At 39.0% G+C, this 144179-nt stretch overlaps 2 protein-coding genes across 2 annotated transcripts in view; one reads left to right on the top strand and one right to left on the bottom strand.

The window, feature by feature from the left end:
- EDRF1 (erythroid differentiation regulatory factor 1) overlaps window positions 1-59452 on the top strand; it is a 287034-nt gene extending 227582 nt beyond the window's left edge. Inside the window, exons 23-24 of the mRNA XM_053692524.1 lie at window positions 16887-17038; window positions 58298-59452. Of these exons, the coding sequence (XP_053548499.1) occupies window positions 16887-17038; window positions 58298-58469 (324 nt within the window). The 3' untranslated portion in view covers window positions 58470-59452. The remainder of the gene's footprint in view (window positions 1-16886; window positions 17039-58297) is intronic.
- A 4597-nt stretch (window positions 59453-64049) lies between these two features.
- On the bottom strand, window positions 64050-136763 carry MMP21 (matrix metallopeptidase 21). Its single transcript, XM_053692968.1, has 7 exons — window positions 136512-136763; window positions 122837-123467; window positions 114947-115086; window positions 111634-111775; window positions 79868-80125; window positions 66289-66461; window positions 64050-64349 (listed from the first exon to the last, which is right to left on the bottom strand). The coding sequence occupies exons 1-7, from the start codon at window positions 136761-136763 to the stop codon at window positions 64050-64052; spliced, it is 1896 nt and encodes a 631-aa protein (XP_053548943.1).
- Between the last annotated feature and the right edge of the window lie 7416 nt (window positions 136764-144179).

The raw sequence follows: 144179 nt of genomic DNA, 5'->3' as shown, positions 1-144179 counted from the left end.
GAAAACGTTCCTAGAAGGCTTGAATTGGTATCGTATACCCCCCTGGGATAGGTGAAGTCGCAACAAAGGCTGTGGCTGGGACTGTAGTGGGGTTAAAATTGCAAATGGCTCCGGTTTCAACATTTTAAGGGTTAACAGCTTGAAAATTGGGGTGCAATACTTTGAATGCATTAAGACACTGTGGTGAAAATTTGGTAAAGATTGGATAATTCCTTCAAAGTCTTTCACATATTCAGTAATAAAGTGTGCCCTGTTTAACATTTAAAGAGACGGTTTTGTTTTAAAACGGTTTTTGTGCTTTATTAACCAGTTTAAGCCTGTTTAACATGTCTGTACCTTCAGATAGATCATGTTCTGTATGTATGGAAGCCAATGTGGTTCCCCCTTCAAATATATGTGATAATTGTGCCATGGCGTCCAAACACAGTAAGGACAGTACTGTCACAAATAGTAAGGTTGCCCAGGATGATTCCTCAGATGAAGGAAGTAGGGATAGTTCTACATCTTCTCCTTCTGTGTCTATACCAGTTATGCCCGCGCAGGCGACCCCTAGTACTTCTAGCGCGCCAATGCTTGTTACTATGCAACAATTGACGGCAGTAATGGATAACTCCATAGCTAATATTTTATCCAAAATGCCAGCATTTCAGAGAAAGCGCGATTGCTCAGTTTTAAACACTGTAGAGCAGGAGGGCGCTGATGATAATTTTTCTGTCATACCCTCACACCAGTCTGAAGTGGCAGTGAGGGAGGGTTTGTCAGATGGAGAAATTTCTGATACAGGAAGAATTTCTCAGCAGGCAGAACCTGATGTTGTGACATTTAAATTAGAGCATCTCCGCGCATTACTTAAGGAGGTGCTATCTACTCTGGATGATTGTGACAATCTGGTCATCCCAGAAAAATTGTGCAAGATGGACAAGTTCCTAGAGGTCCCGGTGCACCCTGATGCCTTTCCGATACCTAAAAGGGTGGCGGACATAGTGAATAAGGAGTGGGAGAAGCCAGGCATACCTTTTGTCCCTCCTCCTATATTTAAGAAATTGTTCCCTATGGTCGACCCCAGGAAGGACACATGGCAAACAGTTCCTAAGGTCGAGGGGGCGGTTTCTACACTAGCCAAACGCACGACCATTCCCATTGAGGACAATTGTGCTTTCAAAGATCCTATGGATAAAAAATTGGAGGGTTTGCTTAAAAAGATTTTTGTACAGCAAGGTTACCTCCTTCAACCTATTTCTTCTGTTAAGTGTGATCAGTCCACGGGTCATCATTACTTCTGGGATATTACTCCTCCCCAACAGGAAGTGCAAGAGGATTCACCCAGCAGAGCTGCATATAGCTCCTCCCCTCTACGTCACTCCCAGTCATTCTCTTGCACCCAACGACTAGATAGGATGTGTGAGAGGACTATGGTGATTATACTTAGTTTTATATCTTCAATCAAAAGTTTGTTATTTTAAAATAGCACCGGAGTGTGTTATTACCTCTCTGGCAGAGTTTGAAGAAGAATCTACCAGAGTTTTGCTATGATTTTAGCCGGAGTAGTTAAGATCATATTGCTGTTCTCGGCCATCTGAGGAGTGAGGTAAACTTCAGATCAGGGGACAGCGGGCAGATGAATCTGCATAGAGGTATGTAGCAGTTTTTATTTTCTGACAATGGAATTGATGAGAAAATCCTGCCATACCGATATAATGTCATGTATGTATACTTTACACTTCAGTATTCTGGGGAATGGTACTTCACTAGAATTACACTGTAAGAAATACATAAAGCTGTTTAATAACTAGAGATTATGTTTAACGTTTTTGCTGGAATGTAAAATCATTTTCATTTGCTGAGGTACTGTGTGAATAAATGTTTGGGCACTATTTTTCCACTTGGCAGTTGCTTAATCTGTTTTTCTGACAGTTTCTGTTCTCCCTCACTGCTGTGTGTGAGGGGGAGGGGCCGTTTTTTTGGCGCTTTTTCTATGCATCAAATATTTCAGTCAGCAACTCATTGTATTCCCTGCATGATCCGGTTCATCTCTACAGAGCTCAGGGGTCTTCAAAACTTATTTTGAGGGAGGTAATTTCTCTCAGCAGAGCTGTGAGAATTATAGTTTGACTGAGATAAAAAACGTTTATTCTGTAATTTGTTTCCTGCTTTCAGAATTTGTTATCTTTGCTAATGGGATTAAACCTTTGCTAAAGTTGTGTTGTTTACAAGGATTGAGGCTATAACTGTTTCAATTTATTAATTTTCAACTGTCATAGATCTTCTGTGCTTCTTAAAGGCACAGTACGTTTTAATATTATTCTAATTGAATTGTATTTCCAAGTTGCAAGTTTATTTGCTAGTGTGTTAAACATGTCTGATTCAGAGGATGATACCTGTGTCATTTGTTGCAATGCCAAAGTGGAGCCCAATAGAAATTTATGTACTAACTGTATTGATGCTACTTTAAATAAATGTCAATCTGTACAAATTGAACAAATTTCACCAAACAACGAGGGGAGAGTTATGCCGACTAACTCGCCTCACGTGTCAGTACCTACATCTCCCGCTCAGAGGGAGGTGCGTGATATTGTAGCGCCGAGTACATCTGGGCGGCCATTACAAATCACATTACAGGATATGGCTACTGTTATGACTGAGGTTTTGGCTAAATTACCAGAACTAAGAGGTAAGCGTGATCACTCTGGGGTGAGAACAGAGTGCGCTGATAATATTAGGGCCATGTCAGACACTGCGTCACAGGTGGCAGAACATGAGGACGGAGAACTTCATTCTGTGGGTGACGGTTCTGATCCAAACAGACTGGATTCAGATATTTCAAATTTTAAATTTAAACTGGAAAACCTCCGTGTATTACTAGGGGAGGTGTTAGCGGCTCTGAATGATTGTAACACAGTTGCAATACCAGAGAAAATGTGTAGGTTGGATAAATATTTTGCGGTACCGACGAGTACTGAGGTTTTTCCTATACCTAAGAGACTTACTGAAATTGTTACTAAGGAGTGGGATAGACCCGGTGTGCCGTTCTCACCCCCTCCGATATTTAGAAAAATGTTTCCAATAGACGCCACCACAAGGGACTTATGGCAAACGGTCCCTAAGGTGGAGGGAGCAGTTTCTACCTTAGCTAAGCGTACCACTATCCCGGTGGAGGATAGCTGTGCTTTTTCAGATCCAATGGATAAAAAGTTAGAGGGTTACCTTAAGAAAATGTTTGTTCAACAAGGTTTTATATTGCAACCCCTTGCATGCATTGCGCCGATCACGGCTGCAGCGGCATTCTGGATTGAGTCTCTGGAAGAGAACATTGGTTCAGCTACTCTGGACGACATTACGGACAGGCTTAGAGTCCTTAAACTATCTAATTCATTCATTTCGGAGGCCGTAGTACATCTTACTAAACTTACGGCGAAGAATTCAGGATTCGCCATTCAGGCACGCAGGGCGCTGTGGCTAAAATCCTGGTCAGCTGATGTTACTTCTAAGTCTAAATTGCTTAATATACCTTTCAAAGGGCAGACCTTATTCGGGCCCGGGTTGAAAGAGATTATCGCTGACATTACAGGAGGTAAAGGCCATGCCCTGCCTCAGGACAAAGCCAAAGCCAAGACTAGTCTAATTTTCGTTCCTTTCGTAATTTCAAAGCAGGAGCAGCATCAACTTCCTCTGCACCAAAACAGGAAGGAGCTGTTGCTCGCTACAGACAAGGCTGGAAACCTAACCAGTCCTGGAACAAGGGCAAGCAGACTAGGAAACCTGCTGCTGCCCCTAAAACAGCATGAATTGAGGGCCCCCGATCCGGGATCGGATCTAGTGGGGGGCAGACTTTCTCTCTTCGCCCAGGCTTGGGCAAGAGATGTTCAGGATCCCTGGGCGCTAGAGATAATATCTCAGGGATACCTTCTGGACTTCAAATACTCTCCTCCAAGAGAGAGATTTCATCTGTCAAGATTGTCAACAATCCAGACAAAGAAAGAGGCGTTTCTACGCTGCGTACAAGAGCTCTTGTTAATGGGAGTAATCCATCCAGTTCCACGATCGGAACAGGGACAGGGGTTTTACTCAAATCTGTTTGTGGTTCCCAAAAAAGAGGGAACTTTCAGACCAGTCCTGGACTTAAAGATCCTAAACAAATTCCTAAGAGTTCCATCGTTCAAGATGGAGACTATTCGGACAATTTTACCTATGATCCAAGAGGGTCAATACATGACCACTGTAGATTTAAAAGATGCTTACCTTCACATACCGATTCACAAAGATCATTATCGGTACCTAAGGTTTGCCTTCCTAGACAGGCATTACCAGTTTGTGGCTCTTCCATTCGGATTGGCTACAGCTCCAAGAATCTTCACAAAGGTTCTGGGTGCTCTTCTGGCGGTACTAAGACCGCGGGGAATCTCGGTAGCTCCATACCTAGACGACATTCTGATACAAGCTTCAAGCTTTCAAACTGCCAAGTCTCATACAGAGTTAGTGCTGGCATTTCTAAGGTCACATGGATGGAAGGTGAACGAAAAGAAAAGTTCACTCGTTCCACTCACAAGAGTTCCCTTCCTGGGGACTCTTATAGATTCTGTAGAAATGAAGATTTACCTGACAGAGGACAGGCTAACAAGACTTCAAAGTGCTTGCCGCACCCTTCATTCCATTCAACACCCGTCAGTGGCTCAATGCATGGAGGTAATCGGCTTAATGGTAGCGGCAATGGACATAGTACCCTTTGCACGCTTACACCTCAGACTACTGCAACTGTGCATGCTAAGTCAGTGGAATGGGGATTACTCAGACTTATCCCCTTCTCTGAATCTGGATCAAGAGACCAGAAATTCTCTTCTATGGTGGCTTTCTCGGCCACATCTGTCCAGGGGGATGCCATTCAGCAGACCAGACTGGACAATTGTAACAACAGACGCCAGCCTTCTAGGTTGGGGTGCCGTCTGGAATTCTCTGAAGGCTCAGGGACAATGGAGTCAGGAGGAGAGTCTCCTGCCAATAAACATTCTGGAATTGAGAGCAGTTCTCAATGCCCTCCTGGCTTGGCCCCAGTTGACAACTCGGGGGTTCATCAGGTTTCAGTCGGACAACATCACGACTGTAGCTTACATCAACCATCAGGGAGGGACAAGAAGCTCCCTAGCTATGATGGAAGTATCAAAGATAATTTGCTGGGCAGAGTCTCACTTTTGCCACCTGTCAGCAATCCACATCCCGGGAGTGGAGAACTGGGAGGCGGATTTCTTAAGTCGTCAGACTTTTCATCCGGGGGAGTGGGAACTTCATCCGGAGGTCTTTGCCCAAATACTTCGACGTTGGGGCAAACCAGAGATAGATCTCATGGCGTCTCGACAGAACGCAAAGCTTCCTCGTTACGGGTCCAGATCCAGGGATCTAGGAGCAGTCCTGATAGATGCTCTGACAGCACCTTGGGACTTCAGGATGGCTTACGTGTTTCCACCCTTCCCGTTGCTTCCTCGATTGATTGCCAGAATCAAACAAGAGAGAGCATCAGTGATTCTAATAGCACCTGCGTGGCCACGCAGGACTTGGTATGCAGACCTGGTGGACATGTCATCCTGTCCACCTTGGTCTCTACCTCTGAAACAGGACCTTCTGATACAGGGTCCCTTCAAACATCAAAATCTAACTTCTCTGAAGCTGACTGCTTGGAAATTGAACGCTTGATTTTATCAAGACGTGGATTTTCTGAGTCAGTTATTGATACCTTAATACAGGCTAGGAAACCTGTTACCAGAAAGATTTACCATAAGATATGGCGTAAATACCTATATTGGTGTGAATCCAAAGGTTACTCTTGGAGTAAGGTTAGGATTCCTAGGATATTGTCTTTTCTACAAGAAGGTTTAGAAAAGGGTTTATCTGCTAGTTCATTAAAGGGACAGATCTCAGCTCTGTCCATTCTGTTACACAAACGTCTGTCAGAAGTTCCTGACGTCCAGGCTTTTTGTCAGGCTTTGGCCAGAATTAAGCCTGTGTTTAAAACTGTTGCTCCACCATGGAGTTTAAACCTTGTTCTTAATGTTTTACAGGGCGTTCCGTTTGAACCCCTTCATTCCATTGATATAAAGTTGTTATCTTGGAAAGTTCTATTTTTAATGGCTATTTCCTCGGCTCGAAGAGTCTCTGAATTATCAGCCTTACATTGTGATTCTCCTTATTTGATTTTTCATTCGGATAAGGTAGTCCTGCGTACTAAACCTGGGTTCTTACCTAAGGTAGTTACTAACAGGAATATCAATCAAGAGATTGTTGTTCCTTCTTATGCCCAAATCCTTCTTCAAAGAAGGAACGTCTACTGCACAACCTGGATGTAGTCCGTGCTCTAAAATTTTACTTACAGGCAACTAAGGAATTTCGACAAACGTCTTCTCTGTTTGTCATTTACTCTGGGCAGAGGAGAGGTCAAAAAGCTTCCGCTACCTCTCTTTCTTTTTGGCTTCGTAGCATAATTCGTTTAGCTTATGAGACTGCTGGACAGCAGCCTCCTGAAAGAATTACAGCTCATTCTACTAGAGCTGTGGCTTCCACTTGGGCCTTCAAGAATGAGGCCTCTGTTGAACAGATTTGCAAGGCTGCAACTTGGTCTTCGCTTCATACTTTTTCCAAATTTTACAAATTTGACACTTTTGCTTCATCGGAGGCTATTTTTGGGAGAAAGGTTCTTCAGGCAGTGGTTCCTTCTGTATAAAGAGCCTGCCTATCCCTCCCGTCATCCGTGTACTTTTGCTTTGGTATTGGTATCCCAGAAGTAATGATGACCCGTGGACTGATCACACTTAACAGAAGAAAACATAATTTATGCTTACCTGATAAATTCCTTTCTTCTGTAGTGTGATCAGTCCACGGCCCGCCCTGTTTTTAAGGCAGGTAAATATTTTTTAATTTATACTCCAGTCACCACTTCACCCTTGGCTTTTCCTTTCTCGTTGGTCCTTGGTCGAATGACTGGGAGTGACGTAGAGGGGAGGAGCTATATGCAGCTCTGCTGGGTGAATCCTCTTGCACTTCCTGTTGGGGAGGAGTAATATCCCAGAAGTAATGATGACCCGTGGACTGATCACACTACAGAAGAAAGGAATTTATCAGGTAAGCATAAATTATGTTTTCGTGCATTATTCCTGTCACTACAGCGGCGTGGTTCTGGTTCGAGGAACTGGAAAAGTCGCTCAGTAGGGAGACTCCGTATGAGGAGGTCATGGACAGAATTCACGCACTTAAGTTAGTTAATTCCTTTATTTTAGACGCCGCTTTGTAGTTAGCGAGATTAGCGGCGAAAATTTCAGGGTTCGCAATTGTGGCGCGCAGAGCGCTCTGGCTAAAGTCTTGGTCGGCGGATGTATCTTCCAAGACAAAATTGCTTAATATCCTTTTCAAAGGTAAGACCCTTTTTGGGCCAGAAAACAGCATGAAGGGGTAGCCCCCGATCCGGGACCGGATCTAGTAGGGGGCAGACTCTCTCTCTTTGCTCAGGCTTGGGCAAGAGATGTTCAGGATCCCTGGGCACTAGAAATAGTCTCTCAGGGTTATCTTCTAGAATTCAAGGAACTACCCCCAAGGGGAAGGTTCCACATGTCTCACTTATCTTCAAGCCAAATAAAGAGACAGGCATTCTTACATTGTGTAGAAGACCTGTTAAAGATGGGAGTGATACACCCAGTTCCAACTGTGGAACGAGGTCAGGGGTTTTACTCAAATCTGTTTGTAGTTCCCAAAAAAGAGGGAACTTTCAGACCAATTCTGGATTTAAAAATTCTAAACAAATTTCTCAGAGTTCCATCGTTCAAAATGGAAACCATTCGAACAATTTTACCTACAATCCAGGAGGGTCAATATATGACTACCGTGGATTTAAAGGATGCGTATCTACATATTCCTATCCACAAAGATCATCATCAGTTCCTAAGGTTCGCCTTTCTGGACAAACATTATCAGTTCGTGGCTCTCTCATTCGGACTAGCCACTGCTCCCAGAATTTTCACAAAGGTGCTCGGGTCCCTTCTAGCGGTTCTAAGACCAAGGGGCATTGCAGTGGCACCTTATCTGGACGACATTCTAATTCAAGCGTCGTCTCTTTCCAAGGCAAAGGCTCATACAGACATTGTTCTAGCCTTTCTCAGATCTCACGGGTGGAAGGTGAACGTAGAAAAGAGTTCCCTGTCTCCGTCGACAAGAGTTCCCTTTTTGGGAACAATAATAGATTCTTTAGAAATGAAGATCTTCTTGACAGAGGTCAGAAAGTCAAAGCTTCTAAATGCTTGTCAAGTTCTTCTCTCTATTCTGCAGCCTTCCATAGCTCAGTGCATGGAAGTAGTAGGGTTGATGGTTGCAGCAATGGGCATAGTTCCTTTTGCTCGAATTCATCTAAGACCATTACAACTGTGCATGCTCAAGCAGTGGAATGGAGACTATACAGACTTGTCTCCAAAGATTCTAACAGACCAGAGTGGGTCATTGTCACAACCGACGCCAGTCTATTAGGCTGGGGCGCGGTCTGGGATTCCCTGAAAGCTCAGGGTTTATGGTCTCGGGAAGAGTCTCTTCTCCCGATCAACATCCTGGAACTGAGAGCGATATTCAATGCTCTCCGGGCTTGGCCTCAACTAGTGAAGGCCGGATTCATAAGATTCCAGTCAGACAACATGACGACTGTAGCTTACATCAACCATCAGGGGGGAACAAGGAGTTCCTTGGCGATGAGAGAGGTATCCAAAATCATCAAATGGGCGGAGGATCACTCCTGCCACCTATCTGCAATCCACATCCCAGGAGTAGACAACTGGGAGGCGGATTATCTGAATCGTCAGACTTTCCACCCGGAGGTGTTTGCCCAGTTGACTCAATTATGGGGCATTCCAGACATGGATCTGATGGCGTCCCGTCAGAACTTCAAGGTTCCTTGCTACGGGTCCAGATCCAGGCATCCCAAGGCAACTCTAGTGGATGCATTAGTGGCGCCTTGGTCGTTCAACCTAGCTTATGCGTTTCCACCGTTCCCTCTCCTTCCCAGGCTTGTAGCCAGGATCAAACAGGAGAAGGCCTTGGTGATTCTAATAGTTCCTGCGTGGCTGCGCAGGACTTGGTATGCAGACCTGGTGAATATGTCATCGGCTCCACCATGGAAGCTACCTTTGAGACAGGATCTTCTAGTACAAGGTCCATTCGAACATTCAAATCTAGTTTCTCTGCAGCTGACTGCTTGGAAATTGAACATTTGATTTTATCCAAGAGTGGGTTTTCAGATTCAGTGATAGATACTCTGGTCCAAGCCAGAAAACCTGTGACTAGAAAGATTTACCATAAAATATGGAAAAGATATATCTGTTGGTGTGAATCCAAGGGATTCTCCTGGAGTAAGATTAAAATTCCTAAGATCCTCTCCTTTCTCCAAGAAGGTTTGGATAAGGGATTGTCAGCGAGTTCTTTAAAAGGACAGATTTCTGCTTTATCTGTCTTGTTGCACAAACGACTGGCAGCTGTGCCAGATGTACAAGCTTTTGTACAGGCTTTGGTCAGAATCAAGCCTGTTTACAGACCCTTGACTCCTCCTTGGAGTCTAAATTTAGTTCTTTCAGTTCTTCAAGGGGTTCCGTTTGAACCCTTACATTCCATAGATATCAAGTTACTATCTTGGAAAGTTCTGTTTTTGGTTGCTATTTCTTCTGCTAGAAGAGTTTCTGAATTATCTGCTTTGCAGTGTGATCCACCCTATCTGGTGTTCCATTCAGATAAGGTTGTTTTGCGTACCAAGCCTGTTTTTTCTTCCAAAAGTTGTTTCCAACAAGAATATTAACCAGGAAATAGTTGTTCCTTCTTTGTGTCCGAATCCAGTTTCAAAGAAGGAACGTTTGTTACACAATTTAGATGTAGTCCATGCTTTAAAGTTCTATTTAGAAGCAACAAAGGATTTCAGACAAACTTCTTCTTTGTTTGTCGTTTATTCTGGTAAGAGGAGAGGACAAAAAGCTACTGCTACCTCTCTTTCTTTCTGGCTGAAAAGCATCATCCGATTGGCTTATGAGACTGCCGGACGGCAGCCTCCTGAACGAATCACAGCTCACTCTACTAGGGCTGTGGCTTCCACATGGGCCTTCAAGAACGAGGCTTCTGTTGATCAGATATGTAAGGCAGCGACTTGGTCTTCTCTGCACACTTTTGCCAAATTCTACAAATTTGATACTTATGCTTCTTCGGAGGCTATTTTTGGGAGAAAGGTTTTGCAAGCCGTGGTGCCGTCTGTTTAGGTAACCTGATTTGCTCCCTCCCTTCATCCGTGTCCTAAAGCTTTGGTATTGGTTCCCACAAGTAATGGATGACGCCGTGGACCGGACACACCAATGTTGGAGAAAACAGAATTTATGCTTACCTGATAAATTACTTTCTCCAACGGTGTGTCCGGTCCACGGCCCGCCCTGGTTTTTTAATCAGGTTTGAAAAATTTCTCTCTTTCTTTATACACTACAGTCACCACGGCACCCTATAGTTTCTCCTTTTTCTCCTAACCGTCGGTCGAATGACTGGGGGGCGGAGCCAGAGGGGGAGCTATATGGACAGCTCTTGCTGTGTGCTCTCCTTGCCATTCCCTGTAGGGGAGGAGAATATCCCACAAGTAATGGATGACGCCGTGGACCGGACACACCGTTGGAGAAAGTAATTTATCAGGTAAGCATAAATTCTGGTTTTTTTCTTTCAAGATTGAGATAGAGCATACAATTTCAAAGAACATTCCAATTTACTTTTATTAAATTGACTTCATTCTCTTAGTATGCTTTATTGATGGAGCAAATTACATAATAGAAGTAAATGTGAAAAATGTTTAAAATTCCATGCGATAACTGAATCATGAAAGATTAATTTTAACATTCCTGTCCCTTTTTAAGACTTGTATGAAATATTACACACGTGATGAAATTGCCAGTATGTGTTGCAGAGCATTTTATATGACACTTTGTTTTCTATTAGATTTTTAGTTTTTACTACAATAAAATAATCTGACCATATTTGTCTTTGGTGAAAAGCTGCTTCTGTTGCCGAAGATAAGTTATCTGGACAACGCAGACATTTCAGCGTTTTTTTATAGACCAGGGGTCAGCAACCTTGGCATCATTGGAAATGTAGTTCTAAAACATCTGGAGAGCCAAGGTTGCTGACCCCTGGTATAGACAGTAGTAGTTTGATGTGAGTAGATTCCTTTTGGAAGTTTTGGGGCACAGTTTCGCCCTTATTTGTGGTTTTATGGAAGGGTATAGTGAACAAATTATTGTCTGCAACATATCTAAAGCTAACTACGGTTTGTCTGTGCCAATAAATTGTCTTGTTCAGTAGTATTCTCCCATAGCTTTATTTAACCAAGATGGTCGATACTGATGTCCAATAGATGGTGTAGGTAGGCTTCTCTGTTTTTAGATGGCACTGTGTGTAGTATTTATTTCCATAAGCAAACTATGGGTTTCTCCAGCAGAGTTGTAAAAATTTTGCTTTAGTAATTGGTTTCATAATGAATCTGTAGAATATGATGCTGCTTTAGTGTTCGCAATGTTATCAGTAACTTAGTAAATCAGGAGGCTGCTTGTTTAAATGCATGCTTTGTTTTATTTGACAGAAAATAGATATTTACAACTAAACATGGCACTAACTATAGATTTAAGGGAGAGCCGGAGAGATAAAGGAAGGACTAGGGAGCGGGAGATACTGTGACAGAGAGGAAGAGCCTACATACTTTGCTGATTCACTTAAATATATAGTTGTTTCTCTTCACAAAGCCCAGCCCACGCGCAGCTGCTTAGACCTTTTTCTTGATGGTGTGGGTAGGAACATTGTCTTTTCATAGGTCTCAGCAATAGTGAATCAGGGCCTTGGTATCCTATTGTCCATTTAGTTCTGTATTTGTACTTTTCATGATTCAGGGCTGTTAGAAATTATTCTTGTGTCGGTTTTTACTTTGGTGAATTATTTCCATACTGTATTTGCTCAACTACCCAATTTTTTTTTCTTTTTCAATAAGCCTTTCCTCTGGCCTTTAATTACCAGTTTATTCCCAGAGTTCTCAATAATTGCACAGAATTAGCCGTTAACTTTTAAAGTGCTTGATTATGCAGAGAATTGGCATTTTTTTATTCCAGAAAATATGAGTTCATAATATTACAGTGGCCACAATATTGGCATTTTACCATACTGATGTGTTTGCTCCTGTCCTATAGATTTGGGAATGTCATATCAATTTTCATATATAGCTATAAAGATAGATATTTAGTCATGTTTTACCCATGAAATAAAAAACAGGTGCTAGATGTTTTTCTGGGAAATAATTGAGTGAAGTGAACAGCTTTATATAATTTTGGTGGAGATAACAGGGCTCAAATTTCTAAGCTACTAGCCAGGGCAAAATGTTACTTGCCACTTCTAACCCCACCCAAACCACACCCACTACCTCACACCCTCTTTGCATATGTTTAGCCATTGTGAAACGTTTTGTAATATTGTTTTTTTTTTTTTTTTATACCATAACAAATTAAATAATGCTGCATACAGTAATAAATTAACAAAAATAAGTTCATAGCAGTTAGCAACATCAACTAGAGGTTCTGGGGAAGGCAACAGCTGAATAGAAAAAGGAAGTGGTTGAAGAGAGAGAATGCAGAGAGTGCTGACAGTCATGGAAGGTCATAGCAGACATAGAGAATTTTTTCTAAATACCATCTCACCCTTCTCGCTCTTAACTATCTTTCTGGAATCCCTCGTCTATTAAATCTCTCTTTTTACCCTCTCTCTTTTCTCTCAGGCCATATCTTCTCTTTACACTATTTCCCCTCTCTCATATCTCTTCACATTTCCTCTCCAAGTAACAGTCTAAGCACTAATGGGGTTCCTACAGCCCTAAAGGAATACCATATCCTTGCACTTTCATGGCTATATAATATCCCTTTAGTTAATAGTTTTAGCATATAGCCCACAATGTGTTTGTCAGTGCTGCACTAGGAATGTACATTCTACAAATACAGTGTGCCAATTTTGCTACTCACAACATGCCACCAGACTTTAGACTCGGCATTCACTAACTAAATTTCACTTGCCACCTTTAAATTTCCACTCACCAATGGCTAGTGAAAATTTTGAGCACTGTGTGTGTGTGTGTGTATGTATGTATATATATATACACACAATATAAGGAATGAGTGCGAATCAAATCAATAAACTAGCACCTTCTGTGCTTGTCCTGAATTCAAACACACCAGTAGAACAGCCAAAAAGTGCACAAACCCCAAATGAATGTCCGTTACTCGCCGGTTAAGAAATCCAGTCTTTTAGTTAAACTGAAATAAGGCAATTTTGGCACTTAGTGCGTGCTTTCTTGCCCTTCACCTCTAGCTTCTGGCTTCCGAGAACGAGGGACCGCTTGTCTCACGGCAAAACTGCTCCTCAGTACCCTCCGCCTCCTTCGGCGTCTCCAGCCAGAAGTGCTCTGCAGGTGGCCCGGTGATTCCGGGTGACGTCAACGGGTTTGCCGGGTCTTGCAGATTGGCTTGTTAGCAGGACGTGCAGTATACAGCGATATTGGCAGTGGATATCAGGATAATAAGATAGATCATCGGAAGAAAGGATCATCCACGCCAAAAGTAAAAGTAAAACTTGACCTTTATTTTCTTAGGTTAAAAATTGCAAAAAGTTGCAAACAAGGAGATCCTCACAGCTTAGCAGAGTGAGCGCAGCACTGGGCTTACGCGTTTCGGCGGTTAAGCCGTAGTCATAGCCTATAGTGCTGTGTTCACTCCTGCTATTTAAAAGCAGATACAAAATTTTCATTGGCTCAAAATTGATTGCAAATTAAAAACACACAATTGCGCTACTCGATGCTTGTGGTCAGCAAAGACATGCATAAGAACACATATTTACAATTATAATCTATATTTCATTACGGACCCTGTATAACCATTATTTGATGTATGGGTATCTAATCCACAACTAGTGAAATATCTCATTGCTCTAAAAAAGAAATTTTGGATTTTATTATTTATAAATTAATAAATTTTCAACTATGTTGTGGGATGACAGGATTCGTATAACATTTACTAGTCGCACTATACAAGTCGCACTATACAAGGGGTACTATGGAAGGAATTGATAGTTGTTCTGATTTTTATTTTATTTTATTTTAGAATTTGTTAGTTGGATTTAATGTAGGTTTGTGCTATCCCTGCATATATGTTTCAGTTAATGGAAAACTTTGGAATCAAATTACTTGTATGTTGGAAATATGAACAGATTGCAGTGGAAACAAGGAGAACAGGAAGGTGGGAGTGGGGGAGAAAATATACCCTCAATTTAAGATGTCAATCAAGTGTCTTATGTTACATTATGTAAAACCCTTTCTACATTGTATAAACTCATGTTTCCTACTTAATTAGGAATGATAGTATGGCATACTATTATATTTATGTGAAATGAAGCTCTTGGGGCCAAGATGGAAATATAACTGACCCCTGGCTCTGAATATAATATATGGCTATGTTAAAGATATTCCCAATAGTTAATTAAGTCGAACCTAGAGTTAAGGCCTTTCGGTACTCTGGTACTCAATTTAAAGATCCAAAAAATTTCTCGTTTGGCTAAAAGTTGTTCAAGATCCCCGCCACGTTTGGGTACTTTCAAGTGGTGTGCCATAGAGAAAGTAGTGTTATATATACATATATATATGTGTGTATGTGTATATATATATATATATATATATATATATATATATATAATATATATATATATATATATATATACACACACACTGTACTGTGCTGTCATGCCATGCCTCCTACAAACTATACATGACATATTGACATTCATTAACAAACAATCATAATGATTGTCTGTGAATGAATGTCAATATGTCATGGTTGTAAATGATGCCTGATGAGCCTGTCACATACCTCCCAATATTTCAAAATTTGAAAGAGGGACACCCTTGCTGGCTGAAACTGTTCTGGAGGAGGAGCAAAGCTGCGCCAGCATGCATTGGGGATTGAAGTGTTGCGGCATGTAGAGCCAGCTCTAGACACGTGTTGTGGTGAGTGGGGGTTCCTTTCAAGTGTAAACACGGGTCAGGGAAGTGAGCTGCCGCTGCGCAGTTACCCTCCGTCATCATCTCACTCACAATAAAAAAACAGCCCAGAATAAAAAAAACAAGCAAAATTTAAAAAATATGTCACACTGTTGTCAGTCTGCCGCAGCAAACCTGAGTATCTCTCACGGCACACTAGTTGAGAAACACTGGTATACACCAATCTCATTTAACTGCATGTAATAGACACTACTATAAAAAAGAATAAGCACAGATACTGATATAAAAATCCAGTATAAAGCCTTTTTTAAAAACTTAATTAGAAGCTCCCAGCTAAGTACTGTTGATAAGGTTAGGCTGGGACACCCACTGAAAAGGGCTGAGAAAGCATGAATAGCAGACACGCCCCCCTCCCTGCATATGAAAAGACCCATTACACAACCAGGAGTCTGTATACATCAGCATACATCTGAGGCATGGTTAGGAGTCTGAGAATCAGCACAATGTTATTTAGAACTAATCAAAAATATAATTTTGTTACAAAAACACACCCAGATGGGCTATGTTAATGGATCATCTACAAAACATTTATGCAAAAAAAATCTAATGTACAATGTCCCTTTAACTTCATAATGTTGTGCATATAATTTGCACTTTATTCAAGGTCTACCTCCATTGTTTTATCTCTAAGATTCAACTAAATGAAATTGCTGCATATCTGAAGGAGGTTATTTTTTTATTTTTATTATCTGTCATTTTTTATTTGTTCTGTTTTTTTCTTGATTGTACTTCATTACCTATGGCAACTGAAATCTCTGAGAAGTACGGCTCTTCTCATGGACTATACAACTGAATCAACCAGGTTGAGTTAGAATAATAATGCTCTTAATTGCCCTTTACTGACCTTCTGATCCATACATAGGAACTGTACAAAACAGGCTTTCAACCTATTAGCGCTGATACAACTCTGTTTAGGCAAATTCTAAAAGTGCAGTCTGTATTGGTAAATACGTTTGTGTACAACTACACCTTTATAAAGAAAGTTGTAATAAATAAGAATATATTTTTAAAATCTTCCATTTTTTATGCTAAGTAATTCAGTTTTAGGTTGTTCTTGATCTATGAACCATATATGCAAAGTTAAATACTTACATTATTATCATTAAACATTCTTATTCAGGAATATTTTATTTTTTCATACGTGCACAGACACCATTCCACCCTGTGCACTTAGTTCTTATAGCAAAAGAATCTGCTGCCATTTTCCGTTATCTTTGTTTAGTAACCAGCAAGCAAAAGACAGACATTATAATGTAACATTTTCACATTTACGTCTATGCTGCCACCAGAAAAAAAGCGCTAATATCAGAGAATGAGCGATACATATAAAGTTTGTCAGACTTCATAAGGAAAGGACTTGACTAATCCATTTTCCTTCCCTTTAATGGCTTAAAAATCTCACTAGTTCAGCCTGTACTTTTTTTGCGGAACTCTGGCATTTAACTAAAGCAAAGCATTTCATGTCCCTGCGGAGAATGTGAAAGGAATGCATTACATTGATAAGTCACTTTAAATAAAGAGCAGGCTTTGCCTTCAATTGATATTCAGCAGCAGAACGAAGTATTAAAAAAAAAAAAAGGCAAATAGTTTTCATGCCAGAGCATTTATTGAATGGGTATTCACTGAATTTAACACCATGGGGTATTGTGTTCTGTGAATTGAAAAACCAAAATCAATCTTGTATGGATACTTGTCTATGTATATATGTTAAAGGAAAATGTGATATGCATAATAATACAATACATTTTGTTCTTCCTAGGGAACTAGGGATGGAAGTGAGATCGCAGGCGATTCCTCTGGTAATCTCAGCAAGGAAGAAGTGCTGAAACTCATTAATATTTTTGAATCTCGCTTGTCGTTCCTTCTCCTGCAGTGCGTTAAGCTTCTAACATCATCAAAGAAGAAGAGCAGGTAATTGGTTTTTTTTTTTGTACCTAAAATAATAATTTCATTTTCATTAAACCTATGAAGCCAACTATAGGTTAATTAAGCAAGCAATATTGTGGCAGAGAATGAAGTGCACTAAAGATTGCTACTTTCACCAAAAGCAGACTCATTAAGAGAGATTTAACTGAATTATATTAATGCTACATTTTAAAGATAATTGTGATTTTAGATTTCTTCATGCTCTTGTTATATAACCTTCATTGTTGCTACATAGAGTATATAGGCACTTCCCAAAACAATATAGAATTCCTCATCTTCAGCTGGCTTCTGTCCTTTTTCTACCTCTTTAGGGTACAGCTGCGTGAGCTGTAGCTTTGCCCTAGTGCGGTGTGTGTCGTCTGGGTTACTATTTTGATTGTAGGACCACGCAAGGGAATGCACTAAAGCAGTGGTTCACAAACTTACTTGGCTCTATAACCTCATCATCAGCGCCCTTTTCCTTACCCGATAAAACTATTATCCAGAATAGCCAAACACAACCCCTAATGAAAATAACTCAATATCATTTTAAAAGGTAACAATTAATTAAACATTTATTCAGCATTTGAATTAAACTCTTTAATTAAAAAGCTATTTTCTTGATTTTGTGCTGTTAGCTTTTTAAATGTGATGGCTGATGTGCAAGCATCTTATATATCACATTTAGGGCTGTATTACAAAAGGAACACGGTCACGTGCTAAGAATTATGCACAATCTTTTATTATAAGTGGATGGTCAAAAATTGAAACCGGAGCATCTTAACTCGGTTAAACTGTTTTTAGCACATCCTATATTTTAATGGATAGAGCTGGGAGCGCTATTAGCGAGCTCGTTATGCTCATATTACAAGTGGTGAGTTAAGTGTTTGTTTATATTCGAGTCCAATCCACAATATATATATTATTTAAAAAAAAAATAACTGTACTTGAAATATAAGTGGTTATATGATGGGTGAGCTTGATGAAGAGATACTGGTTTCCCCATGTCTGGTTTTTATGTCATGTTCAGAGATCTTTGCTTGGAGTATAGTTACACAACGGTTCCAATAAACGTGTATAAAAAGTGTATTCTTGAACTATGACAATGTTAGCAATGCAAGCTAATGTACAGTGCTGGTAAAACAAAGAATGCAATTTTCCTTTACAACTTGTTGCTTTCACAGTCAGAGTATCAATTGCAGATAAACCTGAACTACCAAAAGACACAAAATCAGAGTAGTAAAACTTCAAATACAAAGTGGTAAATCTGATTTTGCTCTACCCATCTACGATAAAACAAATTATGCTGCTTGTGACGGATACCCTGGCTGGGTAGCTCCACCAAACGGTTCCTGCTTCCTCCCTGCCGACTGCAGCTATGTAGCTGGCAAGTGACCACAGCCTGTAGCCACCCCTGATGCCGACAACACCAGTATTCAGGGTCCCACCATGTGGCAGACTATGGCTACCCAGACTTGGTAGCTCTGCCAGAGGGTCCTTCCTCTGCCTGGAACAGGCTGCTTTGTACCCCAGGAAAGTGATTTTTAGCAGGAGCCCACCCAAATAACTAGACATAGTAACATTCAGGTGAAACAGGAACTCTTTTTTTTTTTTATTGGGAAACACACACTCCTTTTATACACACAGCTCATCTTGATAAGACACTGGACAATCCCACATTTTTCACGCCATTCCCGTCCCTCCAGACAGGCTGGCGCCTCCATAGCAGCCCCAGTCCCACAAAATCCCAGTACCCAGGGGTGGCTGTTTCAGGGTGATCCCAGTGGAGCGGCAGCACTTCCAGGGTGTCACAGTCCAAACAGCCACAGTCCAAAAAGTGGCGTGATTCGTTACTGGGGACAGGAGATACAGTCCGTTGAAGTTATGGGGGTAGGGGTGTGTCCAAAACCCCTGGTTCCCAAAGGAGCTTCCCTCCGGTAATTACCCCATCTCTTGTCCTCCCTAGGGGCTACCAATCCCCAAAAGAGCTGAGTTTTGGGGCAAAGGGCCACTGGAGCCACCATGGGTAAATTTAGCGGGTGTCCTGATGTTCTGTGGCCGACAGGGAGTTCTAGGATCCGGCCAGCCAGCCAGAGATGGGTTAGGAGAGTGTCCGTTGTGAGGCAGCCGACCGGGAGTTCCAGGAGCCTGGCCAGCCTAGGAGGGTTTTTCCCGGTCATAGATCAGCTCTTCCATGACCAAGTGTACACAGCAAAACACCGAGCACGCATCTGGGAGATCCTGTAAGCCATGAAATGGCCAAATCTAATGTAACAAGGAGTGAGCCATGTAGTAGGGGGGTGGGGGGTAGCCTTGGCTGTTTGGTATCCGTGACAATGCTCTTCCTTGCAGGATCTCAAATAAGCGCCTTCTTCCTCACCTTACCTACTAGCGCCCCTATAGTAATACCCGTGCCCCCCTCTCCATCACTAGAACCTATCAGTACTCCCTTCTGTAATCCTACCGCCCCTCCCCCTAGAAGGCTGTACAACCCACTTTGGGAATTCGCTACATCAGAGGTTTTCATCCTTACAGATAATTTCAAGTTGCTCAGGTTTTGGACTCACCACATTTGAAAGGGTTCTTAGTGTTCTAACATCCAATCTTGCAGGATGTCTGTGATTTCTGCTTCAGATGAAAACCGGGTTTTATTTTTCTGTGTCATATCAGATTACAAACCTGTCAACTGTTGTTCTTGGGGGGTTTCGGAATCATGGTCAGAGAACTAAAAGTATTACAGGTTGATCATTGTTTTGATAGAAGCAAGTCCAGACAAAGTTTATTTTGGTATTTTATTTTTGCAGCAAAGCTTTTTGGCTCGGTGAGGCTTTAAAGGGACATGAAATCCAAATAGTTTTATTTCATTGTTCAGATAGATTGTATAATCTTATGCAACTTTTCAATTTACTTCTATTAAATTTGCATCATTGACTTGATATTCTTTGTTGAAGGAGCAGTAATGCACTACTGGGATCTAGCTGAACAAAGGTGAGCCAATGACAAGAGGCATGTCTGTGCAGCCACCAATCAACATCTATCTCCCAGTATTGCATTACTGCGTCTGAGCCTACCTAGGTATGCTTTTGAACAAAGTATACATAAAGCACATTAAAGGGATATTAAACACTTTGAGGTGGTAATATAAAATGATCACACACACATATATATATATATATATATATATATATATAAACACATAGAAACACCCAGCACTCACTAGCTAGCTCACAGCTAAGATAAAATCACAACTGGAAAGGTTAGTCACCGCATCTGGCCAAATGGGAAAGCTCAGGCACCACGTCAAGGTCCTTTCCATAGCCTGAGTCCCTAACACAGCCACACCATCATGCAAGCTCACAAAGCTAAACAAACTGAGAACAAAGAAGGGGTGCACAGGTGGCTGTAATCACCCATAGAAAATACAAAACATGGAAGGGAACTGCACTCCAAGACCGGATCAGGTACACATCCTGTGACTCAGCAACATCCAGCCCTGGGTGCTAAATAGCACTCCAAAAACGCTGTGATGTCACCAGAGCCACAGGCAGTTAACCCCAGTCCGGAATGGGTGCAAGAACCAAGGGAGATTACAAATAAAAAGTAATACAACACATAGAAACACCCAGCACTCACCATATATATATATAGGCTGCAATATTCTTTCATTATTTATTTGGTCCCCTTTTCCTGTAATTCCATTCTGAAATTTTGAGCTTTTCAGTTCCTGTTAGAAATGAAGCGCATAACACTGTAATAGTCCACATAGCCATTAGCTGCACACTCTACTGACCTATTTATAACTGTCTCTTAGGTTACCTTCTCTGCTGTGGCCAATAAGTTACAGCATGGCAGCTCCCATAGTTTAATAGACACTAAAACTTTACACTTATTTTACCAATAGTTAAACAGCTGATGGAACTTTGAAAAATACATCTATGTGTTATTGTCAGACTAATCTAATCCTTTTCTTTGAATGCATCATTATATCTAGCATTAAAGGGACAGTCAACACCCAAAATACTTACTTTATTGTAATAGTTGCCACCCGATTAGTCTATACATCATTATTCACAGGAGTAGTCCACATGGAATAGTTACTTTTTTCTAAAAGTTTAGTGCCGTTTTTAAAAAAACATGGATCCCAAACTCCTCCTCTCATCATCTTCTTCCCCACAGCTTCTTTCGCTTTTTTTTTTTTTAATGCTCTCGTGCTTGGCTAAGTTGATGACATCAGGAGGCCAAGCTTTTAGCTTAAAGCATGCACATTCTCTTCGCTTTGTGTCATACAATGGGAACCTTTCCATAGTTCCGTGCATAAAAAGACAGAGCGACGGTCTGAACAAACTGCGCATGCGCAATTGACTGTGTACAAAGAGTCGTCGTCGTGGCTGACACTCAGGCGATTTGCAGAGAAAATCAGGATCAAAGTGACATAGATGTAGGAATAGTTTGGGATCCATGTTTTTTTCTTCAAAACGGCACTAAACTTTTCCAAAAAAAGTAGCTATTCCGTGTGGACTACTCCTGTGAATGATGTATAGACTAATCGAGTGGAAACTATTACAATAAAGTAAGTGTATTTTGGGTGTTGACTGTCCCTTTAATGTAGTGTTCAATGTCCCTTTAAATAATAGATGTAGATGTAGATTTGGAAGTTGTTTAAAACTGCATGATCTATCTGAATCGCAACGTTTAATTTTTTTACGTTATTCAGAGGCCATCAGTTTCTCGGTGGTTTGTGAAAGTCCAATCTAAACTCGGAAGAAGATATACTGAAAATGTGTGTGTGTGTGTGTGTGTGTGTATGTATGTGTGTGTATGTATGTATATATATATATATATATATATATATATATATATATATATATATATATATATATATATATATATAAAATATCATCAGTAGCAGCAATGCACTACTGATAGCTAGCCTGGTGATTGGTGGATACACATTTTTCCCTTGTCATTGGCTCAGCAGATGTGTTCAGCTAGCTCCATGTAGTGCATTACTGCTCTTGGGCTCCTTTCTTTCAGGTAATTGGCAAGAGTCCATGAGCTAGTGACGTATGGGATATACAATCCTACCAGGAGGGGCAAAGTTTCCCAAACCTCAAAATGCCTATAAATACACCTCTCACCACACCCACAATTCAGTTTTTACAAACTTTGCCTCCTATGGAGGTGGTGAGGTAAAGATCCCCAAAGTTGATGGGGCTATTTCTATTCTTGCTAAACGTACCACTATTCCTATGGAAGATAGTACTTCTTTTAAAGATCCTTTAGATATGAAACTTGAATCCTATCTAAGGAAAGCCTATTTAAAGGGACACTCAAGTCAAAATTAAACTTCATGATTCAGATAGAGCAGCAATTTTAAACAACTTTCCAATTTACTTCCATTAACAAAATGTGCACAGTCTTTTTATATTTACACTTTTTGAGTCACCAACTCCTACTGAGCATGTGCAAGAATTCACAGCATATACGTATATGCATTTGTGATTGGCTGATGGCTGTCACATGATACAGGGGGAGTGGAAATAGATATAACTTTGCAATTTATTTAACAAAAATCTGCATCTCATTTGAAGTTCAGACTAAGTGCTATTGCATTGTCTTCTTATCATGCATTTGTTGATTATGCAGATCTACTGTATTGACTGGTCCTTTAAATTCAGGTCATCTTCTCAGGCCTGCAATTTCTTTGGCTGATGTTGCGGCTGCATCAACTTTTTGGTTGGAGAATTTAGCGCAACAAGAATTGGATTCTGACATATCTAGCATTGTGCGCTTACTGCAACATGCTAATCATTTTATTTGTGATGCCATTTTTTATATTATCAAAATTGATGTTAGATCCATGTATTTAGCTATTTTAGCTAGAAGAGCTTTATAGCTTAAATCTTGGAATGCTGATATGACATCTAAGTCTAGATTATTATCTCTTTCTTTCCAAGGTAATAATTTATTTGGTTCTCAGTTGGATTCTATTATTTCAACTGTTACTGGAGGAAAGGGTTTTTTTCTGCCTCAAGATAAAAACCTAAGGGTAAATCTAAGGCTTCTAACTGTTTTCGTTCCTTTCGTCAAAATAAGGAACAAAAATCTAATCCTTCCCCAAGGAATCTGTTTCCAATTGGAAGCCTTCCTCAAATTGGAATAAATCCAAGCCTTTTAAAAAACCAAAATCAGCCCCTAAGTCCGCATGAAGGTGCGGCCCTCATTCCAGTTCAGCTGGTAGGGGGCAGATTAAGGTTTTTCAAGGATTTTTGGATAAATTCTGTCCAATATTAATGGATTCAGAGCATTGTCTCTCAAGGGTATCGAATAGGATTCAGAGTAAGTCCTCCTGTGAGAAGATTTTTTCTCTTGCGTATCCCAGCAAATCCAGTAAAAGCTCAGGCTTTCCTGAAGTGTGTTTCAGACCTGTGTGTTTCAGGGGTAATCATGCCGGTTCCTTTTCAGGAACAAGGTATGGGGTTTCTCTTGTTAAGTGTATCCAGTCCACGGATCATCCATTACTTATGGGATATATTCTCCTTCCCAACAGGAAGCTGCAAGAGTCCACCCACAGCAAAGCTGCTATATAGCTCCTCCCCTAACTGCCATTACCAGTCATTCTCTTGCAAGTCTCAACATAGATAGGAGGTCGTGAGAGTCTGTGGTTTTTTATACTTAGTTTATTTCTTCAATCAAAAGTTTGTTATTTTTAAATGGCACCGGAGTGTGCTGTTTATCTCAGGCAGTATTTGGAAGAAGAATCTGCCTGCGTTTTTTCTATGATCTTAGCAGACGTAACTAAGATCCAGTTGCTGTTCTCACACATTCTGAGGAGTAAGGTACTTCAGAGGGGGAATGGCGTGCAGGTTTTCCTGCAAATAAGGTATGTGCAGTAAAATATTTTTCTAAGGAATGGAATTGACTAAGAAAATACTGCTGATACCGAAGTAATGTAAGTAAAGCCTTAAATGCAGTGATAGCGACTGGATCAGGCTTATTAATAGACATACATACTCTTATAAGAATGTGTTTTAAAACGTTTGCTGGCATGTTTAATCGTTTTTTAACATATGTTTGGTGATAAAAACTTATTGGGGCCTAATTTTTCCACATGGCTGGCTTAAATTTTGCATAGAAACAGTTATAGGGAAGGTAATCCACAGCTCAGCTGTGGCAGTTTTGTTGTGTCTGTTTAAAAAAATGTCGTTTTTTTTTTTTTTTTTTTTTATCTGTTTTTTGCATTAAGGGGTTAATCATCCATTTGCAAGTGGGTGCAATGCTCTGTTAACTTATTACATGTACTGTAAAAATTTCGTTTGATTTACTGCCTTTTTTTACTGTTTTTCAAATTTTGACAAAATTTGTTTCTCTTAAAGGCACAGTAACGTTTGTTATATTTGCTTGTTAACTTGATTTAAAGTGTTTTCCAAGCTTACTAGTCTCTTTATTAGTTCTAACATGTCTAACATAGAGGAGGCTCTGTGTTTATTATGTTTAAAGCCATGGTGGAACCCCATTTTAGAATGTGTACCAGATGTACTGATTTCATGTTAAACAATAAAGATCATTTTTTGTATTTAAAAACATTATCACCAGAGGATTCTGTCGAGGGGGAAGTTATGCCGACTAACTCTCCCCATGTGTCAGACCCTTTGACTCCCGCTTTAGGGACTCACGCTCAAATGGCGCCAAGTACATCAAGGGCACCCATAGCGTTTATTTTACCAGAGGATTCTGTTGAGGGGGAAGTTATGCCGACTAACTCTCCCCACGTGTCAGACCCTTTGACTCCCGCTCCAGGGACTCACGCTCAAATGGCGCCAAGTATATCAATGGCGCCCATAGCGTTTATTTTACAAGACATGGCAAAGGTTGTGTATAATACACTGGCAGCAGTATTAGTCAGACTACCTGAAATTAAAGGAAAGCAAAACAGCTCTGGGGGTAGATACAGAGCATACAGACGCTTTAAGAACCATGTCTGATACTACCTCACAATATGCTTAGTCTGTGGGTGATATTTGTGACTCAGGGAAGATGATTTAACCTGATTCTGATATTTCTACATTTAAAATTTATGCTTGAGAACCTCCACTTGTTGCTCAGGGAGGCTTTAGCTGCTCTGAATGAATGTGTACAATCGCAGTGCCAGAGAAATTGTGTAGACTGGATAAATAATATGCAGTGCCGGTGTGTACTTATGTTTTTCCAATACCTAAAGAGGTTTACTAAAATTTTTCATAAGGAATAGGATAGACCAGGTGTGCCGTTCTCTTCCCCTCCTATTTTTTAGAAGAATGTTTTCTAATAGTTGCCACCACACGGGACTTATGGCAGACAGTTCCTAAGGTGGAGAGAAGAGTTTCTACTCTAGCTAAGCGTACCACTACCTCTGGCGAGGACTGTTGTGCTTTTTTAGATCCAATGGATAAAAAATGTTTATTCAACAAGGTTTTATCCTGCAGCCCCTTGCACGCATTGCTCCTGTCACTGCTGCTGCGGCGTTCTGGTTTGAATCTCTTGATGAGGCTTTACAGGCTCCATTGGATGAATATATTTGACAAGCTTAGAGCACTTAAGCTAGCCAATTCCTTTGTTTTCTGATGCCTTTGTTCCTTTGACTAGACTAACGGCTAAGAATTCTGTTTTTTACTATACTGGCGCGCAGAGCGCTATGGCTTATATCATGGTCAGCTGTCGTGACTTTAATAAATAAGCTACTTAACTTCCCTTCAAGGGGCAGACCCTATTCAGGCCTAGTTTGAAGGAGATTATTACTTATATCACTGGAGGAAAAGATCATGCCCTTCCTCAGGACAGGTCCAAATCAAGGGACAAAAAAGGCCTAATTTTCGTGCCTTTCGAAAATTCAAGGCAGGTGTGGCATCAACTTCCTCTAAGGCAAAATAAGAGGGAACTTTTGCTCAGTCCAAGGCGGTCTGGAGACAACCGGACCTGGAACAAAGATAAGCAGGTCAAGGAGCCTGCTGCTGCCTCTAAAACAGCATGAGGAACGGACCCCTATCTGGTAACGGATCCTATAGGGGGCAGACTTCATTCTTCGCCCAGGCGTGGGCAAGAGATGCCCAGGATCCCTGGGCATTGGAAATTATACCCCAGAGATATCTTCTGGATTTCAAAGCTTTCCCCCCCAAAAAAGGGGAGTTTTTGCCTTTCACATTTATCTGCAAACCAGATAAAGAAAGAGACATTCTTGCATTGTGTACGTGACCCATTCAGTTCCAATAGAGGAACAGAGACACAGTTTTCCTCAAATCGGTTTGTGGTTCCCAAGGAAAGGAAACCTTCAGACCTATTTTGGATCTAAAAGATCTTAAACAAATTCTTTAGAATTCTATCATTTAAGATGGAAACTATTCGTACCATCTTAACTATGATCCAGGAGAGTCAATAGAGGACTACAATGGATTTGAAGGATGCTTATCCTCACATTACGATGCATAAAGATCACCATCGGTTTTTCAGGTTTGCCTTTCTAGACAGGCATTACCAGTTTGTAGCTCTTTCCTTTGGGTTAACTACAGCCCCTAGAATCTTTATGGAGGTTCTGGGGTCACTTTGGCGGTCCTTAGGCCGCGGGGCATAGAAGTGGCCCCTTATTTAGACGACATCCTGATACAGGCGTCAAACATCCAAGTTGCCAAGTCTCATACGGACGTAGTACTGGCATTTCTGAGATCGCATGGGTGGAAAGTGAACAAGGAAAGAGTTCTCTATCCCCAATATCAAGGGTTTCCCTCCTAGGGATTCTGATAGATTTTGTAGAAATTAAAATTTACCTGACGGAGTCCAGGTTGTCAAAGTTTCTAAATTTCTGCCGTGTTCTTCATTCCATCCGCGCCCTTTGGTGGCTCAGTACATGAATGTAATCGGCTTAATGGTAGCGGCAAGGGACATAGTACCGTTTGCACGCCTACATTTCAGACCACTGCAACTATGCATGCTCAGCCAGAGGAACGGGGATTACACAGATTTGTTCTCCTGTTAAATCCGGACCAAGAAACCAGAGATTCTCTTCTCTGGTGACTATCTCGGGTCCATCTGTCCAAGGGTATGACCTTCCGCAGGTCAGATGGGACAATTGTTACAACAGATGCCAGCCTTTTAGGTTGGGATACAGTCAGGAACTCCCTGAAGGCTCAGGGATAGTGGACTCAGGAGGAGACCCTCCTTCTAATGAATATTCTGGAACTGGGAGCGATATTCCATGCTTTTCAGACTTGGCCTCAGTTAGCAACTCTGAGGTACATCATATTTCAGTCGGACAATATCACGACTGTGGCTTACATCAACCATCAAGGGAGAACAGAAGTTCCCTAGCAATGTTAGAAGTCTTAAAATAATTCACTGGACAGAGACTCACTCTTGTCTAAAAGCTATCCCTATCCCAGGTGTTGAGAACTGGGAGGCAGATTTTCTAAGTCGTCAGACTTTTCATCCGGGGGAGTGGGAATTCCCTCCGGAGGGGTTTGCACAAGATCAAGCAGGAGAGTGCTTTGGTGCTTTTGACAGCGCCTGCGTGGCCACGCAGGACCTGGTATGCAGATCTGGTGGACATGTCATCCTTTCCACCACGGTCTCTGCTTCTGAGACAGGACCCTCTACCTCAGGGTCTTTTCAACCATCTAAATATAACTAATCTGAGATGGACTGCCTGGAGACAGAACGCTTGATGTTATCAAAGCATGGCTTCTCCGAGTCAGTAATTGATACCTTAATACAGGCATAAAAGCCTGTCTCTAGGAAAATTTAACATAAGATATGGTGTAAATATCTTATTGTTATGAATCCAAGGGTTACTCATGGAGTAAAGTCTGGATTCCCAGGATATTATCTTTTCTCCAAGATGATTTTGAGAAAAGGGTTGTCAGCTAGTTCTTTAAAAGGACAGATTTCTACTCTGTCTATTCTTTTGCACAAGCGTCTGGCAGGTATTCTAGACGTTCAGGCATTTGGTCAGGCTTTGGTTAGAACCAAGCCTGTGGTTAAAAATGTTGCTCCGCCATGGAGCTTAAAGCTGGTTCTTAAGGTTCTTCAAGGAGTTCCATTTGAACCTTTTCATTCCATAGATATCAAACTTCTATCTTGGAAAGTTCCTTTTTGGTAGCTATTTCCTCGGCTCATAGAGTCTCCGAGTTATCTGCGTTGCAATGTGATTCTCCTTATCTGGTTCTCCGTACGGATAAGGTAGTCCTGTGTACCAACCTGGGTTTTTACCTAAGGTGGTATCTAACAAGAATATCACTCAAGAGATTGTTGTTCCATTCTTGTATCCTAATCCTTCTTCAAAGAAGGAACGTCTATTACACAATTTGGACGTGGTTCGTGTTTTAAAGTTTTACTTACAAGCTACTACAGATTTTCATCAAACATTCACCTTGTTTGTTGTCTATTCTGGACAGAGGAGAGGTCAAAGGACTTCAGCAACCTCTTTGTCTTTTTGGTTAAAAAGCATAATTCATTTAGCTTATGAGACTGCTGGACAGCAGCCTCCTGAAGGGATTACAGCTCATTCTACTAGAGCTGTGGTTTTCACTTGGGCCTTTTTTAAATGTGGCTTCTGTTGAACAGATTACAAGACGGAGTCTTGGTCTGCGTTTCATACTTTTTCAAATTTAACAAATTTGATACCTTGCTTCTTCGGAGGCTATTTCTCCAACATAGGTGTGTCCGGTCCACGGCGTCATCCTTACTTGTGGGGTGAATATGTCATCGTGAGCTGATAAAGACGCTCGATAGTGATTCTCCTCCTTATGAGGAGATTATGGACAGAATCAATGCTCTCAAATTGGCTAATTCTTTCACCCTAGACGCCACTTTGCAATTGGCTAGGTTAGCGGCTAAGAACTCTGGGTTTGCTATTGTGGCGCGCAGAGCGCTTTGGTTGAAATCTTGGTCGGCTGATGCGTCTTCCAAGAACAAGCTACTAAACATTCCTTTCAAGGGGAAAACGCTGTTTGGCCCTGACTTGAAAGAGATTATCTCTGATATCACTGGGGGTAAGGGCCACGCCCTTCCTCAGGATCGGCCTTTCAAGGCAAAAAATAGACCTAATTTTCGTCCCTTTCGTAAAAACGGACCAGCCCAAAGTGCTACGTCCGCTAAGCAAGAGGGTAATACTTCTCAAGCCAAGCCAGCTTGGAGACCAATGCAAGGCTGGAACAAGGGAAAGCAGGCCAAGAAACCTGCCACTGCTACCAAGACAGCATGAAATGTTAGCCCCCGATCCGGGACTGGATCTGGTGGGGGGCAGACTCTCTCTCTTCGCTCAGGCTTGGGCAAGAGAAGGGTTTTTTACAGGCAGTAGTAACTTCCGTTTAAGTACCTGCCTTGTCCCTCCCATCATCCGTGTACTTTAGCTTTGGTATTGGTATCCCATAAGTAATGGATGATCCGTGGACTGGATACACTTAGCAAGAGAAAACATAATTTATGCTTACCTGATAAATTTATTTCTCTTGTAGTGTATCCAGTCCACGGCCCGCCCTGTCACTTTAAGGCAGGTAATTTTTCCATTAAACTACAGTCACCACTGCACCCTATGGTTTTCCTTTCTCTGCATGTTTTCGGTCGAATGACTGGTAATGGCAGTTAGGGGGAGGAGCTATATAGCAGCTTTGCTGTGGGTGGACTCTTGCAGCTTCCTGTTGGGAAGGAGAATATATCCCATAAGTAATGGATGATCCGTGGACTGGATACACTACAAGAGAAATAAATTTATCAGGTAAGCATAAATTATGTTTTTATTCAAATCTATTCATTGTCCCAAAGAAGGAAAATTCTTTCAGACCAGTTCTGGATCTAAAAATTTTGAATCGTTATGTAAGAGTACCAACTTCCAAGATTGTGACTATAAGGACTATTCTGCCTTTTGTTAAGCAAGGACATTATATGTCTACAATAGACTTGCAGGATGCATACCTTCATATTCCGATTCATCCAGAACATTATCAGTTCCTGAGATTCTCTTTTCTAGACAAGCATTACCAATCTGTTGCTCTTCCATTTGGCCTAGCAACAGCTCCAAGAATCTTTTCAAAGGTTCTAGGTGCCCTACTCTCTGTAATCAGAGAGCAGGGTATTGCGGTGTTTCCTTATTTGGACGATATCTTGGTACTAGCTCAGTCTTTACATTCTGCAGAATCTCACACAAATCAACTAGTGTTGTTTCTTCAAAGACATGGTTGGAGGATCAATTTACCAAAAAGTTTCTTGATTCCTCATACAAGGGTCACCTTTTTAGGTTTCCAGATAGATTCAGTGTCCATGAATCTGTCTCTAACAGACAAGAGACGTTTGAAATTGGTTGCAGCCTGTCGGCACCTTCAGTCTCAGTCATTCCCTTCAGTGGCTATGTGCATGGAAGTTTTAGGCCTCATGACTGCAGCATCGGACGCAATTCCTTTTGCTCGTTTTCACATGAGACCTCTCCAGCTTTGTATGCTGAATCAATGGTGCAGGGATTATACAAAGATATCACAGTTAATATCCTTAAATCCCAATGTTCGACACTCTCTGGTGTGGTGGTTAAATCACCAGCGTTTAGTTCAAGGTGCTTCCTTTGTTCGGCCAACCTGGACTGTGATCACTACAGACGCAAGTCTTTCATGTTGGGGTGCTGTTTGGGGATCTCTGACAGCACAAGGGGTTTGAAAATCTCAAGAGGCGAGATTACCAATCAATATTTTACAACTCCCTGCAATTCTCAGAGCTCTTCAGTTTTGGCCTCTGTTGAAGAGAGAACCGTTCATTTGCTTTCAGACAGACAATATCACAACTGTGGCATATGTCAATCAGGGTGGGACTCACAGTCCCCAAGCTATGAAAGAAGTATCTTGTATACTTGCTTGGGCGGAATCCAGCTCCTGTCTAATCTCTGCGGTGCATATCCCAGGTGTAGACAATTGGGAGGCGGATTATCTTAGCCATCAGACTTTACATCCAGGGGAGTGGTCTCTCCATCCAGATGTGTTTTCTCAGATTGTTCAGATGTGGGGGCTTCCAGAGATAGATCTCATGGCATCTCATCTAAACAAGAAACTTCCCAGATACCTGTCCAGGTCCAGGGATGTTCAGGCGGAAGCAGTGGATGCGCTGACACTTCCTTGGTGTTATCATCCTGCTTACATTTTCCCGCCTCTAGTTCTTCTTCCAAGAGTGATATCCAAAATCATCATGGAAAAATCGTTTGTGTTGCTGGTGGCTCCAGCATGGCCACACAGGTTTTGGTATGCGGATCTTGTTCGGATGTCCAGTTGCTAACCTTGGCCACTTCCGTTAAGGCCGGACCTACTGTCTCAAGGTCCGTTTTTCCATCAGGATCTCAAATCCTTAAATTTTAAGGTATGGAAATTGAACGCTTAGTGCTAAGTCATAGAGGTTTCTCTGACTCAGTGATTAATACTATGTTACAAGCTCGTAAATCTGTCTCTAGAAAGATTTATTATCAAGTTTAGAAGACCTACATTTCATGGTGTTCTTCTCTTAAATTCTCTTGGCATTCTTTTAGAATCCCTAGAATTTTACAGTTTCTTCAGGATGGTTTGGATAAGGGTTTGTCTGCAAGTTCCTTGAAGGGACAAATCTCTGCTCTTTCAGTTTTATTTCACAGAAAGATTGCTAAAGTTCCTGATATTTACTGTTTTGTACAGGCTTTAGTTCGTATTAAGCCCGTCATTAAATCAATTTCTCCTCCTTGGAGTCTTAATTTGGTTTTGAAGGCGTTACAGGCTCCTCCGTTTGAGCCTATGCATTCTTTGGACATTAATTTACTTTCTTGTTCCTTTTGGCCATCTCTTCTGCTAGAAGAGTTTCTGAGCAATCTGCTCTTTCTTGTGAATCTCCTTTTCTGATTTTTCATCAGGATAAGGCGGTTTTGCGGACTTCATTTAAATTTTTACCTAAAGCTGTGAATTCTAACAACATTAGTAGAGAAATTGTTGTCCCTTCCTTGTGTCCTAATCCTAAGAATTCTTTGGAGAGATCCTTACATTCTTTGGATGTGGTGAGAGCTTTGAAATATTATGTTGACGCTACTAAAGATTTCAGGAAGGCTTCTAGTCTATTTGTTATATTTTCTGGTCCTAGGAAAGGTCAGAAGGCATCTGCTATTTTCTTGGCCTCTTGGTTAAAGCTTTTGATTCATCAAGCTTATTTGGAGTCGGGTCAGGCCCCGCCTCAGAGAATTACAGCTCATTCTACTAAATCAGTCTCCACTTTGTGGGCTTTTAAGAATGAAGCTTCAGTTGATCAGATTTGCAAAGCAGCAACTTGGTCCTCTTTGCATACATTTACTAAATTCTACCATTTTGATGTATTTGCTTCTTCAGAAGCAGTCTTTGGTAGAAAAGTTCTTCAGGCAGCTGTTTCAGTTTGATTCTTCTGCTGATGTTTTAAGTTTTTCTTTTCATTTTGAGAATAACTTTTATTTTGGGTTGTGGATTATTTTTTCCGGCGGAAAATGGCTGTTATTATTTTTATCCCTCCCTCTCTAGTGACTCTTGAGTGGAGTTCCACATCTTGGGTATTGATATCCCATACGTCACTAGCTCATGGACTCTTGCCAATTACATGAAAGAAAACATAATTTATGTAAGAATTTACCTGATAAATTAATTTCTTTCATATTGGCAAGAGTCCATGAGGCCCACCCTTTTTATGATAGTTATGTTTTTTTGTATAAAGCACAATTATTCCAAATTCCTTTGTTGATGCTTTTTACTCCTTTCTTTATCACCCCACTTCTTGGCTATTCGTTAAACTGAATTGTGGGTGTGGTGAGGGGTGTATTTATAGGCATTTTGAGGTTTGGGAAACTTTGCCCCTCCTGGTAGGATTGTATATCCCATATGTCACTAGCTCATGGACTCTTGCCAATATGAAAGAAATTAATTTATCAGGTAAATTCTTACATAAATTATGTTTTTAACTATATTTCTCTTGTTAAGTGTATCCAGTCCACGGATCATCCATTACTTATGGGATATTAACTCCTCCCCAACAGGAAGTGCAAGAGGATTCACCCAGCAGAGCTGCTATATAGCTCCTCCCCTAACTGCCATTACCAGTCATTCTCTTGCACCCAACGAATAGATAGGATGTGTGAGAGGACTGTGGTGATTATACTTAGTTTCATACCTTCAATCAAAAGTTTGTTATTTTATAATAGCACCGGAGTGTGTTATTCCTTCTCTGGTAGAATTTGAAGAAGAATCTACCTGAGTTTTTCTATGATTTTAGCCGGAGTAGTTAAGATCATATTGCTGTTTCTCGGCCATCTGAGGAGAGGTAAACTTCAGATCAGGGGACAGCGGGCAGATTAATCTGCAAAGAGGTATGTAGCAGCTTATTATTTTCTGACAATGGAATTGATGAGAAAATTCTGCCATACCGATATAATGTAAACTCAGCCTTAAATGCAGTAGCAGCAACTGGTATCAGGCTGTCATGTATGTATATTTTACACTTCAGTATTCTGGGGAATGGCACTTCACTGGAATTATACTGTATGCATAAAACTTTAGCCTAATTTGCAGGGACTAGCAACAGGCTTTTTAATAAAACTCAATTTATTAATGTTAAACGTTTTTTGCTGGCATGTAAAATCGTTTAATTTTCTGAGGTACTGGGTGAAAAAATGTTTTGGGCACTATTTTTTTCCACTTGGCAGTCGTTTTATTTAATTTATGACAGTTTACTGATCTCTCTCACTGTTATGTGTGAGGGGGAGAGGTGCTTTTGCTACGCATCAGAAGTTTATTGTCTTCCCTGCATGATCCGGTTCAGAACTCAGGGGTCTTCAAAACTTGTTTTGAGTGAGGTAATCACTCACAGCAGAGCTGTGAGATTGTAGTTGACTGTGATAAAAAAACGTTTATTTCTGTATTTTTTTTTAATTTTTTTCTGCTATGAGGGTTAGTTATCCTTTGCTAATGGGAGCAATCCTTTGCTAAAATTGTGTTTTTTTACAAAGATTTGATGCTATAACTTTTCAGTTTATTAATTTTCAACTGTCATAACTTTTTCTGTGCTTCTTATAGGCACAGTACGTTTTCATATTATAGTAAATTACTTGAAAAGTATTTCCAAGTTGCTAGTTTATTTGCTAGTGTGTTAAACATGTCTGATTCAGAGGAAGATATCTGTGCTATATGTGCTAAAGCCAAAGTGGAGCCCAATAGAAATTTATGTACTAACTGTATTGATGCTACTTTAAATAAAAGTCAATCTGTACAAATTGAACATATTTCACCAAACAACGAGGGGAGAGTTATGCCGACTAACTCGCCTCACGTGTCAGTACCTGCATCTCCCGCTCGGGAGGTGCGTGATATTGTAGCGCCGAGTACATCTGGGCGGCCATTACAAATCACATTACAGGATATGGCTACTGTTATGACTGAAGTTTTGGCTAAATTACCAGAACTAAGAGGTAAGCGTGATCACTCTGGGGTGAGAACAGAGTGCGCTGATAATATTAGGGCCATGTCAGACACTGCGTCACAATTTGCAGAACATGAGGACGGAGAGCTTCATTCTGCGGGTGACGGTTCTGATCCAAACAAACTGGATTCAGATATTTCAAATTTTAAATTTAAGCTGGAAAACCTCCGTGTATTACTAGGGGAGGTGTTAGCGGCTCTGAATGATTGTAACACAGTTGCAATACCAGAGAAAATGTGTAGGTTGGATAAATATTTTGCGGTACCGGCGAGTACTGACGTTTTTCCTATACCTAAGAGACTTACTGAAATTGTTACTAAGGAGTGGGATAGACCCGGTGTGCCGTTCTCACCCCCTCCGATATTTAGAAAGATGTTTCCAATAGACGCCACCACACGGGACTTATGGCAAACGGTCCCTAAGGTGGAGGGAGCAGTTTCTACTTTAGCTAAGCGTACCACTATCCCGGTGGAGGATAGCTGTGCCTTTTCAGATCCAATGGATAAAAAGTTAGAGGGTTACCTTAAGAAAATGTTTGTTCAACAAGGTTTTATATTGCAACCTCTTGCATGCATTGCGCCTGTCACGGCTGCAGCAGCATTTTGGTTTGAGTCTCTGGAAGAGACACTTGAATCAGCTCCATTAGATGAGATTACACACAAGCTTAAAGCCCTTAAGTTAGCTAACTCATTTATTTCAGATGCCGTAGTACATTTAACTAAACTTACGGCTAAGAATTCCGGATTCGCCATTCAGGCACGCAGAGCACTGTGGCTAAAATCCTGGTCAGCTGACGTTACTTCTAAATCTAAATTGCTTAATATACCTTTCAAAGGGCAGACCTTATTCGGGCCCGGGTTGAAAGAAATTATCGCTGACATTACAGGAGGTAAAGACCATGCCCTGCCTCAAGACAGAGCCAAACCTAAGGCTAGACAGTCTAATTTTCGTTCCTTTCGTAATTTCAAAGCAGGAGCAGCATCAACTTCCTCTGCACCAAAACAGGAAGGAGCTGTTGCTCGCTACAGACAAGGCTGGAGACCTAACCAGTCCTGGAACAAGGGCAAGCAGGCCAGGAAACCTGCTGCTGCCCCTAAGACAGCATGTATCGAGGGCCCCCGATCCGGGAACGGATCTAGTGGGGGGCAGACTTTCTCTCTTCGCCCAGGCTTGGGCAAGAGATGTCCAGGATCCCTGGGCGTTAGAGATCATATCTCAGGGATACCTTCTAGACTTCAAATTCTCTCCCCCAAGAGGGAGATTTCATCTGTCAAGGTTGTCAACAAACCAAATAAAGAAAGAGGCGTTTCTACGCTGCATACAAGATCTTTTATTAATGGGAGTGATCCATCCGGTTCCGCAGTCGGAACAAGGACAAGGGTTTTACTCAAATCTGTTTGTGGTTCCCAAAAAAGAGGGAACTTTCAGGCCAATCTTGGATTTAAAGATCCTAAACAAATTCCTAAGAGTTCCATCGTTCAAAATGGAAACTATTCGGACAATTTTACCCATGATCCAAAATGGTCAGTACATGACCACAGTGGATTTAAAGGATGCTTACCTTCACATACCGATTCACAAAGATCATTACCGGTATCTAAGGTTTGCCTTTCTAGACAGGCATTACCAGTTTGTAGCTCTTCCATTCGGATTGGCTACGGCTCCGAGAATCTTCACAAAGGTTCTGGGTGCTCTTCTGGTGGTACTAAGACCGCGAGGAATTGCGGTAGCTCCGTACCTAGACGACATTCTGATACAAGCTTCAAGCTTTCAAACTGCCAAGTCTCATACAGAGTTAGTACTGGCATTTCTAAGGTCGCATGGATGGAAGGTGAACGAAAAGAAGAGTTCTCTCTTTCCACTCACAAGAGTTCCCTTCTTGGGGACTCTTATAGATTCTGTAGAAATGAAGATTTACCTGACAGAAGACAGGTTAACAAAGCTTCAAAATGCATGCCGTGTCCTTCATTCCATTCAACACCCGTCAGTAGCTCAATGCATGGAGGTGATCGGCTTAATGGTAGCAGCAATGGACATAGTACCCTTTGCACGCCTACATCTCAGACCGCTGCAATTGTGCATGCTAAGTCAGTGGAATGGGGATTACTCAGACTTGTCCCCTACTCTGAATCTGGATCAAGAGACCAGAAATTCTCTTCTATGGTGGCTTTCTCGCCACATCTGTCCAGGGTGATGCCATTCAGCAGGCCGGACTGGACAATTGTAACAGACGCCAGCCTACTAGGTTGGGGCGCTGTCTGGAATTCTCTGAAGGCTCAGGGACAATGGAATCAGGAGGAGAGTCTCCTACCAATAAACATTCTGGAATTGAGAGCAGTTCTCAATGCCCTTCTGGCTTGGCCCCAGTTAACAACTCGGGGGTTCATCAGGTTTGTCGGACAACATCACGACTGTAGCTTACATCAACCATCAGGGAGGGACAAGAAGCTCCCTAGCAATGATGGAAGTATCAAAGATAATTCGCTGGGCAGAGTCTCACTCTTGCCACCTGTCAGCAATCCACATCCCGGGAGTGGAGAACTGGGAGGCGGATTTCTTAAGTCGTCAGACTTTTCATCCGGGGGAGTGGGAACTTCATCCGGAGGTCTTTGCCCAAATACTTCGACGTTGGGGCAAACCAGAGATAGATCTCATGGCATCTCGACAGAACGCCAAGCTTCCTCGTTACGGGTCCAGATCCAGGGATCCGGGAGCGGTTCTGATAGATGCTTTGACAGCACCTTGGACCTTCGGGATGGCTTATGTGTTTCCACCCTTCCCGATGCTTCCTCGATTGATTGCCAGAATCAAACAGGAGAGAGCATCAGTGATTCTAATAGCACCTGCATGGCCACGCAGGACTTGGTATGCAGATCTAGTGGACATGTCATCCTGTCCACCTTGGTCGCTACCTCTGAAACAGGACCTTCTGATCCAGGGTCCCTTCAAACATCAAAATCTAATTTCTCTGAAGCTGACTGCTTGGAAATTGAACGCTTGATTTTATCAAAACGTGGTTTTTCTGAGTCAGTTATTGATACCTTAATACAGGCTAGGAAGCCTGTTACCAGAAAGATTTACCATAAGATATGGCGCAAATACTTATATTGGTGCGAATCCAAGAGTTACTCATGGAGTAAGGTTAGGATTCCGAGGATATTGTCTTTTCTACAAGAAGGTTTAGAAAAGGGTTTATCCGCTAGTTCCTTAAAGGGGACAGATTTCAGCTCTGTCCATTCTTTTACACAAACGTCTGTCAGAAGTTCCGGACGTTCAAGCTTTTTGTCAGGCTTTAGCTAGGATCAAGCCTGTGTTTAAAACTGTTGCTCCACCATGGAGTTTGAACTTAGTTCTTAATGTTTTACAGGGGGTTCCGTTTGAACCCCTTCATTCCATTGATATCAAGTTGTTATCTTGGAAAGTTTCTGTTTTTAATGGCGATTTCCTCGGCTCGAAGAGTCTCTGAGTTATCTGCCTTACATTGTGATTCTCCTTATCTGATTTTTCATTCAGACAAGGTAGTTCTGCGTACTAAACCTGGGTTCCTACCTAAGGTGGTCACTAACAGGAATATCAATCAAGAGATTGTGGTTCCATCTTTGTGTCCTAATCCTTCTTCGAAAAAGGAACGTCTGCTACACAATCTAGATGTAGTCCGTGCCCTGAAATTTTATCTACAGGCAACTAAGGATTTTCGACAAACGTCTTCCCTGTTTGTCGTTTATTCTGGTCAGAGGAGAGGTCAAAAAGCTTCGGCTACCTCTCTCTCCTTTTGGCTTCGTAGCATAATACGGTTAGCCTATGAGACTGCTGGACAGCAGCCCTCCTGAAAGAATTACAGCACATTCTACTAGAGCTGTGGCTTCCACTTGTGCCTTTAAGAATGAGGCTTCTGTTGAACAGATTTGCAAGGCTGCAACTTGGTCTTCTCTTCATACTTTTTCCAAATTTTACAAATTTGACACTTTTGCTTCTTCGGAGGCTGTTTTTGGGAGAAAGGTTCTTCAGGCAGTGGTTCCTTCCGTATAAAGAGCCTGCCTGTCCCTCCCGTCATCCGTGTACTTTAGCTTTGGTATTGGTATCCCATAAGTAATGGATGATCCGTGGACTGGATACACTTAACAAGAGAAAACATAATTTATGCTTACCTGATAAATTTATTTCTCTTGTAGTGTATCCAGTCCACGGCCCGCCCTGTCACTTTAAGGCAGGTAATTTTTTCCATTAAACTACTGTCACCACTGCACCCTATGGTTTTCCTTTCTCTGCATGTTTTCGGGTCGAATGACTGGTAATGGCAGTTAGGGGAGGAGCTATATAGCAGCTCTGCTGGGTGAATCCTCTTGCACTTCCTGTTGGGGAGGAGTTAATATCCCATAAGTAATGGATGATCCGTGGACTGGATACACTACAAGAGAAATAAATTTATCAGGTAAGCATAAATTATGTTTTAATCCCATTGGAGGGGTTAAACGCATAGTTATACGCAATAATCGTTGACGCTTAAAGGGACACTGAACCCAAATTTTTTCTTTCATGATTCAGATAGAGCATGCAGTTTTAAGCAACTTTCTAATTTTCTCCTATTATCAATTTTTATTCGTTCTCTTGCTATCTTTATTTGAAAAAGAAGGAATCTAAGTTTTTTTGGTTTAGAATTATGGACAGCATTTTTTTATTGGTGGTTTAATTTATCCACCAATCAGCAAGAACAACCCAGGTTGTTCACCAAAAATGGGCCGGCATCTAAACTTTCTTGCATTTCAAATAAAGATACCAAGAGAATGAAGAAAATTTGATAATAGGAGTAAATTAGAAAGTTGCTTAAAATGTCATGCTCTCTGTGAATCACGAAAGAAAAAAATTGGGTTCAGTGTCCCTTTAAGGAAACTCTTGCACCTTTTTTTTATTTCAGAAACAGAGAGAAAAAATAATTTATATTTGTTTTCTCATAGAACACATTACATTAGGATTTTTACTTTATCTGCATTCACGCTACATTGTGTGGAAATGCTTTTATTTACCTACAACATTCTCTTGATTTAAAACCTCATTAACATGACTTAAGAAGTCCTATAACATATACAGCGGAGTGCTTTAAACAGTTATCCACAAGATGGCAATATAAATACAGTTTATTTCACAAAGCCAAAACAAAGTACATTTTAAATAGATGGTTGTTTAGAGTAATTGTCCAAAACTGGTAATTGTTTCTTCTCTCTAGTGCCGTGATATTTCATCGGCTTAAAGGTTTAAACAGTGTATTGTAAGGGAATCTCAACATCTTTTAATATATGGAATATTAATATCCAGGATCACTAATGTAAATTAGCATTGAAACACCTGGAACAAAAAATCTGCAAACTGAACTTATTTATGAATCATTTTTAACCATATATTTAGGTCTAGAAAACAACATTGTTGTTTACCCGTCGCAATGTTTACTAGTGTGTTCCACTGTATGTCTAAATATTCACTAGTGCCTTCCGCTGTATGTCTCAATATTCACTAGTGCCTTCCGCTGTATGTCTAAATATTCACTAGTGCCTTCCGCTGTATGTCTAAATATTCACTAGTGCCTTCCGCTGTATGTCACAATATTCACTAGTGGGTTCTGCTGTATGTCACAAAATTTACTAGTGCGTTTCGTTGTATGTCACAATATTTACTAGTGCATTCTGCTGTATGTCTAAATATTCACTAGTGCGTTCTGCTGTATGTCACAATATTCACTAGTGCGTTCTGCTGTATGTCTAAATATTCACTAGTGCGTTCCGCTGTATGTCTAAATATTCACTAGTGCCTTCTGCTGTATGTCTCAATATTCACTAGTGCCTTCCGCTGTATGTCTCAATATTCACTAGTGCCTTCCGCTGTATGTCACAATATTCACTAGTGCTTTCCGCTGTATGTCACAATATTCACTAGTGCCTTCTGCTGTATGTTACAATATTTACTAGTGCGTTCCGCTGTATGTCATAATATTCACTAGTGCGTTCTGTTGAAGCTACTAAAGATGTCTAAATATTCACTAGTGCGTTTCGCTGTAAGTCTAAATATTCACTAGTACCTCCCGCTGTATGTCTAAATATTCAATAGTGCCTTCCGCTGTATGTCTAAATATTCAATAGTGCCTTCCTCTGTATGTCTAAATATTCACTAGTGCCTTCCGCTGTATGTCACAATATTCATTAGTTTTGTTCCACTGTATGTCACAATATTCATTAGTGCGTTCCGCTGTATGTCACAATATTTACTAGTGCGTTCTACTGTATCACAATATTTACTACTGCGTTTCGCTGTAAGTGTAAATATTCACTGGTGCGTTTTGCTGTAAGTCACAACTTTCACTGGTACGTTTTGCTGTAAGTCTATATATTCACTAGTGCGTTCCGCTGTATGTCTAAATATAATTGTTACAACAAAATATAGTGATATTTTCTTCTTCAAAGGGAAGAGTCCACAGCTGCATGCATTACTTTTGGGAAATACAGAACCTGGCCACCAGGAGGAGGCAAAGACACCCCAGCCAAAGGCTTAAATACCTCCCCCACTTCCCTCATCCCCTATTCATTCTTTGCCTTTCGTCACAGGATGTTGGCAGAGAAGTGTCAGAAGTTTGAGAGAGTCTCTTATGGAGGGTAGTACTCTTCGCAATGGGACTAGAGTTTTCAGTAATCCTGTCAGCCTCTTAGTGAGAGCATGGATGAAAGTTACGAGTCCAGCGATGCAGGGAGAATTTTCCTGCGAACCCATCCCGACTCATATTAACAGCTCCTTGGTAATCAGCGTTGACGAGTTTCGCTACCTACATTTCTTCACTCAAGTCCATGTCAGAAGCGAGGCTACTATCTGTCACACTTGAAGGACTGTTTTCCTGTTCCACGGCATAGATTCCAGTAAGATTGTTATATTTTATTAATAAATATGGGAATGTATTGTTAACGAAACAAGGTAGGGTCCCAGTGGGACTCCTTTTATCTTAATAAGGAATCATGGGTTCATATTTCCTGAGGGGGGTTATTGAACAGGGGGGACTTTAATCATGTTTGTTATATGGTTCTATCTGCAAATGTGTAGCTATACCTAGGCTCACCGCCTTTACGGAACATAACGGCCTTATTTTAATGACGCAATCTCTCAAGATTGCGCGTCCTTTTTGTGACTGGCACGGTGCACCTTGTGACGGGTGCGATTACGTGGTTTTTTACTTCCGTATGCTGACTGTGTGCAACCGAGAGAGTCTAGCTCGTGGGTTGTCTGGTTCACAGGTGATGGTGAGTGGCCCAGCCATTGGGGGTGTTGAAGGGTGCCAGTTAGTTTTTGTCATTTTTTGTAATCCCAAGATTTTAGAGGATTCTGATATGCGTGACACGGATGCCTCCGATACGGAGAATGTGTCTTGTGATGAATATGAAATGGCCCGGGTAAACAATGCCCATCAGTTATGTTCCGATTGCCGTTCTAGAGTACTCTCTTCTCACACACCAGGCGCGTGCCCCAGACCCTTCCCAGCTATGCACGCAGGTGTCCCTATGGCCTTTAATCCTCTGGAGGGTGGCTTGTTTCCTCCAGAGGTTACTGCACGGTTCCGCATAGCCATTTCTATGGAGCTGAATCATTTAATTCTCCCAAGTGAAGTATTTCTAAGATACTGTCCATGTTCTGTTAACCAAGGCCCGTCGAGCGAGGGATCGCCCGATTCAGTTCGGCTTCTAGGGAAGCGTTGGCCCCTGAGGCTTCAGGGGCCCCATCTTGGGGCCAGGGTCTTCAGTTAATCCAGCGAGGGATGATTTTGCCTTCCGTTACAGGCTGGAGGATCCCTGTCCTAGTGGGCCGATGGACCCGAGGCCTTAGAAGTTGGATGGCAAAATGGATATGACGTTTGGGGATGAAGCCAATCTCCTTAACGATTCCCTTTTAATTTTTCTTTGTTTTTCGGTTCCAGTTCTGAGCTTGGGGTGAATAGGGCTTCTAATCGTCTGGTCCAATTGTCGTTTCATTCACCTTGGGCGTTTACCCAAGGGTGCTTGCCTTCATTTTATTTTTGATCTAGATGGATGTGTTTAATTTGATTTTATTAAGCTTATGTCTTTGGAATTTCGTTTTATGAATTTTCTTCTCTGGAACCGATACTTGCGATTAGTGGTCGCATGGGCACTTTCTCGGAAGTTGCGCACTTGTTAAATATTAGAATTATGTTTTCTAGTTAATTTTTCTGCTGTTTCAGGGTTCATGTCACCTTTATGGTGCTGATTAAATCCTGTTAAGGATTCTGAATGTCACTTGGCCTATTCTATGGCCTCCAGACTCGGATCCTACCAAAGTATGAGGCCTGTTGTTTATATGCAAACCCTCCGGACGGAGGGTTGTGAGAGTGCCAATCTAAGGTTGGTTGGTTTGGGGCTACTCGCCTGGAATACGGATCTGTCTTTGCAGACAGCATCATGGTTCTTCAGGCTGTTATTTCCATTTCTTTGGAGTTGGGAGATGTGTGTGACCTTTGTGGTCTGGTGTTACGATTGATTAACGATTTGAGTTTCACTCAAAGTTCTTCCGGACGCTGATTCTTTAGCCTATTAAGCATTTTCTTGCGGTGGCTGAGTCTTATTCTCCCGCCTTGTTGCAACTCTTGCCTGGGGCTTGTCAGTGAAGAGAGTCGAGGTCAGGTACGAATAGCCACCCTTCGGGGGTCAGGTAGTTGACCATTTATCCTCGATGCTCCATTAGGGGCTTCGTGAGCGGTGCCTTTATTTAACTCTCTGGGATGGCGAGTAAGGTCTAGGGTTGTCATCGCCTTCGGGTGTTGGTTTCTACCTTGCCTGTGTGTGTGACGCATGTTTTCTTCTACAATATACGACGAGCCCACAGATTTCATCCTTACTTGTGGGATGTTATCCTCCTGCTAACAGGAAGTGGCAAAGAGCACCATAGCAGAGCTGTATATATAGCTCCTCCCTTCCCCTCCACCACCAGTCATTCTCTTTGCCTATGCTAGGGTAAAGTGAAAGAGGTGTTAAAATTATAGTTTTTAGTTTCTTCAATCAAGAAGTTTTTTATTTTAAAATGGTACCGGTGAGTACTATTTTTCTCAGGCAGGATATAGAAGAAGATTTCTGCCTTGAGGTTGATGATCTTAGCAAATGTCACTAAGATCCATGTTGGTTCCCACAGAGTTGCTGAGGAGTGCAAGAGGAATCTTCAGTGTGGGGAACGTTTTCATGCTACAAGCAGCATTGAGTTATGTGCAGTCATTTATTTCTGATGAGACTGTGGTATATCAGAATTGGCTGACATAGTTCCCAGGTTGGGAAGGGGTAAGCAGTAGACCTATATATCAGGGTGGTACTGAAATCCTGTGTAAATTAATGTTGTTACAAATGCAGGGCTTATTGCAGCAGCATGGAGACAATACGAATGGTTGACACTGGGGCAGCCTAACGTTTTTTATTACATAAAAGAGTTTTTTTATGGCTGGTTATGTTGCGTTGTGCTGGGGGTTCACATGGCTATATTTTTAATGTTTTACTTATATGACCCACATGGCTGGTTAAACCGCTTTCCATGCGGTTGTTGAGGCTGTTAGCACATCGCTTATGATGGGCGGGGCCCTATATTTTCATGCTTCAAATGCACAGTTAGTTTTTGTAGTGAAAGCAGCAGCCATCAGCTCCGGTTGGGCCCAGACTTAGGGGTTATTTTCCGGAGTGATATCGGATCGTTTGTCAATTCCCTGGGGGCAGGTAGGCGCCACAGCAGAGCAGAGGCATTTTTGCAATATTTTGATACATAACGTTTTTGCCTTCATTTAACCTGTATTAGAGGTTTAATTTGCCCTTTTTATTTGTGGTGCAATATCTGACTGCTTTATAGGATATGTGCAATTTAAATTGAGCAGTTTAATAACTTTTTTAAGCAAATTTGGGAAAAAGTGTGCGCTTTTATTATTTCTAAAGGCGCAGTACCCGTTTTTGCTAAAGTTGTTTTCATCAACATAATAAAGAGTTTAACGACTTGTGTGGTTATTACTAGACTGTTCAACCTGTCTGACATTGGAGAAAGTCAGTATTCTATGTGTTTAGCAACCCCCCTCTTACATTGTGTCGTCCTTGTACTGAAAGGGCCTTACACTGTAAAGAACATATTTTAGGTATTGAAAGTGTGTCTAAGGATGATTCTCCCGTCTGAAGGAATCAGGAAAATGTCATCCAATTCTCCCCAAGTGGTCACAAACCTTTAACGCCCACTCAAGCAACACCTAGTACTTCTAGTGCGTCTAATTCTTTTTATTCTGCAAGATATGGCTGCAGTTATGTCAACTACCCTTACAGAGGTATTATCTAATCTGCCAGTTTTGCAGGGTAAACGCAGTAGGCCAGGTATTAATGTGAATACTGAATCCTCTGATACCTTATTGGCCATTTCCGATGTGCCCTCTCAGTGCTCTGATTTGGGGGTTAGGGAATTCCTCTCTGAGGGAGAACTTTCAGAATCAGGAAATGTTTTGCTTTAGACAGATTCAGACGTCACGTCATTTAAATTTAAACTTGAACACCTCCGTCTGTTGCTCAGGGAGGTTTTTAGCGGACACTGGATGATTGTGACCCTATTACAAGTCCTCCAGAAAAATTGTGTAAGATGAACAAATATCTAGAGGTGCCTACTTACACTGATGTTTTTCCGGTTCCTAAAAGAATTTCGGAAATTGTTAAAAAGGAGTTTGATAGACCAGGTATACCGTTCTCTCCCCCTCCTAATTTTTAAGAAAATGTTTCCCATATCAGACACCATTCGGGACTCTTGGCAAACGGTCCCTAAGGTGGAGGGAGCTATATCTACCCTAGCTAAGCGTACAACCTATACCCATTGAGGACAGTTGTGCTTTCAAAGACCCTATGGATAAGAAATTAGAGGGTCTACTTAAGAAATTATTTATTAATCAGGGGGTTCTTTTACAACCTACGGCTTGCATTGTTCCAGTCACTACTCCAGCAGCATTTTGGTTTGAGGCTCTAGAAGAGTCTCTTAAGGTTGAGACTCCATTAGATGACATCTTAGATAGAATTAAGGCTCTCAAGCTAGCTAATTCTTTTATTACTGACGCCGCTTTTCAAATTGCTAAATTAGCGGCAAAGAATGCAGGGATTTGCTATCCTAGCACGTAGGAGCGTTGTGGCTCAAATCTTGGTCTGCTGATGTCTCATCAAAAACTAAGCTTTTAGCTATTCCTTTTAAAGGTAAGACCCTTTTTTGGGCCTGAATGAAGGAAATCATTTCTGACATTACAGGAGGTAAAGGCCATGCCCTACCTCAGGATAAGTCTGTTAAGATGAGGGGTAAACAAAATAATTTTCGTTCCTTTCGGAACTTTAAAGGTGGACCCCCCGCTTCCTCTTCTTCTACAAACAGGAAGGAAATCTGGAGACCCAACCAGAACTGGAATAAGGGTAAACAATCCAAGAAGCCCGCTGCTTGCTCCTAAGACAGCATGAAGGGGGTGGCCCCCGATCCGGGACCGGATCTAGTAGGGGGCAGACTCAGGCTTGGGCAAGAGACATTCAGGACCCCTGGGCACTAGAAATAGTGACCCACGGTTATCAATTGGACTTCAAGGGCTGTCTCCCAAGAGGGAGATTTCATCTTTCAAAATTATCTGCAAACCAGATAAAAAGAGAGGCGTTCTTACGCTGTGTAAAAGACCTTTTTTACCATGGGAGTAATTCATTCAGTTCCAAGATTGGAACAGGGACAGGGGTTTTACTCAAACCAATTTGTGGTTCCCAAAAAAGAGGGAACGTTCAGACCCATCTTAGACCTCAAGTGTCTAAACAAAGAGTTCCATCTTTCAAGATGGAGACAATACGAACAATTTTACCAATGATCCAAGAGGGTCAATATATGACTACCGTGGACTTGAAGATGCCATACCTTCATATTCCTATCCACAAGGATCATCATCAGTTTCTAAGGTTTGCCGTCTTGGACAAACATTATCATTTCGTGGCTCTTCCCTTCGGGTTGGCCACAGCACCCAGAATCTTCCACTAGGGTTTCTTTTGGCGGTTCTCAGACCGCAAGGCATAGCGGTGGCGCCTTATCTGGACGATATTCTGATCCATGGCGTCAAACATATCATCTGACAAAATCTCACACAGACACAGTGCTGTCTTTTCTGAGAACTCACGTCTGGAAGGTGAACATAGAGAAAAGTCACTTGTTCCACAGACAAGGGTTTCCTTTCTTGGGAACTTCTGATCGACTCGGTTGCCATGAAGATATTCCTGACAGAGGTCAGAAAATCAAAGATTCTAAATACTTGCCGTTCACTTCAGTCCCATTCCTCGGCCATCAGTGGCTCAGTGTATGGAGGTAATCGGATTAGTGGTAGAGGCAATGGATATCATTCCGTTTGCTCGCTTTCATCTCAGACCGCTGCAGCTGTGCATGCTCGGACAGTGGAATGGGGACTATGCGAATGTATCTCCTCAGATAAATCTAGATCAAGAAATCAGAGACTCTCTTCTTTGGTGGTTGTCGCTGAATCATCTGTCCCAGGGGACTTGCTTCCGCAGACCCTCTTGGGTGATAGTGACAATGGACGCCAGCAGTCTGGAATTCCCTGAAGGCTCAGGGTGTTTGGATTCAGGATGAGTCTCCTGCTTCCAATCAATATTCTGGAACTGAGAGCAATATTCAATGCACTTCAGGCATGGCCTCAGTTTGGCTTCGGCCCAAATTCATCAGATTCCAGTCGGACAACATCACGACTGTGGCCTATATCAATCATCAGGGGGAACAAGAAGTTCCTTAGTGATGGAGAGAGGTATCCAAGATAATTCGTTGGGCATGAGGCCCACTTTTTGTCATCTGTCAGCAATCCACCATCCCAGGAGTAGAGAACTGGGAAGCAGACTTTCTAAGCAGACAGACTTTTCATCCGGGGGAGTGGGAACTCCACCCGGAGGTATTTGCCTCCGATGGGGCAACCCGGGAATTGGATCTGATGGCATCTCGGCAGAATGCCAAGCTTCCAAGATACGATCTAGGTCAAGGGATCCCCAGCAGAACTGATAGATGCCTTGGCAGTGCTCTTGGTTGTTCAGCCTAGCTTATGTGTTTCCACCGTTTCCTCTCCTGCCACGCGTGATTGCTCAAATCAAACAGGAGAGAGCTTCGGTGATCCTGATAGCTGCCTGCGTGGCCACGCAGGACTTGGTATGCGGATCTAGTGGACATTGTCTTTGCTACCGCCGTGGAAACTTCCTTTGAGACAGGACCTTCTCATTCAAAACATCCAAATCTAACTTCTCTGCAGCTGACTGCGTGGAGATTGAACGCTTGATTTTATCGAAGCGAGGATTCTCTGATTCTGTTATCAGTACTTTGATACAGGCTAGAAAGCCTGTCACTAGAAAGATCTATCATACGATATGGCGTAAATATCTTTATTGGTGGTGAATCAAGGGCTACTCATGGAGTAAAGTTAGGATTCCTAGGATTCTGTCTTTTCTCCAATAAGGATTGGAGAAAGGCTTATCAGCTAGTTCCTTAAAGGGACAGAATTTCAGCGTTGTCAATTTTGTTTCACAACGTTTGGCAGATGTGCCAGTTGTTCAGTATTTTTGTCAGGCTCTAACCCAGAATTAAGCCTGTATTTAGACCAATTACTCCTCCCTGGAGTTTGAATTTAGTTCTTCGAGTTCTTCAAGGGGTTCCGTTTGAAACCTTTACATTCCATTGATATAAAATTATCTTGGAAATTTCTGTTTTTGGTTGCTAATTTCTTCTGCTCGACGAGTTTCAGAGCTTTCAGCAGTACAGTGTGATTCACCTTATATCATTTTTCATTCTGATAAGGTGGTTTTATGTACCAAACCTGGATTTCTTCCTAAGGTTGTTTCAAATAAGAATATAAATCAGGAAATTATTGTTCCTTCATTGTGTCCTAATCCTTCTTCCAAGAAGGAGCATCTGTTACATAATTGGACATGGTCCGTGCCTTAAAGTTTTACTTACAGGCAACTAAAGATTTCCGTCAATCATCTTCATTGTTTATTCTGGAAAGCGTAGGGGTCAGAACGCTATGGCTACCTCTCTTTCTTTCTGGCTGAGAAGTATCATCCACCTGGCATATGAGACTGCTGGACAGCAGCCTCCTGAAAGAATTACGGCTCATTCTACTAGGGCTGTGGCTTCCATATGTGCTTTTAAAAATGATGCATCTGTTGAACAGATTTGTAAAGCTGCGACTTGGTCGTCTCTTCATACTTTTTCCAAATTTTACAAATTTGATACTTTTGCTTCTTCTGAGGCTGTTTTTGGGAGGAAAGTTCTTCAAGCAGTGGTGCCTTCCGTTTAGGTCTCTGTCCTTGTCCCTCCCTTTCATCCGTGTCTTGTTGCTTTGGTATTGTATCCGACAAGTAAGGATGAAATCCGTGGACTAGTCGTATCTTGTAGAAGAAAAGGAAATTTATGCTTACCTGATAAATTGATTTCTTCTACGATAAGAATGAGTCCACGGCCCCTCCCTGTCAATTTTCGGCAGATTTTGGTTTTTATTATTTATAACTTCAGTCACCTCTGCACCTTTTAGCTTTTCCTTTCTCTTCCTATAGCCTTCGGGTCGAATGATTGGTGATGGAGGGGAAGGGAGGAGCTATATATACAGCTCTGCTGGTGGTGCTCTTTGCCACTTCCTGTTAGCAGGAGGATAATATCCCACAAGTAAGGATGAAATCCGTGGACTCGTATCGTAGAAGAAATCAATTTATCAGGGTAAGCATAAATTTCCTTATCGCCTGCCTACGAGGTTTTCCTTGCGACTCCATATGCACTGGGTGCTAAATCTTAGACCTTTCAGGAGTACCTCGTGACACTTGGGTTTTGGGGATTATGGCAAGATCGGAAAGTCTACAAACTTTTGAGGTACCCTCCTCCCTGTAGGAGGCAGTTTAGGTTTCCTCTGGAGGTTGGATCTTCGGAAACTGACCTCCTTTTAGAGGACTCTAGCCTAAGTCCATGTCTCTCCTTGGATGGGGTGTGGACGGTTTGGTCTCACACTAGATGTTTGTGATCCCACGGGCCTCTCTTGTAGGTGCCGGTGCTCTGTGAGAGATGCCTATCTGACTGTGGCTTAGGCTTTAGGTCCTTCTGACGGGTCCCTACTGTGGGTTTTCTGGTGCATTTAAGATGTTCCTGTAGACTCCAGGTCTCTTTCAACTGGATTGGCGATATGGCCAAGGGGTCTCGCCTCTATGGTATGGTGTTTTTCCATTGTTTTCATTCCCTTCTCTTCTAGAGTAGGGGTTGGGTTCCCCGGGTTAGGAGTTACCTTAGTATCTGTGGCGTCCTGTGGGTCCTTAGTTCTTGCCTTGCAGGGGTTTTTTCCCTTCTTGCGTTTCAGGATCCTGGAAGGGGAGCTGCGATGTATTATCTGGTTCCTCCATTCCTGCAGCGGGAGGCTGAGGGTTTGTTCCGATTCGGGCTTCTGATATATGGATGCTGAGGGTCTGACTGCAGGGGGTCTCGTACCCAAGCACAATGTCTATCCTGACTCACGGTAGCATGCAGTTTGTAGCAGCGGTCTATACAGGGACTTTGTTCCTTCTTTCTCTTCCAGTGGTCGGGGACTCTATCTTCGGATTTGTCTAGCCTTTGGGCTGGGACCATTATCCTAGAGGGAAGGTTGGAGATCGATTACTCTATGCAGTGTTGACCGTTTCTTAGCGAGGTCCTCCCTTTTGTGGGAGGACTTTGGATGTCCTCTTTTCTACTGGCGTCTGGTGCTGGGAGGGGGTGCTCTTTGGAGCCCGCTATTTGGAGGACTGTAAGCCTTGGAAGGTTTGCAGTTGGAACTATCTACAGCTATTTGCACCATGGTGGTGTATCCAGCTACAGCAAAATGCACTTGACGGTATGCTAACAAGCTTTGAAGCGCCTTCGGTGGTTTGGGTTAACAATGGTGAGTCTGCCTTCCTCCTGGAAGCTGGTCATTGAGAGTTCCTTTTCAGGCGGTTTGAGGCTCTTTTTGGAGAGCTTTTTTTCTAGCTGCTGGATAGTTATCCTGTTTCTGCTGTCTCTGCCTGTCCTAGCCTGCAGGTCTAGATAGGTTTTGAGGTAACAGGGGACTCATGGTTTTCCTGGAGTACCTTAGGGTATGGTACTGGATTAGGGATTGAGGGTGTTCCTCAAGTTTTTTTTGGGACGTTTCCCTGTGTATGGATCCTTTTTTCTTCTGTCCTTGTGTTTCTAGGGAGTTAGTCTCCCTGGGCGTTGCTATTGTAGGACAACTGTGGGTTGTTCTATATGTGTTGAGTGGGAAAAGTTCCTTTTGGATTTTTCCTGGACTCTGTTTTCCCCTTTGGTGGCAGATGCGGTCCTTGTCTTTGGCCGGGTACCTTCTTGGGAGTCGTGATCCGCGGGGCGGTCGCCTCGGAGGTTATTTGGGCATAGCGGACTCTGGAACTGAGTGTTTTTTAATGTGCAGTTACCTGAGCTCGGGTTTTCTCCGGTGTCGTTTGTCCTTAAATTTTAGGTTGTTGAGAAATTCAGGCTGTGGTGCCTTTTGAAGGGGCCGCTTTTTGTACCCACCCCGTTGTTTGCATTCAGTGCCCTCTAGCTTGGGTATTGTTTTACCATAAGTAATGAATGCAGCTGTGGACTTTTCCCTTTTAAGAAGAAAAACATAAATTAGTCCACGGGTTTCATCCTTACTTGTGGGATTTATCCTCCTGCTTACAGGAAGTGGCAGAGCACCACAGCAGAGCTGTTACACAGCTCCTCCCCTAACTCCTCCCCCCAGTCATTCTCTTTGCCTATGCTAGTAATAGGAAGGTAAAGTGTTAGTTGTGATAAAATGATAGTTTTATTTTCTCCAATCAAGAGTTTTTTTTTTTTTTTTTTAAATGGTACCGGTGAGTACTATTTAGTTCAGGGAGGATATGGAAGAAGAATTCCCCCCGAATTTGATGATCTTAGCAGCAGTTACTAAGGTCCATTATGGTTCCCACAGATCTGAAGGTAATATGGGAAAGATCTTCAGTGTCGAGGACTGTCTCATGCAGCAAGCAGCATTTGTGGTATGTTTTCAGCCTTTTATTTTCTGAAGAAACTTTGTATGTCAGAATTGGCTGTATTAGTTCCTTATAATGGGAACAAGGTAAGTAAGCAGTAGTCCTGTAAGAGTAAAGGGAGTTACTGTCCTACTGGGTGTTTTCAACAGACATTTTTGCCTCACTTTATATACGCAGCATTTTATTGGACACTGGGAATTTTGGTTTTACATATAACCTTTGATAAGGGCTCATGTAAGAGACTTTATTTGGTAAAATATTTAGTTTGGGGACCACATGGCTGTTATTAACCGCTTCTCATGCGGTAGGTGAAGTTTTTTAGTGCGGATGTCCATTGTGGGCGGGGCCTATTTTTGCGCCTCAGTTGCGCAGATTACTTTGAAGGAGACAGCAGACATTAACTCCGGTTGGGCCCTATCTGTGTTCTATACTATCCAGATTGGTGTTGATTCGTTTGGCAGGGGTCGTTTTTCAGCAATTTATAATACTTTTGCTTGAATGTTCCTGTAAAGAGTAAATTACTTCTTGCATATAGTATGCAATAATTTTTGGAAACTCTGCTTATTTATTCTTACTTTTGAACGATTATAGACGTTTTTAAGTGTGTTTGAGAAAAAATGTGCGCTTTTATTTCTTAAGGGCGCAGTAACCGTTTTTTTTATAAATTTAATTCTTTGCAATAAATTAAGTGTTTTCAACTGTTGTAGTTATTACTACTTTGTTTAACATGTCTGACATTGAGGAAACTCATTGCTCTATGTGTTTGGAAGCCATTGTGGAACCCCCACTTACATTGTGTACCTCTTGTACTGATAGAGCCTTACACTGTAATGAACATATTTTAGGAAATGAGAGAATCAGGATATGTCATGTAATTTTCCTCAAGTGTCCCAACATTTAACACCCACACAAGTGACACCTAGTACATCTAGTGCGTCTAATTCTTTTACTTTGCAAGATATAGCGGCAGTTATGTCAACTACTCTCAATGAGGTTTTTTCTAAACTGCCAGGTTTGCAGGATAAACGCAGTAGGCCAGGTATTAATGTAAATACTGAACCCTCTGATGCTTTAGTAAACATTTCCGATGTACCCTCACAATGCTTTGAATTGGGGGTTAGTGAATTATTGTCTGAGGGAGAAATTTCAGATTCAGGGAATATGTTGCCTCAGACAGATACGGACTTAGTGTCCTTTAAATTTAAATTTTAACACCTTTGCCTGTTACTCAGGGAGGTCCTAGTGACTCTGGACGATTGTGAACCTATTACAATTCCTCCAGAAAAATTGTGTAAGATGGATAAATACCTAGAAGTTCCCACTTACGCCCCTAGACGACATTTTGGACAGAATTAAAGCTCTCAAACTAGCTAATTCTTTTATCACAGATGCTGTTTTTCAGATTTCTAAATTAGCAGCAAAAATGCAGGCTTTGCCATATTGGCGCGCAAAGCGCTATGGTTAAAATCATGGTCTGCTGATGTATCATCAAAGTCTAAACTGTTAACTATTCCTTTCAAAGGTAAGACCCTGTTCGGCCCTGAATTGAAGGAAATCATTGCTGACATTACTGGAGGTAAAGGCCATGCCCTACCTCAAGACAAACCTCTTAAGATGAAGAGTTAACAAAATAATTTTCGTTCCTTTTCAAATTTCAGAGGAGTACCCTCTACTTCCACTTCCACCAATAAGCAGGAAGGAAATTTTGCCTCAATCCCAAATCTGTCTGGCGACCTAATCAGACCTGGAACAAGGGTAAACAAGCCAAAAAGCCCGCTGCTGCTACAAAGACAGCATGAAGGGGCAGCCCCCTGATCCAGGACCCGGATCTAGTAGGGGGCAGACTTTCTCTCTTTGCTCAGACTTGGGCAAGGGATGTGCAGGATCCTGGGCATTAGATATTGTGACCCAGGGGTATCAACTGGAATTCAAAAAATTTCCCCCAAGAGGGAGATTTCATCTTTCACGTTTGTCTGTAGACCAGACAAAAAGAGAGGCGTTCTTACACTGTGTAAAAGACCTCTATTCCATGGGAGTAATTTGTCCAGTTCAAAAACTGGAACAGGGACAGGGGTTTTACTCAAACCTTTTCGTGGTTCCCAAAAAGGAGGGAACTTTCAGACCTATTTTGGATTTAAAGTGTCTAAACAAATTTCTCAGAGTCCCATCGTTTAAAATGGAGACTATATGAACAATCTTACCAATGATCCAGGAGGCTCAATACATGACCACCGTGGGCCTAAAGGATGCGTACCTTCACATTCCTATCCACAAGGATCATCATCAGTTTCTAAGGTTTGCTTTTCTGGAAAAGCATTATCATTTTGTGGCCCTTCCCTTTGGGTTGGCCACAGCTCCCAGAATCTTCACAAAGGTGCTAGGGTCCCTTCTGGCGGTTCTCCAGGCCGCAGGGCATAGCAGTGGCGCCCTATCTGGACGATATTTTGGTTCAGGCGTCAACTTATCATCTGACCAAATGTCACACGGACATCGTGTTGTCATTTCTAAGAACTCATGGTTGGAAAGTAAATACAGAAAAAAGTTCACTTGTTCCACAAACAAGAGTTCCATTCTTGGGAACTCTAATAGACTCGGTAGACATGAAAATATTTCTGATGGAGGTCAGAAAATCAAAGATTCTAAATACTTGCCAAGCTCTTCAGTCCATTCCTCGGCCATCAGTGGCGCAGTGTATGGAGGTCATTGGATTAATGGTAGCAGCGATGGACATCGTCCCGTTTGCTCGCTTTCATCTCAGGCCACTGCAACTGTGCATGCTCAAACAGTGGAATGGGGATTATGCGAATTTATCTCCTCAGATAAATCTGGATCAAGAGACCAGAGACTCTCTTCTTTGGTGGTTGTCACAGGATCATCTGTCTCAGGGAATGTGCTTCCGCAGGCCAGCATGGGTAATCGTTACAACGGACGCCAGCCTCTTGGGCTGGGGTGCAGTCTGGAATTCCCTGAAGGCTCAGGGAACTTGGACTCCGACGGAGTCTCAGTTGCCAATCAATATTCTGGAACTGAGAGCAATATTCAATTTGCTTCAGGCGTGGCCTCAGCTGGCACTGGCCAAGTTCATAAGGTTCCAGTCGGACAATGTCACGACTGTAGCATATATCATTCATCAGGGGGGAACAAGAAGTTCTCTTGCGATGATAGAGGTATCAAAAATAATCCGATGGGCAGAGATTCACTCTTGCCATCTATCAGCAATCTATATCCCAGGAGTAGAGAACTGGGAGGCGGATTTTCTAAGTCGTCAGACTTTTCATCCAGGGGAGTGGGAACTCCATCCGGAGGTATTTGCATCATTGATTCTTCAATGGAGCACACCAGAATTGGATCTGATGGCATCTCGACAGAATGCCAAACTTCCTCGCTACGGGTCCAGGTCAAGGGATCCCCAGGCTGTACTGATAGATGCGCTAGCAGTACCTTGGTCGTTCAACCTGGCTTATGTGTTTCCACCTTTTCCCCTCCTGCCTCGTGTGATTGCAAGAATAAAACAGGAGAGAGCTTCAGTAATTATAATAGCTCCTGCGTGGCCACGCAGGACTTGGTATGCGGATCTGGTGGACATGTCTTCTCTGCCACCGCGGAAACTACCATTGAGACAGGACCTTCTCATTCAAGGTCCGTTCCAAGATCCAAATCTAAATTCTCTGCAGCTGACTGCCTGGAGATTGAACGCTTATCTAAGCGGGGATTCTCTAAGTCGGTCATTGATACTCTGATTCAGGCTCGCAAGCCTGTCACTAGAAAGATTTACCATAAGATATGGTGTAAATATCTTTATTGATGTGAATCCAAAGGTTACTCATGGAGTAAGATTAGGATTCCTAGGATCTTGTCCTTTCTCCAAGAAGGATTGGAAAAAGGATTATCTGCTAGTTCTTTAAAAGGACAAATTTCTGCTTTGTCAATTTTATTACACAATCATCTGGCGGATGTCCCAGACGTTCAGTCTTTTTGTCAGGCTCTAATCAGAATCAAGCCTGTGTTTAAACCTGTTGCTCACCATGGAGTCTGAATTTAGTTCTTAATGTTCTTCAAGGGTTTCCGTTTGAACCCATGCATTCCATAGATATTAAGCTGTTATCTTGGAAGGTTTTATTTTTAGTTGCTATCTCTTTCGCTCGAAGAGTTTCTGAACTTTCTGCTTTACAATGTGATTCGCCTTATCTTATATTCCATTCTGATAAGGTGGTTTTGCGTACTAAACCTGGATTCTTTCCTAAGGTTGTTTCAAATAAGAATATTAATCAGGAATTTGTTGTTCATTCCTTGTGTCCTAATCCTTCTTCTAAGAAGGAACGTCTATTACATAACTTGGATGTGGTCCGTGCTTTGAAGTTTTACTTACAAGCGACCAAGGATTTCAGACAAACATCCTCTCTTTTTGTTGTTTATTCTGGAAAGCGTAGGGGTCAAAAATCTATGGCTACCTCTCTCTCTTTTTGGCTGAAAAGCATCATCCGCCTGGCATATGAGACTGCTGGACAGCAGCCTCCTGAAAAAATTACGGCTCATTCTACCTAGAGCTGTGGCTTCCACATGGGCTTTCAAAACAATGCTTCTGTTGAACAGATTTGTAAGGCTGCTACTTGGTCCTCCCTTCATACTTTTTCCAAATTTTACAAATTTGATACTTTTGCTTCTTCTGAGGCTATTTTTGGAGAAAGGTTCTTCAAGCAGTGGTGCCTTCCGTTTAGGTTCCTGTCTTCCCCTCCCTTTCATCCGTGTCCTAAAGCTTTGGTATTGGTATCCCACAAGTAAGGATGAAACCCGTGGACTCGGCATATCTTGTAAAAGAAAAGGAAATTTATTGCTTACCTGATAAATTGATTTATTTTACGATATGCCGAGTCCACGGCCCCACCCTGTCATTTTAAGACAGGATTTATTTATTTTTTTCAAAACTTCATTCACCTCTGCACCTTTTAGCTTTTCCTTTCTCTTCCTATACCTTAGGTCGAATGACTGGGGGAAGTGTTAGGGAAGGAGCTATGTAACAGCTCTGCTGTGGTGCTCTTTGGCACTTCCTGTAAGCAGGAGGATAAATCCCACAAGTAAGGATGAAACCCGTGGACTCGGCATATTGTAAAAGAAATCAATTTATCAGGTAAGCATAAATTTCCTTTTTTCACCATATTTCTCCCACTGTTTCTTGTTCCCTTGGCAGAATGACTGGGGGATGAAAGGGGGGGGGGGGGGGTATTTAAGCCTTTGGCTGGGGTGTCTTTGCCTCCTCCTGGTGGCCAGGTTCTTTATTTCCCAAAAGTAATGAATGCAGCTGTGGACTCTTCCCTTCAGAAGAAAATGAAATTATCAGGTAAGCATAATTTATGTTTTTCCAAAATCTTTGTGTACACACTGCATTATACTGAAGCCAAGACACTTCGATTATATTGTTTTATTATAATTATGTGTAGTAAAAAAAAATGCAGTGTGCTTTTATTTATTTTGGACAGTTTTTGCAGAATTAATTTTTTCCCCTCACTGATTTCATAAACCGCATAAGGCAGAATTTATCCTGGAGTGTTCAGAACTTATTTACGTTTGTACATAATTAGCTGCAATAGAGACCAGATACAGCCATGAGAAGTTTCAAGAGGTGTGCCTCTAGACTGTATAACAATGAAAACTGCTAAAAAAAATGGCAGTTTTCAATGTAGATCTTATGTAATGCTTTTCTTAAAGGGAGTGGGACACAAAACCCTAAACAAACCGATAGATCTAATGATGTATTTAAAGCAAAGATTAGCCCGAGAATAAAATGCAGGTACGTTTTTTGTTTGGTTGTTTCTTCAATTATATTTGTTTTATAAATAAAGTTTTAATTTACTTTCGTAATGAGTATCCCCAAATATTAACTAACTTGATTTAAAAGGCCTTCTCCTGCTGAGGCCCATTAGGCACAGTTTTATATGAACTGAAATCTCAGAGTTTATAGACCCTTTAATTGCTAATATGTACTCTGCATATGTGAAGAAATATACGTACATGCCCATTTTAGATCTAATGTGCGTAAGTATATAGCATGCATCTTGTATGACTGTTCACTAGGCTTTCTCTTTATTAGAGTCCCTGGGGCCATCTGCTCCTTCTAAATAACCTAGTGCTTTTTTCTCTATTTTCATTTAAAAAAAAATTTGATGTGGAAGTTGCTTTCTGTAGAACAACTTAAAGGTACATGAAACCCCCAAAAAATGTCTTACATGATATATGTAGAACTTTACAATTTACTTCTATTACCTAATTTGCTTCATTCTCTTGGTACCATTTGTTGAAGGAGCAGCAATGTGTTACTGGTTTCTAACTAAGCACATGGATGAACCAATGACAATGGTTATTTTATATGCAGCCACCAATCAGCAGCTACAACCTGTTATTTGCTGCTTCTGAGCTTACCTAGATCAACCTTTCAGCAAAGGATAACAAGAAAAGGAAGCAAATTAAATAAAATTGCATGTTCTGTCTAAATCATTATTATCGGTTATTTGTAGAGCGCCAACAGATTGTGCTGCGCTAAATCATGAAAGAAAATATTTGGGTTTCATGTCCCTTTAAGTGATGTTGGGCCACAGTTGTATGAATTGAATGTTAATAGTCAGATACTTTGTGTTTTAAATGATGCTGTTATGGTTTTCAGTCTTTTAGTATCATGCTGTTTTTGCTGAGTCTTATTCCCTATGCTAAGAATATATATTTTATTTTTCTCCAGTAATAACGCCGAGGAGGAGGCATCGTTGAAGACCTACAAGCAGGTTTATTCTAATCTTTTACGGGCTACTGCAAATCGAAGCTCAACTCTGGAAGAGAGACTCAATGTTCTAATAAATTTACTGGATCAGCTCACTCCTAAGAATGAAGCAAGCAAAACTGTAATTCAGTGACATTTGGTTACAATGCAGAAGCTGTGCCTTGTTAAACCTGAGATTGGTAGTTTGTTCCGTTCGCTGCTCTACTTTGTTCATAACTTATTCAATAAATATTTAGGATAAAGTCTTGGGATAGATAACGGAGCTACATAATATAAGGAAATAACGAATGAGTAAGATAAAAGGGTATAAGGAACTTGTTACCTTACAGCACACACAAGTTGTAATGGGTTTGTGCTTATTTATTGGTCCGTTTATGAACACACTGTCGTCATATTGAGATCTGGTATAAGCTTGTTGGTGTAAACCCTATTTTCATGTAATGGGGTGCTAAAGAATCAGTCCCACTCTTTATTTTGTTCCGTTTAACACTTGCCTTAAATATTTGTATAATATATTTATATACTTGTTTATAACCAAAAAAAATGTATTTTACATCCACAAATATCCATGTCTGATGCAACAGCAAGTCAAGACGCAGTCGAGGGGGATGCTGCACAGTTCCCGGGTCGTCTTGGAATAACTCACCTGTGACAACTACACAATTCAGGAAATTACTCAAAAGACTCAATGAAGGCTATTTTGCTTGGTATTAATGTTTCAGATGCTAAATCCCATAAGTAGAACTGTAAGCACAATCTGTGCCTTTAGCTTGTACAAGCGCATGGCTCAGAATATATTTTATACAGATTTGTGAAGGATTTGCTTTCTGACTATTTAGCAACTGAAGGATGGAACAACGCATAAAATGAAGCATTGCTTGTAAAACAAGGGTTAAATTAAAATGTATAATATATATTTTATTTTGCAAAATGTGAATAATGTGGAAATATTATTTTAAATATTTTATTTATTAAAAATAAAGCAGTTCTTAAACAGGCGCTCAATGACAAATCAATACAGTGTAAAAAAGAATTAAATGTGGGAATTTAATGAGAAAAACTGGGTATTGCTTTAATGTACATACATTTTGTAGTTAATAAAGGTTTTTTTCAAGATATTGCTGGAGGACAGAGAAACATTGGAAAACAATAGAATTATCTATTTCAAACATAGCGAATGTGTATTTTGTATTGCTTTTCATTTTAAAACCAGGTGCTGTAGACCATTTTACAACAATTGTATACCCGTTTTATAAACACTTAAGCACCGTATACGTATGATGCAATGTGGACGTTTGCTGGTGTTCTCAAAAAAAAAATTATAATAGCCGTGCTAGCAACAAATCAAATAGATTTATGTCCATCAATTTTTTTTTTATACCAATAGGATAATTGAAAAAAAATGCATTGGCTGCACTTTGCTATAGATGTGTATTCTTCGTTGCAATCGCTGTGTAATTTTTCTTTAGTGATTCAGACAGAGCATATAATTGTTTTTTTTATAAAAAAGTTTTCCCAATTGACGTCATTCTGATAGTATTCTTTGCGAAGGGATACCTAGATAGGTAGCAGTACAAATGTATAACACAGTTGAAAAACAGCAGCCATATATTGCTCCAGTCACATGGATACTCCTGCATCTCCCTGTCTGCTTTTTAACAAAGGATACCAAGAGAATTAAATACATTTGATAATAGAAGTAAATTCGATGTATTTTTTAATTTTACACTCTATCTGAATCTTGAAATAAGGTTTTGGGTTTTATGTCACTTAATGTACGAAGCTGTCATGCGCAGTAGAGACTGCACGAGGGCAAACACTCCTGGCCTTCAACAAACTGACCTGGGCTGGCTGCTGGCACCTAATCTGTGAAGGGGGCGGAGCTGACTGGCCGTGAAGGGGCGGAGCTGGACATGAAGGGGTTGTGTCTGAGTGACGGGGCCGGGCGTGAGCTGCAGTGGCTGTCTGAGTGTCTGCATGAGAGAGAGCGAGTAGGAGGCGAGATATAGAGCAAAAGAGAGGGGGAGACAGAGAGAAAGCAAAAGAGAGGGGGGGAGAGAGAAGAGATGGGGAGACAGAGTGAGAGAGAGATCAAAAGAAAGCGGGGGGAGAGAGAGAGGAAAAGAGAGGAGAGAGTGCAAAACAGAGAGAGAGCAAAAGAGAGGGGGAGACAGAGTCTGAGAGAGAGTGAATAAGAGAGGGGGGATAGAGAGAGCAAAAGAGAGGGGGGAGAGAGAGCGGCCAAAAGAGAAGGCGAGAAAGAGAGGGGGGAGAGCGAGCAAAAAAAATGGGAGAGAGCAAAACAGAAGGGGGGAGAGAGCGCAAAATAAAGGGGGAAGAGAGAGCGCAAAATAGGAGGAGGGGGGGAGAGAGGGGGGGAGAGAGCAAGGGGTGGGACAGCTGTACTTTAAAAAATGGCCCGTGTACACTGGCTTTAGGACTAGTAAATTATAAAAGCCCTGGGGTGTGACTATTGCTTTTAGCAAGTGCCTATATTTACATTCATTTTTAAAACCTCATTCAACACTTGTCTAAACAGTAATATTTATACAGATATGAAACACAATATTATTCTTTCATTTCATTCATCTTTCCGATACAATCTAATTTACGTTATTATTTGTCTTCATTCTCTTGATATCTTTTGTTGAAAAGCAGGGCGTATGCTTAGAAGCTGGCCTCTTTCTGGAATATATTGCAGAAGATTTGCAAGAACACTAGGTGGCAGCATTATTTCCTGCCATGTAGTGTTCCAGATGCCTACCTAGGTGTATCTTCAGCACAAAATATGGGAATGAAACAAATTGAACATTTTAAGTAAATTGGAAACTTTTTATTTGAAATGGTCTGCTCGGTCTGAATCACAAAAGAAAATGATTGGGTTTCCTATCCCTTTAATATATACCTACGGGGAAGACTGGAGTTCCAACTTGGACAGAGATATACAACAAAATCCATCATAGATATACCATGTACGAGTTAGCGTCACACACACTAGATAACAAAGAAACAGTCCAATCAGTATGGTATTACTGGATAAGCAAAGGTTCCTCAACCCCATGAGATAGCTGGAGAAAAGAGATCTAAGTGGCCATCAAACTACAGACAAACTAAACTCATTGATATACATACAATATAGACTAAGGAAGGATGTGTCGTCATCCCCCCCCCCTACCCTCACCTCTGATGTCCCCCTTTCAACTTTTTAATTTTCAATTCCAAGTTCCCCATCCCTATGTTTATTAAATAATGTATTTTAAGATATGGGATATCTCTGGGTACATGAGATCACCCTTAGTTAAAAAAGTTTCAGCAGGATGTATGTATGTAGAGTAATATAGTTACAAGAAGTAAGAAGAACCATCAATGTGGAGAATGCAGTTTAAAGATAATGGCAATATACAGTTTAAATGTTGACAATCTCCTGTTGAATCTACGATATCAATGCTCATGTATGGACAAAACTGTAAAGTGAAGATATTTAGGTAACCAGTAGACAATACATTGTTATTAATACCTGTACAGACTAGCTATCTGAAACTTGTGTGACTCTGTAAGCATGTAACAATGTATATCCCAATTTAGAGGACAACAGAAGAAAAGACAATGTTATATTTTTTTATTTATGTATTCTTGTTCTTCAAAAAAAAAAATATAAAACAATAAAAACTATTTAAACATAATATATACCTACGGAAAATAAATATTGAGAGCTGCATCCTGATGTGTAATCCTTTATAACCTTTTAAAGACTATTGACCCATTTTTGGGACAAAGTAATTGCAACAAAAATTTCATTTTAAAACCAAATAATTTATTCCTATTTGAAGAATTGTTAGGAAACAATAGTCAAACAATCCATAATGGATTAAAGATAGTTACTTTTTTTAATGTATATATTTCATTTTTTAATGTTACAACAATTGCACGTTAATTTAATAGCCATGCGTTGCTTTTATGTTCAGGACTTAAATGGTTAAGTTATGATTGCATAACAGCTAAAACGCTGTGGGTCATCTAAATGCTAGATGGGAATTAATTTCTCATCTATTGTCATTTGTTACTTTTGTTTACAGTAAAGACAATTACTAAGTTGTGATTAAGAGCTTAGAATATAAATAAGACTAATAAGACTAACATATATTTAACCATCACAAGGCCGTTATATAAACCATACTATTTTTTCTACATATATACTTATTATTTAAGTATTAGTCGTAAAGGCACATTTCCAACCTTAAAGGGACATACAATCATAATTTAAGAAAATGGGTGCTTGCCCTTCCTTAATTTCAGTGCCAGTTATACCCATGTCAGGTCTTGGTTGGTTATGAGGGCAGTGAAAAGTAGCAGCGTCTTTGTCACTTCAAACAATGCAGTTTAAAATGAAAAAGTATGGTGCTGCCAAGTAAGCTTTTCAAGTCCTGATAAACACAATATTTAGTTTAGCTGAATAAGTAATTCATCTACATTGATAAATTTGGATGTTTTTACATTTTGTAAGGAGCAAGATACTATAAAATGTCTTTGTTTCTCCCACAGAGAATGTTTCAAAATGTACTACAGTGCTTTACGTTTTAATAGATGTTCCTGTGCTGAATATAACTTTGTGTGAGTTGTCCTCATCAGCCAATAAGCAGTAGTGTCCTGAGACCCAGTTGTGCACTTTTTGTTAGTTTCATGTGAATTTTAAACAGCTTTATTTATCATGCAAAAAAAAAATGTGCTGCTGATTGTTCAAGTATATGACATAATTTTTGTGAGCATTGTGTCAGTTTAAGAAACTATCAACCTTTTATATTTAAAGGTAAATAAAAGTCAAAATGAAAAGGGGTTAAACACGGGGTCAATGCACTACTGGGAGCTAGCTGAACAAGAAAGCAATAGTACAATACAATGCTCTGTGTTTAACCCCCCTACAAAGCTAGTTACCTCCAGAGCAGTAATACACTGATGAGACCTAGCTGAGCGCATCTGGACAAGAGGCACATGCGCATAGCCACCCATCAGCAGCTAGTTCCCAGTAGTGAATTGTTGCTCCTGAGCATACCTAGATATGCTTTTCAATCAAGGATATCAAAGGAACAAAGTAAATTTACTAAAAGACATAAATAGAAAACTCTTAAAATGCCCTGCTCTATCCAAACCATGAAAGTTTCATTTAGACTTTCATAGCCCTTTAAATGGCCTTCTCTCTAATAGTTTTTGGTACAGATATTTTTTAGAATCATAGTTATTGGACATCATAATTTTTTGTATATAACCCTTGTTATATGTTAAAGGGACAGGGAGGTCAAAATATGCATGAGTCCATTTTGCTTTAAAATAGAAGCATTTTTGCAAATTACTTTCATTACCAAAAATGCTTCTAGTAAAGGTTTACTGTGTTTGCAGCGGCATACGCACGTATGCTGTGAGGGCTGTGCCCCGTAATTAAACACCACACCTCAGAGAGTCAGCAGTGGCTTATATGACACAAATGAAGTCTTCACAGACACAATTCACACCACTGCCGGCTCTCTGAGCTTGTCTACTGGGGCACGGGCCCTCACAGCATATGTGTGTATGCCCCCTGAAAACCAGTAATAACGCTTACTAGAAGCATTCTTGCTAATGGAAGTTTATTGCAAAAAGCTTATACTGAAACTTGAAATGAACCCACGTAGATTTCAGTTTTGACATTTATCCCTTTAAGTCAAATCTGAAGTAGAAATCACAGCTTAAGTAAGGATGAATGGACGTTACAGATGTCAAACCACTGCTCTGATGTTTTTCTTTTGGGAAGCAGCCCATTGTAGGGAAGAGATGGATTTTGTCTCCTGTCTTTATCATTTGCCACTTTCCAGAATTCTTTCCCTTTAAACAGAAAGAGAGAACTGTGCGTGTACGAGTAATAGGCAGCGTTTATGTTTCCCTTAGGGTGGTTATTCGCTGCAACCGCTGGGAAAACGTCTACAATCCTTTTGGGAAAGTTTAGCACAACTCTGTCCCTGTGGACATCATAAGCATAAACCTAGGAGAAAAATGACATTTGATGAGAAAGGATTCACCTGCATATTAGTTTCCATAAAAGCCAATGCTACAAATAAAACTAATGTACTGTTATGCATTAAAAAAAACATTCAGATCACTTGATTTGTATGCAAAAAATAATGTGACAAACTACTATTCCAAATGCTCCATTCAGTATGTTACACATTTGAGTCTGTTAAAGGGACAGAAGTGTAGAAGGAAAATGTGTTAAACAAGCAACAGTGCAATAATTAAATGTATAGTTAAAGGGACAGTCTAGGCCAAAATAAACTTTTATGATTCAGATAGGGCATGTCATTTTAAACAATTTTCAAATGTACTTTTATCACCAATTTTTCTTTGTTCTCTTGGTATTCTTAGTTGAAAGCTTAACTTAGGAGGTTCATATGCTAATTTCTTAGACTTTGAAGGCCACCTCTTTTCAGAATGCATTTTAACAGTTTTTCACAGTGTTAGTTCACGTATTTCATATAGATAACACTGTGCTCATGCACGTGAAGTTATCTGGGAGCAGGCACTGATTGGCTAAACTGCAAGTCTGTCAAAAGAACTGAAATAAAGGGGAAGTTTGCAGAGGCTTAGGTACAAGATAATCACAGAGGTTAAACGTATATAAATATAACTGTGTTGGTTGTGCAAAACTGGAGAATGGATAATAAAGGGATTATCTATCTTTTAAAACAATAAAAATTCTGGTGTAGACTATACCTTTAAAGTAATCTCCAGAGCAGTAGGGCTCTACTGTGAGCTAGCTGAACACATCTTGTGAGCCATTGACAAGAGGCACATGGTGTGTATGGCCACCAATCACCGGCTAACTCCCAGTAGTGCATTGCTGTTCCTGAGCCTACCTAGGTATGCTACTAAATTTATTAATAAAAATAAACTGAAAAGTCTCTTAAAATTCCATCTATCTGAATCATGAAAGTTCCATTTGACTTAATGCCCCTTTAAACCTTAGAAAGGATATAAAAGATCAAAAAGAAAGCCATCTAATGTGCTATAATATTTTATTGTTGCACTATTGCTGGTATAAAACTCTTTACTGGTGTTATGCTTCTGATCTGGAGCTGAACACAGTCGGTGTAGGATGGCTACGCACAAATGCTCAGTAGTGCATTGCCAGTGCAGAACTGACTTCATGTACTAACCCCTTTGGGTGATTAAAGGGACATGAAACCTAAAAATGTTTAGACAAAGAATACAATTTTAAAGTTTCCAATTTACTTCTATTATTAAATTTGCTTTGTTCTTTGTAAAAAAAAAAAAAAAGATACCTAGGTAGGTAACGTGCACATTCCAGAAGCACTGCACGACAGGAAGTGGCGCAGCCATCTAGTGCTCTTGCTAATGTATAACATTGTTACAAAACTGCTCCCAAATAGTGCTGCAGGCACGTGCACACTCCTGAGCTTACATCCCTGCTTTTCAACAAAGGACAACAAGAAAACAGAAAAAAAATAATAGAAGTGAATTGGAAAGTTGTTTAAAATTGTATGTTCTATCTGAATCATGAAAGGAAAAATTGGGGTTTTATGTCCCTTTAAAGGGACAGTCTACACCAGAATTTTTCTGGATTCTTTCACCACCCTGCCATTTTCGGAATCCACCTGGGAGCAGTGGATTCTTTTGGCTGCGCACTCAACTGGCGACAGCGCCGGACAAGTTACAAACGCGATTATAGTATAGATGTGCATATTTATAAGCTATTCTATAGAAACAATCATTTTGTTATTTACTAAATGCCAGTTAAAGAGACATTTTCTTTCTTATAAAAGATGACATTGGCAATTATATTACAGGTTTTTCATGTATGAAACTTTTCTTGAATAAAAATAATAAATACAATTTGGAGGAGGCATAGCCCTCTCCACCAATAGGGTAAGGGGAGTAGTTCTTAATGGCTAATGACCACTCACCTGCAAACCTTTGAAGAAGTAAATATACTGGGTTCTTCTATCAAAAAAGGCCGTGTCAATTGGACTTGGAATTCCAGGAAAGCCCTCAGATATTAACCTGGGGTAAGTCTTTCCCTCTGTGTCCTCTGCATATGCTCTGTCGTTTTCACTGTCGTAATGCCAGAATTGCGTCCCTTTTGAAGCAAGAATAGGGTTAGATTTCTTTAAATAATGCCACCAGGGCCAATCACATCGCACAAAGGTACAATAGGGCGGTTATAAGGTGATACTACTAATACTAATCATAGTGACAAGATGACAGAAGAAAACAAATACTCAGACACTTCCCAAACTTCTTGTTCAGCTTCCAGCCCTTTTGCTGTTGCTTATAAGTTTCTTGTGCTTCAGGAAGGAGAAAGCCCTCAGCCTGGTTGGTACGCTGCCAACTAGTTATAAAGTTAAAGGGAAATTAAACCCCAACATTTTCTTTCATGATTTAGGTAGAGAATACAATTTTAACCCCTTAATGACCACAGCAGTTTTCCATTTTCTGTCCGTTTGGGACCAAGGCTATTTTTACATTTTTGCAGTGTTTGTGGTTAGCTGTAATTTTCCTCTTACTCATTTACTGTACCCACACATATTATATCCCGTTTTTGTCACCAAAAAATGGGAAAAAACACACTTTTTCTAACTTTGACCCCCAAAATCTTTTACACATCTACAACCACCAAAAAACACACATGCTAAATAGTTTCTAAATTTTGTTCTGAGTTTAGAAATACTCAATGTTTACATGATCTTTGCTTTTTTTGTAAGTTATAGGGCAATAAGTACAAGTAGCACTTTGCTATTTCCAAACCACTTTTTTTCAAAATTAGCGCTAGTTAGATTGGGACACTGATATCCTTCAGGAATCCCTTAATATCCCTTGACATGTATATATATTTTTTTTAGAAGACATCCCAAAGTATTGATCTAGGCCCATTTTGGTATATTTCATGCCACCATTTCACCGCCAAATGCGATCAAATAAAAAAAATTGTTCACCTTTTTACAATTTTTTTTCACAAACTTTAGGTTTCTCACTAAAAAATTTATTTTTTTCGGTAGTATAGCTTCCCCCCCAAAGACCAACCCCCCACCCCCTCCAAGATTCCTTAGATCTTTTGTATTTTAATCCCCCCCCCCTCCCACTTTTCTTACAAAAGTTTTCTGTAGTGTAGCGGTTCCCACCCGCTCCCGCCCCGTGCACGGCCCCGCCCCCCATGCATCAGGATCGCTTCCACCGCTTTCAGAGACCGACGACATGCAGGGTACTTACTCGGTCGTTAACGATATTTTTTGGGAGGACGTACCCTGCACGTCGTCGGTCATTAAGGGGTTATACAACATTCCAATATACTTTCATTATCATATTTGCTTCATTCTTTAGATATACTTTGTTAAAGAAATAGCAATACACATGGGTGAGCCAATCACATGAGACATCTATATGCAGCCACCAATCAGCAGCTACTGAGCCTATCTAGATATGCTTGTCAACAAAGAATATCAAATGAATAAAGCAAATTAGGTAATAGAAGTAAATTAGAAACTTGTTTAAAATTGCATGCTCTTTCTAATTCATGAACGAAAATGTTTGGGTCTCATGTCCCTTTAAATGCGTTTGGTGTAAGGAGACGCTAGTAGTTATACCTAAGCCACGTTCTCAAAAATCACACTCCTTCCAAGTGTGATGATAATTGTGTGAATCAAAAGAAAAGATTTGAACGGGTGCTAAAAAAGCTAAGGTAGTTTTCTATTCTTTATCTAAGAAACAGATATTTGGGTGTGTTAGTCACAAGAGTATGAGTGCGTTGTCTCTATGGTTTTAAGGATATGTGAATATATCAAATTATATATATACAAAATAGTGTTATGAGGTTGAAGGTTCTTAGTTCATATATACATATATATGGTGTGTGAATCAATCGATATCTCAATGCGATTATAATGTAATAAATTAAAGGTTCTTAGTTCATATATATATATATATATATATATATATATATATATATATATATATATATATATATATATATATAAAAATAACTCATTGTGTAGTTCATTAACAAATCTAGACAGGCCCAGAGGCTTGTTTTTCCACAGAAAACCTCTGAATTACATAGTTTCCAATGCAGCAAAGGATTCTGGGTAAGATATGCAAATTAAGTACACAATGACACACCTTTTTACTTCAGTCTGCTTTTCAGCAGGTTCCCTTTACGCCAAAGTATCGCTGTTCACACAGCTTATAAACTTAGCTAGGGTTAGTGCAGTGATTCATAACCATCCCAGGACAGACTGTTTCGTGGTTTTTGCCATTCATCAGCTGGGAGCAGTTGATTCCAGGCAGAATACAACAACATTTTAAATAAGGGGGAGATAAAAGGCAAGTTTAAAATCCTCCACTACGTACAAAATATAGAAAAAATAACTCATTGTGTAGTTCATTAACAAATCTAGACAGGCCCAGAGGCTTGTTTTCCCACAGAAAACCTCTGAATTACATTGTTTCCAATGCAGCAAAGGATTCTGGGTAAGATATTCAAATTAAGTACACAATGACACACCTTTTTACTTCAGTCTGCTTTTCAGCAGGTTCCTTTTACGCCAAAGTATCGCTGTTCACACAGCTTATAAACTTAGCTAGGGTTAGTGCAGTGATTCATAACCATCCCAGGACAGACTGTTTTGTGGTTTTTGCCACTCATCAGCTGGGAGAAGGTTAGAATCACTGCTGGGTGAAGTTGATTCCAGGCAGAATACAACAACATTTTGAATGTTGTTATATATATATATCTGTGAATCAATAAATATTGGTATGCAAATAAAATCTAATAAAATTTTATGGGCTCTACTGATTCTTTAAAGTGACATAAAAGTCTAAAAAAAGAAATTCTCTAATTTGTTAGAACAATTTCATTGTTACCCTATTACCTCTATATAACTATGTGTTTAAAGGGACACTAAACCCAAATTGTTTCTTTCATGATTCAGATAGAGCATGCAATTATAAGCAACTTTCTAATTTACTCCTATTATCAATTATTCTATCTTTATTTAAAAAGCAGAAATGTGATGCATAGGAGCCGGCCCATTTTTGGTTGAGAACCTGGGTTATGCTTGCTTATTGGTGGGTAAATGTAATCCTCCAATAAGCAAGCGCTATCCATGGTGCTGAACCTAAAATGGGCTGGCTGCTAAGATTTACATTTCTGCTTTTAAAATAAAGATAGCAAGAGAACGAAGAAAAATTGATAATAGGAGTAAATTAGAAAGTTGCTTAAAATGTCATGCTCTATCTGAATTATGAAATAAAAAATTGGGTTCAGTGTCCCTTTAACTGCTAACAAAGGGTTTAAACTCATTATTAAAGTCAGCTCCAGAGCAGCTATCCTGGTGATTGGAGGGTACACACATATGCCTCTTTTGTGATACAGGCAGAGCATAACATTATACTAGAGTTTCCAATTTACTTCTATTATCAAATTTGCTTCATTCTCCTGGTATTCTTTGTTGAATAGATACCTAGATAGATGTCTTGAACACTACATTCCAGGAAATAGTGCTGCTATCTAGTGCTTTTGCAAATGGATAACATTTTTGCAAAACTGCTGCCTTATTGTGCATTGACACGTGCAAGCTCCTGTGCTTACGTCCCTGCTTTTCAACAAAAGATACCAAGAGAATGACAAAAAATAATCGTAGAATTAAATTAGAAAGATGTTTAAAATTGCATGCTCTATCTGAATCATGAAATAAACATTTTGGGTTTCATGTCCCCCCCCACCCAAACAGAACATTCTATGATCTGAGATTTCATCACAGAAAATGCTGGATGTCTGCAGAAAGAACAGGGCAGCCAGATCGAAGCGCTGTTTGAAGAGAACAGTCAAACACCAAGCAGTGCTGCATTAATTTATGACTGGTTCTAAGGGATTTTTTTAGCCCCGCCCCCTAACCTTTCTTGGTATGCAAATCTGTGACTCCTAAATGTAAAAGGTTCTTGTGAGCAATGCACCTTTTTTATTACCTTAGAATTAGGTCATGTTAGGCCAACAGCAATGGAAACAAATTTATTCAAGAAACATTTAAAAACTCAACAAAAAAAAATATTTTTTCTCTGCAGCTAATATGCAAAGCAATTTTCAGCTGTTGCAATTTATTATAAACTAGTTGGTAAAATACATTTTAAAAAAATAGAACTACAGAAAAAAATAAACAAATTAGCAAAAATTAAAAAATTAAACCTAATCCCTATGAAAATAAAAAAGCCCCCCCAAAATAAAAACACCCCCTAATCTAATGCTGAACTACCAATAGCCCTTAAAAGGGGCTTTTTGTAGGGCATTGCCCTAAGTTAAACAGCTCTTTTGCAGTTACAAAAAAATTCTAAGTCCCCCTAACAGTAAAACCCACCAAACCCCCCAAAATAAAAAAAACTAACACTAAAAAACCTAAACTATCCATTGCCCTGAAAAGGACATTTGTATGGGCATTGCCCTTAAAAGGGTATTCAGCTCTTTTGCTGCCCATCCCTATTCTAAAAAGAAAAAAAAAAAAAAAGGAAAAAAAAACTAACACTTAAAGGGACACTCAATCAAATAAACTTTAATTATTCAGATAAAACATGCCATTTTAAACAACTTTCCAATTTACTTCCATTAACAAAATGTGCACAGTCTTTTTATATTTATACTTTTTGAGTCACCAGCTCCCACTGAGCATGTGCAAGAATAAGTGTGTATGCATTTGTGAATGGCTGATGGCTGTAACATGGTACGTGTATGCATTTGTGATTGGCTGATGGCTGTCACATGGTACAATGGGAGGGGAAAAAGACATAAATTGTCAGAAAAAAAAATCTACTACTCATTTGAAGTTCAGACTAAGTGCTTTTGCCTTGTCTTGTTATCTTGCATTTGTTGATTATGCAAATCTACTGTGTTGACTGGTCCTTTAAGCCCCAAATCTTTCTTCATCCAGGACAGCGGAACTGAAGACCGGTGACGGTTTAAATCAGCCAAAAGGATTTCAGTATCTCTCATCCTATTGGCTGATTTGAATTTGAAGAATCAGATCAGCCAATAGGAATTCAAGGGACGCCATCTTTAATCACGTACCTTGAATTCACTATTAAGTGTATGGCGGCGATCAGAAGAAGAGGATCCTCCACGATCCATGGTCGCCGGTCTTCAGTTCCGCTGTCCTGGATGAAGAAAGAAGAGGTCCCCGCTTGGAAGAAGATGTCAGCTGCTTGGAAGAAGACTTCACCGCATGAAAGAGGACCTTGTCCACCGGACTTCAGGGCCTGTGAGTATCTATTTGGGGCTTCAGTGTTAGTTTTTAGATTAGGGATGGGCAGTAAAAGAGTTGAATGCCCTTTTAAGGGCAATGCCCATACAAATGCCCTTTTCAGGGCAATGAATAGTTTAGGTTTTTTAGTGTTAGATTTTTTATTTTGGGGGGTTTGGTGGGTGGGGCTTTTACTGTTAGGGGGTCTTAGTATGTTTAATTCTTAAAAGAGCTGTTAAACTTAGGGCAATGCCCTACAAAAGGCCCTTTTAAGGGCTATTGGTAGTTTATTCTTAGATTAGGGGGTGTTTTTATTTTTCGGGGGGCTTTTTTATTTTCATAGAGATTAGGTTTTAAACTTTGGTAATTCGTTTTTTTTATTTTCTGTAATGTTAGCTTTTTTTATTTTTTGTAACTTTAGTATTTTTTAGTTTAGGTAATTTGGGTTAATTTAGGGGGTGTTAGGTTAGGGGGCTTAGTAATTGCATTAGTTAAATGCGTTGTGGGTTTTGGCGGTTTAAGGAGTTAATAGGTCAATTAGGTTTATTGCGATGTGGGGGGTTTTTGGTTTAGGGGTTAATTAGGTTTATTGCGATGTGGGGGTTTAGGGGTTAATAGGGTAATTAGGTTAATTGCGATGTGGGGGTTTTGCGGTTTAGGGGCTAATAGGGTAATTAGGTTTATTGTGATGTGGGGTTTTGCGGTTTAGGGGTTAATAGTTTAATTAGGTTTATTGTGATGTGGGTGGTTGGGAATTAAGGGGTTAATTACTTTATTATTTTGCTATGTGTGGGTTTGCGGTGTAGGTGTTAATACTTTGTGTGGGAGATTCGTTTTTTTTTTTTGTTATACTTCGTGCGGGCAGTGTTTTTTTTGTTTATTTTGTAATGCTCCGTTTGCCTTCACTGCATCCCGGTGGAGTCCGAAAATCGCCCATTCGCTATTAGTCTCAACAACTGAAGTGTCCGACACTACTCTGCGCTGAAGATCGTCACCTCTCCCCTGCTGAAGTTTGTTGAGTACAACTAAGTGCGCAGGAAACAGCCGCCATGACCTTTATCTCACTGCATATTACAGATATTATGGCGCACATCATAAATGCTATATCTGAGATCCTCGCACCATTATTTGATACTATACAGCAGAAACCGGAGAATACTCTGAAGAATATTGGAATTAACAGGGGACTATTGCACCCACATGACGCTATTGAAAGCTTAATAAGGTTGTCGGAATGTGCCCTGGCAATATTAGAATCTGACGGCTAGATTTAGAGTTTTGTCGGTAACAACCCGCGTAGCTAACACTGGCTTTTTTCCCCCCGCACCATTTAAATACCGCTGGTATTTAGAGTTCACAGAATGGCTGCGTTAGGCTCCAAAAAGGGAGCGTAGAGGATAATTTACCGCCACTGCAACTCTCAATACCAGCGGTGCTTACGGACGCGGCCAGCTTCAAAAACGTGCTCGTGCACGATTCCCCCATAGGAAACAATGGGGCTGTTTGAGCTGAAAAAAAACCTAACACATGCAAAAAAGCAGCGTTCAGCTCCTAAAGCAGCCCCATTGTTTCCTATGGGGAAACACTTCCTAAGTCTGCACCTAACACCCTAACATGTACCCCGAGTCTAAACACCCCTAACCTTACACTTATTAACCCCTAATCTGTCGCCCCCCGCTATCGCTGACACCTGCATATTTTTTTTAACGCCCTAATCTGCCGCTCCGTACACCGCCGCAACCTACATTATACCTATGTACCCCTAATCTGCTGCCCATAACACCGCCGACCCCTATATTATATTTATTAACCCCTAATCTGCCCCCCACAACGCCACCGCCAGCTACCTACAATAATCAATCCCTAATCTGCCGACCGGACCTCACCGCTACTATAATAAATGTATTAACCCCTAAACCGCCTCACTCCTGCCTCAAAAAGCCTATAATAAATAGTATTAACCCCTAATCTGCCCTCCCTAACATCGCTGACACCTAACTTCAAGTATTAACCCCTAATCTGCCGACCGGACCTCACCGCTACTCTAATAAATTTATTAACCCCTAAAGCTAAGTCTAACCCTAACACCCCCCTAAGTTAAATATAATTTAAATCTAACTAAATAAATTAACTCTTATTAAATAAATTATTCCTATTTAAACCTAAATACTTACCTGTAAAATAAACCCTAATATAGTTACAATATAACAAATAATTACATTGTAGCTATTTTAGGATTTATATTTATTTTACAGGTAACTTTGTAATTATTTTAACCAGGTACAATAGCTATTAAATAGTTAATAACTATTTAATAGCTACCTAGTTAAAATAATTACAAAATTACCTGTAAAATAAATCCTAACCTAAGTTACAATTAAACCTAACACTACACTATCATTAAATTAATTAAATAAAATACCTACAATTATCTACAATTAAACCTAACACTACACTATCAATAAATTAATTACATAAAATACCTACAAATAAATACAATTAAATAAACTAACTAAAGTACAAAAAATAAAAAAGAACTAAGTTACAAAAAATAAAAAAATAATTTACAAACATTAGAAAAAGATTACAACAATTTTAAGCTAATTACACCTACTCTAAGCCCCCTAATAAAATAACAAAGCCCCCCAAAATAAAAAAATGCCCTACCCTATTCTAAAATAAAAATTGTAAAGCTCTTTTACCTTACCAGCCCTTAAAAGGGCCTTTTGCACGGCATGCCCCAAAGAAAACAGCTCTTTTGCATGTAAAAAAAACATACAATACCCCCCCAACATTACAACCCACCACCCACATACCCCTAATCTAACCCAAACCCCCCTTAAATAAACCTAACACTAAGCCCCTGAAGATCATCCTACCTCATCTTCACCACGCCGGGTATCACCGATCGGTCCAGGCTCCAAAGTCTTCATCCAAGCCCAAGCGGGGGCTGAAGAGGGCATCCAAGCGGTAGCTGAAGAGGTCCATGATCTGGCTGAAGTCTTCATCCAAGCGGGAGCTGAAGAGGTCCATGATCCGGCTGAAGTCTTCTATCAAGCGGCATCTTCAATCTTCTTTCTTCCGGATCCATCTTCATCCCGCCGACGCGGAACATCCTTCTTCACCGACGACTTCCCGACGAATGACGGTTCCTTTAAGGGACGTCATCCAAGATGGCGTCCCTCGAATTCCGATTGGCTGATAGGATTCTATCAGCCAATCGGAATTAAGGTAGGAATATTCTGATTGGCAGATGGAATCAGCCAATCAGATTCAAGTTCAATCCGATTGGCTGATCCAATCAGCCAATCAGATTGAGCTCGCATTCTATTGGCTGTTTCGATCAGCCAATAGAATGCAAGCTCATCTTGGATGACGTCCCTTAAAGGAACCGTCATTCGTCGGGAAGTCGTCGGTGAAGAAGGATGTTCCGCGTCGTCGGGATGAAGATGGATCCGGAAGAAAGAAGATTGAAGATGCCGCTTGATAGAAGACTTCAGCCGGATCATGGACCTCTTCAGCTCCCGCTTGGATGAAGACTTCAGCCGGATCATGGACCTCTTCAGCTCCCGCTTGGATGAAGACTTCAGCCGGATCATGGACCTCTTCAGCCCCCGCTTGGGCCAAGACTTCAGCCGGATCATGGACCTCTTCAGCCCCCGCTTGGGCTTGGATGAAGACTTCGGAGCCTGAACCGATCGGTGATACCCGGCGTGGTGAAGATAAGGTAGGATGATCTTCAGGGGCTTAGTGTTAGGTTTATTTAAGGGGGGTTTGGGTTAGATTAGGGGTATGTGGGTGGTGGGTTGTAATGTTTGGGGGGTTATTGTATGTTTTTTTTTTTTACAGGCAAAAGAGCTGTTTTCTCTGGGGCATGCCCCGCAAAAGGCCCTTTTAAGGGCTGGTAAGGTAAAAGAGCTTTTCTATTTTAATTTTAGAATAGGGTAGGGCATTTTTTTATTTTGGGGGGCTTTGTTATTTTATTAGGGGGCTTAGAGTAGGTGTAATTAGCTTAAAATTGTTGTAATCTTTTTCTAATGTTTGTAAATTATTTTTTTATTTTTTGTAACTTAGTTCTTTTTTTATTTTTTGTACTTTAGTTAGTTTATTTAATTGTATTTATTTGTAGGTATTTTATGTAATTAATTTATTGATAGTGTAGTGTTAGGTTTAATTTTAACTTAGGTTATGATTTATTTTACAGGTAATTTTGTAATTATTTTAACTAGGTAGCTATTAAATAGTTATTAACTATTTAATAGCTATTGTACCTGGTTAAAATAAATACAAAGTTGCCTGTAAAATAAATATTAATCCTAAAATAGCTACAATATACTTATAATTTATATTGTAGCTATATTAGGGTTTATTTTACAGGTAAGTATTTAGCTTTAATTAGGATTAATTTATTTAATAAGAGTTAATTTATTTCGTAAAATAAAAATTATATTTAACTTAGGGGGGTGTTGGTGTTAGGGTTAGACTTAGCTTTAGGGGTTAATAAATTTAATAGAGTAGCGGTGAGGTCCGGTCGGCAGATTAGGGGTTAATACTTGAAGTTAGGTGTTGGTGATGTTAGGGAGGGCAGATTAGGGGTTAATACTATTTATTATAGGGTTAGTGAGGCGGATTAGGGGTTAATAACTTTATTATAGTAGCGGTGAGGTCCGGTCGGCAGATTAGGGGTTAATAATTGTAGGTAGGTGGCAGCGACGTTGGGGGGGGCAGATTAGGGGTTAATAAATATAATATAGGGGTCGGCGGTGTTAGGGGCAGCAGATTAGGGGTACATAGGGATAACCTAGGTGGCGGCGGTGTGCGGTCGGCAGATTAGGCGTTAAAAAAAATTAATAAAGTGGCGGCGATGTGGGGGGACCTCGGTTTAGGGGTACATAGGTAGTTTATGGGTGTTAGTGTACTTTAGAGCACAGTAGTTAAGAGCTTTATGAACCGGCGTTAGCCCAGAAAGCTCTTAACTCCTGGCTTTTCTCTGCGGCTGGAGTTTTGTCGTTAGATTTCTAACGCTCACTTCAGCCAAGACTCTAAATACCGGCATTAGAATGATCCCATTGAAAAGATAGGATACGCAAATGGCGTAGGGGGATCTGCGGTATGGAACAGTCGCGGCTGGAAAGTGAGCGTTAGACCCTTACCTACACGACTCTAAATACCAGCGGTAGCCCCAAACCAACGTTAGGAGCCTCTAACGCTGGTTTTGACGGCTAACGCCAAACTCTAAATCTAGGCGTGAGAAAGCTGATGACGAATGGTGCCTAACTCCTATGGCTAAAACAGAGTATTTAGTGAAGAAAGATGAGATGGTTGAATTACATACTTACACCTCTGTTTTCAGTGTTCTCAATATTAAAGCAAGTGCAGTGGGGCCTGGCAGAGTGAGTGGACACAGTACCCTGCAACATGTGGTGGGGCCTGGCAGAGTGAGTGGACACAGTACCCTGCAATGTGCGGTGGGGCCTGGCAGAGTGAGTGTACACAGTACCCTGCAATGTGTGGTGGGGCCTGGCAAGGTGAGTGGACACAGTACCCTGCAACGTGCGGTGGGGCCTGGCATAGTGAGTAGACACGGTACCCTGCAACGTGCGGTGGGGCCTGGCATAGTGAGTAGACACGGTACCCTGCAACATGTGGTGGGGTCTGGCAGAGTGAGTGGACACGGTACCCTGCAACATGTGGTGGGGTCTGGCAGAGTGAGTGGACACAGTACCCTGCAACATGTGGTGGGGTCTGGCAGAGTGAGTGGACACAGTACCCTGCAACATGTGGTGGGGTCTGGCAGAGTGAGTGGACACAGTACCCTGCAATGTGTGGTGGGGCCTGGCAGAGTGAGTGGACACAGTACCCTGCAACTTGTGGTGGGGCCTGGCAGAGTGAGTGGACACAGTACCCTGCAATGTGTGGTGGGGCCTGGCAGAGTGAGTGGACACAGTACCCTGCAACTTGTGGTGGGGCCTGGCAGAGTGAGTGGACACAGTACCCTGCAATGTGTGGTGGGGCCTGGCAGAGTGAGTGGACACAGTACCCTGCAATGTGTGGTGGGGCCTGGCAGAGTGAGTGGACACAGTACCCTGCAACTTGTGGTGGGGCCTGGCAGAGTGAGTGGACACAGTACCCTGCAACTTGTGGTGGGGTCTGGCAGAGTGATTAGACACGGTACCCTGCAACGTGCGGTGGGGCCTGGCATAGTGAGTAGACACGGTACCCTGCAACGTGCGGTGGGGCCTGGCATAGTGAGTAGACACGGTACCCTGCAACTTGTGGTGGGGCCTGGCAGAGTGAGTGGACACAGTACCCTGCAACTTGTGGTGGGGCCTGGCAGAGTGAGTGGACACAGTACCCTGCAACTTGTGGTGGGGTCTGGCAGAGTGATTAGACACGGTACCCTGCAACGTGCGGTGGGGCCTGGCATAGTGAGTGGACACGGTACCCTGCAACGTGCGGTGGGGCCTGGCATAGTGAGTAGACACGGTACCCTGCAACGTGCGGTGGGGTCTGGCAGGGTGAGTGGACACAGTACCCTGCAACTTGTGGTGGGGCCTGGCAGAGTGAATGGACATGATACCCTGCAACGTGTGGTGGGGCTTGGCAGAGTGATTAGACAAGGTACCCTGCAACATGTGGTGGGGCCTGGCAGAGTGAGTGGACACGGTACCCTGCAACGTGCGGTGGGGCCTGGCAGAGTGAGTGGACACAGTACCCTGCAACGTGTGGTGGGGCCTGGCAGAGTGAGTGGACACGGTACCCTGCAACGTGCGGTGGGGCCTGGCAGAGTGAGTGGACACGGTACCCTGCAACGTGCGGTGGGGCTTGGCAGAGTGAATGGACACAGTACCCTGCAACGTGCGGTGGGGCCTGGCAAGGTGAGTGGACACGGTACCCTGCAATGTGTGGTGGGGCCTGGCAGAGTGAGTGGACACAGTACCCTGCAACTTGTGGTGGGGACTGGCAGAGTGAGTGGACATGCCACGGTACCCTGCAACGTGCGGTGGGGCCTGGCTGGATGAGTGGACACGGTACCCTGCAACGTGTGGTGGGGCCTGGCAGAGTGAGTGGACACAGTACCCTGCAACGTGCGGTGGGGCCTGGCAGAGTGAGTGGACACAATACCCTGCAACGTGCGGTGGGGCCTGGCAGAGTGAGTGGACACGGTACCCTGAAATGTGCGGTGGGGCCTGGCAAGGTGAATGAACATGGTACCCTGCAACGTTGACTAAATGAACAGCTTTTTCTGTGGGTGAAGGCCCTTCCTGCAAAGAAACTAACTATTTACAGCGCTACCCAGGCAAACCTAGAGAGAACGGCTTTGTGAAGGCTGGAATTGGACCTATACGCTTTTTTAATCAGGGCACTGACTGTATTGTGAAGACCTTGCACACTGCATTTACCTTTTGAAATGGGTTACAACCATTTTGTGATATTAGAATGGACAGTGTGGTCTGTGTCATCAATGCCCTTATGACCCAATTCTCTAAATTAACAGACGGTTACTTATTTCTACAATTAAACAAAACTAATTTTAGACATTTCAACATACATCACATACTCTAATTATTTAAATACTTAAAGGGACAGTAAAGTAAAAAAAAATTTCATGATTTAAATAGGGCATGTAATTTTAAACAACTCCCCAATTTACTTTAATTACCAATTTTGCTATGTTCTCTTGGTATTCTTAGTTGAAAGCTAAATCTAGGAGGTTCATGTGCTAATTTCTTAGACCTTGAAGACTGCCTCTAATCGGAAAGCATTTTGACAGTTTTTCACCACTAGAGGGCGTTAGTTCATGTGTTTCATATAGATACCATTGAGCTCCGGCACGTGAAGCTCCTAAGAGCAAGCACTGATTGGCTAAAAATGCATGTCTGTCAAAAGAACTGAAATAAGGGGGCAGTCTGCAGTGGCCAAGATACAAGGTAATCACAGAGGTATAAAGTGTATTAATATAACAGTGTTGGTTATGCAAAATTGGGGAATGGGTAATAAAGGGATTATCTACCTTTTTAAACAACAAACATTCTGGTGTTTACTGTCCCTTTAAAGGACTTATGTTGTGTAATTCATAGTTAATATCAGAACAAATGGTTTGTTAATAATAATCATGTGTTTAGAAGATGTGACCTCTCATCTTTTGGTTACTTTATATAGCGTTTGTATTTGATGTAGTGGTGTTTTGTGTGACAAATGATCTGAGTAAACATCTTTATATTTATAACAGGAACAGCTCTTTCTGTTCGTTTTATACCTCTGAAGAAATAGCTGGCGTCTTTGGTCCAAGTCCAAACATGAACAAAAGCATCAATATTTTGTGTTGGAATTCCACTCCATCCTGTAGAGACTGAAATTGGATCCCCATATCGTGTTCTGTTTTTACGATTTTCATACATCCAATACCAGCCATCACGGAAAAAGTATGTGTTGTATCTAACAACTAGTTCTCCAAATTGGTTCCTCTCTTTACGAATCCAATCAAAGACTGTGTCAAAAGGTCCTTCACATGAACCTGAAAGCAAATAACATTTTTTATTTTATGTCAGATATCACATCTGTTTTTGTGATTTATGTATCCTGGAAGCTGCAATTGGAAGGTATAGAGTATAACAGATTGCCCTTGTATACTCAGAAAAAAGCGATTTAAAAAAAAAATGAAAAGTATATATTGATGCAATCAGCTCTATAGCAATTATATATATATACACACACACGCAGGTACAAATCCCCAAATCCAGAATTCCGAAATCCAAACTTATTCTTAAAAATAAAATAAAAAACACATAATTTATGTAAGAACTTACCTGATAAATTCATTTCTTTCATATTGGCAAGAGTCCATGAGCTAGTGACGTATGGCATATACAATCCTACCAGGAGGGGCAAAGTTTCCCAAACCTCAAAATTACTATAAATACACCCCCACCACACCCACAATTCAGTTTAACGAATAGCCAAGTAGTGGGGTGATAAAGAAAGGAGTAAAAAGCATCAACAAAGGATATTGGAAATAATTGTGCTTTATACAAAAAAATCGTAACCACCATAAAAAAGGGGTGGGCCTCATATGAAAGAAATTAATTTATCAGATAAGTTCTTACATGGCAAGAGTCCATGAGCTAGTGACGTATGGGATAGCAATACCCAAGATGTGGAACACAACACAAGAGTCACTAGAGAGGTAGGGATAAAAATAAAAACAGCCATTTTTTGCTGAAAAAAAATTAATCCACAACCCAAAATATACGTTTATTCTCATAAATGAAAAGAAAAACTTAAAACATAAGCAGAAGAATTAAACTGAAACAGCTTCCTGAAGAACTTTTCTACCAAAAACTGCTTCAGAAGAAGCAAATACATCAAAACGGTAGATTTTAGCAAATGTAAGCAAAGAAGACCAAGTTGCTGCTTTGCAAATCTGATCAACTGAAGCTTCATTCTTAAAAGCTCACGAAGTGGAGACTGATCTAGTAGAATGAGCTGTAATTCTCTGAGGCGGGGCTTGACCCGACTCCAAATAAGCTTGATGAATCAAAAGTTTTAACCACGAAGCCAAGGAAACAGCAGAAGCCTTCTGACCTTTCCTAGAACCAGAAAATATAACAAATAGACTAGAAGTCTTCCTGAAGTCTTAGGTAAGACTTTACCTAAGAACCTTAGGTAAGAATTTAAATGAAGTCCGCAAAACTGCCTTATCCTGATGAAAAATCAGAAAAGGAGATTCACAAGAGAGAGCGGATAATTCAGAAACTCTTCTAGCAGAAGAAATAGCCAAGAGAAACAACACTTTCCAAGAAAGTAGTTTAATGTCCAAAGAATGCATAGGCTCAAACGGAGGAGCCTGTAAAGCCTTCAAAACTAAATTAAGACTCCAAGGAGGAGCAATTGATCTATTGACAGGCTTGATACAAACCAAAGCCTGCACAAAACAATGAATATCAGGAAGTTTAGCAATCTTTCTGTGAAATAAAACAGAAAGAGCAGAGATTTGTCCTTTCAAGGAACTTGCAGACAAACCTTTATCCAAACCATCCTGAAGAAACTGTAAAATTCTAGGAATTCTAAAAGAATGCCAAGAGAATTTATGAGAAGAACACCATGAAATGTAAGTCTTCCAAACTCGATAATAAATCTTTCTAGAAACAGATTTACGAGCCTGCAACATAGTATTAATCACTGAGTCAGAGAAACCTCTATGACTAAGCACTAAGCGTTCAATTTCCATACCTTCAAATTTAATGTATTGAGATCCTGATGGAAAAATGGACCTTGAGATAGAAGGTCTGGCCTTAGTGGAAGTGGCCAAGGTTGGCAACTGGACATCCGAACAAGATCCGCATACCAAAACCCACGAGGCCTTGCTGGAGCCACCAGCAGCACAAACGATTGCTCCATGATGATTTTGGAGATCACTCTTAAAAGAAGAACTAGAGGCGGGAAAATGTAAGCAGGTTGATAACACCAATGAAGTGTCAATGCATCCACTGCTTCCGTCTGAGGATCCCTGGACCTGGACAGGTACCTGGGAAGTTTTTTGTTTAGATGAGAGGCCATCAGATCTATTTCTGGAAGCCCCCACATCTGAGCAATTTGAGAAAACACATCTGGGTGGAGAGACCATTCTCCCGGATGTAAAGTCTTACGACTGAGGTAATCCGTTTCCCAATTGTCTATACCTGGGATATGAACCACAGAAATTAGACAGGAGCTGGATTCTGCCCAAAACAAGTATCCAAGACACTTCTTTCATAGCTTAAGGACTGTGAGTCCAACACTGATGATTGACATATGCCACAGCTGTGATATTGTCTATCTGAAAACAAATGAACGGTTCTCTCTTCAACAGAGGCCAAAACAGAAGAGCCCTGATAATCGCTCGGAGTTCCAAAATATTGATTGGTAATCTTGCCTCTTGAGATTTCCAAACCCCTTGTGCTGTCAGAGATCCCCAAACAGTTCCCCAACCTGAAAGACTCGCATCTGTTGTGATCACAGTCCAGGTTGGACGGACGAAAGAGGCCCCTAAAATTATATGATGGTGATCTAACCACCAAGTCAGAGAAAGTCAAATATTGGGATTTAAGGATATTAATGATGATATCCTTGTATAATCCCTGCACCATTGGTTCAGCATACAAACCTAAAACTTCCATGCACATAGCTACTGAAGGGAATGACTGAGACTGAAGGTTCCAACAGGCTGCAACCAATTTCAAATGTCTCTTGTCTGTTAGAGACAAAGTCATGGACACTGAATCTATCTGGAAACCTATAAAGGTGACCCTTGTCTGAGGAATCAAATAACGTTTTGGTAAATTGATCCTCCAACCATGTCTTCAAAGAAACAACACTAGTTGATTTGTGTGAGATTCTGCAGAACGTAAAGACTGAGCGAGTACCAAGATATCGTCCAAATAAGGAAATACCGCAATACCCCGCTCTCTGATTACAGAGAGTAGGGCACCTAGAACCTTTGAAAAGATTCTTGGAGCTGTCGCTATGCCAAAAGGAAGAGCAACAAATTGGTAATGCTTGTCTAGAAAAGAGAATCTCAGGAACTGATAGTGATCTGGATGAATCGGAATATGAAGATATGCATCCTGTAAGTCTATTGTGGACATATAATGCCCTTGCTGAACAAAAGGCAGAATAGTCCTTATAGTCACCATTTTGAAAGTTGGTACTCTTACATATCAATTCAAAATCTTTAGATCCAAAACTTGTCTGAATGAATTTTCTTTCTTTGGGACAATGAATAGATTTGAATAAAGCCCCAGACCCTGTTCCTGAAACAGAACTGGCATAATTACCTCTGATAACTCCAGGTCTGAAACACACTTCAGGAAAGCCTGAGCCTTTACTGGGTTTACCGGAATGCGTGAGAGAAAAAATCTTCTCACAGGCGGTCTTACTCTGAATCCTATTCTGTACCCCACAGAGACAATACTCTGAATCCAATGATTTTTGACCGAATTGATCCAAACATCTTTGAAAAATTTTAATCTGAGCTGGAATGAGGGCCGCACCTTCATGCGGACTTGGGGGCTGGTTTTGATCTCTTAAATGGCTTGGATTTATTCCAATTTGAAGAAGGCTTCCAATTGGAAGCAAATTCCTTGGGGGAAGGATTGGGTTTCTGTTCCTTATTTTGTCGAAAGGAACGAAAACGGTTAGAAGTTTTAGATTTACCCTTAGGTTTTTTTATCCTGAGGCAAAAAAACTCCCTTCACCCCAATAACAGTTGAAATTATTGAATCCAACTGAGAATCAAATAATTTATTACCTTGGAAAGAAAGAGATAGCAATCTGGACTTAGAAGTCATATCAGCATTCCAAGATTTGAGCCACAAAGCTCTTCTAGCTAAAATAGCTAAAGACATAGATTTAACATCAATTTTGATAATATCAAAAATGGCATCACAAATTAAATTATTAGCATGTTGAATCAACTTAACAATGCTAGACAAATCATGATCCAATACTTGTTGCGCTAAAGTATCCAACCAAAAAGTTGAAGCAGCTGCAACATCAGCCAAAGAAATTGCAGGCCTAAGACGATGACCTGAATAAAAATAAGCTTTCCTTAGATAAGATTCAAGTTTCCTATCTAAAGGATCTTTAAAAGAAGTACTATCTTCCGTAGGAATAGTAGTACGTTTAGCAAGAGTAGAGATAGCCCCATCAACCTTGGGGATCTTTTCCCAAAACTCCAATCTAACTTCTGGCAAAGGATACAATTTTTTTTTAAATTTTTTTTTATTTTCAAAAATGCTTTATTGAAACAATAATGACATACAAGGTATTCAGAGATATTGCTTTGAAACTATATATAATCAGAGTTATAATACCATTTGCATTTTCAAGAGTCTCTCAGTTTAACCATACCGGTAACACACAATTCCTGAAATAGTATTTGTTCATTGTCTCTTGCAAAGTCAATTGAAGAAAATAACAGGTTAAGTGATATTGAGCTGTCAACAAGTATGAGTCTAAGGATACAATTTTTTAAACCTTGAAGAAGGAATAAAAGAAGTACCAGGTTTATTCCATTCCTTAGAAATCATATCAGAAATAGCATCAGGAACTGGAATAACCACAGGAGGTTTATAAACAGAATTTAAACGTTTACTAGTTTTAATATCAAGAGGACTAGTTTCCTCCATATCCAATGTAATCAACACTTCTTTTAACAAAGAACGAATATACTCCAATTTAAATAAATAAGAGGGTTTGTCAGTGTCAATATCTGAGGCAGGATCTTCTGAATCAGATAGACCCTCATCAGAGAAGGATAATTCAGTATGTTGCTGGTCATTTGAAATTTCATCAACCTTATGAGAAGTTTTAAAATACCTTTTACGTTTATTAGAAGGCGGAATGGCAGACAAAGCCTTCTGAATAGAATCAGAAATAAATTCTTTTAAATTTACAGGTATATCTTGTGCATTAGATGTTGAGGGAACAGCAACAGGTAATGAACTACTACTGATGGATACATTCTCTGCATATAAAAGTTCATCATGACAACTATTACAAACCACAGCTGGAGGTATAACCTCCACAAGTTTACAACAAATGCACTTAGCTTTGGTAGAACTGTTATCAAGCCGCAGGGTTCCAACAGTGATTTCTGAGACAGGATCAAATTGAGACATCTTGCAAATGTAAGAGAAAAAAACAACATATAAAGCAAAATTATCAATTTCCTTATATGGCAGTTTCAGGACATAGAAAAAGGCAGGAGGCAAAAAAGAATGGGGTCTTAAATAATGAAAATATAATATAAGTACAATACATATATTTAAAACTTTATATAAATACATAAAGTGCCAAACCATAGCTGAGAGTGTCTTAAGTAATAAAAACATACTTACCTGAAGACACCCATCCACATATAGCAGATAGCCAAACCAGTACTGAAACGGTTATCAGTAGAGGTAATGGAATATGAGAGTATATCGTCGATCTGAAAAGGGAGGTAGGAGATGAATCTCTACGACTGATAACAGAGAACCTATGAAATAGACCCTGTTAGGAAAACCATTGCATTCAATAGGTGATACTTCCTTTGACATTCACTGTACTCTGAAAGGAAACGGGCTTCAAAAAAGCTGAGAAGCGCATATCAACGTAGAAATCTTAGCACAAACTTACTTCACCACCTCCATAGGAGGCAAAGTTTGTAAAACTGAATTGTGGGTGTGGCGAGGGGTGTATTTTTAGGCATTTTGAGGTTTGGGAAACTTTGCCCCTCCTGGTAGGATTGTATATCCTATATGTCACTAGTAGGGATGGGCGAATGTTTCTAAAAATTCAAAATTTAAAACAAATTTTGATACATTCGTTCATTCGAATTGAATTTCGATTGTTTATATAACATTCTAACATTCTATTTTCAAATTTTCGTTTTACGAATATTTCAATAAAATTCGAAAATATTCATTTGAATAATAGAATGTTTAGCTATATTCATTCAATTTCGAAATGTAATATTCAAATTTGAATGTGACATTTGAATTCGAATGTGACATTCAAATTTGAAATAGTATTTCTAGTCTACAACTGTGTTTAATAAATGTAATATTCGAATTCGAATGCTACATTCAAATTCGAATGTCACATTCGAATTTGAAATAGTATTTCTAGTCTAATACTGTGTTTTAAATGTGATATTCGACTCGAATGTGATAATCGATTAAAATGTGACATTCGAATTCGAAATAGTATTTCTAGTCTAATACTGTGTTTTATAAATGTAATATTCGAAATTCGAATGTGGCATTCGATTCGAATGTGATATTCGATTTGAATGTGACATTCAAAATAGTGTTTCTAGTCTACAATTGTGTTTTATAAATGTAATATTCGAATTCGAATGTGATATTCGAATGTAACATTCGAATTCGAATGTGACATTCGAATTCGAATGTGACATTCAAATTCGAAAGTGACATTCGAAAACTGTAAATAACATTAAAAAATTGAATTTTTAAGAATATTTGTTCTTATCAACATTCTATTATGTAAATCGAATTTCTACAATAACATTCGTTCTAACATTCAAATTCGGATATAAACACATTCGCCCATCCCTAGTCACTAGCTCATGGACTCTTGCAAATTACATGAAAGAAATTGCTATTTTCCCCACCTGTGAGTCACAATCTTCTGTGCCTGTGTATTTGATTTTGTTTTTGGTTCTAAAATGCAAATAATAGTCTATATTTATTTAACCTACTAGATGCCGTTAGGACTTCCATGCCGTCTTAAAAGCACTGCGCTTTATCACCGTTAGGATAACATGGAACGTTCTAGCTTTTTCGGCATCCTGCTCCCTCCTGTTTCTAGGAAACAAATAATCAGACTGGAGGAAGTGCCTGGCATAGTAGGCAGTCCCCCATTATCCTATCCTGGTGTTGAAGTCACATGATCGCATTGATTAAGTGATTTCCTGTTTCCTGCAAATGTTTACTTCGTAACTTCATTCAGACCATGAACATTTGTCCCAGTCACAAAGGGGTTAAAACAATGACTATTATCTTTCTAATTACAGTACTGTACTATCTTTATGAGGGTAATATGTATACAAAAGTATTAAAAATGATATAAAACTACATTTAGGTTGCATGTATAAGCTGTATTATGACATGTAAATATTGCCTTGCCCTAGATGACAAAAGATATTGTTGTTTACGCTTGGTTCTATCCATACTATCACATTTTACAGATTCAAATATTTCAAAATCCAAACTATTCCGAAATCCAAACCTTTTCCACTCCCAAGCAGTGGGTTTTTTCTACATATATATACATATAGTTCCTGATTTTTGCTGTATAATTATTTATGAGAATTTATGCTAATGAACACGCCCAGTATTTTTTCCAGAAAAGGTGGCAATCCTATTAAAGAAACAATCAAGTCAAAGTTAAACTTTCATGATTCAGATAGAGCACACAATTTAAACAACTTTCCAAATTTACTTCCATTATCTAAATGTGCACAATATTTTTCTTTGCACACTTTTTGAGGCACCAGCTACTACTGAGCATGTGCAAGAGGTCATAGTGTATACGTACATGCCTTTGTGATTGGCTGATGGTTGTCAAATGATGCCAAGGCAGGCAAAATGGAAGTAACTTAGATTTATTTATTTTTTACAAATTTCAAACACTTTTTTGAAACTAACTCTAAGGGCTCCATGTACTAAGCAGTCAGCGAGCTACCCGCAACAAATCTCGCGTCAAAACTCGCAAACTGATATGTACAAAGTCGTCAACTATGTTCAAACTCGCATCTTTAAAATTGTGAGCATACTTATTCGCCAAACCTTGCTACCTCTCCATTTTTCACTGTAATTAGACACATTTGACCACCAACTCGCCAAAAACGAATGTACTAAGAAATCTATTTGTCCGCTCGCTACAATTTCCGCTCCCACCTCGTTATTTTTGCCTCGCCACCTTTTAGGTGGCGGGCAAGGTACAAAACAATAGGAAAGTCAATCTAGACGCCAGTCTAGACATATATAAAAGGCAGTAATATCAGCATTGTACTTACAGCATAACTGGCGTCTAATTTGTCTCTCATTTCCATGTACATAAATTGCTCCCAATTTGTCGACTGTAATTAAAGAGTAATCTATATTTTAAATTTGTATTGTATAGTTGTCAATCTTTATAATTATTTTTATATTAATATTTATATATTATCAGATCCAGATGAAGCCATATCCAAATTGTAAATAAATATTACAAAAATAACGCTCTGTAATCACTCTTCAAAAATTTTGAACAATAATAAAGTTGTTTAGATAAGTTGAACTTTTATAGGAGCAAAATTCTATTCCTGTGACTACTATGATGTTCGTGACACCTTGCATGTCACGTGTTAATAATTGGCCAGACAATTCAACTGAAAGTTAAGTACATCAGCTTAGTCGCGGCGAGCGAGGCGTCAAATTTATCAATAATCCGCCACTGCTCGCGGCAGGCTAGACTTGTCTATTTATTGGGGGATTATTAGTACATAGCGACAGCGGACACCATTTCGCCCGCGGCGAGTGACGGCGAGTTTATCCGCGTCTACAATGACGGATGAATTGACGGCTTAGTACATGGAGCCCTAAATATGTTTTATTGCATTGTCTTTTTTATGCATTTGCTAATAATGCAATTCTACTCTATTTAATGGTCTAAAAGAAACTACATAGGTAATTAATATACCCTGTACAGCTAACATATCCAGTATCCACCCACAACAACTGGGCAAGATGTGCAGGACATAATATCTAACACTGAGGGCTGGTAAACCCAAATTATTATCACTAGATCCAACTCTGATAGTTGCTATCCCCTATTATCAAACACCTTCAAAATGCTTATCCAAAGCTTTCCGAATAAGATTGTTGTTCGTGCTCAGAACTCATTTAAACAAACAACACTAATAAAGTAACAGTTTAAATGCTTTTAAAACATTTATCTTGTGTGTAGATTATTTTTAATGCAGTACTTAGTTGCTGATATTTTGCAATTTATATATATATATATATATATATATATATATATATATATATATACATACATACATATACAGTATATATACATATGTTATGTGTAAAGTAAGAAATCCGGATAATCCTAGGATTACCCGGGTAAAATGGACAATATCCAAGCAGCTGTGGTTAAAGCCTAATGTACTGTAATTCCCACATCTACACTATTTTTTTTGCCCCCGCCTGTGGGGGTTGAAGGGGGTGCCCTGCCGATCCTTTGGTATCCATCCCCAAGTGAACCTTTGGAAAGAGATTTACAAGGGGGGCTTTCTAGGATTACCCAATATTCGACTTTACCCGCAACATATATATATATATATATATATATATATATATATATATATATAGACATATATAAAAGTCACTTTAAAAGTCATTTGTCATATATAGAGCTAACAAGAAATATAGCTTGAGATGATATGTCACTTTATATATACAAACTGTATTGTGCAGTTCCTTAAAATATGTGGGAGAGACTCCTTAACATTCTTTCATATAACAAGCCCCTAAATTTGACAATTTTCAGTTGCATTAATAGCCTAACAACACAGATGTAGAGCTTTTAGCCCTGTAATAGTGCAGGGGATTCACAGGAAGCAGTAAAACGCGCTTTACTACATACCCCACTCTAGGATAAATTTGTCAATACCGGTCGCTCGCTGCTGTTGGTGAAAGATGCACTATTTAACCCCTCAGAGTGAAAACAGCAGTCAATGTACAGATATGTCGCCTTTTGTTAAGGGGTTAATCACCATTTGAAGAAATAAATTCAGGCCTTTTTTATTTATTAATGAAGAAGGTTGGAATTTAGTTTAACAACAGTGATTTTAAAATTTACATCAAGTAAATTTTTCAGTCAAGTATTTAGACCTTTTTCTGTTGGAACTTGGAATCTGTTATATTTGGAGATTGGGGGCAGTTTAAATGGGCACTAAACACCATGTAATTGCAAAATTTTTCTGCAGTCTTCCAATAGATTAACACACAAGACAAGTCAGAACATTATCAGAACAGATTAACACCTTGTTTGCTGTAAAAAAAAAAATTAAATGGCAAAACCCCACTCACCACTTTCCTTTTTTTAGAGAAGCCAATCCAGATTTAAGTCTGGGGAAGACTGGATTTACCACTGTAATTTTGTTAACAAAACTTTCCATTGTTTAGCTTCAGCAGAAACGATAAGATAACCAACTCTAATTTATGCTAATTATGTGGCAAGGTTAGGCTTTCATATGCTCCTTCAGTTTTCAGAACTGGAAAATCCACAGTATTTAGACTTAAATTGTAAGAAAATTGGAAAAATAAAAAAAATCAAAGTATATTCATATATAGTATATATGAAAGTGTGAGTAGTTTTACTATGCATTTTATGTTGCCTCAAAGTGTTCAATGTCCCTTTAATTTTGATACAAGCACTAAATTTCTCAGCACAGAAAACAAAACAAAACACAGCAATAACACACTAATAGTATCCCTTTAATTCAAAATGAACAATAACTCCCTGCAATGAACCGTCCCTTTGTTTCCTATTTTTATTAATTTTATGTGAGAAACCACTTTACAAAACATAATTAATATGCAAATTCAAATAAATTGAACTGAAAAGGGAGAAGTCGCTGTGTCTAGTGGCACTTAGAATTCAGTACTCCTTTAATCTAAGCTTGCAAGTGGAAGATGAAAGAGCAAAAGAAAAAAAATATATATCAATCCTAAAAATGAATACAAAATATGGTATATACACACCAGGCAATAATTACCCAGAATTCCAGTGCAGAGTGATACCTTTTACAATGTAATGTTAGCTACACGGTTATGTGACAAATAATTAATTCCTTGTTGTATTCAGTTATAATTCACTTAGATACTTTTATGTTCAAGATATTTTAATTATATTTAGAGGTAATTGAATGACTCGCTTATAACTGCTTTTTCATTTGGAATAATAAAAACACTTTTAAAGGGACACAGAACCTAAAAATTTTATTTCATGATGATTCAGATAGAGCATACAAGTTTACACAACTTTCCAATTCATTTCTATTATCTAATTTACTTAATTCTCTTGGTATTCTTTGTGGAAAATAATATCTAGGTAATCTCGGGAGCTGGTCTAGAACACAAATTGGGCAAACAGCTCATTCCGACTCAAGTGTATTTTACTAGAACATGTAAAAACGCAAGTTAAAATAGACTTACTAGATAAGTCCTGAATAGCATCGTATATCAGCTAAAATGTCCTCAAAAGAAATCCTCTGTGGTGTATCTGTACTCCTGTAGGAATCCGTTATTTTTATGTATATCCGGATCTTTTGCGGTCACTCGCCTTGGATTCCCAGGGAGAAGCCAGCTCCAGTACTCTTAGGAGAAGCAATGCACTATTTGGAGCTAACTTCTGATTGGTGGCTGCACATATATGGCTTTTATTATTGGCTCACCCCATGCGTTCTGCTAATTTCCAGTAGTGCATTGCTGCTCCTTCAACAAAAGATACTAACGGAATGAAGCAAATGTAAAAAATATAAGTAAATTGGGGAAAGGGCTAGCAGTTAATGGAGAAAGACTCAAGGTGCAGAAGATCTGTGATATAATTTTATATTTTATGGGTGCTGAGGGCTTTTATTGTAGTGGTGATACTTGCCAACCTGTTAAAGGGACACTGAACCCAAATTGTTTTTTCTTTAATGATTCAGATAGAGCATGCACTTTTAAGTAACTTTCTAATTTACTCCAATTATAATATTTTCTTCGTTCTCTTGCTATCTTTCTTTAAAAAGCAGGAATGTAAGTTTAGGACCCGGCCCATTTTAGGTTCAGCACCCTGGATAGTGCTTGCTTAATGGTGACTACATTCAGCCAATTAATAAGACCCAGGTTCTGAACCAAAAATCGTCCGGCTCCTAAGCTTTACAGTCCTGCTTTTTTTAACTAAAGATAGCAAGAGAACAAAGAAAATTTGATAATAGGAAAAAATTAGAAAATTGCTTAAAATTGCATGCTCTGTCTGAATCGTGAAAGAAAAAATTTGGATATAGAATCCCTTTAAGTAGCGGGTGGCAACCTGAATAGCGCACTTTTACATTCCATGTAGCATCATTGTGGGAGCGGCACACAGCACCCAACGGATAAGAGCAGAGGCCTGTCGGATCTTTACGGGGGACTAGCAGGCAGATATTGTGAGATCAGCAGTCGGACACTTGCTCTTTAGGGATGATTCACATGCCCTGCACTTGGGTACTTTATTAGGGAGTAGCAATGTAACTTGTCACCACAAGATGCAGCATCACAATTGGCACATTTTGCCCATAGTTTACTCAAAAGCAAATTATGTTACAGCAAATGAAAACAAATTAAACAATGGACATATACTACAAACTTTGGTTTATTTCTTATAATTAAAGGGACATGAAACCCAGCATTTTTCTTTCATGATTCAGACAGAGAATACAATTTTAAACAATTTTCAAATGTACATCTATTATCAAATTTGCTTCATTTTCTTGGTATCCTTCATGAAGGAGCAGCAATGCACTACTGAGCACATCTAGTGAGCCAATCACACGAGACATGTGTGCAGGCACCAATCACCAGCTAGCACCCAGTAGTGTAGGACATGTGCATATTGTTTTTCAACAACAGATACCAAGAGAACTAAGTTTATTTATAAATACAAGTGAATTTAAAAGTATCTTAAAATGAGTTGCTCTATTATGGATTTTCCTATTCCTTTATAAATGTTATATTGCAATCCCAGACTGTTTCACAACCATTGCAAACATCACATAATTTATGGCAAGTAAATTTACTTTATACTGTTCAGTAAGAATGTTACAAATGAGGAACAGGACTTGGGAATTATTATTTCAGATTATTTAAAATGTATTATACAATGTAGTAATGCAGCGAGTAACGCCAATAGAATGCTCAAAAGTATTGGTAGAGGTATTTGCAGCAGAAATAGTAAGGTTCTTATGCCCCTTTTTAGATCATTAGTTAGGCCTCATCTTGAGTATTGTGTGCAGTTCTGGAGGCCATGGCCTATATTTAACAAGGTCTGGCGGACCTGATCCGACAGTGCGGATCAGGTCCGCCAGACCTCGCTGAATACGGAGAGCAATACGCTCTCCGTATTCAGCATTGCACCAGCAGCTCACAAGAGCTGCTGGTGCAACACCGCCCCCTGCTGACTCGTGGCCAATCGGCCACCAGCAGGGAGCTGTCAATCAACTCGATCGTACTCGATCGGGTTGAATTGCAGCGATGTCTGTCTGCCTGCTCAGAGCAGGTGGACAGGTTATGGAGCAGCCATCTTTAGACCGCTGCTTCATAACTGGTGTTTCTGGCAAGTCTGAAGACTCGCCAGAAACACCGGCCCACAAGCTCCCTACGGAGCTTGTTAAATGGACCCCATATCGCCAGAGGGATATAAACAAATTGGAATCTGTGCAAAGGAGGTACATGGTCTAAAAAATAATACGTACCAAGGGAGACTCAATAACCTAAATATGTAAATATGTATAATTATCAGAAAAGAGAGAACAGCACTCCTGAGATGGAACAAAAGCTAGAATAACTTCCATGCCTGTTCATTTAAATTGCAACTCAGGGTGCGCGTTCTTTTAGCACACTATGCCCCTTCACAGAGAAAAAATATCCTGTAGCATATCAGTCTGATCCTGCCCAATGACAGTCGACCAGCACCGAAATACCAGGCAATTCTTCTCTGAACAAGGGAAACAACAACCCCAGATGATCGTTTCGGCCTTCTGTGGGCCTCGTCAGTGAGGTGCAGTTGTATCTCTCTAAGGGCAAGTGTGCAAGGAGTCCACGTCTGGTTTCCCCCATTACTCTTAGGGAGAGTAATTTGCATAATTATCAGAAAAGAGAGAACAGCACTCCTGAGATGGAACAAAAGCTAGAATAAATATGTATAGCTTAGAGGAGAGAAGGGAACAAGGTGATATGATAGTGACTTTCAATTATATTAAAGGGTTTAGTAAAGCTGAGGCTGTGAGTATTTTACATAAAAATAAAAATTCAACTACAAGGGGTCATGATCTCAAGCTGAAGGGGAGTATATTCAGGTGGAGTAATTTGCGGAAGCTTATTTACAGAAAGGGTGACTGATTCATGGAGGCCAGTTTATTAAAGGTCTTATGGACCTGATCCGCAAGAGCTATGAGCTGCTGGTGGCCGCCAGCAGGGGGTGTCAATCAACCCGATCATATTCGATCGGGTTGAATTCCAGCGATTGCTGTCCGCCTCATCAGAGCAGGCGGACAGGGTTATGAAGCAGCGGTCTTTAGATTGCTGCTTCTTAACTGCTGTTTCTGGCGAGTCTGAAGACTCGCCAGAAACACAACCCTTCAAGCTCCATTCGGAGCTTGATAGAAAGGCCTCATGGAATAAACTTCCACAAGAGGTGGTAATGACAAACACTGTGGGGGACTTTAAGAATGCCTGGGATAAGCATAAGGCTATCCTATGACCTAGATACGTTTATACTTTAAGGAAATAGCGGGCAGGCTTGCTGGGCCTATGGCTCTTATCTGCCGTCAATATCTATGTTTCTATAGGAGAGACACAATTCTAAGAATATATTGAATTTATTGAGTGGTTTCCCAGAATGGACAATGGGGAAAAAATCACACACACAAAAAAAAGTGATACTATTTTCCAAGCCATCATATTTTGTATCTTTTTAAATGTATTAAATAAAGTGGCTTGCAGAAGTAAGATTTTTCAAACTTTCTGTCAAAGATATTTTATAAATAACATCTCCAGAGGCTAAAGAAATAATCTGATACCTGAATGTAAGAACATTAAAAATATCTGTCCTCATTTACCGGTGTTATGAGCTAAAATCTTGATAAAATACAGTGGATTAAGTGCTTGACGTTCACACGTACAAATGATTTTGGAAGTAGGGAGTCTGGTGCTTACCAGACAAAACAGAATAAATGAGTCATACATTCCCTAAGATAAATTGAAAATATGAAACTGGTGCAAAAACGTGTGGTGTTATCAAAAGAGATTTTCCTTTTGATAAATATTGTGCAGCTTTTTTTGTTCTCCGATTCATCCAGGTTTAAAGAGCATGAAATATTTATTGTGTCTCTAACAAACGCAAAAAAGTTTTTGCATTTTTGTTTCTTAAAGGGAAATTAAACCCATTTTTTTTCTTTCATGATTCAGATAGAGCATGTAATATTAAATAACTTTTTAATTTGTTTCTAATATAACATGTTCTTTGTTCTTTTGGTATCTTTTGTTAAAAAAAAAGCTCTTATCTGTTGCACTATATGGCAGCAGTTTTGCAAGAATATTATCAAAATAAAAAAGCGCTGAAAAGTACTAGAAAGCTAAGGGTTAAACTCTAAATAAGGTTAGCTACTATGTATCAAACTTATATATCCAATGTGACGGATATAAAACAATGTTAAGACAAAACAATGCAAAAAGTTCTTGATTTGAGGACGTCTCCTCTGATGATGCTTATCCGGATATAGCAAAATATCTCAAATATCCTATGGAGCGTAAACATATACTATATTCAATACCACCTTCTATAAACATGTGATAAACAGTCCATGGATAAAAATAAAATAAAAAACAAACTGGGGTATGATGTCTTGAATATATATTCGATTCAATGCCGTGGGTATATAATGGCCTGTTTAGTTGCGGTGGTTATGTAATTAGCAATATTAATGTCAATGTGTTTACGGATTGCAACAATGTGATAGACGTCAATTATGTTAATTCCAAGTACTAGTTTGTGGATACTGTACCGGTCCCTCTGCTGATATTAGTAGTCTCGTCTCGGCTCTCTGTCCTCCGGTTATTTCCCGGTCTTGGATGTGTGTTTGTACACAATGCGTGTCTCTCCTCCACGCTTCCGGTTTGTGTCGGATATTTGAATTGTGACTACGTCACGGGATGTATCAAGCTGGACGGATCTTTTGTAAGTGGCAGTTCTTCAGAGCTACCGGTATCTTACAATCTTGGTTAGCGGATACTTTTCTGTCCAAGATGTAAATAATTTACAATTTCTTTATACTCTGCGCAGAGTGTTGGTTTTCCTGGAAAGTCCTTAGACCCCTTAGATTATCGTAGACGCATTTCACCTATAACTAGGCTTTTTCAAGACTGATTTCTATGGGGACATTTTCCAGTTTATATACCCCTTCTTGCATTTTAATTCATTGGATAATTTACAAATCAGAATTCCTGAATTTAAGGAAATGATACTCATTTCTTTAAGGTGGTATAAGTATTCTTGCTCTGAAATTCCTTATGGTTATATATTAAACACATAATTCAACATTCAGAAAGACAATGTGAAATGAATAATTAGAAATTAAGAAATATAAAATTAAAATTAAAAAAGGGGGGTACATATATATATGGAATTATATACATATGAATGAATTTCTTTGCAAATTTGCTTAGGTATGAATATAGCCCTTGATATAAAGGTCTAAAGAAAACCTTATCATAGCACTCATGCCTTGTATCAATTTTGTTTTAAGGTTTATTCAATCAAATTACAAACTTAGAGCTTAATTGAACTCAATGACAAAAGCATGTTCAGTCTAATATGAAGGGGCTTGGGTCCAGTTCTGAATTTAGACCCTTGAGAAAAAGGGTTCCCATATTATAAATGAGTTCTGCTTCTTTCATTAACAGTAATCTTTCAAAGATACCTCCCCTCCATTGTTTTTTTACTTCTTTAATGCCCCAATAGGATAAATCTTTAATGTTGTTTTTATATTTAAATTATTTTTACTGGGGTTATTCAAGTATAATAACAGACATAAAAGAATATACAATAATCATAGATTGCAGAGAAAACTATAACATCTCGTATATACTAGCATATTGGTAACCAGTTTTTAACATAAAAAAGAAAATAGGGTAAAAAGAAGGGAACAAAGAAAGAGGAATTTGCATCTTTACATTAGACATATATTGTGTTTATATTTAAAAATTAAACCTCGATATTTATAGTTCACATACAGATACTGGCAAATACATAACTTATCCTTCAGTTCAGTACACCAGTTAACACCAAAGATAAAAAAAACATTTTCATTATTGTGTTTGTGGTCTTTGCTCCCAAATAAAGACTATATCTAGTATGTAATCTCTCTTGCCAATATAGCAGTAGTGTCTTTTTTTCCAAGGATATGATATGATTTAGTTCAGCTTCCCATTGAGTAAATATAGGAGGTTGTTGTTGCCTCTAGAGTCTGGGAATTAAGCGTTTAGCACATGTAAGCATTAATTGTAATAGCTTTGTGCGATATGCACATCTTATATCTGGAATATGATTAAGTAGTATAGTGGGAGCCAAAAGGGAGAGATCTACACCTAGAGTATGGTTAATGCACTGTTCTATTTGAGACCAGTAGGTCTTCAGCTTGGGGCATGTCCACCATATATAGGAATGTGTACCAATCTCGCCGCATCGTCTCCAACAACTTGAATTGGCACCCGGGAAAATCTTATGTATTCTCTGGGGAGTGAGGTACCAACGTGCAAGAATGTTATAATTGAGTTCAGCTAAAGCTAGTAAGATAGATGAGGAATGGGTCAATTTAAAACCTCGCCTCCAGATGTCGTCTGGGATTTAAATCTGTAGTTCTAATTCCTATTTAGAAGTATATGTTTTGAAGCAACTTTCTAATGTACTCCTATTATCAAATTTTCTTCATTCTCTTGGTATGTTTATTTGAAAAGCAAGAATTTAAGTTTAGATGCCGGCCCATTTTTGGTGAACAACCTGGGTTGTCCTTGCTGATTGGGCAGCACCAATAAACAATTGCTGTCCATGGTTCTGAACCACAAATTTGCTGGCTCCTCAGCTTAGATGCCTTCTTTTTCAAATAAAGATATCAAGAGAACGAAGAAAAATTGATAATAGAAGTAAATTAGAAAGTTGCTTAAAATTGCATGCTCTATCTGAATTACAAAAGAAAAAATTTGGGTACAGTGTCCCTTTAATGTTGTTTTTATGTACTTGTATGAAATGTTCGTGTAAGTGGGTTTCTTGTTCACATTTTTCTATATTCCATAGATGCTCTCTAATATGAGTGCAGAGGCATCTAGTAATTTCCCCCAAATATTATAATTGATATGTACATTGAAGTATATATGTAACACCTTGGTCACTGCATCTTATAGTATCGGTAATCTTGTTTGTAGTTGTTACTTACTGAGTGTATCTCCTTTGTTTTACTGCTGTGTTTGCACGCTTTATAGCTATAACATGGGTAAAATCCCATGATTTGTCTGCCTTTTAAATCTATGTCTTGTCTTTGGGGTTTCTGAGTGAATTCACAGGGTGCTAATATGCTCTTCGTATTTCTCGCCCTTCTCTATATAAAATGTGGTCTGTCTGTTATCTGCTCACCTATAATTGGGTCATCTTTTATCAGGTGCCAATGTTTTCTAACTATTTTTTCTACTGTTTTGAAGTCACTATTAAAATTTGTTATAAATGGGACCTTTAACTTTGTATTAACACTATTACTCTTCACGACCTTTTGTCTGCACTTTCCATTAATTTCTTTCCCATACTTTATAGCTGTTTTTAATTACCCCTTGATCATACCCTCTTTCCAGGAACTGATCTTCCAGTGTTTTGATTTGAGTCTCGTAATTTGTTAGTCTTGAGCAATTTCTACTAATTCTTAAACATTGGTCTTTTGGGATGTTATTGACACACCTTGGTAAGTGACAACTGTCTGAATGCACATAATTATTTGCACCGACTTCTTTGATGTGATTTTTAGTGTATAAAACCTTATCTTCCACAAAAATATACAAATCCAGGAATGTTATCTTATCTTTACTGATCTCATAAGTGAATTCTAATCCATCAGTTGTGGTATTCATATCTTTAAACATTGTAACCAATCCATCTTCATCTCCCTTCCACACAATCAGCACGTCATCAATGTAACGTTTGATGAGCATGAGGTTCGTGCCTAGCTAGGCGTGAACCTCGTGCCCATAGCTGTTCTTTTCATTTGAATGTATAATTTGTTGTTAAATGCAAATACATCGTTCATAAGTATAAATTTTACCCCCCTCAGGATAAAGTCTTTTTGTTTCTGTAACATCTTAATATCTCCATCTAAATTAAAACTAATGGCTTCCAAACCCTTTTTGTGTATAATAATTGTGTATAGGGGCCGTGACGTCACAGGTCGATAGTATGTAATTAATGTAATCCCAGTTCAAATTCTCCAGTGTGAATAGTACTTGTGCCATATCTTTTAGATAAGTCAGTAGTTCTTTTACATATTTTTGTAACTGAATATCTATGTATTGTGACAAATTAGCTGTAACCAAAGCAATACCAGAGATGATGGGTCTTCCTGGGGGTTGTGTTATGTATATTTGGTAAAAAATAAATAATTTCCATTCTGGGATACTCCTGATTTAGAAAATTTAATTCTTTATTGTTTAATATTTTGTTTTCTTTCGCTTCTGTAAGTAATGATTTACATTTTTCTGCTATATTTTATATTGGGTTTAATTTAAGTTCCTTATAAGTAGTTTGATCACTTAAAATTATATTTGATTCTTTGAGATAATATTCTGTATCCATCACTATGATGCCACCCCCTTTATCCACAGATTTTATCATTATGTTTCAATTATTTTTGAGATTCTCTAACATTAATTTCTCATTCCTGTTCAAATTATAATTAATTTTATGTTTAGTGAGATCATGCTTTGCCAAATCTTTTTGCAGCATTTTTTCAAGAGTTTTTATGTGGCTGCCCTTATCATGAAGGTGAAAGATGACCTAGGTTTAAGGTTTGTATGTATAATATTAGGAGTTGAGGCTACACTTTGTCTTGTGGTGTGTATCTCTCTCTCTATTGGATGTTTGAGGAAATACCTTTTTAATGTTATTTTTTTAATGTTATTTTTTTAATGAACTGATTTATGTGTATATGGGTTTCAAACGTATTCATCCTTTGGGTGGGTGCAAATGTTAAACCTTGTTTTAATACTTTATTTTCCTTGTGTGAAAATTTGATCTTGCTCAAGTTAAAAATTTCTCTCTCATCTATCTCCATCTTTTTTTATTTTGTTCGCTTTCCTCCTCTAGTTCCTATATATATCTTTTTCTGTTTATACGAGGAGTTCTGTATACTGGGCCTAGATCTAAACAATCAGTGGATGTACCCTGAAGGGGAGAGTTTGGGGTGTCATTTCTTTCATTAATTATATGGGTATCCTCTCTCATCTGACCTCGTAATGGTGTGTAGCGGTTCTTTAAGGGAACTCTCCAATTACTTATTAGTGTTATTGGTATATTCATCCTGTCTGTCTCTAGAGCTAGGTTGTCTAAACCATCCTCTTGGTTCTGTGTAATGTCTATAGTCTTTTTTATAACTGTTACCAGACCAAATAGAGTTAGTGCTATTCCTATAATTGGATCTGGAATTCATTGTGTTTCTATTTGGCCCTTGATTGTATCTAAATGTATAATTATCTCTATTTGTTTCATTCGCCCATCGCCAGTTTTTATAACAACTTTTAATAGTGACTACAAAACAGTAGAAAAAATAATTAGAAAACATTGGCACCTGATAAAAGATGACCCAATTATAGGTGAGCAGATAACAGACAGACCAAATTTTATATACAGAAGTGCGAGAAATATGAAGAGCATATTAGCCCCCAGTGAATTCACTCAGAAAACCAAAAGACAAGACATGGATTTAAAAGGCAGACAAATCATTGGATTTTACCCATGTTATAGCTGTAAAGCATGCAAACACAGCAGTAAAATAAAGGAGATACACCCAGTAAGTAACAACTACAAACACAAGATTACCGATACTATAAGATGCAGTGATCAAGGTGTTATATATATACTTCAATGTACATGTCAATTACAATATTTGGGGGATACAACTAGATGCCTCCACACTCATATTAGAGAGCATCTATGGAATATAGAAAAAGGTGAACAAGAAACCCACTTATACGAACATTTCATACAAGTACATAAAAACAACATTAAAGATTTATCCTATTGGGGTATTAAAGAAGTAAAAAAACAATGGAGGGAAGGTAACTTTTAAAGATTACTGTTAATGAAAGAAGCAGAACTATTTTATAATATGGGAACTATTTTTACCAAGGGTCTAAATTCAGAACTGGACCTAAGCCCCTTCATATTAGACTGAACATGCTTTTGTCATTGAGTTCAATTATGCTCTAAGTTTGTAATTTGATTGAATAAACCTTTAACCATAAAATCGATACAGGGCATGAGTGCTATGATAAAGTCATGTTATATCTTTATATCAAGGGCTATATTCATACCTAAGCAAATTTGCAAAGAAATTCATTCATTTGTATAGAATTCCATATATATATATGTACCCCCCTTTTTTAATTTTAATTTTATATTTCTTAATTTCTGATTATTCATTTCACATTGTCTTTCTGAATGTTGAATTATGTGTTTAATATATAACCATAAGGAATTTCAGGGCAAGAATACTTATACCACCTTAAAGAAATGAAAATGTACATAGTATCAATACCACCTTAAATTCAGGAATTCTGATTTGTAAATTATCCAACAAATTAAAATGCAAGAAGGGATATTTAAACTGGAAAATGTCCCCATAGAAATCAGTCTAGAAAAAGCCTAATTATAGGTGAAACGTGTTGACGATAATCTAAGGGGTCTAAGGACATTCCAGACAAACCAACACTCTGCGCAGAGAATAAATAAATGGTTGCTTATTTACAACTTTGACAGAAAAGTATCCGCTAACCAAGATCGTAACGTACCAGTAGCCCTGAAGAACTGCCACTTACAAAAGATCCGTCCAGTTTGATACATCCCGTGACGTAGTCACAATTCAAAGATCCGACACAAACCGGAAGCGTGGAGGAGAGACACGCATTGTGTACAAACACACATCCAAGACCGGGAGATAACCGGAGGACACAGAGCCGGGACGAGACTACTAATATTGGCAGAGGGACCGGTACAGTTTTTACAAATGGGTACTTGATATTTTAGATATTTTGCTATATCCAGATAAGCATTATCAGAGGAGACGTCCTCAAATCAAGCACTTTTTGCATTGTTTTGTCTTACCATTATATCCGCCACATTGGATAACCAATTTGCTGTTTTATTAAATGTTAAATATGCTATATTGGTAACAGAGTCAGGCTTTATTTATTTTTTTCATTCATAAGTTTGATATATAAGTTTGATACATAGTAGCTAACGTTATTCAGAGTTTAACCCTTAGCTTTCTAGTACTTTTCAGCGCTTTTGTATTTTGTTAACCTCTTCCCTTTGCTCTGGCTGTGAGGCCAGTCCCACAACAGCTCTTTTTAGGGTTATAAGTGTAGCACTGCTAGCCATACTCTTTGCAAGAATATTATCCATTTGCAAGAGCACTAGATGGCAGTACTATTTCCTGCCATATAGGCAGGGGTCAAATTGAGCGGGAACGTTTGGGAACAGAGTTCCTGCACTATTTTTACAGGAGGAACTAAGTTCCCTCTGGACAGAGAACAGAAATGCTTCAGTAAACACTGCTGCTGCTGCTGGGAGGAGCTGGAGCACAGTCTGTTTAGAGGGATAGTGAGATCCTCTAGTAATGGGCAGTAACACTTCCTACAATACACTAAATGCAATCCTCTGTGTGATCACCCTGCACTGTGTGTAACACATGGTACTTACATTAATGTGTGACTTGCTCTGGGGTTATTTAGCTCCCCTCAGCAGAAATAGGACTATTGCACCTTTAGTGGGTGAGACACTGTGACAGAGGAGGATTTTCAGACCCAAAGGCAGCCATTCAACCCTTCACTGGTGTGTGTGTGCATATAAAATAATATTAATTGTGAGGGGGGGTTGAAGTCTTGATGAGTTCCCACACTTTTTTTTTTAGGACTTGACCCTTGCATATAGGGGTTTAGACACCTACCTCTTTAACACCATGGGAATGAAGCAAAAGTGATATTAGAAGTAAATTGGAAAGTTTTTTTAAATGATATGTTCTGTCTGAATCAATAAATAATTATTGGGGTTTTCATATCCCTTTAATGTGTTTTATATGCATAGTGTGTATAAGCAATCAAGCACCACACAGCAAAATATCTGCATGCAAAATAAAATGTGTTATAAAAGCATTTAAATATGTCCTTTTGTTTACAAGATGTATATTGTTTTGCTGTCCCGGAAAACACCCATTGAAATGCCTTTTTCTTTGGACTGATAGGGATAAATGAGATCAAGCAATCACTGTTTTAATTTTTTTTTTTAAATCAGGGTACTGGATCCTACAGCTTCACTGGGGCAGTGGAAGAACCACCATTTTCAGAGATTAATTACGGGGAGAGTCAAGTCAATTAAATATTAATGAAAGTTACAAAGTTGCAATGGGTAATCCCCTCTTTTGTGTGTGTGTTCTATTCTGTCTTGAGGGGATTGGGGTTCCTTTGAAGACACTGCTCCCATACAATCTATACATTATGTTTGTGATAGCAATTTTTATAGAAATCACCGACTAATAACAGGGGTATGACAACCCACACTGGGAAGACTAGACTCCCTTCTTTACAAACTGGGGTCTTATACCATTTGTTTGTGGGAAATAGGAACCCTAAAATATCCCCCTCATCAGGCACTGCATGGGAGCCTACTTGGGGCGGGTGTTCACCATTACCACAGTGATCAATTAAACATTAGAGAAGGTGTGACCCTTAATTTAAAAGAGAATTCCCTGTTTCTCATAAGGGGTCTCATAATTAATTCAACGGGATAGATAGGGGCTATATAAATGTACATTCCCACTACTAGAAATTACAACAATCAGCTGCATCCTAGGAAAAAGAGTGATCCCTCATTTAAAAGAGGGGATCTTCCTTTCAAAAGAGGTGGTCCGTTGCCCCTTTGGCAAATAGCTGTGAAAATAGAGGCTTTATTAGAACTCTCTGCCTCTCTGGGTAAATAGTGCTTTAAAGGGACATTAAACACTAAATAAATGCTAGATAGAATGATGCATTCAAAGAAAAGATTAGTCTGAGAATAAACTGTAGATATATTTTTTTAAGTTTTCATTAGCTGTTCAAATATTAACAAAATAAGTGTAAAGCTTAAGTGTCAATCAAACAATGGGAGCTGCCATGTTGTAACCTAGGTTACCTTTTCTGCTGTGGCCAATGAGGAACAGTTATAAATAGGACACTAGATTGTGCAGCCAATGGCTGTGTGGAATATAACAGTGTTCTGCACCTCCATTTCTAACAGGAACTGAAAAGCTCATGATTTTAGAATGGAATTACAGGAAAAAAAGACAAAATAAATAATGAAAGTATATTGCAGAGTTTTATTTATATATATACAGTTTATTATTTTATATTACCATCTCAAAGTGTTTAATGTCCCTTTAAGTGCTGCTGCTTGTTATTGCTGTGTTCTTTATAGCAACTATGAGCAACTTACAGGGGGAGACTCCCCTCTTTTAACTGAGGGATGAAATACATTTCTGCTGCTGCTTCAGGGACTTCTTTGTTAGCTGTGATGCCATCTGACTAGGGTACATCCTACACAGAGATTGTCTATGCACTGTTCTTTGTTTAAAGCTTGCAATAACATTTTATTTCCGTATGCTTTGATACTGAATCTAATAATACAATGTCTGTATTCATAATTTAATGCTGGCATTAGAACAGATTTGTCCTCTGCCTAATCCGGAAAAAAATACGCGATCAAACACCTTCTACAAATCTAAGAAATAAAAGCTGATGCTGCTATTGATTCTACTGTTTTTCTTCAAAACACCAAAGATTATAAAATAATTACACCCAGTTGGTGATATAAAGTCAGCAAACACATTCATCACACATAATGTGCAGTCTGTATCTATTTGTATTTAAATAAAGATGCTTTGCCTTATGTTCATGTAGTATTTATGGAACACAGCAAGAGCAGTTTAATGGGTGTTTAAGCAGACTGGTGATTTAGATATCACACAGCAGCAAACCTCTTGTACTTGACCTGCAAACTTACGGCTAGATTACGAGTTTTGCGTTAAGCTGAAAAAGCAGCGTTAACAGGTCTTGGCCTTACCTCAAAACGACTTACGTAAACTTCGTAAACCCTTTTTTCTATGGGACTTCCATAGCGCCGGTATTACAAGTCCTGGAAGGCCAAAAAGTGAGCAGTACACCCTCTACCTCCAGATCCGTAACGCATTCTAAAGTCATTAGTTATGAGTTTTATGTACAAAGCTGTAGCATAAATTAGTTTAAAGATCTGTAATTTGTTTTTGTTGTGTAATTTAGTGTTTTGTTTTTTTTGTGATTTAGCTAATTTAATTTATTTAATTGTATTTAATTTAGTTTAAGTGTAACTTAGGTTAGGTTTTATTTTACAGGTCAATTTGTATTTATTTTAGCTAGGTAGTTATTAAATAGTTGATAACTATTTAGTAACTATTCTACCTAGTTAAAATAAATACAAACTTGCCTGTAAAATAAAAATAAACCCTAAGCTAGATACAATGTAACTATTAGTTATATTGTAGCTAGCTTAGGGTTTATTTTACAGGTAAGTATTTAGTTTTAAATAGGAATAATTTAGTTAATGATATAAATTTTATTTATATTTATTTTAATTATATTTCAATTAGGGTCCAGTTCACCACTAAGTCAGCTGTATAGTTTGCATTTTACCTCATTTTATGTTGATTCAAATGAAAATGGAAGATGGAGGTTACAGGTGGACATAAGTACAGTTCTAAAACAACAAATCTGCTATCATTGCATTTAAAATGCAATACGCTTGTGCTTCAAGAAATACATAAACCTTGGTTGTCTACAACACATCGCAGCACCACACATACTAGTCACATACCTCCCATTATCTTCTGCAGACCAGGATAGGATGCTGCTGATAGGCAGAACAGGGGCAGAACTAGACTTTCATTGGCAACTTGGCACGTTTTAGAAGGTCCTGGAGATTTGCCAGAATGACAGTGGGCTGTTTCCAAACTGTGACAATCTCTCAAAATGCAGGATGGTTGCAAACTCAGAAATTGTCTTGTGTGTCTCTTTTTAACAGGTTTGCAGCAAAGATGGGGACACCCTATTGGTGCACCTAGAGCAGATTTAAAGGGACACTGAACCCAAATGTTTTTTTGTGTGATTCAGATAGAGCATGCAATTTTAAGAAACTTTCTAATTTACTCCTATTATCAATTTTTCTTCATTCTCTTGCTATCTTTATTTAAGAAAGAAGACATCTAAGCTTTTGTTTTGGTTCAGAACTGTGGACAGCACTCTTTTATTGGTGGATGAATTTATCCACCAATCAGCAAAAACAACCCAGGTTGTTCACCAAAAATGGGCCGGCATCTAAACTTACATTCTTGCATTTCAAATAAAGATACCAATAGAATGAAGAAAATTTGATAATAGGAATAAATTAGAAAGTTACTTAAAATTTCATGCTCTATCTGAATCACAAAAGAAAAAAATTGGGCTCAGTGTCCCTTTAAGTAGGTGCTTCCCAGTGGCAGATCCAACAGCTGACTAAAAAGGGGTGAGAACATTTATACTGACTGACGGCTAGATTTAAACTTCTGCGGCCAAAGGGGTGCGTTAGCTACACGTGCTTTTTTCTGGCCGCACCTTTAAAATAACTCTGGTATTGAGAGTCCACAGAATGGCTGCGTTAGGCTCCAAAAAAGGAGCGTACAGCATATTTAACGCCACTGCACTCTCGATACCAGAGTTGCTTACGGAAGCGGCCAGCTTCAAAAACGTGCTCGTGCACGATTCCCCATAGGAAACAATGGGGCATTTTGAGCTGAAAAAAAAACTTAAAACACCTGCAAAAAAGCCGCGTTCAGCTCCTAACGCAGCCCCATTGTTTGCTATGGGGAAACACTTCCTACGTCTGCACCTAACACCCTAACATGTACCCCGAGTCTAAACACCCCTAACCTTACACTTATTAACCCCTATTCTGCCGCCCCCGCTATCGCTGACCCCTGCATATTATTATTAACCCCTAATCTGCCGCTCCGTAAACCGCCGCTACTTACATTATTCTTATGTACCCCTAACTTATGTACCCCTAATCTGCTGCCCCTAACACCGCCGACCCCTATATTATATTTATTAACCCCTAATCTGCCCCCCACAACGTCGCCTCCACCTGCCTACACTTATTAACCCCTAATCTGCCGACCGGACCGCACCGCTATTATAATAAAGTTATTAACCCCTAATCCGCCTCACTAACACTATAATAAATAGTATTAACCCCTAATCTGCCCTCCCTAACATCGCCGACACCTAACTTCAAACATTAACCCCTAATCTGCCAAGTAGAGCTCACCGCTATTCTAATAAATGTATTAACCCCTAAAGCTAAGTCTAACCGTAAAACACAAAAACCCCCCTAAGTTAAATATAATTTACATCTAACGAAATTAATTAACTCTTATTAAATAAATTATTCCTATTTAAAGCTAAATACTTACCTGTAAAATAAACCCTAATATAGCTACAATATAAATTATAATTATATTGTAGCTATTTTAGGATTGATATTTATTTTACAGGCAACTTTGTATTTATTTTAACCAGGTACAATAGCTATTAAATAGTTAAGAACTATTTAATAGCTAAAATAGTTAAAATAATTACAAATTTACATGTAAAATAAATCCTAACCTAAGTTACAATTAAACCTAACACTACACTATCAATAAATTAATTAAATAAAATACCTATAATTATCTACAATTAAACCTAATACTACACTATCAATAAATAAATTAAATACAATTCCTACAAATAAATACAATGAAATAAACTAACTAAAGTACAAAAAATAAAAAAGAACTAAGTTACAAAAAATAAAAAAATATTTACAAACATTAGAAAAATATTACAACAATTTTAAACTAATTACACCTACTCTAAGCCCCCTAATAAAATAACAAAGCCCCCCAAAATAAAAAATGCCCTACTCTATTCTAAATTAAAAAAGTTCAAAGCTCTTTTACCTTACCAGCCCTGAACAGGGCCCTTTGCGGGGCATGCCCAAAGAAGTTCAGCTCTTTTGCCTGTAAAAAAAAACATACAATACCCCCCCCAACATTACAACCCACCACCCACATACCCCTAATCTAACCCAAACCCCCCTTAAATAAACCTAACACTAAGCCCCTGAAGATCTTCCTACCTTGAGTCGTCTTCACCCAGCCGAGCCAAATTCTTCATCCAAGCGGAGCAAGAAGAGGTCCTCCATCCGGTAGAAGTCTTCATCCAAGCGGGGCAAGAAGAGGTCCTCCATCCGGTAGAAGTCTTCATCCAAGCGGGGCAGAAGAGGTCTTCCATCCGATTGAAGTCTTCATCCAAGCGGCATCCATCCGGAGCGGAGCGGCAGCATCCTGAAGACCTCCGACGCGGAACATCCATCCTGGCCGACGACTGAACGACGAATGACGGTTCCTTTAAATGACGTCATCCAAGATGGCGTCCCTCGAATTCCGATTGGCTGATAGGATTCTATCAGCCAATCGGAATTAAGGTAGGAATATTCTGATTGGCTGATGGAGTCGCTTGGATGAAGACTTCTACCGGATGGAGGACCTCTTCTTGCCCCGCTTGGATGAAGACTTCTACCGGATGGAGGACCTCTTCTTGCTCGGCTTCTATGAAGAATTTGGCTCGGCTGGCTGAAGACGACTCAAGGTAGGAAGATCTTCAGGGGCTTAGTGTTAGGTTTATTTAAGGGGGGTTTGGGTTAGATTAGGGGTATGTGGGTGGTGGGTTGTAATGTTGGGGGGGGTATTGTATGTTTTTTTTTTACAGGCAAAAGAGCTGAACTTCTTGGGGCATGCCCCGCAAAGGGCCCTGTTCAGGGCTGATAAGGTAAAAGAGCTTTGAAATTTAGTAATTTAGAATAGGGTAGGGCATTTTTTTATTTTGGGGGTCTTTGTTACTTTATTAGGGGGCTTAGAGTAGGTGTAATTAGTTTAAAATTGTTGTAATATTTTTCTAATGTTTGTAAATATTTTTTTATTTTTTGTAACTTAGTTCTTTTTTATTTTTTGTACTTTAGTTAGTTTATGTAATTGTATTTATTTGTAGGAATTGTATTTAATCTATTTAATGATAGTGTAGTGTTAGGTTTAATTGTAACTTAGGTTAGGATTTATTTTACAGGTAAATTTGTAATTATTTTAACTATTTTAGCTATTAAATAGTTATTAACTATTTAATAGCTATTGTACCTAGTTAAAATAAATACAAAGTTACCTGTAAAATAAATATAAATCCTAAAATAGCTATAATATAAATATAATTTATATTGTAGCTATATTAGGATTTATTTTACAGGTAAGTATTTAGTTTTAAATAGGAATAATTTATTTAAGAAGAGTTAATTAATTTCGTTAGATTAAAATTATATTTAATTTAGGGGAGTGTTAGGGTTAGACTTAGCTTTAGGGGTTAATACATTTATTAGAATAGCGGTGAGCTCCAGTCAGCAGATTAGGGGTTAATAATTGAAGTTAGGTGTTGGCGATGTTAGGGAGGGCAGATTAGGGGTTAATACTATTTATTATAGGGTTATTGAGGTGGAGTGAGGCGGATTAGGAGTTAATAACTTTATTATAGTAGCGGTGCGGTCCGCTCGGCAGATTAGGGGTTAATAAGTGTAGGCAGGTGGAGGCGACGTTGAGGTGGGCAGATTAGGGGTTAATAAATATAATATAGGGGTCGGCGGTGTTAGGGGCAGCAGATTAGGGGTACATAAGTATAACGTAGGTGGCGGTCGGCAGATTAGGGGTTAAAAAAATGTAATCGAGTGTTGGCGATGTGTGGGGGGCCTCGGTTTAGGGGTACATAGGTAGTTTATGGGTGTTAGTGTACTTTAGAGCACAGTAGTTAAGAGCTTTATAAACCGGCGTTAGCCCAGAAAGCTCTTAACTACTGACTTTTTTCTGCGGCTGGAGTTTTGTCGTTAGATTTCTAACGCTCACTTCAGCCACGACTCTAAATACCGGCGTTAGAAAGATCCCATTGAAAAGATAGGATACGCAATTGACGTAAGGGGATCTGCGGTATGGAAAAGTCACGGCTGGAAAGTGAGCGTTAGACCCTTTCCTGACTGACTCCAAATACCGGCGGTAGCCTAAAACCAGCGTTAGGAGCCTCTAACGCTGGTTCTCACGGCTACCGCCAAACTCTAAATCTAGGCCAGTGTCAGCAAAGCATGTGAGCAGAGACGCTGATTTTCTATTTTAAAGGACCATCAAAGTAGAATTTAAAATTCAACAAATACATAATACAATGACAATAAAATAGCACTTACTTTGAATTTGAAATTAGTAGCAGATTTTTTTTCTGGCAAATTTAAAAGTTAATTCCATTATCCCTTTACTTGTGGCAGGTGTCAGCTATCAGCCAATCACAAAACACATATATGTACAGTGTATACTGTGCTCAGAGTTCCAGGGTGAGTTGTGCAATATTGATATGTTCTAATGAATTAGAGCATGTCATGTTTCCACTAAAATACTTCTTTAAGTTTTGTATTTAAATTTACAGACAGTTAAAACCAGGAATCTTTATGCTTTTTCATGTTTGACTATGAGTTCTGGCATGAATGTAAGTTTTGCACCATTTAATTACACTACACTTGTACTAACATCTGTAGATGCATGAATTATATCACCATTTTATATCAATATGTTGATTTTAGAGATGTTAAAATTACAATGGTTTTACCATACATATATTGCCCATCTTCCTGTAACATTGTACAAATACAGGTAGCCCTCAGTTTACGTCCAGTTTATAATGTAAGTCAATGGGAAGTGAAGGAGTTAGGTTCCAGGCTCCTCTCAAAATTGGCATAAGTAACACCTAATACATTAATTTTAAAGCTTTGAAATGAAGACTTTAAATGCTAAACAGCATTATAAACCTAATAAAATAATCACACAACACAGAATATATAATTAAACTAAGTTAAATGAACAAAAACATTTGCTAAACAGCATTATAAACCTAATAAAATAATCACACAACACAGACTTTACTTGCATTTTTCTGCAAACGGTTCTTTCTATGCATTCCAATCTGGACTGATTTATAGACAGGAAGATCTTGTTCCTTTGCAAGTTGCTTGATAGCTCAGGTCTGGTTAAACTGATAAATATCAGCTTGCTTGGCTTGCATATCTTTGCTTCAACACAAGCGGACAGCTCCACCTACTGGCTATTTTAATCAATGCACTGCTTCTCAATGCTTTTCAATAGCAGTCACATGACTGAAAAAAAAGGTTTTTATTCTGAAACGGTGCAAATTGAACCGTTGTAAACCGAGGGCCACCTGTACTGTATGATCTTAGAGATAATGATTGGTCAATGCCTTTACTTACCATAAAGATTTTGTACTGCTTTTCTGTCAGACCAGTCCAATTCAAAGCCAGATTCTTGTGGAATATAATTGGGTTGCATTATTGATCCAGTCCTATAGATATGAGATAACCCAAGAACATGGCCAATTTCATGGACTGCAACCTGTCCATTGGGAGTAAAAGACAAAAAGTGTACAGAGTAATAAAATAAATGTTATAAAAAGACAAAACATAACCATCGCTTGTAAAACTGCATAAGCCAGATAGTGTGAAAGGGAAATGTGCCAAATAAAGTGTTACAAAGATGCCCCATTGAACTATACCAAATAATGTGTCTCTGTGAACTTATCCAAATAAATTGTGCCACAGGGAAATATGCATCGTCTCTTTCTAGTTGCAACTGACATTCTGTATTATTTCAACATTTCACAAGATTTACAGCATTTAGGTTACAGTAAATAAAATTATGAAAAATAATGTGTCCTGCTCATAGATTTTCAGTCTGGGCCATAAATCAAAAGAGAATATGTCAAAGTCTTAGATATGTGTAGGTGCCTTCTATTTCCCTTTGCTGTGAGTAGATATGTCAAGTCAAACTATAAGCCTGTTAGACACACTGTTTGAAGTCTTTTCTCCAGAACACCATACATGAATCTGTAAAATCACAGTATGAAATGATATTTACATTTCAAATGCTCCTAGATTGTCCCATACTTAGAAATAATAAGCAGCAGGTAAGACAAATGTTATATATATATATATATATTGCAGGTAAAGTCATATATTGGGTAAAATAGACATTATCCAAGCAGCAGTGGGTAAAGTCCGATGTATGATCATAAATCCCCTCTGAGTGCGGAGTCAATGCATCAAACCTATATAGCATGCACTGTAATTCCCCCATCTTCGCTATCTTTTTTGCCTCCGCCTGGGGGGTTCAAGGAAGACGCCAGAGGATCAGCTGGGCACCTTCCTTGAACCCCCCAGGCGGAGGCAAAAGAAATAGTGTAGATGGGGGAATTACAGTACATCAGGCTTTACCCATGTCCGTTTTACCTGGGTAATCCTACAATTACCCGAATTTCTTACATATATATATATATATATATATATATATATGAGGGAGGAGACTATTTGTATGTTATAGCACTGTAATGGCAAACCTTGGCACTCCAACTATTTCAGAACTACATTTCCCATGATGCTCGACTGGACTTCAGAGCACCTAAGCATCATGGGAAATATAGTTCTGCAACAGCTACAGTGCTGAGGTTCGCCATTGCTGTTATAGTATATTTATTTCTGTGATATCACCAAATATGAAAATGGAAACACACTGTGAAACAGATGCCAGATTTGGCTGGGTTATACAATAATTTTAAATCAATAGAAATGGATGTAGTTTGAGGTACTTTAAAAAATAGTACTGGTAACTGTCCCTGAAATGGTTGGGGTTTCCAAGAGAAAAAAAAAGTAAATTTAATAAGGGAAGTAAACAGAAAAGTGTTTTAAAAGTTGCATGATCCATCTAAACCATGAAACATGGGCATATGTTTGTTAATGTGCCATACTCAGGTAACCAGTCAATAATAATTAATTGTATTTAAAGCTGATTCAGGAACACCCTGTGATCTCACTTTTAACCCCTGCCCCACTGGCGGATTTGATTTATTTTAATGCATTTTCTTTAGAAAGCTTTGTATAGCCATTACTGCAGAACTGATAGTAAAAAAAAATAAAGAGTTTAAAATTGTCATAAAGTGCATCATACAGAACAATATAAGTGCAAATACAAGTGTGTATAATGACATGTAAATGATGTATGTGATCTGCATACTGCAATACTGATATATGACAGTACACATCTATGTCAAACAGGAGGTACAGAGAGGAGAGCAAAAGAGAGAAGGTAAAAGGACAATAAAGGACAATACTTACATATCTGCACAGTGCAAGCAGAGACAGAAACTGGAGGTGCAGAGAGGAGAGCAAAAGAGAGAAGGTAAAAGGACAATAAAGGACAATACTTACATATCTGCACAGTGCAAGCAGAGACAGAAACTGGAGGTGCAGAGAGGAGAGCAAAAGAGAGAAGGTAAAAGGACAATAAAGGACAATACTTACATATTTGCACAGTACAAGCAGAGACATAAACTGGAGGTGCAGAGACGAGAGCAAGAGAGAGAAGGTAAAAGGACAATAAAGGACAATACTTACATATTTGCAAAGTGCAAGCAGAGACAGAAACAGGAGGTACAGAGAGGAGAGCAAGAGAGGGAAGGTAAAAGGACAATAAAGGACAATACTTACATATCTGCACAGTGCAAGCAGAGACAGAAACTGGAGGTACAGAGAGGGGAGCTGGTGACAGAGAGAATGTAAAAGGACAATAAAGGACACTACTTACATATTTGCACAGTGCAAGCAGAGACAGGAACTGGAGGTACAGATAGGAGAGCAAGACAGAGAGAAGGTAAAATAACAATAAAGGACAATACTTACATATTTGCACAGTGCAAGCAGAGACAGAAACTGGAGGTACAGAGAAGGTAAAAGGACAATAAAGGACAATACTTACATATCTGCACAGTGCAAGCAGAGACAGAACCAGGAGGTACAGAGAGGAGAGCAAGAGAGGGAAGGTAAAAGGACAATAAAGGACAATACTTAAATATCTGCACAGTGCAAGCAGAGACAGAAACAGGAGGTACAGAGAGGAGAGCAAGAGAGGGAAGGTAAAAGGACAATAAAGGACAATACTTAAATATCTGCACAGTGCAAGCAGAGACAGAAACAGGAGGTACAGAGAGGAGAGCAAGAGAGGGAAGGTAAAAGGACAATAAAGGACAATACTTAAATATCTGCACAGTGCAAGCAGAGACAGAAACTGGAGGTACAGAGAAGGTATAAGGACAATAAAGGACAATACTTGCATATCTGCACTGTGCAAGCAGAGACAGAAACAGGAGGTACAGAGAAGGTATAAGGACAATAAAGGACAATACTTACATATCTGCACAGTGCAAGCAGAGACAGAAACTGGAGGTACAGAGAAGGTATAAGGACAATAAAGGACAATACTTGCATATCTGCACTGTGCAAGCAGAGACAGAAACAGGAGGTACAGAGAAGGTATAAGGACAATAAAGGACAATACTTGCATATCTGCACTGTGCAAGCAGAGACAGAAACTGGAGGTACAGAGAGGGGAGCAGGCGACAGACAGAAGGTAAAAGGACAATAAAGGACAATACTTACATATTTGCCCAGTGCAAGCAGAGACAAAAACTGGAGGTGCAGAGAAGGTAAAAGGACAATAAAGGACAATGCTTACTTTAAGGAGACTGATCCCATTGTCACTGCTGGGAGCTGTGAAGTGCTCATCATCATCAAAGTGTATATCACCCAGAAACCAGGCATGTGCAAACTCCTGCCCTGAGCCATCAAAAGCCTGTGAACACCCCAAGTGACGGCCTGTGAGGGGAAATTAGTTATACAGCTATATGTTTATGGTTATGTTAGATGGAAAAAAGTATTTTTAACTCCTGGACTGCCAGTTTTAAAAAAGATTTTCTAATTTACTTCTATTATATTTTTTTTCATTCTCTTGGTATCCCTTTTAGAAAGAGCTGCAATGCACTACTGAGAGCTAGTTCAGCAGATCGGTAAGCTAATGACAAGAGGCATTTATGTCCATCCACCAATAAGCTCACAGCTCCTAAACCTACCTAAGTATGCTTTTCAACAAAGGATACCGAGCAGAGATAGGCAAGGTGTCCATACACGGACACTAGTGTCCATGACTGGCCATTGCTGTGTCCGCCACCCATTTTGCTGCGGGAAGGGAGGCGTAGGACAGATGAATGCTGGTCCTGACTCCTTGATACACGCAGCACCACGTTTCGCAGGGTTGTGGCTACTCACCACGTGATGCCGCTTAGTACCGGGAAAATTACTCTGAGTGAGACTGAGAGAGAGAGAGAAGATTCAAGAAGCAAGTAACCACTGTGTCCCTGGCGCTTTAAATGCAAAGGTAAAGCCCTTTAACCAGCACCTGAGGTTTATTATAAGTAGCATTTAATTAGAAAGAAAATATATACTAAGGTTGTGATTTCTGATTAAATAATAGGAAAGGGAGAATATGTAGTGTGAATAAAGTTGTGGCTATACCCATGTGACACTGGCACATGGGTATAGCCAGAGGAGGGCTGGTTATAAGGTCAGTGGTATCTGCATCAGTATAATAACTCCCAGCACTATATAATGACACAGTAGTGACACTGGCTCATGGGTATAGCCAGAGGAGGGCTGGTTATAGGATCAGTAGTATCTGCATCAGTATAATAACACCCAGCACTATATAATGACACAGTAGTGACACTGGCACATGGGTATAACCAGAGGAGGGCTGGTTATAGGATCAGTGGTATGTGCATCAGTATAATAACACCCAGCACTATATATAATGACACAGTAGTGACACTGACTCATGGGTATAGCCAGAGGAGGGCTGGTTATAGGATCAGTGGTATCTGCATCAGTATAATAACACCCAGCACTATATAATGACACAGTAGAGACACTGGCACATGGGTATAACCAGAGGAGGGCTGGTTATAGGATCAATGGTATCTGCATCAGTATAATAACACCCAGCACTATATAATGACACAGTAGTGACACTGGCACATGGGTATAGCCAGAGGAGGGCTGGTTATAGGATCAGTAGTATCTGCATCAGTATAATAACACCCAGCACTATATAATGACACAGTAGTGACACTGGCACATGGGTATAACCAGAGGAGGGCTGGTTATAGGATCAATGGTATCTGCATCATTCTAATAACACCCAGCACTATATAATGACACAGTAGTGACACTGGCACATGGGTATAGCCAGAAGAGGGCTGGTTATAGGATCAGTGGTATGTGCATCAGTATAATAACACCCAGCACTATATATAATGACACAGTAGTGACACTGACTCATGGGTATAGCCAGAGGAGGGCTGGTTATAGGATCAGTGGTATCTGCATCAGTATAATAACACCCAGCACTATATAATGACACAGTAGAGACACTGGCACATGGGTATAACCAGAGGAGGGCTGGTTATAGGATCAATGGTATCTGCATCAGTATAATAACACCCAGCACTATATAATGACACAGTAGTGACACTGGCACATGGGTATAGCCAGAGGAGGGCTGGTTATAGGATCAGTAGTATCTGCATCAGTATAATAACACCCAGCACTATATAATGACACAGTAGTGACACTGGCACATGGGTATAACCAGAGGAGGGCTGGTTATAGGATCAATGGTATCTGCATCATTCTAATAACACCCAGCACTATATAATGACACAGTAGTGACACTGGCACATGGGTATAACCAGAGGAGGGCTGGTTATATGATCAATGGTATCTGCATCATTATAATAACACCAATCACTATACAAAGGTACAGAAGTGACACTGGCACATGGGTATAGCCAGAGGAGGGCTGGTTATAGGATCAGAGGTATCTGCATCAGTATAATAACCCCCAGCACTATATAATGACACAGTAGTGACACTGGCTCATGGGTATAGCCAGAGGAGGGCTGGTTATAGGATCAGTGGTATGTGCATCAGTATAATAACACCCAGCACTATATATAATGACACAGTAGTGACACTGACTCATGGGTATAGCCAGAGGAGGGCTGGTTATAGGATCAGTGGTATCTGCATCAGTATAATAACACCAAGCACTATATAATGATGTTTTTAATTTGAAATGTACCTTGGTGTACACTAAGGTCTTTACTTTGGAAAATGTCCGCCACAGCCTTGGTTCGTGCCTATCCCTGATACCGAGAGTACTAAGCAAATTAGATAATAGACATAAAATGGAAATTGTTTAAAATTTTATGAATATATATTATATATATATATATATATATATATATATATAAAAAAAAAAAGATAGAGATACAGTGGTTTACGATGTGGGCAGAGCCATCAACCAGGTATAGAGAAAGAAATGAGACATAACTCAATGATTAAGAGAGAAACAAACATAGATAGTGGTCCCTTAAGGGGAGAGTCCTCAGTTATGAAGATACATTTGGTTAAGGGGTCAAGTTGGGTTGGTGTGTCATTAGGGCAGGCTGTTTGCATTCGCAGGGTTACACAAGGGAATAGTCTCTTAGGCTAGTGTTTTAATTTGCAAATTGCAGAGGGTGGGGTAACAGCACACTTTGAATAAAGTGGTTACTCACAGTAAACAACTTATATAAAAATTCATGTAATCTAGCTCTGGTAATTGAAGATTTTCCAGTTTTCAGAACTGAAAAGGTACTCTGCAGACATTTCAAGACTAACTCCACTACATCTATTTCTCTAATAGGCTTTAATAAATAAGAACTGCAACACAATGAAATCTATACTAACAAGCTAGTCATGTCAAAGCCCAAGCCGAGATTGGATACTCCAAATGAGGCAAGTGGTGCGTGGAGTTTGGCTATTAAAAGCCAACACAATGTTAATTTGTTTTAAAAATGTTTAGACATGGCTGATATATAATTGTATAGCAAGACATCAGAAATATCTTGTAATTAAAGGGACGGTCAACACCAGAATTTTTGTTGTTAAAAAGAAAGATAATCCCTTTCTTACCCATTCCCCAGTTTTGCATATCCAACACAGTTATAATAATACACATTTTACCTCTGTAATTATCTTGTATCTAAGCCTCTGCTGACTGCCCCCTTATTTCAGTTCTTTTGACAGACATGCAGTTTAGCCAATCAGTGCTCACTCCTAGGTCACTTTACGTGCATGAGCTCAATGTTATCTATATGAAACATGTGAACTAATGCCCTCTAGTGGTCAAAATGTATTCAGATTAGAGGCAGTCTTCAAGGTCTAAGAAATTAGCATATGAACCTCCTAGGTTTAGCTTTCAACTAAGAATACCAAGAGAACAAAGCAAAATTGGTGATAAAAGTAAATTGGGAAGTTGTTTAAAATTGCATGCCCTATTTAAATCATGAAAGTTTTTTTTGGACTTGACTGTCCCTTTAAGTACAAGGTGTTTCTCTGATTTTTCCCCAGTATTGAAGACAGGAAATTCAGATATTTTGAGAAATAGCATTGACTTAAATCAAAGCAGATAATGCATTCAAAGACTTTACTTTTAGAAGGATGAATATGTTCACTGATATTTTGTCAAGTTGGAAAACTGTTTTGGATTTGGGTTTTTTTTGGGGTCGCCCGGGTCTGGATCAGCAGTAAGTTTGGGAATTTTCCTTGTCTCTGATAATAGAGTTAAAATCTATTGTAAAGTAATTGCCAGTTTATTCTTGTTTTTATTATAACACAGTTGAATATTAATCCCTTGAGTGCACCAACAGGACAGCAGCACATTGCGTACTAATACGTTGCAAATGTCTTTGGCAGCCATGGAGTTAAAGATCTTCCCCGTGTGTTTTTACTACCCGAAGTTCATTACTTACAGATCACAGGAAAGCTTAATGCTACAAATTTGCATATTAAACAGAATTTTGTAATTATCCTTTGGCTCAACAAACAGAATATCGTAGATATTCAACTGTCAGCACTTTGGAGTAATGATGAGCTAAATATGGTTTTATAAAATGCACAATAATTATAAAAGTTGCTGCTGTTGTTGGTTTTTTGCTGTCTCAATAAGACATCAGTGAAAGATAAATTACTGACTTGACACAGGACATTGTAAGTCGATGCTTAAAAGGACAATATACTCAAAAAACTTTCTATCATCCATTTGAAAGTGCAACATTTAAAAATGTAGGATTGTTTGGTTGAAAAATCTGAAGCGTGAAACGTTTGTTGTATTCAAAGCAGCTGCAGAAACACACTTTCAATTGAGCTGGGCTCTCTCTTATTCCAATGGGAAGTCAATTTATTTAGCAGACTCTCGTTTACATAGCTTTTCTTTAGAGAATACTGCAGTATATGTGTCAGTTTCAGTTTAATACATTCTAGCATTAATCAATCAGTAGGAACACATAAAGGTGGGCAATATTTAGAGTACAATGTCCTTTTAATGAGCATCTGTACCTAACAACCTGTGGGTATTAGTAAGAAGTACCTATCAGCCTATGAGAATTAGCAGGAAGTGGCTATTAGCCTATGAGAATTAGCAGGAAGTGGCTATTAGCCTATGAGAATTAGCAGGAAGTACCTATCAGTCTATGAGAATTAGCAGGAAGTGGCTATTAGCCTATGAGAATTAGCAGGAAGTGGCTATTAGCCAATACATATTAACAGGAAGTACACAACTGGCACTTCTGTTTTAGTTTCAATTTGAATTAAATGTGTCCCCCCCACAATTGTCAACATGTTTAAATGCAGCACTTCCTTAAATAAAACGTGACTGCAACAGACTTGAAATATGTTTTAGAAATTTTTTTATGTACTTTTCAAAATCTTAAAGGGACTGTCTAGTCAAAATTAAACTTTCATGATTCAGATAAAGCATGCAATTTTTACTTTCCAGTATACTTTTACCATCAAATTTGCTTTGTTCTCTTGGTATTCTTTGTTGAAAGCTAAACCTAGGAAGGTTCATATGCTAATTACTGAGCCCTTCAAGGACGCCTCTTATCTCAGGGCATTTTGATGGTGTTTCACATAGACAGCACTTGTTCATGTGTGCCATATAGATAACATTGTGATCACTCCTGTGCAGTTATTTATTAGTTAGCACTGATTGGCTAAAATGCAAGTCTGACAAAAGAACTGATAAGGGGACAGTCTGCAGAGGCTTAGATACAAGGTAATTACAGAGGTAAGAAGTGTTTCTATTTTTCTTATCAGATTAACACTCTATGGGCCTGATGAGCTAAAGGTCTCTGGGCTGCAGGGCCAGTGCTTGTGTAAGGCAGTCTAGGCAGCCGCATTGCCGACATTGGCAAAGCAACGTATTGAAAAATGATTTATGTGCGCACAGTGCACGGCACACTAACTCTAACTGTCAGACTCAGACAGAACACAGACACTGTAGTTCCTACATAAACCGTACTTGCAATGCTAATTATGGGCTTGCTATTCATTTTGCAGCATTGCTATCTATGCAGCATGAGCAGCAGGGGAGGGCGTGCGTGTGAACTGTGAAGGCAGGCTTAGGCAGCTGAGCTCACTTACGCTGCACTTCGGCAGAGCGTAACTCCTGTGTCCTGTCTTATTTGACTGAGAGACTGTGCGTTACATGCACAGTTAGTCAGTGACATAGAGCCTGGAGTAGGACAGTGGTGGAACCGATCTTCTATAAGAAGTTGTATACCACATAGGAATGCGTGACCTACGTCACTTCTGGTAATGTGTATCAGCTGCTGGAGGTGTGTGGCGCTCAATGCGCATGCGCAAGAGGCCCAACCTCCTCCAAACAGCTGTTAAGGCGACTTATTTGACAACAACGGGTCGAGGAATTCTATTGGCCATGCCACGCATGCGCACACGGCCCTACTCTTCACTCATCAGACAAGGCACTAGCAGCACACTGGACACTATTGTTTGTACAGCCACTGACTTAACGGACCAATCAGATAATACAGTAACGCTTTTTTACTATGTATTATCTGATCGGTCCGTAGTCCGTATGATTTGCCCACCTCCATTCAATTTACAAATTGTTACATCGCACGCCGCCGACTTGCAGTGCCCGGGGGGTGGTTGTGCTTATGGGGTTTACAGGGGGTGCTGATGGGGCTTACGTAAGTTACACAGGGGGTGCTTATGGGGGTTACAGGGGGTGCTGATGGGGCTTATGTAGGTTACCCCTCTGTAACCTACATAAGCACCCACTGTAACCCCCATAAGCACCTCCTGTGTAACTTACGTAAACCCCATCAGCACCCCCTGTAAACCCCATATGTCGGTGGCGTGCAATAGAACAATTTGTAAATTGAATGGAGGTGGGCAAATGAAACAGACTACGGACCGATCAGATAATACATAGTAAAAACGCGTTACTGCATTATCTGATTGATCCGTGAAGTCAGTGGCTGTACAATAGGGTCCAGTGTGCCGCTGTTGTAAAATAAGTTGTATACAACAGCTGATTACACGTCACTGGAAGTGACGTGGTACACGCATTCCTATGGTATACAACTTATTTTAGAACACTGACTCTCTCTCTGAGAGGGAAACAAACGTGCTGGATGCTGGCGCCACTCAAAAAAAAATAAGCGGGAAAAAATTGTATTGTTACGGTGCATCAAAAATCGTAACAAAATTGTTCATCAAAAATCGTAAATTGCACAGGAATAAATTGTATTAAATATACACAGCGTAAATTGTAATTTAAAGTGACAGTCTAGTCCAAAATAAACTTTCATGATTCAGATAGGGCATGTAATTTTAAACAATTTTCCAATTTACTTTTATCACCAGTTTTGCTTTGTTCTCTTGGTATTCTTAGTTGAAAGTTTAACCTAGGAGGTTCATATGCTAATTTCTTAGACCTTGAAGGCCACCTTTTTCCAGAATGCATTTTAACAGTTTTTCACCACTAGAGGGTGTTCGTTTATGTATTTCATATAGATAACACTGTGCTTGTGCACGTGAAGTTATCTGGGAGCAGGCACTGATTGGCTAAACTGCAAGTTTGTCAAAAGAACTGAAATAAAGGGGCAGTTTGCAGAGGCTTAGATACAAGATAATCACAGAGGATAAAAGTATATTAATATAACTGTGTTGCTTATGCAAAACTGGGGAATGGGTAATAAAGGGATTATCTATCTTTTAAAACAATAACAATTCTGGTGTAGACTGTCCCTTTAAGTACAATGGATGTGCAAAAATCACTTATAAGTACAAAATACAAAGCGTATTTTTTTTTCCATAAAATGGGCTGAACATTGGCGTATATGAAATTGTCTACTCATCCCAGTGTAATTCTGTAAAGATTTTCGTGCTACAGATCTCACAGTCTCTTCTCACAAACTAAAAGGTGGCAAGCTTTTCTCAAAACACTCAAAATACTTATATCCAGCTAACTCCATTACTTTCAATAGGAGACATCTCGCCACACGCAGGGACTGCCCCTTTTTACAATAATCCCACCAGGGCAGCCCCTGCGAGGGTCGGCAATAAAAACCACGTCTGATCTGGAGAAATTTAGATAATCTAGCCCTATATCTCCTTTTATTAATGAAATTTCAAATAAAAAAAAACAATATTAACGTACCTCGGCCAAATCCTAGCTTGATGTCTATTTGAGATATTGGAGAAGTATTATCTTCTTCAAAATCCAAAGGCATAACTTCACTCCACATTCGAAATGCTAGTCTGAAAACGTATCTCTGCTCATTAATTGAAAGCTGACTGCTGTATCCTTCTCCAATCATTCTCCATTTGAGAAGTTTTTTGTTAAATGCCTTTTCTCCACCTTCTTTGATGACCTCCTGTTCTTTTCTATACTGGTCTGAAGTCATTAGCAGATCCAAGAACCTCTTTTTCCGGATTTTTGGTGGATCTGAACTTGAGTTGTTTAATGGTCTTGTTTTGTTCTCAGATAACTTTTCTGTTTCTTGTTTCTCTGGGTTGGTTTTCGTGATCTGGTTGTCTGGTACTCCACACCTTGGCTTATTCATAGCATTGATGGTAGCATCATCCAATCTCCCAGTGGTGGGCAAATTATTTAGCTTTTGAAATCGTTTGAGTGCATTAATTAATGAAGGACTTTTTGGCGGCTCATCAAGTCTTGAGTCAGTTATACCCTCCTGCATCAGAGTGAAATCTTTCAGAGGTTCGTTATCACGTGTACTTGATAAATCCCAGGCAACGGGTTCTGTCCAGCCATATTTTACTAAATATTGCTGAAAAATAAAGGATGTGAAAAGGAAATGGTTTTGTGTTATTACAAGTTTGGAAACTCATTGCATATAGAACCTTATTACAAGGAGAATAAACCTTCATTTAAACCATGGAAAATTGCAAAGAATTTGGTGTGCTAACTAGTCTAGTATTAGAAAGGTATTTAGTAATTATCATTATTATTTTTATTATTTAAAGGGATAGTCTTGACTAGACCCAATACATAATTTTGATTAGTTATTGTTACATACAAGAGAAGCATCCTGCAACTGGTCTCACATCTATAAGCTTGTAAGAAGTACATAAAAACATTTAAAGGAACAGTCAAGTCAAAATCAAACTTTCATGATTCAGATAGGGCTTGTCCTTTTAAACAACTTTGCAATATACTTTAATCATCAAATTTGCTTTGTATTCTTGGTATTCTTTGTTGAAAGCTAAACCTAGGTAGGTTCAAACTGATTTCTAAGCCGTTGAAGCTCATCTGTTATCTCAGTGCTTTTTGACAGTTATTCACAGGTAGACAGTTCATGCGTGCCATATATATATCATCGTGTTCACTCCCGTGAAGTTATTTAGGAGTCAGTACTGATTGGCTAAAATGCAAGTCTGTCAAAAGAACTCAGACAAGGGGCAGTCTACAGAGGCTTAGATACAAGGTATAAAACTGGGGAATGGGTAATAACAGGATTATCTATCTTTTTAAACAATAACAATTTTTCTATTAGTCTGTTATTTTAAATTCATACGCCTAGATTACTAGTTCTGTGTTAGCCTTAAAAAGCAGCGTTAAGGGGTCCTAACGCTGCTTTTTAACGCCCGCTGGTATTACAAGTCAGGCAGGTACAGGTGTACCACTCACTTTTTTTCTGTGACTTTTCCATACCGCAAATCCCCTTACGTCAATTACGTATCCTATCTTTTTAATGGAATTTGCCTAACGCTGGTATTACAAGTCTTGGAGAAAGTGAGCGGTACAGCCTCTACCTCCAAGACTCCTACTGCATATAAAAGTCAGTAGTTAAGAGTTTTATGGGCTAACGCCAGAACATGAAGCTCTTAACTAAAGTGCTACAAAGTACACTAACACCAATAAACTACCTATGAACCCCTAAACCGAGGCCCCCCCACATCGCAAACACTATAATAACAGGTAAGACCAGGTAAGACCAGCACACCTGAGTTCATCAGAGATCCATAGATACCATGGTAGGTGCAATCATACAGAGTCCAATCCCATAGACTCCAAATAAGTATCCAAAGCAAATGATGATGCACTCAATGAAGTGAAAGGACTTTTATTGAAGTGAACAGCAACGTTTCGGGGCTAGTGCCCCTTTGTCAAGCTAAAAATGCAATGCACATACAAACAATTTATAGCACAGCTAATTAAAACAAGGACCAATAGGAACACATATGGAAGGTGGAGTTACACAGAAGAAACAAAGTTTTTCTCATACATAGTAACATTAGTTTAATTAACCCCATGTTGCCAGATAAGGAATCCTAAAGGGCCAAAGTTAAAAACATCATATATGAGCGGACATATATAAATAAATACATAGCCATCTATATAGAAAGAAAGAGAGATATACAGAGAAACATAATAATTAAATCATAGTAATGGGTTGAGATCAAAATCCCGATTCATGCCCTTGGGGTAAAGTGTATCAAGTTTCCATATCCACTTGGCCTCTCTGTACAGAAGCTCTCTATGTCTATCCCCCCCCTGGGTTTTCTTTTTATTTGGTCTAATACCATAAAGCGAAGTTGGTTTGCTTGATGTCCCATTTGTAAAAAATGAGCAGGCACAGGAAGATCTTTAGTACTGTCATTTCTAATAGTAGACTTATGTTGTCCTATAAGGTCCCTTACCCTTTGGGTGGTCTCCCCTATATATAACAGCCCACATGGACATTTAAGGGCGTATACAACGTAGGAGGAGTTACAGGTAAAAAACCCCGGTATTTTAAATTTAGGGATGACAACAGTGTCATTAAAGGGGGTGAAATTTGTCATCCCTACTCCGGGTGTAAATTTAAAATACTGGGGATTTTTACCTGTAACTCCTCCTATGTTGTGTACGCCCTTAAATGTCCATGTGGGCTGTTATATATAGGGGAGACCACCCAAAGGGTAAGGGACCGTATAGGACAACATAAGTCTACTATTAGAAATGACAGTACTAAAGATCTTCCTGTGCCTGCTCATTTTTTACAAATGGGACATCAAGCAAACCAACTTCGCTTTATGGTATTAGACCAAATAAAAAGAAAACCCAGGGGGGGGGGGGTGATAGACATAGAGAGCTTCTGTACAGAGAGGCCAAGTGGATATGGAAACTTGATACACTTTACCCCAAGGGCATGAATCGGGATTTTGATCTCAACCCATTACTATGATTTAATTATTATGTTTCTCTGTATATCTCTCCTTCTTTCTATATAGATGGCTATGTATTTATTTATATATGTCCCCTCATATATGATGTTTTTAACTTTGGCCCTTTAGGATTCCTTATCTGGCAACATGGGGTTAATTAAACTAATGTTACTATGCATGAGAAAAACTTTGTTTCTTCTGTGTAACTCCACCTTCCATATGTGTTCCTATTGGTCCTTGTTTTAATTAGCTGTGCTATAAATTGTTTGTATGTGCATTGCATTTTTAGCTTGACAAAGAGGCAGTAGCCCCGAAACGTTGCTGCTGTTCACTTCAATAAAAGTCCTTTCACTTCATTGAGTGCATCATCATTTGCTTTGGATACTATAATAAAATTATTTACCCCTAATCTGTCGACCGGACATCGCCGCCACCTACATTATACCTATGAACCCCTAATCTGCTGCCCCTAACATCGCCGACATTGCCGCTACTATAATAAAGTTATTAACCCCTAAACCTAACCCTAACCCTAACACCCCCTAAGTTAAATATAATTTAAATAAATCTAAATAAAATTACTATAATTAAATAAATGAATCCTATTTAAAACTAAATACTTACCTATAAAATAAACCCTAATATAGCTACAATATAACTAATAGTTACATTGTAGCTATTTTAGGATTTATATTTATTTTACAGGCAACTTTGTATTTATTTTAACTAGGTACAATAGCTATTAAATAGTTAATAACTATTTAATAGCTACCTAGTTAAAATAATTACAAAATTACCTGTAAAATAAATCCTAACCTAAGTTACAATTAAACCTAATACTACACTATCAATAAATTAATTAAATAAAATACCTACAATTATCTACAATTAAACCTAACACTACACTATCAATAAATTAATTAAATAAAATACCTACAAATAAATACAATTAAATAAACTAACTAAAGTACAAAAAATAAAAAAAGAACTGTTACAAAAAATAAAAAAATAATTTACAAACATTATAAAAATATTACAACAATTTTAAGCTAATTACACCTACTCTAAGCCCCCTAATAAAATAACAAAGCCCCCCTATAAACCTAATATAGCTACAATATAACTAATAGTTACATTGTAGCTATTTTAGGATTTATATTTATTTTACAGGCAACTTTGTATTTATTTTAACTAGGTACAATAGCTATTAAATAGTTAATAACTATTTAATAGCTACCTAGTTAAAATAATTACAAAATTACCTGTAAAATAAATCCTAACCTAAGTTACAAATACACCTAACACTACACTATCAATAAATTAATTAAATAAATTAACTATAATTATCTAAAATAAAATATAATTAAATAAACTAAACTATATTACAAAAACAAACAAACACTAAATTATAAAAAATAAAAAAAATTACAAGAAGTTTAATCTAATTACACCTAATCTAAGCCCCCTAATAAAATAAAAAAGCCCCCCAAAATGATAAAATTCCCTATCCTAAACTAAATTACAAAGTAATCAGCTCTTTTACCAGCCCTTAAAAGGGCTTTTTGCGGGGCATTGCCCCAAAGTAATCGGCTCTTTTACCTGTAAAAAAAAAAGAAATACAATACCCCCCAACATTACAACCCACCACCTACACACCCCTACTCTAAAACCATCTTCTATCTTCATCCTTCCGGAGCGGAGCAGAGCCATCTTCTATCCAGCCGACGTGGAGCCATCCTCTTCAATCGAAGTCCTAACGAAGAATGAAGTTTCCTTTAAATGACATCATCCAAGATGGCGTCCCTCGAATTCCGATTGGCTGATAGGATTCTATCAGCCAATCGGAATTAAAGTAGGAAAAATATCTGATAGGTTGATTTAATCAGCCAATCGGATTGAAGTTCAATCCGATTGGCTGATTAAATCAACCAATCGGATTTTTCCTACCTTAATTCCGATTGGCTTATAGAATATTATCAGCAAATTGGAATTCGAGGGACGCCATCTTGGATGACGTCATTTAAAGGAAGCTTGGTTTTCAGCTGCTAAAAAATAATGATTACATAAAAGTTTCATGCACTTCTTACAAGCTTATAGATGTGGAACACATTGCAAGATGCTTGTCAGGTATGTTACCATAAATATTAAAGAATAAGTATTGTATTGGATCTAGACTGTCCCTTTAACATTGCCATTTATATTAACTTAACTCTATACATTTTGGTGTGCAAAAAACATCTTCAACTCAGGTTTTTTCTTTATTTTTATTTTCAATAGCATTCCAATCCATTAGAAAAATGGCTGTTGCAAATTGTAAAGCTGCCCAAATTTCATATGTAGTATAACTGGAACTGTGATCCATGTTCAATGCAGCAGAGTACGATATATTGCGCTCTATATCAAGATAAGTAGCACAAATTTGTTACTCCATTGCAACTGTCCACATTTTGAGTCATAGTTTAAAAATGTTACTTGTTGAGTATTTTAATTAGTTTGAAGTCATGCTAGGTCATTAGAAAACTAGAGTGCAAATCTTTCCTTACAGATTGAAACAGACTACTATGTTCTGCGCATATTTAATACTTATAAATAATCTGCACAGCTGTGCTTAGGCGTTAGCCATGAAAACCAGCGTTAGAGGCTCCTAACGCTGGTTTTAGGCTAACTCCGGTATTTGGAGTCACTCAAAATAGGGTCTAACGCTCACTTTTCAGCCGTGACTTTTCCATACCGCAGATCCCCTTACGTCAATTGCGTATCCTATCTTTTCAATGGGATCTTTCTAACTCCGGTATTTAGAGTCGTGTCTGAAGTGAGCGTTAGACATCTAACGACAAAACTCCAGCCGCAGGAAAAAAGTCAGTAGTTAAGAGCTTTCTGGGCTAACGCCGGTTCATAAAGCTCTTAACTACTGTACTCTAAAGTACACTAACACCCATAAACTACCTATGTACCCCTAAACTGAGGCCCCCCCACATCGCCGCCACTCGATTAAATTTTTTTAACCCCTAATCTGCCGACAGCCACCTACGTTATACTTATGTACCCCTAATCTGCTGCCCCTAACACCGCCGACCCCTGTATTATATTTATTAACCCCTAATCTGCCCCCCACAACGTCGGCGCCAGCTACCTACAATAATTAACCCCTAATCTGCCGAGCGGACCGCACCGCTATTATAATAAAGTTATTAACCCCTAATCCGCCTCACTAACCCTGTAATAAATAGTATTAACCCCTAATCTGCCCTCCCTAACATCGCCGACACCTAACTTCAAACATTAACCCCTAATCTGCCGACTGGAGCTCACCCCTATTCTAATAAATGTATTAACCCCTAAAGCTAAGTCTAACCCTAACACTAACACCCCCCTAAATTAAATATAATTTTAATCTAACGAAATTAATTAACTCTTATTAAATAAATTATTCCTATTTAAAGCTAAATACTTACCTGTAAAATAAACCCTAATATAGCTACAATATAACGAATAATTACATTGTAGCTATTTTAGGATTAATATTTATTTTACAGTCAACTTTGTAATTATTTTAACCAGGTACAATAGCTATTTAATAGTTAAGAACTATTTAATAGCTAAAATAGTTAAAATAATTACAAATTTACCTGTAAAATAAATCCTAACCTAAGTTACAATTAAACCTAACACTACACTATCAATAAATTAATTAAATAAAATACCAATAATTATCTACAATTAAACCTACCACTATACTATCAATAAATAAATTAAATACAATACCTACAAATAACTACAATGAAATAAACTATCTAAAGTACAAAAAATAAAAAAGAATTAAGTTACAAAAAATAAAAAAATATTTACAAACATAAGAAAAATATTACAACAATTTTAAACTAATTACACCTACTCTAAGCCCCCTAATAAAATAACAAAGACCCCCAAAATAACAAATGCCCTACCCTATTTTAAATTACTACATTTGAAAGCTCTTTTACCTTACCAGCCCTGAACAGGGCCCTTTGCGGGGCATGCCCCAAGAAATTCAGCTCTTTTGCCTGTAAAAAAAAACATACAATACCCCCCCCCAACATTACAACCCACCACCCACATACCCCTAATCTAACCCAAACCCCCCTTAAATAAACCTAACACTAAGCCCCTGAAGATCTTCCTACCTTGTCTTCACCCTACCAGGTTCACCGATCCGTCCTGAAGAGCTCCTCCGATGTCCTGATCCAAGCCCAAGCGGGGGGCTGAAGAGGTCCATGATCCGGATGAAGTCTTCATCCAAGCGGGAGCTGAAGAGGTCCATGATCCGGATGAAGTCTTCATCCAAGCGGGAGCTGAAGAGGTCCATGATCCGGATGAAGTCTTCTATCAACGGCATCTTCAATCTTCTTTCTTCCGGATCCATCTTGCAGACCTCCGACGCGGAACATCCTCTTCTCCCGACGCCTACTAGCCGAATGACGGTTCCTTTAAGGGATGTCATCCAAGATGGCGTCCCTCGAATTCCGATTGGCTGATAGGATTCTATCAGCCAATCGGAATTAAGGTAGGAATATTCTGATTGGCTGATGGAATCAGCCAATCAGAATCAAGATCAATCCGATTGGCTGATCCAATCAGCCAATCAGATTGAGCTCGCATTCTATTGGCTGATCGGAACACTCAATAGAATGCAAGCTCAATCTGATTGGCTGATCGAATCAGCCAATCGGATTGAACTTGATTCTGATTGGCTGATTCCAGAATCAAGTTCAATCCGATTGGCTGATTCGATCAGCCAATCAGATTGAGCTTGCATTCTATTGAGTGTTCCGATCAGCCAATAGAATGCGAGCTCAATCTGATTGGCTGATTGGATCAGCCAATCGGATTGATCTTGATTCTGATTGGCTGATTCCATCAGCCAATCAGAATATTCCTACCTTAATTCCGATTGGCTGATAGAATCCTATCAGCCAATCGGAATTCGAGGGACGCCATCTTGGATGACGTCCCTTAAAGGAACCGTCATTCGGCTAGTAGGCGTCGGGAGAAGAGGATGTTCCGCGTCGGAGGTCTGCAAGATGGATCCGGAAGAAAGAAGATTGAAGATGCCGTTGATAGAAGACTTCATCCGGATCATGGACCTCTTCAGCTCCCGCTTGGATGAAGACTTCAGCCGGATCATGGACCTCTTCAGCCCCCCGCTTGGGCTTGGATCAGGACATCGGAGGAGCTCTTCAGGACGGATCGGTGAACCTGGTAGGGTGAAGACAAGGTAGGAAGATCTTCAGGGGCTTAGTGTTAGGTTTATTTAAGGGGGGTTTGGGTTAGATTAGGGGTATGTGGGTGGTGGGTTGTAATGTTGGGGGGGGGTATTGTATGTTTTTTTTTACAGGCAAAAGAGCTGAATTTCTTGGGGCATGCCCCGCAAAGGGCCCTGTTCAGGGCTGGTAAGGTAAAAGAGCTTTCAAATGTAGTAATTTAAAATAGGGTAGGGCATTTGTTATTTTGGGGGTCTTTGTTATTTTATTAGGGGGCTTAGAGTAGGTGTAATTAGTTTAAAATTGTTGTAATATTTTTCTTATGTTTGTAAATATTTTTTTATTTTTTGTAACTTAGTTCTTTTTTATTTTTTGTACTTTAGATAGTTTATTTCATTGTAGTTATTTGTAGGTATTGTATTTAATTTATTTATTGATAGTATAGTGGTAGGTATAATTGTAGATAATTATAGGTATTTTATTTAATTAATTTATTGATAGTGTAGTGTTAGGTTTAATTGTAACTTAGGTTAGGATTTATTTTACAGGTAAATTTGTAATTATTTTAACTATTTTAGCTATTAAATAGTTCTTAACTATTAAATAGCTATTGTACCTGGTTAAAATAATTACAAAGTTGACTGTAAAATAAATATTAATCCTAAAATAGCTACAATGTAATTATTCGTTATATTGTAGCTATATTAGGGTTTATTTTACAGGTAAGTATTTAGCTTTAAATAGGAATAATTTATTTAATAAGAGTTAATTAATTTCGTTAGATTAAAATTATATTTAATTTAGGGGGGTGTTAGTGTTAGGGTTAGACTTAGCTTTAGGGGTTAATACATTTATTATAGTAGCTGTGAGCTCCGGTCGGCAGATTAGGGGTTAATGTTTGAAGGTAGGTGTCGGCGATGTTAGGGAGGGCAGATTAGGGGTTAATACTATTTATTATAGGGTTAGTGATGCGGATTAGGGGTTAATAACTTTATTATAGTAGCACTCAGGTCCGCTCGGCAGATAAGGGGTTAATAAGTGTAGGCAGGTGGAGGCGACGTTGAGGGGGGCAGATTAGGGGTTAATAAATATAATATAGGGGTCGGCGGTGTTAGGGGCAGCAGATTAGGGGTACATATGGATAATGTAAGTAGCGGCGGTTTACGGAGTGGCAGATTAGGGGTTAAAAATAATATGCAGGGGTCAGCGATAGCGGGGGCGGCAGATTAGGGGTTAATAAGTGTAAGGCTAGGAGTGTTTAGACTCGGGGTACATGTTAGGGTGTTAGGTGCAGACGTAGGAAGTGTTTCCCCATAGCAAACAATGGGGCTGCGTTAGGAGCTGAACGCGGCTTTTTTGCAGGTGTTAGTTTTTTTTTCAGCTCAAACAGCCCCATTGTTTCCTATGGGGGAATCGTGCACGAGCATGTTTTTGAGTCTGGCCGCTTGCGTAAGCAACTCTGGTATCGAGAGTTGAAGCTGCGTTAAAAATGCTCTACGCTCCTTTTTGGAGCCTAACGCAGCCTTTTTGTGGACTCTCAATACCAGAGTTATTTTTATGGTGCGGCCAGAAAAAAGCCGGCGTTAGCTACGCGGGTCGTTACCGACAAAACTCTAAATCTAGGCCTAAGTGTTTTACTGGTAAGTTAAAGGGACAGTCTAGTCAAAATTAAACTTTTATGATTCAGATAGGGCATGCAATTTTAAACAACTTTCCAATTTACATTTATCATCAAATTTGCTTTGTTCCCTTGGTGTTATTTTTTAAAAGCTTAAGCTAGCTAGGCTCAAACTGATTTCTAAACCGTTGAAAACCGCCTCTTAGCTCAGAGCATTTTGAAAGTTTTTCACAGTTAGACAGCGCTAGTTTATGTTTGCCATATAGATAACATTGTGCTCACTCCCATGGAGATATTTATGAGTCAGCACTGATTGGCTAAAATGCAAGTCTGTCAAATGAACTGAAATAAGGGGGCAGTCTGCAGAGGCTTAGATACAAGGTAATCACAGAGGTAAAACATATTAATATAACTGTGTTGATTATGCAAAACTGGGGAATGGGTAATAAAGGGATTACTATCTTTTAAACAATAACAATTCTGGTGTAGACTGTCCCTTTAAAGCTGTAAACTATAATATAAATGTTCCTTCCCCCCACCCCTCAAATCGGACTGCTAATATAAGCATACACAGCAGCTAATTGTCATGGCTACAGCTAGATGCATGGGAGTGAGCAAAATGTACCATGCATTATACTGTACAGAAATGTCATGTCACACCATAAGACAGTTTGACACACTATCTGAAGTCTCTTCTCCAGATAACACAATGGGACAGCAAAATACACTTTGTCTGTTTGTAATAACATTTCTTAGATGTTGGCGTAGCTTAATTCAGTGCAAACGTTTTTGTGCATGTTCCGTACACGTTAATATACATTTTAAATATATAAAAATATGATAAGTGCTCAGATTAGATAAGATCATGGTACTGTTTGATTATGATTGCAGTGAAGTGTTTGGATGTTGTTATTTTTTTTTAATATGAAATTATTTAAAATGTTCTGAAATTCTTAATCATATTAATTTTAAACTATTATTGGACTCCCAATCTATAATTTCATAATTATTGCCCTGCTAATGGCGCCATTGTGGGTATCGGCTCAATCACAGTTAACCATTTTTATTGTTTAAAAGCAGTACTTATATATTATTTCAGTGTAAAATTGCCCTATACTTAACATATGCCAGTCCTGTTTGTTCTTATCATAATCCAAATTCTCGATACTTAAAGGGATACTAAACCCCATTTTTTCTTTTGTGATTCAGATAGAGCATGCAATTTTAAGCAACTTTCTAATTTACTGCTATTATCAATTTTTCTTCATTCTCTTATTATCGTTATTTGAAATGCAAGAATGTAAGTTTAGATGCCGGCCCATTTTTGGTGAACAACCTGGGTTGTCCTTGCTGATTGGTGAATAAATTCAGGAATGTAAAGATTAAGAGCCGACCCATTTTTGATTGAGAACCTGGTTTATGCTTGCTTCTTGGTTTGCTAAATGTAGCCACCAATAAGCAAGCACTATCCAGGGTGCTGAACCTAAAATGGGCTGGCTCCTAAGCTTTAAATTCCTACTTTTTAAATAAAGGTAGCAAGAGTACGAAGAAAAATTGATAGAAAGAGCAAATTAGAAAGTTGCTTAAAATTGCATGCTCTATCTGAATCATTAAAGAAAAAAATTTGGGTTTAGTGTCCCTTTAACTATAAATTTAAAGGCCTATTTTTTTTTACAAATGTAACATCGGTTTTCTATATGCTTAAAACACATTGAAGTTACTACTGACATCAATCAACAGATACAAAAGCTTCCAGCTTGATTGATTAAAGTTAAACAAATATTACTAATATGCACTTTTACACTAATAAAAAATAGACAATTCATTAACAAACAAATACACACACCCACTAAACACATAATGCCTCGGTTAAATTCCCATATACAAACTTCAGAAATCATTATCACAACATATGATTGGGCTCAACCCAAAAATTGATTAAAGTGACATTAAAGTCAGAATTAAACGTTCACAATTCAGAAACATAAAAAACAGCTTCCAGTTGACTTCTTTTATTAAATATACCTCTTTCTTTTTGTCTTCTTTGTCAAAAGCAACTCATTTCTATATCGGCATACCTGAGTATTGTGCATGTGCCTTCAGAACTAAATATATAAAATTGCTACAAACACTGATGCAAACCCTGCTACTATAGGGTGTTCAGGACACATGCATTCTCCTGAACCTACCTCAGTATGCTTTTATAGACAGTAGCTACATTTAAACAAAGGATACCCAGAGAATGAAGTCACTTTGATAATAAAAGTACATTTGATATTTTTTTTTTTACATTTTATACACTCTGATTTATGAACGTTCGTTAAAAAGACAAAAGCAAACAAAAAAAAACCTCTACAGCCAAAATATGTTGAACTTTTTTCTAGTAATCAGAAGTAATCTGGAAAGTTTTTTTTTTTGTTGTTTTTTTTTTTAAATTGTGTGTTCTATCTAAACAAAAGTATAACTAAAGTGTAACGAAGGATAGTATAATTATAGTTCTGTATAAACAAAGCTATATGAAAATCTATTTAGCAAGATAAATGACACAAAACTGCACATACAAACAGATCATGTTTTGTTTTATCATATCAGGACTCTTTGTGTGGCAAATTGGGAGAGATGGAAAATAATTTAAGGGTGTTTAAATAGCACTAATTAATCTGTTTTTGTGTAAAATTGTGTTGTCATTCACATTCCCTAGAGAGACCAAAAGACAAATTATGGAGCCTGCAAATATTACAAATCAGATAGCCAGTTTAGACAATTTTCAGCATTTTGTAAACCTATGATTTTGGTTTTTGGACTTTTTAGGGAGCGTGGTACAAACTATTTGTTTACACATAAGAAATGTTTAGTTTGCCTTTAAAGTCCCTAGGCTTCTGAATACCCTGCCCTAGAATACATTTAGGATATTGTAGTAAATAATGTACAGAATCAATCAATAAGCTCAGCACCCAAACAGACGTATCTCCAATTTTAGTACTGATGCAAGGGGTTAGGGGTTACTGCATACCCCAATTCCATCAAAGTATCCAAATAGACCACAGCACCAAGTATGTCTTCACAATATTATACCTTTATTTTCATGACACAATGTGTAGTAAATAATGTAGATGCTTGTTTCAACAGCAGAATTGGTCTCCTACATGAAATAACCTTGACTGCAGACTGGAAAAGCATTATTAATATGATTCATTAGATGTATCTGAAAATGTTCTATTGAAAATGAAGAGAGCACTCAATAGAAGGATTAAAAGTAAAAAACAAAACAAAAAAACATTAGTAAATTAGCTTATTTGCTAGAGTTGGTTCATTGTGGCATTATTAAAGGGACATTCCAGCCAAAACTGGAATCCAGATGGATGCAGTACAGTTTTAAAAAGAAGCATTTTTGTATTATACATGTATAATAAGGTGCTTGTATCATCTGGTAATGACTCAATTTGTTAATTGCTGACATGATTCAAGCCCCACTGGTGCTCTGAGCAGCTGCAGTGTTTAAAATACTGGTACACTGAGAATATCTAAGTATGCCTCACATGCACGTGCAGAGGAATATGCTAACACTAAAACAGTAATAACTTTTGCTAGAAGCATTTTTTGCCAATACATTTATATTGCAAATATGTTTCTATTTAAAGATGTAATTCATCTATGTGCATTTCAATTTGGACCGGAATGTCCCTTTAAAGTCTATGTATGACTTGTTTGCCACTACCAGGTAGAATAATTTGTAAGTGCTGTAGTATGTAGGGTATTTAATACTTAGTATAAAGAGTTAAGTGTTTGTAAGGTTTGTAGTTTACCTGTGCAGAGATCAGATCTGTAACCAGCTCGGCTTGCTGAAGAGAAGAACTTTGTACATCTGACTGATCCCGGGTGTGGAAGAGTTTCTCGGTTTGGCTTAAAGAGAATGATAGTAGCAAGTAATAAAATGAAATGAAATGGTTGGCAGACTTCATGTCTTTGTCATATGAGGGCTTATCCTCTGGGAAACTTAGTTTTGACTTTACAAAGGATTTCCCCCCTACTAATGCTTCATATATGACCAGACACATTTGTTTATTGGTTGTTGCCTATCACCTACCTCCAAAATATCTCACATCCAATAAGAAAAAACAAGATAAAGAAAACCTCAAATTGTGCTGAGATTTGTCTAACCATGACAAACAAACATGACTCGCAATTTGATGTCATCAACAAACCTAGAGGAATCCCTTGTTTTACAAGTCTTTAGCTAAATTCCATGGCTGAGGTGATTAGTTCACAACATGTTCCTATTTAAACGTTTCCGTTGGTAACATGATGTTTTAAGTACACACACACTCTTTAGATTCCTAGAGAGATGTGCACCAGCTTTGTCCAGATGCCAAACTGCAAACTCAATATTTACTAATATAAACAGGGGTTATTTATTAAAGGGATATAAATGTGCAAAAAAATATATTCTAATATGTTAGAAGATTGTATTATTGCTCTATTGCTTGTATATAACTATGTGTTTAACTCCTGCAAGGGAATGAAAAACACAAGTTAGCCTCAGAGCAGCAATGCACTACTGGGAGCTAGCTGGCCATATGTGGTGTGTCAATGAAATGAGACAAATGTGTGTAGCCAACAATCACCAGTAGTGCAGGATATCTACATATTCATTTTCAACAAATGATACCATGACAACAAAGTACATTTAAAAATAGAAGTTAAAGCTGAATTAGTGCAAGTTTAATTTTGACCCCCCCCACCACCACCTTTAAAGGTGTTTAAATACTATTTTTAAAAAATAGTGATTATTAATTTAAGAAGGTTTCAGAAGTACCAAAACTACGTTGCTTTTTCAGTTAATCTACATAACTTTCCGATTGTAATACTACAAGTATTTGCTTTAAAAACAAAAAAGACATTTTCTTATCTAAAAATATAAAAAAATAAACCATATATTAACATTACCAAACAATTTATGAATCTTGCATATAAATATGCTTTAACGTGTTTTCATGTACTTGACTGCAAAGAGCTCAAATGCACTGATATATATGTCTATACACAAATACATATGTATTTATGTGTTCATATGTGTATATATGTCTGTAAATACATATTTACACATATAAATATATATATCTATGTATATACACATAAATATTCATACATATACATATTTAGACATGTATATGTATGTATCTCAATGTTTAAACCCTTTGCCAGCCTTTTTTTTCTAACACCTGATACCTCATATCTTTGAACCCTTATAACTTTTTTGTGCAATCATTTTTTTTAAATAATTTTAAATAGATGGTGTTATTATGAGTGTAACTGTGCTTTTACATGTAATTTTGATGTGTTTTGTGACTCTTTTTTGAGTCACATAACAGTTAACCAGAGCTCTAAAGTGACGCTATCCGATGCTCGTTAAATTCAATTGCCCTAAGCAATTTACTTTCAACTTGTAATATGAGCACTACATCCGACACGTGCAAACAGACGCACTAAACCCGATATTGCTCACATGCCACTCGTAATCTGGCCCATAATGTTTTAACAAAATAGAGCATTTTGTTTTTACTCTAGAATATTCCTTTAATTTATAAAGATCTAGAAGTGATTTAAACTTTGTTCGATAGAACGTGAAGGCAGATGGTCGCAGGACGCAGGGGCTACCTTTGGGAAATTATCTTAAAAAGAGACTGTCACTACAATAGAGCTCATTAGAAAGGGAAACTTCACCAGAGAGCAAAGTTAGCGGAAGGCATGGGTGCTCTTTAAAAAATAAATATTACAGTCAATGCAAATCAGATTACACTCATGAAATTGGTTTAATTTCCAATTTATGCATAAGCTCAAAATGTGGAGCCTGTAAAACCTTTAATACTAGGTTAAAACCCCAAGGAGAAGAGATAGACCTAATAACAGGTTTAATCCAGATTAAAGCCTGAACAAAACAACAAGCATCAGGAAGGTTAGCAATCTTCCTATGAAATAATACAGAAAGAGTAGAGACTTGTCTTTATAAGGTACTGGCAGATAAACCTTTATCTAAACCAGACATCTTCAAACTTGGTTTCCCATGATGCTCAGCCAGTTTATTTGCTGGCTGAGCATCATGGGAAATGTAGTTCCAGGACCTCTAGAGGGCCTAGTTTGAGGATGTCTGATCTAAACCATCCTGCAAGAACTGAAGAATCCTAGGGGTTATAAAAGAATGCCAGGAATAATCATGGTTGATACACCACAAAATATAAGTTTTCCAAACTTTGTGATACATTTTCTTAGAAACAGGCTAGCGAGCCTGAATCATACTGTTAATCACAGAGTCAGAGAATCCTCTATGACTGAGAACTAAGTGTTACATTTCCATTCTATCAAGTGTAGAGACTTTAGATCTGTTTGGAAAAAGGGACATTGAGACAGAAGTTCTGGCCTTAGAGGAAGAGGCCATGGTGAGCAACTGGATATTCGTACCAGTTCCACATACCAAATCCTGTGGGGCCATTCTGAGGCTATTAGGATTACAAATGACTGTTCCAATTTTATCTTGGATTTCACTTTAAAGGGACACTGTACCCAAATTTTTCGTAATTCAGATTGAGCATGACATTTTAAGCAACTTTCTAATTTATTCCTTTTATCAAATGTTCTTCATTTCTTGGTATCTTTATTTGAAATGCAAAATAAGTTTAGATGCCGGCCCATTTTTGGTGAACAGCCTGGGTTGTCCTTGCTGATTGGTGGATAAATTCATTCACCAATAAAAAAGTGCTGTCCAGAGTACTGAGCCCAAAACAAGCTTAGATGCCTTCTTTTTCAAATAAAGATAGCAAGAGAATGAAGAAAAATTGATAATAGGAGTAAATTAGAAAGTTGCTTAAAATTGCATGTTCTTTCTGAATTACAAAATAATTTTTTTTGGTACAGTGTCCCTTTAAGCTTTCTGTCTAAAGGGTCTTTAAAAAAAGTTCTGTCATCTAGAGGAATAGTAGTACGTTTAGCCAGAGTAGAAATGGCCCCATCAACCACTTCCCATAACTCTAAATTAGCAGCAGGTAAAGGATATCGTTTTTTTTTAAACCTTGTAGAAGGGTTTAAAGAGACACCTGGTTTAGACCAATAATATCAGAAACAGCATGAGGTATAGGGATAATCTCAGGGAGATTGACAACAGTTTTATATACTGAATTAAAAAAATTACAGGGTTTATCATCAGAAGTAAAAGAAAAAGGGGGCCACTACTAGCATGTGTATAAATATAATGTTTATTAACCTTCTGTTTCCACTAAATCGACACAGGAACATGTCCCAGAGTAAAAATATATGGGTTAGAGTAGGTGCTATGTAGTGGTTGAGCTTAACAGAATTAACCCAGAACAGAATAGAACTCTGTTCTGGAAAAGACTACATGTATAGCATTCAAAGGGTTAATATACTAAAGATAGTCATTTATAAATTGGCAATATTGGGTTGCAACAATTGACTTAATTGGCCTCGCAGAGTGAACAGGGTTGCTCAATGTTAAAACATAACTTTTATTAATAATATTTACACATAAAATAAAAGAAAATACAAAGTTAAAAACGCACTCAGGAGCTTTGTATCAGTCAAGTGACTCTAGTTGAGGTTGATTGAACGGGTTTGTAAAGATTACCCAACAATATAGTGAACTTGCTTATATATTTAGTGGCTCAATATTCGCCAAGTGTGTAATATGTTGAGAAGTTAGTTTAAGTTCACCGGGTAAGACTAATTACACAGTGTTCCCTGCTAGTGTGTCATATTGTAATGAAAGATATTGCTAGGAGTAGTATCTTTAGTAAGCACTATGGAGCTAATCTGTAACAGCTTAATTCAAAACTGCAATGTGAATGCATTGACATCCGTTATGATTATCTTGAAGCTATCACAGGTTGCTGTTATGTGTAATTATTGTAGCGTTATTCACTTAAATTTAGTGAGCGTATCTAACTTAGGAATATTACATATGACATTGATTCCTTAAAAAGGGTACCTAGACAGTTATTATATAGTCCTGCAATAGCTGTTATGTATATATGTACAATAGCTAAAATTAGCTACATAAAATATAAAGTTGGTTTGGATACGAGAGATTTCAGGAATCTCACTAACGTCCCTTCAGGAATATAACTTGTTACTTGTTAGATGTTAAAGGATATGTCTTGGTAAGCTAAATAAAGCTAATAAGTAATAACTGGCTGGTGATTTTAATATTGTTAAATTAACAGACAAATTGTCAAAATAGCGTGCCAAATATCTTCAGAGCTAGTAATGCCCATATGCTCTATAGAGTTGGACGCTTTTAATATAGTGAGTATGTGAGATGTTAAAATATTCTATACCAATTGCCGAAGTTAAAGAGAGACTTAAAGGAATGTTATATAAACCAGCATTGGCTGATGTAATTTTTGGGCAGCCAATGGTACGCTTACCAATGTTTGAATGTGCAAAACTCATAACATTCGGGGATTGATTCCATATTTTGCAAAAACATATGATAAGCTAGGTCGTTTGTTCCCTTATGTCAATCTAAGCATATGGTCCGGTGTGATAATATTAAATGATCAGACTCCTATATTAAAATATAGTTAATACCGGTGTGTCCAGCATATGAGAGAATAAAGTATGTATCACTGTGTCTGGTTCTGCACAACCACAATATTAGAAAATATTTACTGCTATGTTGAGAAGCTACCGGAGGTATATTCCACAGCACATCTAGTATGCTCAACTTGAATGTTTATTAACTCGACCTCCTAAAAGAACATTAAGAAATTTGTTGAAGAATAGAACGCTATATTATGCATACAGATGATATGAGTTTTCCCTTGAGATCATCAGTTGCAGTGGAACAATACCTACTATTTAAGGTCAGTGAGACCCGGGTGTTATCTGTTTTAAGTAGGGTGTAGATAGACTAGTCACAGTGAATTAACCTGCATCTAATTTACGTAAAGCTCACCAGTTAAAGCAATATTGCCAATTTATAAATGACTATCTTTAGTATATTAACCCTTTGAGTGCTATACATGTAGTCTTTTCCAGAACAGAGTTCTATTCTGTTCTGGGTTAATTCTGTTTATCATCAGAAGGTTTAGATTCTTCAATCTCTAAAGTGACTAAGAATTCCTTTAAAAGAGAACAAATATGTTAAAATGTAATTAAAAAGGAGGAATTATCCCAAATCAGAAAAGGCACACGTCAGGGCTGCTATTTATCCCCCCTTCTATTTGCTATCTCAGTGGAAGCCTTTGTGCATAAAATTCGTAACAATACATCAATTTCGGGAATAAAAATTGGCGACTCCAAACATAACATTACCCTATACAGGATTTGGTAACCATTTTAAATCCTGTTAAATCATTACCCAAAACACTAAAAGAATTTGCATTATATGAACAAATCAAACTTTCATTTAAATATATTGAAATCAGAGTTACTAAACATCTCAACCCCACAGGCTGAATTATCTCATGCTCTGTCCAATTGTCCACTATGTGTACAGAACCAAAAATTAAAATACCTAGGGATATACCTTACTCCCTCATTATCTACCCTATTTGAAGAAAACCATAAAAAACTACTTGCAGATATTATACAAGATCCATCTCCTGGAGGAACAAACCGTTATCATGGCTAGGAAGAATTGGGATAATAAAAATGAATATTCTACCTAGAATATTATACTATTTCCAAACCCTACCAATTCACTTGCATTATATATATATATATATATATAGACTACAGGGGGAGATTGAGAATTTCAACTGGAAAAATATTAAACCAAAAAAGTCAGGGGGCTTAGGCCTTTCTAACTTAAATCTCTATAAAAACTCAATAACTTTGCAACATCAGGTTGAATTTTGTTTGAACGCACCTGACAAATTGTGAGTACAAATCAGCAGAGAAATTCTACAGGTTGGAAATGTTGGGACCCTTGGGTGGTTACCACCTAAAAATAGACCATCAAATCTAAAAGACTATCCTATTCTTGAAGAATTCTTTGCTCAGTGGGATAAGATAATTAATTAAAGTATCCTCGCAGATCTCATCAGTATACTCCCCTCTTACCTCATTTGTATTCAATCCAGAAGTCCCATCCTACAACCTTAAGACAGATATTCAATCCCCCATTAACAGTGAGCAAAACAGCTTTTTATACTATTCTATCTGACACGAAATTCAAACATTTAGAAGAATTAAAAGAACAAGGCTGTGACTTCTCTTGTTTTTTCTACTCTCAATTGCATCATTTTCTTATCACACATAAGCAGAAACACCATCTCACCAGACCACCAACAGTTTACGAGAAAATATGCCTAATGCACCCTAGACCTAGACACTTAGTATCTAAGCTATATCATTTACTTCTAACCCCGGATAACAACACCCTACCTTCATATATCCACAAATGGTACAAAGACTTAGGATCCACCTTATCACATAAGGAATGGCAAACTATTTTCCAACACCATACAGAGGCCTCAGTCTCTATCAAAATTCAGGAAGCTAACTACAAATTCTTATCTAGGTGATACTTGACTCCAGCTCGCCTTAAAACCATTTTTACAGTTCTAATGGTAAATGTTGGAGAAATTGTGGTGAATACGAAAATATACGGCATATCTGGTGGGGGTTCAAAAGACTGGGGGCTTGGTGGAAGAAACTTTTCAAACTAATCAAGATTAAGATAGGAGCTTACCCTGTGTCTGATGATAAGCCTGCTCCTGAATAAAACTGCATTTCATCTACCTCAAGTCTCAGCATTCCTTTTTCCTCATTCGTAATCAAGATTAAACTGGATGTGTCAGTGCCAAGGCACCCACTCACGCTCCTATTCCGTAACTTACCTAAATTGAAAGATAAAGTAAAAAAATAACCTATTATATATAATGCTAAAAAGAGCTAAAATGTTGATACCCAGATACTGGAAATCACAAACTATCTCTACAATTGAGGAATGGAGAACTTAGGTAACCCAGCTCCTCCAACTTGAGAGACTTATGAGAAAGAACAAGATGGAGAGCCATGAATATATGTTAGAGAAGGGGAACTCAGATATAACCTAATAAATCAATACCAGGCCTACTACTCTTCACGTAACCTAAATGCACTACTTTCAAATATTTGGCTAAGACAGAAATATACCTACCCCTTTATATAGCATTGTGTAGACGTTAAAGCGCCAAGCAAGTGCAGCCTAGGTAAGCATTAACTGTCAGTGTGCACAATTTTCAATTACTATTTTATTTTTTAAAAGTGCACGCTAGTGTGTGTGTATCCGTTGATGCATGCTTCCCACTATTATTCTGATGTGCGTGTACTATGACACGTGCTTTTAATTCTACGTACGTGTACTATGGTGCGCTTACCTGACAAATATTGTAAGTGTCTTTTTGAAGGTTTGCTTTAATATTGACACTCGCTTCCTGCGTGTAATATGGCGCGCAAACCCGACAAGTATTTTA

The sequence above is a fragment of the Bombina bombina genome, chromosome 9 (genome assembly GCF_027579735.1).
Source record: "Bombina bombina isolate aBomBom1 chromosome 9, aBomBom1.pri, whole genome shotgun sequence".
In the NCBI taxonomy this organism is placed as follows: Eukaryota; Metazoa; Chordata; class Amphibia; order Anura; family Bombinatoridae; genus Bombina; species Bombina bombina.
This window is presented reverse-complemented; position numbering and strand designations above follow the sequence as displayed.

Coding starts and splice junctions, on each gene's coding strand:
- MMP21 (XM_053692968.1), bottom strand. CDS start 136,763: ATGTGTCTGGTCATATATGAAGCATTAGTAGGGGGGAAATCCTTTGTA. Junction 115,087..122,836: donor CAAGCTAGGATTTGGCCGAG/GTACGTTAATAT, acceptor TTCCCCTCACAG/GCCGTCACTTGGGGTGTTCA. Junction 66,462..79,867: donor CGCCAGCTATTTCTTCAGAG/GTATAAAACGAA, acceptor TTGCTTCAAAAG/GGACGCAATTCTGGCATTAC.